Source organism: Carassius carassius, chromosome 14 (assembly GCF_963082965.1).
Source record: "Carassius carassius chromosome 14, fCarCar2.1, whole genome shotgun sequence".
NCBI classification, from domain to species: domain Eukaryota; kingdom Metazoa; phylum Chordata; class Actinopteri; order Cypriniformes; family Cyprinidae; genus Carassius; species Carassius carassius.
The window spans coordinates 12,530,209-12,661,003 of NC_081768.1; the positions used below are offsets into that span (position 1 = coordinate 12,530,209).

Below are 130,795 nucleotides of genomic sequence, written 5' to 3' on the forward strand. Positions count from 1 at the left end.
TTAAAGTATGGGTTAATCCTCAGTGTTTTATTGGCCTAGAATAGATAAACTACTATGTAACACACAATTAACCTAGCAAGAAGTGTAGCAAGTACACATACATTTGTAAAGCTCTTATATCGAACAGAAAACAGAACAACTCCTTTGCAAAATGTAGTATGAGGTTGACAGTCAGCATTTTCTAAGAGCTTTCATAACGAATCATTTATTGAAAAAGAAAATAAGATTTGGTACTCTGTTCGTGGAAATGGTCTAGTATTAAATATTATGAATTTGTATATTATCAATGTATTTACTAATGATGATATTATAAACAAGTATACAAGAAATAGTTGTTTAATGTATAATGAACAACAAAGGAGCAGATACATCTGATTGTAGTTAATTAAAATGGCATACTTAAAATCTCATTGTAAATAACTTCTACAGTATGCACTCTTAAATCACATAATTCTACAACAGTGCAATTTAATCTTGGTCAGTGCAATTTAATCTTGTATGCATATTATTAACCAAGAAAATAAACATAATCAGGGATTGGAACTCAGACAAATATAGTATAACTTTTTGCAGCATTGTAATCTGTCAACCCAGTGTTGTCTACAAAGAAGAAAAAAATAGTACTTTGTCTAGGTTATACATTCAAGTATTTTTGGAGGGGAAAATAGAGGAAAATACATAAAAAATAAAATTTCTGCTGGTTCTCTATTGGTTGTGTCCCACTGCAGGCTTCTGTGCCAATATCTTGTAATTTTCCAATTAATACGGCTTCACGATTTTCATGGAAATATAGTTCTGTAAGAATAAAAGTGTAAATTTAGAAAATGCACATGATATAGTGATTCTTACAGGTAATTTGCTTATAATAAGTTGGCTATTTACCAATTATAATATATGGAAAAGACTTACAGGGAGGGAATACAGAAAGATTCCAATAAACAGGATCACCAGTATGAGAATAATGAGTCCAATGAAGAGACATTTGTATCTGCGCCATATAATGAATTTCATGGTCTTGCATGGATTTGTGAACCAAAGGAAGGACGTATCTGGACGGCTGTTTGAACATATTACAGCACACAGTATTACTCACATTATCTAATCAAACATGATACTGAATGGCCAAACATCGATATATTCTCATACTTTGGAGAATCTAGTTTGGGGTTCATGTTGGGTTCATCTCTTCCTTTCCCAGCTGGCCTCTCTTCTGCCTCCTTCTCTTCAACCACTTCCAGAGTCATTTCCACTTTACCCTAACACCGCAAAGAGAATGGTCTTTACCATTTGTACTGTAGATATGCACTATGCATCATGTATCTTATTTTTATCAGTAAGCTACACTCACAGCCAGGATTCTTTTGCCATCTTCCTCCATGGCACAAGGCCACCAGCCTCTCACTGACTTCTGGGAAAAGAGTGATTTAGGTGTGAGGTTTTTGCCTGTTTGGGTTAGCATGCTTAAAGAGCACTTTTCAGGGGTCTTAGCTGGAGGGATGAGGTGAAGCATATCCAACTCCACCGTGCCTGTTTGAGAAAACCAATTGCCAAAAACATCAAAATAACCATGAATATTTCTAATGAAACCCTAAATAATACATAATAATAATCTGTAAAAAGGAAAGATTAAACATCTGGTGGGTATATATGTTGATTCGAAGTTCAATTCACCCAAGTAATCATCCAAGGAGAATTTGTCATTGTCCCAGATCTGAATGATCAGTTTAGGAGGGATCCTGAACTCAGTTTTGTCTAGATTCCAGAAGTGTTCCTGGAAATGAAAACACATGGTTTGAGACTACCAATGATTGAAAACACCTCATCTAATATGTATTTATGCTTTTCCAAACCACTAACCTTTCTAGACACCATGTACAACTGTTCTGCTGGCAAATAATCAAAGCCAAAAACAAATCTCCAGTTGAAATTTCCATCTCCATCAAGAGACCTGTAATGGACATCAGTTTTCTGCTTGTCCTCCTCCATACCTGGCATCCACCTACAAATATACATAAAATTATATATAATATAAATAAATACATACATACTACTACTAATGTTTATAAGCTTGGTGTATGTATAATTTTTCTTTGTCTTTGAAAGTAGTCTTTTATACTCACCAGTCACCAATGTTGCATATATTTGATTAAAAATACAGTAAAAACAGCACTATTGTGAAATATTACAATTCAATATATTTTATCTGTCTATTTTAATATAGTTGAGAATTTTTATTCCTGTGATGGTAAAACTGAATTTTAATTCATTACTCCAGTATTCAGTGTCACATGATACTTCATAAATCATTCTAATATGCTGATTTGGTGCTCTAGATTATTATTATATTTTTAGTATTATCATCAATATTATAAACAACTGTGCCAATTAATATTTCTGTGGAAACCCTGAAACATTTCTTTCAGGATTCTTTTACTGATTAAAATACAGATACTTTTGATATATCTAACGCATTGGTTCCCAACCTTTTTCAACTTGCGGCCCACACACAAATGTTTGCGCGGCCCACTTCAAAAAAATTAACTGACCCCGCTTTTGTTGGGTTAATAACTGTATTTATTGAATGAACTAGGGCTGTGCAATATGGACAAAAAAATTAAAAAACCTATCACGATTTCTTTGATCAGTTTTGCGATTGTGACACACACCGATATGCTTTTAAATGCATTCAGGATTAATTTGAAACATATTTCCAAAAGAAAACCAATTAGAGCTTTATCAAAAAGTTGTAACGTCTCTAGAACAGACATATAAGTCAAAATTATCACTATAGTAAAGATGTAACAAAATGTATAGACTTATGGCAAAAAAAATAAAAATCCCGTGTACAGGGACTTTTTTTTCTTTTTTGCCATGCATTGTTCATAGAGCTCATTAATTGTAGTGGTGCCTCAGGTGTTTGCAGTGAGTACAGTATGTGTATGCGGTCAGCAGAGAGAGTGCATAAATATAACGAGAAAGCACATTAAAATAATGCACGAGTGCGAATCTCTCTGTTCGCATGCAGATTTCCTTTGCTCTGTCACAAAACCAGACGTGCTTGCTCAGATGCATGCTGCTCTGCGCGGAGAGAGTGTGCGCACTTAAAACGTGTCTCCTCTCACTTAAACTGCGTCCTGTGCGCTCACAACTCTCTCTATGCTCATGTGTTAGATATTAATTATTTTCGCACGTTTTTATTTCTAGCCTTTTACCGCGTGCAGTGTGAACGCTCTGATCCGTTAACATGGGCTTGGAAAAAAGGCGCATCACAGACAGTGTGTGAACCTGGAGTTAGGCATATGCCCAGTCTGTTCTGTTCTCGCGCTAGGCGCAATGCATTCTGACTGGATCGGATAGCATACTACGGGAGGTCAGGGCCGTGGAAAATCGTGCTATAAAGCGATTAAGAAATCGTGCACGCTCAAATCGTGATTTTATGCCGATTTCTTTTAATCGCACAGCCCTAGAATGGACTGGAAATGAACAGAAAATAATTGGCGGCCCACCTGCAAATACCACAGGTTGAAAACCACTGATCTAACGCATCCTTTTTGAATCCAAGTTTTAATTTCTTTTAAAAGGACTTAATGACCAAACATTTTTTAATGTTAGTACTATGCTAATATTGTAATCAACATATTACCCTTTCACATAGATGTCACTCATGTTTTCTCCTGTGATGCTGGTTTCATCCAGAATGACTTCAGTCGTATTCCAAACAATGACTCGCAGGAAATACCTTCAATGTAAAGGGACACATTACAACACCAATCCCACATAAGTAGTTTTACAGTTGTGAGGAAAAGTAGACTGTACTTCTTGGGTTTGCGAGGAGTGATGTCACAAAGGGGTCCTGGAATACCATGGCTTTTAGGGAATATTTCAACCCACATCTGGATTTTGCCCTATGAAGTCAAAATGAAAATGAGCGACACAGACAGTACTTCTGGATAAACCAGTGCAAAGTCTTTGAGTATGTATTAGAAAAGCTGAGGATGTGGGGACTGACCTGAGAGAGAGTGGGCTGGTAGGTGCTGTAAAGGGTCCTGGTCTCCACATGCTCTGGGACGAGGCCTTGCCTCCTTAACACATGCAAGCAGATTCGCTCCTTAGGTGGGCCCAGATGTCGATGAATGGTTTTATTGGCCTCTATGAGCAAAGTAATATCCATTTGTGTTTTAGTGCTTAATCATACAATGTTTGTTTAGCAATATATGTTGCTGCAAGTTCCACACCAAAGTATAAATGCAACATACATCATGTACAGTTGTGTTGAATCAGGTAAAACAAAGTGTAACTTTATTTACTACATAAGGGGTTCTTAAGTTCTATTCAGACTACTGTTCAAAAGTTTGGGGCTGTCTCTTATGCTCACCAATTCTGCATTTATTTGATCAAAAATACATTGAAATATTAATACCATTTAAAATATAACTTTTTTTCTTTAAATAAATGTTTAAATGTAACTTACTCCTGTGTTGGCAAAGCTGATGATGTCAGCCACGATCCCTCAGAAATCATTATGAACATTATTTATTATTATCAGTGTTATCATTGGAAACCATGATACATTTTTTAGGATTATTTGAAGCATAGAAAGTACTAAAGCGCAGAATTATTAATTTTTTTTAAAACAGACATTATAAATGTCTCTTCTAAATCTCACTTCTAAATAAAAGTTATACATAAAATACAAATATATATATATATAGTTTATAACATTTCTTAAAAAAATAAAAACTTGACATTGTAATTGTACAACCCGAATTCCGGAAAAGTTGGGACGTTTTTTAAATTTTAATAAAATGAAAACTAAAGGAATTTCAAATCACATGAGCCAATATTTTATTCACAATAGAACATAGACAACATAGCAAATGTTTAAACTGAGAAATTTTACACTTTTATCCACTCATTTAAAATTTAATGCCTGCTACAGGTCTCAAAAAAGTTGGCACGGGAGCAACAAATGGCTAAAAAAGCAAGCAGTTTTGAAAAGATTCAGCTGGGAGAACATCTAGTGATTAATTAAGTTAATTGATATCAGGTCTGTAACATGATTAGCTATAAAAGCTTTGTCTTAGAGAAGCAGAGTCTCTCAGAAGTAAAGATGGGCAGAGGCTCTCCAATCTGTGAAAGACTGCGTAAAAAAATTGTGGAAAACTTTAAAAACAATGTTCCTCAACGTCAAATTGCAAAGGCTTTGCAAATCTCATCATCTACAGTGCATAACATCATCAAAAGATTCAGAGAAACTGGAGAAATCTCTGTGCGTAAGGGACAAGGCCGGAGACCTTTATTGGATGCCCGTGGTCTTCGGGCTCTCAGACGACACTGCATCACTCATCGGCATGATTGTGTCAATGACATTACTAAATGGGCCCAGGAATACTTTCAGAAACCACTGTCGGTAAACACAATCCGCCGTGCCATCAGCAGATGCCAACTAAAGCTCTATCATGCAAAAAGGAAGCCATATGTGAACATGGTCCAGAAGCGCCGTCGTGTCCTGTGGGCCAAGGCTCATTTAAAATGGACTATTTCAAAGTGGAATAGTGTTTTATGGTCAGACGAGTCCAAATTTGACATTCTTGTTGGAAATCACGGACGCCGTGTCCTCCGGGCTAAAGAGGAGGGAGACCTTCCAGCATGTTATCAGCGTTCAGTTCAAAAGCCAGCATCTCTGATGGTATGGGGGTGCATAAGTGCATACGGTATGGGCAGCTTGCATGTTTTGGAAGGCTCTGTGAATGCTGAAAGGTATATAAAGGTTTTAGAGCAACATATGCTTCCCTCCAAACAACGTCTATTTCAGGGAAGGCCTTGTTTATTTCAGCAGGACAATGCAAAACCACATACTGCAGCTATAACAACAGCATGGCTTCGTCGTAGAAGAGTCCGGGTGCTAACCTGGCCTGCCTGCAGTCCAGATCTTTCACCTATAGAGAACATTTGGCGCATCATTAAACGAAAAATACGTCAAAGACGACCACGAACTCTTCAGCAGCTGGAAATCTATATAAGGCAAGAATGGGACCAAATTCCAACAGCAAAACTCCAGCAACTCAAAGCCTCAATGCCCAGACGTCTTCAAACTGTTTTGAAAAGAAAAGGAGATGCTACACCATGGTAAACATGCCCCGTCCCAACTATTTTGAGACCTGTAGCAGAAATCAAAATTGAAATGAGCTCATTTTGTGCATAAAATTGTAAACTTTCTCAGTTTAAACATTTGTTATGTTATCTATGTTCTATTGTGAATAAAATATTGGCTCATGTGATTTGAAAGTCTTTTAGTTTTCATTTTATTAAAATTTAAAAAACGTCCCAACTTTTCCGGAATTCGGGTTGTAGTTTATTTACATAAAGTTGAGGCACAAGTTGAAGACAAGGTCTAATAATTTTTATAAGCATACCCAGTTCATCTAGCCTGTAGTCTCGTCCTCCAAACGACAGGAAACTTCCATCATCTGCGATCTGAGGATCAGGAATTCCTCTCATCCTGGCCAGATTCTGGAGGATCTGTGATGGTTTGAGCTGGTCCCTCCACTGGTTCACTCCAGATCTTTTCCAAACATATTTGAATTATCAAAAGAGTAAATGAATATGCCTAGTAATAGGGAATGATATCATAAAACTGCATGTGAAAAAGTAGCCGCTAATAAGATAAACACTTACACACAGTATGATTTAGGGATTCCACAATGTGAACCGAACCGAGAAAGAAGTCGATTCTCCAGGTCTATGATTGTTTCCCCAACCTTCTCATCAGCGCTAAGCAGGTCATAATCATAGATGGAAATCTTCAAGTCCTTGTCTTGTGGAATGTAGCCACTCAGTTCAAACACTCTGTGTACATATTTTAAAATAGTTTTTAAAAATCTCAACAGAAATACACAAATATCTGTATGTAAATGTATTACTTATCACATTCTCACCTTCCAAATTCTGGATTTAGAGTATTTGGTTTGTAGTGATCTCTGTCATCAATAATTTTCTTCCCCAGAGAAATCTTTATGTAGGGATCGCACTTCATAAGGAAAGCATATGCACATGTTACAAAAATCTCAAAAGTGATGCTTCGTGAATCATTTATTGTTTTACATGTGAACTGGCTGTATTCTCACCATGCCATTGTTGTCTTTGGGCTGCAGGTCAAGGCAGCGTATGATGTGGATTCTGACCAGGCACTCTTGAGGACAGCTCTCAGGAAGCTCCCTAAACTGCCGAGGTGGGTCTGAGACATTTGGGTCATCTGATAAGGGATACACTCGAAATGATCCCTGTAAATATAGTCGTCACTTTATAATCAAGTAAAACGTTCATGGTTAGACTACCACTAGATGGCAGTCTAATATGACATATACTCTTTTTGCTGTTTTTTTTATTTTTTATGAGTGCTTCCAAATTTTCTCTCCAACTGTTTGAAGTTGTCCAGAATCCACTCTATTTTGAAACTTCAAAATGTTGTTAATATTACATGATACTTCACACCAGTAGGAAAACAGTTCTTTCTCAACAACCTGAGATTGAATGCCTCATACAAGGTCATACTTGTGAAAGGGCGGGTTTGTAATACCCAAAAGTGTCTTCTACTTGGCTGAACCGGCAATCTTTGTGTTAGCAGTCTAGATATTTAATGTCTAGGTAACTTCCACCCCATATAAAAAAAGGCATTTGATTCAAAAGCAAAGGAAGCTCAGTGCATTGCTGACTGGCTAGACTTGCCTTGAACTCTCCCACTACAGAGGGGTCTTCCTCCTCATCCTCGGTTTTGCCCCGCTGTAACTTGAATGTAGTGCAGAAGTCTGTCAGCCCTCTGAATTCTGGGACCGCCTCAAGCTCGGTGTTGAAGACCTGAAGCAGATATGTACTTTTAATACTGTTTAATCATACAACAATGGTCATACCTTATCTGCTTTGAAACACAAGCAGGATGCATACATCCACACAGGATGCTAAGATCGGGCAAGTAAACTCACTGTTAAAGTGTCATATCCTTTCTGGAGATAAGGGCCGCACTTTTCATTCTCGTTAATGGAGGCATAGAATTTGCTCCACCAGTCCACTGTATCCTCTTCCTATAATACATGCAATATAACAGAAGTGAGTTTGGCTCTAAGATGTGTAACAATCTGCAGCTATTCACACCATAACAGCATAGTTCCCATACTGTTATATAACGACAGAAAAGGCTATTTATTTTACTTTCTGCTGGCACTGGGAAAACCCACGAATGAGTAGCAACAGAAAAGAAGATGTAAACCTATTATCACAAGGCTTACAAATGTATGAAATTACTCTGAAAACAATTATTCTTTCAGATCTGTTTACTGTACCTGTTTAGAAGGGCTGGGCATTCTGTCCCCCATGTCAATGACAACATCTCTGGGAGCTGATGCCATCATGGCCACTGAGACATAAATTATGCAGGAGATAACTCAATTGTGTATACATGGAATAATGGCTGATAGAAATGTACCTTTGCAGTGTATATATATATATATATATATATATATATATATATATATATTGACCGTATTTTCCAGACTATAAGTCGCACTTTTTTCATAGTTTGGCTGGTCCTGCGACTTATAGTCAGGTGCGACTTATTTATCAAAATTAATTTGACATGAACCGAGAGAAATGAAAACATTACCGTCTACAGCAGCGAGAGGGCGCTCTATGCTGCCAGAGATGCTGCTCAGTGCTCCTGTAGTCTACACTGAGCAGCACAGAGCGCCCTCTCGCGGCTGTAGACGGTAATGTTTTCTCTTGGTCCTTGGTTCTAAATGAATGCGACTTATAGTCCAGTGCGACTTATATGTTTTTTTCCTCATCATGACGTATTTTTGGACTGATGCGGCTTATACTCAGGTGCGACTTATAGTCCGAAAAATACGGTTGTATATATATATATATATATTCATATATATATATATACACAACCCTTTACTATTGTAAGCCTTGGTGAGCATAAGATACTTCTTTCTAAAACATTAAAATTATTATTATCATTTATATTAACTAAAAATACATTTGAATAAAATTTTACCTTTAGCAGACATAGCCACTTCGGTGGTGCTTATGTAAGGATCGCATCTGAACTCTTCCAGTGAATTTATAGTACACTGTCCAACGACTGGTTTCCGACCAAAGGGCCTGTGGTCAATAACTTTGAGCACAATAGGTGGAGTGTATATCTCATCTTTAGGAAGAAGCTGAAGAGAGAGAGAGATTGTTAGGATTCTGCCTGTCCAAAACCAACAAAGCTTCATTTAAAAACAACTATTGAGTGATGTTTGGTGTTTTTATTTTCACTGTATGTTTTGGGATCAAAAACATGTTTAAATCTGGAAGCAGGGCAGATTTTGTATATAATCTAGACTCTTGGGGCAAGTGGTCTTTTAAAATCAAGACTAGATTTGCCACCACAGTCCCAGTGTGTTCTAAGTTTGAAGCTGGCTGCTGTCTGTGTTGCTACAATGTTCCAGACGGTTGCTAGGTGATGGCTAGGGTTACTGCCCTATGTCACAAAAGTTGCCACTCTAAACTCTTATTATTCTTAGTCTGTGGGGTTTGTTTCTAGTCCATTATATAATTCGTACATATAATCACTTAGAAATGTAGCAGATTTATACACAATAACAACATTAATGCCTCATAATTAATGTTTACATTTATTTCTGCAGTACAAAGGACATGGGATGATGTACACATCAAAGTTTATTCAAATCTCTAACCATTAAAATGAGCAATAGCACAGCTTAGTTTAGCAAACACCACTAGCATTGTGGGAAGCTGGAAAAAGAACTGAGATGTGGCAAAAATCCTTCTATCTTTTGTTTTGTATACAGAGGGATTTCAGCAGTTCTGATTTTTTAGGCTAGCCATAGCTACAGTATTTCTTTAGGTTAGGGAAGTGATGTACCACTTTGAGGAACAGGATAGAGCCGGGGAAGTTGGGATTTTTCTTGATGTTTTTGATGATGGCAGTCTGAACGGTCTGCCCTCCACATTCAACTATAAGGCTGGGGGAAGACACTGCAGCCAGCTGATATGCCTTCATGTTTCTTAAACCCCAGGTCAGGATCTGTCAAAACACACAGTATGAGACACTGGCAGTAATTTGGTTTGGTTTTACCACATTATTTGTGAGGATGACTGCATTACCTCGACTGCGGTGAGCTGCACCACAGGCCTGATCCCCTGAGGAACCATGTACAGATTCTCTCCTCTTCGAGGTGGGACCAGGGGAAGGTTAACGTCATTTGCCTGAGGTCAACGATGAACAGTATAGTGGATAAGCAAATGATAATAGTGCTGTGGTTAAGAGACACGCTAATGGCGACAACAGTTAGGTCATTGGGTAAAACTGCTATTCTCCAGTTGCATGTTTCCTTGGTAGTGATGATTCAGCTAAATTTGACAAAACATACTGGCTACACCCTGCAAATTTGAAACTGCAGACAATCCTATGATACAAACAGTATTTAAATTATACTATATGAGGATAGATGACGGTGACTTGTCTGCTAATATATATATATATATATATATATATATATATATATATATATATATATGCTACACTTATTTACTGTATTCAATACATTTTTAATAGCAAACAACCATTTGAGTTTAGGTTTACCCTATAAGAAAAATAAATAAATTATAATATATGATGACATATGTTACTCATTACATACATTGTGTCATGTTTTAAAGTGTTTACTAATGTATTGGTAGCTGGGTTTTTACTAACTAAAACTAAAACTCTTAAAAGCTTAAATAAACTATTAGAACTATTTCATTTAGTTGCCAATGCAACATTTTAGATTTTTTGTTTAGTTTAAGTTGAAACCTCACTAAACTAAAACTTTGTAATATTAAAAGAAAAGAAACAATGACTTGAAAATGACAAAAGCAAAAAGCAAAAACAATATAATATTTAAGTAAAATTAAAACAAAAGCTAAAAATATCAAATTAAAAGCTAATTTAAAATATTAATAAAACTATAATAGTATAAAGAAATGACTAAAATAAATCTGATGTGTAGAGGTAGAAAACACATGGCAAGTAAGAATGTAAACAACCTTATCTTTAATCAAGAGCTCAGCTGCTACCAGCATTTCTCCTGCATTTCGTCCCTTCACGGTGATGGGGAACCAAAGGAGTTTAGGGGTTAATGGGGTGGCAGGATTCAGCTTCACTACTGGAAGACACGTGCATCTGCCCATCGGCTCATCCTTCCCCTGCAACACATCCATGGATCAAGATCAAAGCATGAAGTGCTTTTTGAAGACTCTCTGAAGGCCAGAGTTGGGAATAACAGAGAGTCATACCACTTGGTCATTATCATAGACTTCCAGAACCACACTGGGTGGGTTATTAGCAATGGTCCGAGGGTCTCCGTAGATTTCAATGTCATCAAAAATAAGAGTTTGGTCCCATGTGGGGTTGAGACTGGACTTAACGATCTCTGTTGTCTTGCTGACATGCAAGAATGACACATGCACATAGGGATCTGTGAAAAAACAAAAGATCAGTCAGATAAAAATTAAGATGAATGTGTTCATATCAGATGAACAATACCTCACCAGAAAAGCTGTCTTTGTCCATAGGCAACAGATTCTTGGCTTGATATACATAGACTCTGAGATGGTAGATGAATGACTCTGTTGAGACACATGGTGATTTGGGTGAATCTTGAGTTGTTTGTTTCTATCACAAAATGTCTTGCACCTAGTGTACTGAGGAATTTACAAGATACAGTTTAAAACAAAAAATATAGACACATTGTTAGATATAAAGTCACAAGTGTGAAATATAAAGTCACAATTATGAAAAAAAAGTAATAAATAATGGCAAATAAACACACGGTTGTGAAATATAATATAGCTGTTTTATTCCAATCTGTATAATAAAGAGAAGGAAATTTTTATTTTCCAATTAAGCCTTACCTGATAAAATTCAAATACTGAATTAATCACTGATTATCATCATGTGAAGTTCTAAATTATTTGAAATATACTTTTATTCAGCAATGATGCATTAAACTGATCAAACGTGACTGACCGCAAATACATTTACAATGTCACAAAATATTTTTATTTCAAATAAATGCTAAACTTCATATACATCAAAGAATCCTTAAAAATGTATTGCAATTTCCATAAAGATATCACCATAGGAGCATATTAGAATTAAACTGAAGACTGTAATAGTGGCTGCTTAACTTGTGAATGGTAATGTACAGTAATCATTTAAAAGAGTATTATATTAGGTGTTTGGTGCTGAATTTGGTTTAATAATAGCATTAATCAGCATCACTCAGGACTTCTATTGGCTCCCTAACTGTTGTTGTTGCTGTTTTGTTTTGTGCAGATTGTTAGGAAGAGGAGGGGTGTGTTAGTCCCAGAGATATAATCAGTGTAAGGAATTTAGAAGAAGTTCTTTAATTAGCAGGGATGAATAAACATTACTCACTGTCAAATCTGCAAAACACAGTGGGTGTGTTGGCACCAAAGAGTTTAGTCGTGTCCTTTTTGCTGCCTTTTTCGTCATCATCTATTCCCTGTTAGCAAATAAAAAACAAGTGAGGAAGAGGTGGCTTTTGAAAAAGTTCTAAATAAAATAATTCATGCCATTTTTTATTATTCTAGACATTAAACTACAACCACAGGAGGGCATTCAAGACAATAAATGGACTAACCAAAGCCCCTTCCAGATTAAAGATGGCCGATGCGCCCACACGTTCAGCTGGTGCCATTTTCCTCCTCCAGCGCCTGCGGCGGAATGTGTCCGAGGAACGCTCTTTCCTGTGGAACTTCCACCCAATCAGAGACGAGTATTCCCAGCCTTCGCCAATGTCTTTCTTCTGTTGTGAAAACATTGAATATACATACTGCAGACAATATTTGACTAATGTATTTCACTGATGCTCAATCACAAGTGAAAGTCAGATGCAGTACAAGTTAACATGGCACAAATAAGAACAATTAGAAACTAAATATCAGAAAATAACAGTAGTGAGGAGGTCTCACCTCTGTAGAGGGGGTGTCTGATATCTTCCTGCGTGGTCGGACCAGTCTTTTCCTTCGATGGATGTGGTACATTTTCTCAGCAGCAACCCAGGACCTGGGCTTATCATCAGGAGGAATGGTGACACCATATTCCCATCCTGACATTCAATACAAACAATAGAAAAACAGATAAACGCTGGCTTCCTGGATTACTCCAGTCTTCAGAGTCACAAGGTTTCTTATCATTATCATTGTTGAAAACAACTGTGCTGCTTAATATTGTAATGGAAACATTTAAGAAGAAACAACATTCAATTGAAATATGAATCTTCTGTAACATAACTGGCTTTTAATCCTGGTAACCAGAATTCCTGACCTTTCTCGTCCACTGCCCTGTTGCTGTCAAAATTCCAGTCATCTTCCCAAATCCATCCTGGAGGACACTCAAATTCTTGAGGCTTCTGGGCCTTCTCTCCATTCTGCACAGAACAAATCCCATCATTCAATACCTGAAGTGGTCTTTCACTCAAAAATGACAATTCTATCACTGTTTACTCACCCTACCAATAACTTTCTTTATTCCATGGAGAAATGTGATATTTTGAATCATTTCAAGAGCATTTCAAGTACACAAAGACCATAAAAGTACCATGAAGGTATCATTAAAAAGTCTTTGTAAGCCATACAGTACAATAGTTTGGTGTGATGAACAAACTGAATTGTTATAGTTTTGTGGGGCATTAACTCGAGAACCGCTTTGAGTCAGTGAGTTGAAACTTGAAAACCAAATCAGATACAATGTAAATGAATGAATCAGAAATGGATAAACTGATTCATTAAATAGAATCAATGATTCATTCACCACTGCTTATCTCGTGAACTTACCCAGATGTTCATACAAAGCTATTCATATAGTTTTACTGAAACTTTTATGATACTTTTATTGTGCTTTTTAATTAAAAAGATGCCCATGATATGAAAGAATCATGAAGACATAAAAGAAAATTCATTGGAATTAATTGAAACATTAGAATGAGTCGATAATTAACTATATAATTCTGGGGTTATTTTTTGTAACCCAAATGCTGGGTTGAGCCTTTTGGGTAATTTTTTGGGGGGTTATTTTTTCAGTGTTTGGGTAATTTTTGTGTTACGTAACAAACGGTCAAACGTAACAACCCAGTGTTCCCAGCTCCTGGGTCAAATGTGACAACCAAATGTTTGGGTAGTTTTTGTATTACTCAGATCTTTGGTCAGACTTAACCCAGCGGTTGAGTTATTTATCGTGGGGATTTGTTTCTCTTCTGGAGAGAGCAGTTCTTAGCGCCATCGAATTGACGCATTCGTCTGTAAAATACAGGTTTGTATACATTTTATTTGATCTATAAAATCATTACTGTGCTGAATATCGTTAAATTGTATGCAGAGCAACAGGCGCGAGGTATGAATCACCTTCTAACGAGTGTCGCGGTCTTTTCGAGAGATGGAAAAGCCTGATTATAAAGGCAATCGCAGTATATTTCGGCTATGCGTGAAACGCATATTGTTTGTTAAACGAGTTTAAATATGGGCAATATGTATAGCCTATTAAAACGATATAAACAATGCTGGAAATGATAATTAAAGGAAAATAAAGGAAGTTAACATGTAAACCAGTGGTTGTGTGGATTATTTTAGAAAAGTTTAGAGGATTTAAGTTAATCTGTAAACATTATTTGATGTATGAAGTAAAAAAAAAATAAGCTAGTAATATAGTAAAAATGTATAAACTTTATCTGGGTTAAATCAACCCCTTATGCTGGGTTAAATAAACAACCTAATTTGCTGGGTAAAATTAACCCAAGATGGGTTCTATCCTATATTTACCCAGCCCTTGGGTTAATAACAACCCAAATTGGGTTGTTTTTAACCCATTATTTTTTTAGAGTGTAATCAGATTTTTGTTGTGAACTTCCAGTGAACTTTATATGAGGCCACAGGAAAAATACGGCTGCTTTAAATTTCCATAGTATTTTCAGAATATATTCAAATTCATTGATTTTCTCACCACATCAGTAAAAGGTTCAGTGGCAGGTTTCCATTCACCACCAGGGAAGCGGGTTTCGTTTTGGTAGACCTCATCTGTGAATTCAGAATGTCCTGCATCAGCCTCTGTAAGCAGACTGAGTCAAGCAAGAAGCAAGAACACAAAGATGGGGTGTTAGCGACACATTTATATCAGCACACACAAAACAGTCAAACAAGCACTGAGCCAAGGCCATGACACAGTACAGGGCTGGGAGTGGGGTCAGTGCAAAAGGCCCGGAAGAGTAAAAAATGAGCTGAGCTATATAAACACAGTAGAGAGGGCCTGGCAGAGAGACTATGTTTATGTTACAGCAGGGCCGACTACGGCTGTATGCCAACTACCACAGTTTTCTCTGACTGTGTGCTAGAAAGAGATAAATAGGCTCTAACCCACTTTACTTATACCACAATGTCACTAATTACACAGACTACCATTCAAAAGTATGGTGTCAGTAAATTAAAAAAAATCTATATAAATTAATACTTTTATTTGGCAAGAATACATTAAATTGATCAAATGTGAGAGTAAATTTGTTTATAATGTTACAAATGATTTCTATTTCAAATAAATGCTTTAATTATTTATCAGTGAATCGTGATTTTTTTTTAGTATCATGGTTTTAAAAGAAATAAAAAAATAAGAAAATCTTTAAAAAGAATATTAAGCAGTACATTGTTTTTAACACTGATAAATGATTCTTCAGCAACAAATCAGCATATTGCATTTTTTAATTCAGCATTGCCATCACATAATAATTACGTTTTAAAACATATCAAAATAGGAATTGTAATAATATTTCACATTTTTACTGTATTTTTATTTTATTTTTGGAATTTTTGAATAGGCTTTTATCTATCCAATTTTTTAAAAAAGAATAATACAGAAAAAGCACAGTACATTAGTATAAAAGTATAAAAATCTTAGTATTCACTATTAAATTTTGATTTTAACATTCTTAAAATCAAATATGTTTCTTTTTAGTTTTTTTTTTTTTTTTTTTTTTTTACCACATTAGCAAATTGTTTCATTTTTTCTGCAAAAATGTAACAATCTTTAGTAAGGTTTATTCTTAATACAAGACAAAATATTAGGCCAATGGGATAAGAAAATATGTAAAAATATATTTTTGTATTAATTTACATAATTTTGCTTATCAAGTGAATTAATGGTGTATAAATAATTTAGATATCATTTACTTGAAAAAGGCAAAATACTGATTAATACGCTTTTGCAGTGCAGTGTAGTTTAAGTTGAGTGAGTGCTTAAAAGTAAAGTTCAATAACCATGCTTATCATAGCAAAATACTTATTCATATTGAAAATATGCATTCATATATAGCCTACCAGCGCTCGGGGGCGATCAACCAGTCTCCTTCCCACTCCCAGCTCCGGGGCGGCAGGAAACGTTCCTGCTTCAGTTTTACTTTTCCTGTCACGTCCGAAAACTTATGTCGGCCAACTAGACCCGTGGTTCCCCACTTCCCAAAAACCTGAGCCTGATTCTCGTACTAACACAAGAGAACGGAAAGGGTCATCTTGGTGTTGCTAAGGGAAGTTCCACACAACAGACCACAACAAACATCAATATTATATAGGTTTAACTTCAGTGTTCACTTTTACGAACCATCTCTGCATACACACTGAATGTTCCCTCTGCAAAGCTGTTGAAATTCTTCTCATGTGCAGACAGACCCAACCACATGTTCACACGCAGATGCACAGGGATCTTGAGACCTTTGTTTTTGTCCATTGGGTACTGAAAACATCAGTTTACATTTACAGTTTACTGGTATTGCATGCACGTGCGTTAACTGTTGACTCATGACTTTATCAAAAATTAAATCTAGCTACAGGTTTATTCTTACAGCATGCCTACCAAAAAAAAAAAAAAAAAATATATATATATATATATATATATATATATATATATATATGTATATGTATATATATATATATATATATATATATATATATATATATAAATATATATATAGGAAAAGATTGGTGAGTCTTTGGTTTAATTAAAAATGATTTATTTTCTATAATTATTATACTTTAATATTATACTCAATAATAAGTAACAGTTAGTGTGACATATTATTAACATACTACACTGAATATTTGTATAAAAAATTTAAATTGCGATGGAACATGCAGAAAGAAAGATTAACCAAAGATGACCTAAAATATACATCTTTATACATACATGAACATTTAAACCTGAAATCTTCATGTTAAGTAATAAAACAGTCATGGACATAAAATGTGTCAACTACCCTCGTGTTGTGGTACCAATCTAACTTTCAGTTTCAAAATGGTCCTCTTTACCTGCATAAAGATGCTCTGCATCCTGCCGCAGTACTTGCCGACAGCCTGCTCGCTGTGGGTGGAGTAGAGAACCTGATTGGCTGGGATTCGGGCATAGGCCACACGTTTCTCTCCTCTCAGCATCCATATGATAACATCAGGCATACTGTTCTGAGGCTGTATTGTGAATTTAAACAAACATGAATGTTCATAGGGCTTTTGATTATGTATATTTGACTTTTGGATATACAACATTCCCTTCTGCACACAAACTCTAACTCAGTAGTACAAGATTAGTGTCGCATGAGGCAATGGCAAACCTCCTCTGTGATCTGCTGTAGTCGCTCCAGCCAGTCCTCTATATCAGGCATTGTGGCTCTAACATCAACATCCTTCTCCCTCATGCGAATGGCCGCCTCTTTGACCCCGGCCAAGGTTTTGTCACGCAGATTCTTGATCTGAATATCAAGCTCTGTCAGATTCGGCTTGCCCTCCAAATTTGGTAGCTGGTAACTAATAGCAACAAGATTCAAGTTACTCGCGTGTCTGACATGGTAAGCAAATAAAGTTAGTCACAGTTCAGTGTTTATTTTCTCATTTTTACATTTTACCTTTGTGTTGTTGTTTTAGTCACAGTTTTTGTTTTTGACAAAAAAAATTATTTTAACTCAGTCAGTATTTTTTATGTCATGTTTCTTCATATTATTCCATTATACTTTCTCTGAAATGGCATATAGTTTTTTGGGGGGCTATGTGCAAATTTTTGTTATATTTTTATCAACAATATGCTTCAATAATACAATATGTTTAATTCAATTTGAATCCAAATTATTTGATTTTGATCACAATGCATCTATTTCATGATGTCTTCATTATCATCATTGACAAAATAATAAAAACATCCTGAAAACAAACAATTTCCTCAGTAATTTTGTTGCTGAGTTCAACACTGCTCCGAGGGCAACTAACTCTAAGTAATAAAACAGAGGAAGATAAGAAAGTTTAGCTTCTGGGATTTACCTGGAAAGGTCATCGATGAGTTGGGTGATAAGTTTCAGCCCAATCTCAGCTAGGCGAGAGTCAGACACTTTAGCCAGGAGCGCCGTCTTCAGAGAGACAATGTTGGATTGCTAAAGAAAGAGACATACAAAATATGTGACTGCTCTGAATTCTTTATCTGTTTGCTCCATGGCATGAAAATGCATTAAAATTGTACCAGTCGGTCAGAAATGTAGATAATGATGTTCACCGCATCCATACGGTGATTAATGTCCTCCCAGAAAGATGTGAGGATAACAACAGGCTTAGAATCAGCCCAGGGCAAGTAATAATAGTGATTACCTATGGAGAAACACAAACAATTAAGAACAAAATAATCTCAAGTGGCTCACATTTGTATCTGTTGAGAAACTCACCATCAAAAACAGCACAGCTAAACTGAGTGGTGGAGGCCAGAGGTTTGCATGTGGAGTCCAGTTTATTTCCATAGTTTCCAATGCTGACCTCAAACTGAATGGGTTCTCCAGGCTCCTGAAGCATGCAGGCACTGTGGAACACGGCACATAAGGAATATTTCCTTCTCCGCTGGTACTTCTGCACAGTAAAAGTACGTAAAACAAGAATTTTTAGTTCTGTTGTGCAAAAATATGGATCTCAGTACCCTAGTCTTTTGTAATCAATGTAAAAATGTATTTAGAAGAATGTTTACTCCATGAAACAATGGTGTGAAAAATGTTTGTCGTCACCTGTGCCACCAGAATGTCATCGTTTGAAATGTCTTCCACTTTCTTGTCAGTTTTGTCATCGAGTTGAGTGGAGAGCTCGATCAGAATCCTCCCCCGATACGCCACCCCTACACCCTGAAACACACAGACCGAGTTTAACAGCTCTGACAACTGCCACGGATTGTGCAACCAACAACTGATGGTGTGAATTTAAAATGGCTGCATGTATTGTTTGTTCAATTTTTTTTTGCAAAGCAAACAGTTCATAAAAATATTATTGTCTTTAAAGTCAATGTGTTGCAGAAATGGTTTCCATCTCAGATTGTTGCTGGGGTTTGTCAGTATTTATAAAAAATTTATTGTAGCTCTCACCAATCCCCCAGCACAGGAATTTTTTATTTATGAATTTTTTTTACAACACTCACCTTGCCATAATTCAGATCCTCGTATGGGTCAGGTAGACCAGTAAATTCTCTTGGACTTCCATAAAGGTTAACATAACAAGGCCCAAAAGCCGGAAGAAATCCAACCTCAGATTCTGTGGTGTCCACTGAAAAAAAAATAATAATAATAATTTTTGGTTAGAGATACTTTGAGATGACCAGTGAATCAACAAGACAACTGAAACTTAAAAACCATAAAGAATATTGATATTTCATTTTATTAGGAATGCTAATATACATCCAATTTTAACAAACAAAAGTGTGTAAATTGTACACCAACATTGCCACCAAATGTAACTGCAAAAATAATGACTGTTTTCAAACACTCCTAGCTGCTGTTCTCAACACCTTGACTTGTCAAATGCTGAACATTTAAAAGGGTGCTATTATGCTTTTTCACTTTTTTAACTTTAGGTAGTCTGTAATGTTGCTGTTTGAGCATAAAAAGGATCTGCAAAGTTACAAAGCTCAAAGTCCAACTCAAAAGGAGATATTTTATTTAACAGAAATCCATTTTCAAAAACTACAACGAACAACTCGTTTGGACTACAACGCAGATTTTCCCGGGATTTGTGATATAACACATATCAACGAATGGGACAAGACCTGGTTGAGCTGCACTAGAGAAGGCAACAAGTGTTATCACAATGTCGGAGAGACGCAAGCTTTCCCAAGGCAGACTTAGAGCTTAGAGTGGTTACAATCATCTGGGTTTAAATCGTGCTCAAATTGATTTGATTTTGATGCAATATTTACACTGAAGCTTACAGGTGGCTATGGTAAGTGGCGTGACATTTCCAGACCAGGCGCCGAGTGGTGCCAATCACAACACACACTGGCCCAGCTAACCAATCACAGCGCATTTTGTGTTTCAGAAGGCGGGCCTTCATTTGATACAGGAACTATTTGAGCCATTCATGTCGGCAGCCATATCACCATGGAGCCCAAGACCGGTTTCCCACTGAAGCTAAGCAGGGCTGATGGGAGACCTGCTGAGAAAACTAGGCTGCTGCTGGAAGAGGTGCTAGTGAGGCCAGCAGGGGGTGCTCACCCTGTGGTCTGTGTGGGTCCTAGCACCCCAGTGTAGTAATGGGGACACTATACTGTCAACAAGCACCGTCCTTCGGATGAGACGTTAAACCGAGGTCCTGACTCTCTGTGGTCAGTAAAAATCCCAGAATGTCTTTCGAAAAGATTAGAGATGTGACCTCGGCATCCTGGCTAAATTCGCCCATTGGCCTCCGACCATCATGGCCTCCTAACAATCCCCATATCTGCTGATTGGCTTCATCACTCTGTCTCCTCTCCACCAATAAGCTGGTATGTGGTGGGCGTTCTGGCGCACTATGGCTGCCGTCGCATCATCCAGGTGGATGCTGCACACTAGTGGTGGATGAGGAGATACCCCCTGTCTATGTAAAGCGCTTTGAGTGCCTAGAAAAGCGCTATATAAATGTAATGAATTATTATTATTATGTCAGACTGGGGAGAGAGGTCTTGTAATAATGTAAAATATGTAAAAAATTATGTTTTTCGAAGAAACTAGTATGAGAGCCTGTTATTGTATTACATATATATATATAGATTTAACAAGATTCACAATACCATTAAAGGAAGGAGGCAGTCCATTTTCTGAGGGTGATTCTGGTGAAGAAACAGGATTTAGTACATGTTTTAGACAGGATACATACTATTCGACAGTAAGCCTTTATCCGAAAGTTTTATTTTATATAATATTCTAATATTCACTAATATTCAGATCTAAAATCTAAATGACTTCAAACCTGCACCTAATGAGACACAAATAGATAACCCTACCCTCAATTTCGCCCCCAGATGATGCTATTTTCGTCAGATTAAGGTACGTGGTCCCAATAACGTCATTCCTTGACAGCCGATCCCTGTGAAAAGCATGAGTCAAAAATTCAGCTTTTCCATTACAGGAATACATTAAAACATAAAATGGTCATTTTAAATAGTAATAATATTTCATAATCTTACTGTTTCACTGTATTTGTAATCAAATAAATGCAGCCTTGGTAAGCATAAAATAATTATTTCAAAACATTAAAAATCTTACAAACTTTACTGTAGTGTACAGTATACAGTATGTCAGAGCTGTAAAATGATCAGTCATATAAAGAACTTACCAGTCAAATACAGTAAGTTTGATGCGTTCACACATTGATGGGAACTAAAAGGAAAGATTGAAGAGTTATTCACTTAGTTTGTGTGGTAGACTTCAGCCACTGCTGTTTAATAAAGCATTCTAGGTATTTTCCATAGAAATTGTTACATTTGATTTAATGAATCTGATATGTATTCAGTTTTATTATCCTATTAACGTAGTTTCCAGGTTAGCGCCCTTCCTACCTTAACCTGCAGGTGAATCAGCTGATTCCACTCTGGATTGGCATTCTTCTCTGCGATCTTTGTACACACCTTAAAAGACCAAAATGAAGCAAGTCATGACAATTCTTTAACAATCAGTCCTATTTTTAACAATAAACATCAATAACATCTGTTTTGTTGTCACCTTTTTGCCAGCAAAACTGACTTCTACAAAAGGATCCACCAAATTTTTCTTATCATCTGTTCCACCAAATATGTTCTTTACTGTCTGGGCAAATGCGTCATCCACTGAAAATCAAGTGACAAAAGATGCATATTACTGATACTGGCTATGGGAATAGAAATAGGAGTATATAGAATTGCAGCTATGATGATTACTTTGTGGCATGTCTTCAGCACGGTAGATTTTTAGACTCAGCGTAGCCCATCGTAAAGCGACTCCAGCTGGCAGCAGCAAGTTACTTTCAATGTCATCCTGCTCCTCATTGGCTTCTTGCTTTTCCACCTGACCAACAAGTTAATCATAGGTATCACACAATGTTATCACCCAGTCACAGCAATTTTTTTTTCTTTTTTATTAATAGATAATTTATAATATGTGACCCTGGACCACAAAACCACTCATAGGGTCAGTTTCATCTATTTGAAAATCTGGAATCTTAGGGTGCAAAATAAATAAATAATTATAAATACTGAGATAATCACCTTTAAAGTTGTCCAAATTAAGTTCTTAGCAATGTATATTCCTCATCAAGAAATAGGTTTTGATATATTTATGGAAGGAAAATTACAATATATCTTCATGGAACATGATCTTCACATAATATTATAATGATTTTTGGCATAATAAAAAGAAAAACAATAATTTTGACCCATACAATGTTTTTTTTTTTTGGCTATTGCTAAAAATATACCCAAGCGACTTAAGATTTAAAATTATGTTTAATTATGCACTTATCAAAATTTGAATCTTTACTTATATTTACTTATATTTTATGCTCTAATTTCCCCCAAATATAAATGGCAACATTTTGAAACGTTTACTGCAATTCATGCTGAAAATTGTATTAAAAATGTCCATATTTGCACAATCCATTTTGTTCCTCATTTTAAATTGAATTCAAATTCGGGAACTGAAAATTAGAAACAAATTATTATATTTCTGGCCTTGGAAAGTATAGACAAGACAATGGGAAGGAGAAAGATGGGACCATGATCGGTAAAGGACCTTGAGACAGGACTCAAACATGGGTTGCTGAAGGTGCAGCAACATATCAAAGCTCTCCCCATAAGGCTATGGCACAGAATTAACTGTTTTAACTTTTAAAGGGGTTGTCGGATGCTACATGCACTTTTACAAGTGTGTTGTCAGTGTGTGTACACAATCAACCTATAATGATAAAAATCTACCCAGTGTTTTTTTTTAATCTACTAAAATATTTACCCCTTTTTCAAATAGATCCGGTCTCAGATGCAGCTTCACCAACAGAAAGTTTTTTTTTTTTACAAATCTTTGCAAATCGCCTTTCCAAATAATGAGCTATTTGGCAAGTTTCATGATGAATGTGGCTAAAGTAAACAGTCTTGATAGTGGCTTGGAAAAGAGGGGCGGGGTCAGCAGAGCTCATTAACATTTAAAGGAAAATGCTACAAAACGTTTTTTGACAAAAAAAAGGTGTTTTTACACTACCATTAAAAAATGTTAACTAAACTTTGTAAAATAATTTTCATTAAGACCCTAAAGAATCATATCAACTTGTGGAAAATGTGCATCCGATGACCCCTTTAAACATTCAGAGTGATGTGTACTTGGGAGCTTACCGGTGGCTCGTCTCCGGTGCCTACTATGAACATACTGACTTTCAGGTAACCTCTGGCTCCAGAGACTGAATCATCAAGGTCACTTAGCAGTAACCATTTCCTCATGATGGCATGGCCTGTCAGAGACACACCACAGATTACCTAATATGAATGTGTACTGGCGTGATAACTTTTTAAACTTTTAACATTACACAATTTTCATTATGTTGCACAATTTAACAGTTCAGAATCCAAATGCCAAACTCGTCACATACCAGGCTCATCATAGACATAGCCAACATCCAGCTGTTAAAACAAGGTTTGTAAGGAGTTTGTAAGGACATATTGTATGCTCAACATCAATATTAAGATTCTAACCAAGTCATAAAAACATGGTAAATATATTCAAATGACATTAGGATTGCATGGATTATATGAACACATACCTTAAACTCCCCAATAAGACTGTCTGCTCTAAGGGAGTAGGCATTATACACCTAGATTTAAGTGAGAAATCTATTAAAAGACAGACAGTAAAAAGTGGCAACCATGGTCTACATATAATGTGAACTAGAGATGAAAGTACAAACTCTCTCTCAAATATAAAACTATTTACTTATTACTAAAGACTCGTCTTACCCGAATCATGATGCTCTCATCAAAAAGTTCAGAAGGCAACATGTTGACATTGTAGAAGAAAATCTGTGGAAAAGTCATCTAAATTATATTCATAACACAGGACTCTCACAGGCCATGCAATGCTAATAGAAACAGAACTTTTGGTTGAAGTAGCCGCAACCAAACATGTATGAGAAATTAAGAGATTGTAGACTCACTGAGGCAAGTAAAGAGAGACAGAAATATCAGGAAAAAAGAAAAGAGGAAAAAGCCAGGAGGTTTTTAGCCAAAACAGGCACAATGCAGAGTGAAGCGGAAGCAGATACAGATGGGCACGTTAAAAACCAAAATACCTCATCAAAGAATGGATTGTTTCCTCTTCGGATCCTCGTTCTGTGTGTCTGTCCACACACACTTGCTTTGACGACTGGCTTTATGTTATTGCCGGGTAACTGCCGACCCTCAATTACTCGAATACGGATCTAAGTAAAAATAACAATGTCAGCAGATTAAAGCTCACCAACTTCTCAGATAGGATGTTCAGCAAGAGGAATACATACCTGGAAATCTTGGGGTTTGTTGGCCAAAGTTCTTTGTCGCTTCCGAGTTGTACGGACCATCTTTTTTGGCTGTCCAGAAGGAGAAACCCCAGGTGCCCCTGGCTCATCACCTGCATCTTCATCACTATCAACACCTTTCTCCTCTTCACCAACTAGAAGCATAGCCAACAGATATATATACATGTATGTATGTATTAAGACACATAGATGTAAATGACTTGTGGGCGGTTACATGTTAATGTGTTGATAGAGAACTTTTGACTGCAATATTGCATTGATTTCTGAATGACCAAGTTTTACAGCATAGTTAAAATGGGAATCATTATTACTGTTAAGCACAAAGAGACAATGTGGCAGGCTCTGGTAGAGTGTCCTTTGTGTTTGTGGGTGATCCATGTTCTGTCCTCATTTGCATCAATCATTTCCATACGGTATGTAAACACAAATGCCTAAAATCTTCCTGCAGTTCTGTAGGGCAGTCTATCCCAACTTGTTAAAAAAAAGAACAACAGTTTATGTAGGAGAGTTATATGCAGGAAAGTGAAAATACCTGCAGTTTCTCCGGTTTGGCCATCTCCCATGTTTTGATCATTTGGGTTCGGGACAGTACTTGCAGGAGGCTCATAACCAATCGTTAAACTGATAGTTGCCTAAAGTAGGACATGCAGAGGAATGCAGTTTGAATAGTTATACTCAATTATTATATGTTGGTCAGCATCATTCTTGTTGTTTAAGTCCATACATTACAAACATATTTACCCCAATTTCCTGTTTCTTCTCATTAATCAGAGGAATATTCTTGGAAGGAAGAGATCTGGTCTGACCAGCAGCAAGTTCTTTAAGAGAGATCTTTGCCGAACCAATAAATCTAGAAAGCAGAAGAAAACAATACTAAACAGAGATGCAAACACCAATATTTACACAAATTGGTCATACAGTTTAAGTGAATCTCTGCTTTTGTTTGTAATGTTGCATATAGAGTAGAGCATAAAATCAAGTATAAATTGATTTTAAGCAGTGAAACGACAGCAGAAAACGTTTTCAGAATAGGTTTACATTTCTGCTTTTCTCACTCAGGACATGTCCAGTCAGAACTCTCTGACTAAGAGCTCACAAAGACCTGAAAGAGACAATTTATAGTTTTGCAATGGCTGATGAATCAGGGTGACTCATCTTGGGTGGGCTCAACCACCAGATTTCGAAATGTGGAAAATATGGATGTCAAGAATAAAACAGCATCCTTGTATTTACACAACCCTATTACAATTATGTCATAACATTTAGAAAGCATGTCTGAATCTAAAATTCCTTCAAGAAGAAATCCAAAACTTGCAGTGGCTTTTGCATTGTACATACATGTACAGAAAAAATTAAATAATGAAATATTACTATAAAAGTTGCTTCTTTTGTCCACAAATGTACATACAATACCATTCAAAAGTTTAGGGTCTGTAATAATTTTTTTAATGCTCAGAAAGGCTGCATTGATATGATCAAAATACAGTCAAAATATTAATATTGATAAATAAATCTTCTATGATATCAAAGCTGAATTTTCAGCAGTCATTACTCCAGTCTTCAGTGGCACATGATTTTTCAGAAATTCTTCTAACATGCTTATTTGGTGTTCAAGAAACATTTCTTATTATATATTTTGAAAACAGTTGTGCTCTTTTTGACCTGCCACCTTTGAATGGTGATGTACTGCATATACAGAGAGGTGGTTTTGTAGCATTTCCTGTAATATTGTGATGTCTAATAAACTGTGCAGTAAACATTAAAGTATGTCTGTATATTCCATGATACATCCCCTTTCAATCCTGGTTACTGTACAGCAGATCAAAAAAGTTTAAATACAGAGGGTAAACAACTGGAAGCAATGACACTAGGCCAGAGACTTATGTGCCAGGCAGAGGGGACAAAAAGAGCAACTTCAGAGGGGGGACGCCTGAGAACACAACTTATCTGTACTATGCCTTAAGTTTATATACAGCTTGTCTACAGCTTCTTTGGAGACCCACATAACGTGAAGTGAGTAAGATTGTAATATAAATAATTTACATTACGAGCATTCACATTGGTAAAAGACTCATCCTGTTTGCACAGCAGCATCATGAATGATACATTCACCATATGGACAGGACTCAGCATCATATGGAGATTAACATGCCTGTTGTGTAATACCTGGAAATTCTACAGTCATGATCTCTCATAATCACTAAATCATAATCAATAAATCATACTATTTTGTGTTATAGGTTATTTGGGGGAAGTCGTGGCCTAATGGTTAGAGAGTTGGACTCGCAATCGAAAGGTTGTGAGTTCGAGTCTCGGGCTGGCAGGAATTGTAGATGGGGGGAGTGCATGTACAGTTCTCTCTCCACCTTCAATACCACGACTTAGGTGCCCTTGAGCAAGGCATTGAACCCCCAACTGCTCCCCGGGCGCCGCAGCATAAATGGCTGCCCACTGCTCCGTGTGTGCTCACAGCAGGGACGTGCGGTCAGGGTAGGCAGTGCCTCACCAAAGGAAATGTTGACATTACATTTATTAATTCCAAGAGCTTCATTAATTCACCACATTATTAATTGCATTAATTTTATTCCAAATATTATTTTTTGTAACAAAAATTTTCAGGAATACACATAATATACTCATTTTGCCATTGTTTGCTCCTAAAAACCGTTGTTTCATGCAGGAAATTCAAAAGCCATGGCCATTGAGGCAGAGGTGAGCGGTGCCTCTTTGGTCCATAGAACGTAGTTTATGTAGATTTGCGCATGCGCAGTCAGTTCTCATGCTGTCTTGAATTATCAACATTGAGGCAGAGACCGAGCTTGCTTCATGTCACGTGATCTACTCGCTCTCACTCAATCCGCGCGCTTCCCGAATACTAGCATCTAGTATACTTGCGTGTCGGTGTGTGCGCCTAGCAGTTTGTAGGAGCGAATAAGCTGTTTTTGTACTTTAAAGCTGTACTGCTGACGCAATGTTTTCTGACTGTAGCCTGGTGCGCCGTCACCAGACCAAAAGTGTGTGTGTGTGTGTGTGTGTGTGTGTGTGTGCGCCGTGGCTGTCTGTGCGCGTTTGCGCATTTTGATGGAGTGACTAGGCTGCCGCGCCGCCTCCTTCTCTGTGTCCCGCACAAAACATTTGTTTGTTGTATAAGTCATAAGATAGATGGGTCCATTAATTTGATTATTATATTTGATTGTGCATTAGCCTCACATGACTGACTTTGCTGAATGCAGGCAGCGATCTGATGATGCCTGATATGAACTTGGGTTGCTAAATTAACTGAATGAATATATGAACATATATTCCACACACTGATAGGTCACAGCCTACCCATGACAAGATTTCACCGCACGTTACTGGTTCACAGTGTGTGTGTGTGTTCACTCACTGCTCTGTGTGTGTGCACTTTGGATGGGTTAAATGCAGAGCACGAATTCTGAGTATGGGTCACCATACTTGGTTGTATGTCACGTCACTTTATTTTACTTTATAGTCCTGATCACCCTGTCAAGGTTTTTTGAAGACTGGCTTATTGCATTATAAATATATTTGAGAGGGCTGCTGACATTAGCTTGTCTGTTTTGGAACATAATTTTGGAATATTTAAACACTCCCTGTAAATACTCAGTAAACATACAGTACCAGCACTTTTTTTTTCATGCCAAAAATATCTGCTGCCATTTCCTTTGTCAAATCCCTGTGGTCTTCTGAAACGGACTTAACATAGGCCTAAAGAACATATCCAAAAGATATATATATAAAGAAACCAAGCACATGATTTACTTATGAGTCATAAACTATGATGAGGATAAATTCAGGATAAACTTCTTGAAATTCCTTCAAAGAATTTCCTTTACAAAATCACATTTAAATTCCTAAATTAAGCCAAAGCCAATTGTGAATTTAATTCTTTAATGCTTGTAAATACTAAAATCAAGCAAGGTGCCACAAGGTTATCTCTGGAAATTATTATTTTTATTTTTATTTTTTTTACATTTGTTGCTTTGTTACTCTCTAGCCCGTGGCAACAAAGAATACAAAACTTCAGCAAGTATGTGCTTACATATGAAAGTGCAAACTGAAAAAAAAAGCTGTGGAGAAGTCATCTGCGTGACTCATGGAAAGTTCATTATCATGGCAGACTTTGCACAGTAAAACTTGCCACATGCAAGAAAAAACAACCTTCTGATCCAAACCAAATGCTCACTATTTAAGACCCAGCTCGGTTTGGCTGCATGTGTATCTAACAAGCCTTTTAAAGGACTCACCTATGGTGCTACTTTGGACTGCTTACAGTTTCTCTCCAGAATAACTCAGCAAGTTTAGACAAGGTGGTTGGGTGTGTCAGTGGGTTTTAAAGGCTTTTGTGTCTAACTCTGCACTCCACTAACTAATCTCACAAACCCACTGCTGCTCCTAAAAGTTCACAGAGCTTTAACAAAAGTACAAGGCTCCCTTAGGCTTATCATTTACACTGCAGTGATTTCAACTTCAGTGATATTTACACACAGTGTGAAATGATTGCAGGGAAACCTACCACACCCATCTGGCAAATCCAGAATACCACCTAAACCACCTTCACCAGCAGAAATGTAAAGAAATATATTTCCTTTCGCCATGCTCGCCATTTTATGGCTTATTAGAATCCACAAATGCTCAAACAGTGGTGGATGCAAACATACTTGTCTTTTCCAATGGTTTCATAGTCTTTCACAACCACATCAATGAATGAAGAGGAATCCAGTGGGGTACCTTTCAAATCAAACTCAATAATCTGAAATGGCAAAATCAGGTCTAGGTTATCTTCACATCTTAGATGCATTGATTTAAATTACATCTTTTTCCAAAAAAGAAACCACTATGACTTGTACTGACCTCATTCCACACAGGATTTAATTCTTTGTCAATGGCTTTTGTTTTCTTTTTTTCACCTGTAAGTTGAAATATGTTAACCGTAAAGACACTTTAACTATCTTATGACCAATCAAACTACATCAGCTTTGCTTCACAGTAACTCTGAATATATATTTAAAATATTATTTTATTAATTTCATTCTTTGTTTATATATTAGCCTATATTTAGTTTTAGGGACTACAATGTAAATGTTCTATATACAGGAATATCTAAAAAAAAAAAAAAAAAAAAAAACACCAAAGTAAAATCTTATATTAAAGCTAAATAAATGCACATTTCCAATTTTTTTTTTTATGTTTTTTTTTTTTTTTTTACAGTGTATTCTATGGGGAGGACATGTGTTTCACTAAGAATGGGTCATTCCAAGCCCTTATAAGGACATTTGCTGTACTTTTACATGTAAACAAACCCATCTCAAACGTATGAGAAAAAAATTACGATAAAAACGCCATATTTTTACATAGGCTATTTAAAAAGACTCAACTTTTTAGTTACATTTTAATTAAGTTTATTTAGGTTTTCAAACGCACAGTTTAACTCATTAAATGCGAATAATAAAATAAAATAAAATAATAATAATAATAATAATAAAAATAATAAATAAATAATAATAATAATAACTCCTTGAGGGGAAAACGTGAAGGCTTACCCTTAAAGATGACTCCTGCTATTGGATCCGGAATTCCAAGTGTCTTTTTAGGAATTCCTTTGGCGGATTCAACAACCACCTTCAACATGTTGCCAAATGTGAATTCGGCTACTGTTGCACAGAAGACATTGACCTAATAGATAAACTTCATCATCAAGAGCAGAAACATTGACCATCAGAGAAGGAAGTAGCTGGAGAGATGAGAAGCGCTGAATGAGAGGAGGGACAATATGTAGTCCAGTTACAGGAACCTCAAACAATCACTTTTTTCCCATTTATATTTAAACGTTAAACTGATATTTTATTTATATTATAATTTTATTTGGATTCTTAGAATATATATAACCCCACAAACTGGGTTTAGCAGTTCCGAGGGAAAACAGTGGCGATACAAATGAATAAGAGCGAAATGAGCGAACAGTGAAGCGATCCGTTCCTATCTGGTCTGCGTCTAAATTCACACGCTACAAACACAGGCAATTATTTGAATAAATATTTGAAAAATGTGAATAGTACTCAGTCTCCACCGTGTGGCGGAATATTAATTTACATCGATTAATTTAACATTTGTGAGACTGACATTTATTAAAAGCGATGTAAAAGTGTAGAAAAACAAACACATTTATTTTTAATCCAGGGGAAAATATTATATTTAAAACAGAAATATTGTAGTTATTTGATAGGCCTACCTTGTATATACTTTTTGACATTCTTCATAGAATCACAGAAGACTGTGTACAACTTGTAGTTTCTTTAACTACCAGACGATGGTGGTAAATGACAACTTACATAAAAATTGAGTTGAAACGCTGTTTTTCTGCTTCGTCTCAAGATAAATATTCTACGTGTGTATTTTAAAGAATTCATTTTTATTTCACATTTACACGACGTAATGGTCAGTTCCGTATAAAACCTCGGGATATACAATTTTCCAAATCCAAATACGTAAATCTTTATTTAAATAACCTATCGTGCGGAACAGATTCTTAATAAAATTGGACTGAATGAATGTCTGGCAATCTATTTGGTGTATTGTTAAGTGCTGAAAAGGCATGTGAATTGCTCTAGGGAAAGAAGGCATGATTACATGTCTATTCAACCAGTTTAACCAAATGATAAAACGGGTCTCTTGCTCAAACCAAAAAGCCCACTGCAGCTGCCGAGGGCAGGATCCAGACACTGAAAACCTTTTCACTCTCTCTCTCTCTCAATCGCTCTTTCTTTCTCCTCCAGGGCATTATGTACACTTTTATCTCAGAGATAAACGGAAGAGTGCATCCTCTCCACATCTCTGTAACAAGTCTATAAAGACTGAGGGGAAAAGGTTCTTCACCCTGTGATGCATTTAATATGTCTTTAAAAAGCTTTAATTTCCCATACCACAATCTGATTTATGAAATAGTTAGCTCATGGCTTAAACTTTGTGATTTTATGATTTAATGCAAAGATGATCCTGAAGGACAAATATCTTAAAAAAAAAAAAAAAATTATATATATATATAAATAAAATCAAACACACATACAGTTTTAGCTGTATTAATTTTTTTTAAAGTAACACAAAAACACACTTATCTTGTTAAACTAGGAAATATAATTTATTGCATAAAAATTATATTTAGTTACAGTAAGAAGTCTAAACATTTATGTACAGTATTACTTTACAGCATTACATGGAAAAAATGCATGACTTCTTCTGTACCTTCTTTGATATAAAATAACATCTGAAAAAAAAAGGTTAAATTCGGCCACACTTGAGTATCCATAAACAGCAACTACCATCCAGAGAGAAGCTTTACATGAGACATGTCAAAGGCGTTTTCATGTAACATTGACCGAAAGAGACTGAAAACATTTCAGAGCCATTTCAGAGTTCATCAGGGATTTTCAATGTTCTTTGCACCCTTCGTCATGAAGAGGGGTTAAAAATAACCCTCCAAAAAAAAAAAAAAACCTTCGTTGTGAGGGCACAAGTGACAAGCCAAAAGCTTCCTAAACAATTTATTAGGAACGTCACAGAGGTCATGGATCCCTGACCCACAATTAAAGTCGATTTGTTTGCATTTATTACAGCTGAGGCCTAAGAGGTCCAGTTTTCCCCAGCTTAGTTACAGCAGTGATCAGAAGATGGAAAGCAGTAAAGAATCCCATTCCACGTACTTCATACACACGAGACATCAAGACGTCCACAGATTCACTTTTTGTTGTGCACTTGCATAGTACTTATAATGGGAAAGGAGGAACAACAGATATGATGAAGCCTGTTTATTCATATACACTGTAGCACTGACTCATAGGTTGGAACAAACAAGCTCTCTCACGCTGTTTTTTTTTCTCACACACACACCTTAGTTATTTAATTCACACCTTTACAGACATGGAGAGATACTGCACTTTCTTTTAGTTTTGTTTGTTGCCAGACATTTGAACACTTGTGAAGAAAATGTCAAAAAAAAAATAAAAAGAAATGGACCAATATCCACTTCAACTGATTATATGACTTCTGATAATAAGCGGTACATGGCTTTCAGGCTTACTAAAGGGAAACCCATTAAAACCTGAAAGTCAAAACAGACAATAAAGAGCAAGTGGGTCATACTGCAATCAACAGAGCACTTACGCCACCTCTCAAGGCTACAATTTATAATTTAAACAGCACGACTGACTGGCATCAAACCCCGAAAAGGGCTTTCTGCCATCTGCACAATTTTCATCTTATTTAACCAGTGCAGTATATTTGCAGTACGCTTTCCCAAGAAGGATCAAAGCACATTTAACCTCAGCAGAACATTTCAATTTCATCCCATCTCAGTTTCAATGACCAAAAAAGTCAGTACATCACAAAACCTTTGAATGCACATGTTAACTGCAATCCTGCCCAAGAGACGAATGCAACGACGCAGCAGATGCATAACAGCAGTAACAAACAGAAAAGTGAAAAACAATGATCCACAAATAGGGATAATAAAAAAAGTCTGTTCCCTATAGGAAACTAATATGTGTTTACCAGAAAGCTGTCCTGTGTTACAAATGATCACTCGAATATAAAAAAGAGAGGCTAATGAAGGTATGACCAGAGAAAAAAGATGAAAATCCAGCAAAAAGATTGGTCCTCTGCTAATGAGGACGTATGCCATTTCAAAAGACACATAGAAAACAATGCTTCAAACTAAAGCCGAAGTGAAACAACTCTCTGAAGCATGTGGTTTGTTTCAAGTGAAATCATCATGAAAGCTCATTTTAGGGCAGATGATCTTAGTTCCTTGTTGGTATCCCGGGTTTCCATCTATAGTCTTGTTTATTTCTGTGTGAGCGTGTTTCCTGAGGAGCTTGGCGCACTGCTGTCTTACCGGACACAGAATCTCAGTGTCTTTTAGCATCTAGCGGTCGCTAGGAAACAAAGCCAGCAGCTTGATGTGCAATGGCATTTGATCGTGTACTTTAACACTTGGTATGTGTAGCAGAGAATCAGTGTGTATCAATATGATGCAACTATCATTTAATCATGAGCCGATCAGAACTATGCCAGAAAAGGCACTGACTTGCTTTTGGAACAACATCTCTTTTTTTGTGCATCTTCATGTTTGCTACATTTCGATATGTATTATTCGGAGATCATCCAGAGCGCTTGACCCCGTTGTGATCCTTGGAATATTCTGCATGAGCACAAAGGAACTGAGGTAACGATGCACTGGAACGCAGTTTCCATCCGCTTGCATGAATTCTAGGTTTTTAGTGGCAAATATGTCCCCTCTTCACACTTTTGATTCGCCGATCAGCAATCTCCGTCCGTCGTCATGACAACCAAGACCTCACTCTTGCCCATTTCTTCAAGAGCCGTCGCCAGAGAGACCAGGTCTGCGTCACCCTGGTGACAAGCTTCCCACAGGTCTAGCAGCACACCTGTGGGGCTGGGTTTGGTTGCAAAATAGTTCAGATACCTGAGGGAGAGACGTGGAAAGAGATGAAAATATTCTCATCATCTGTCCTGTAGAAACATTTATGCAGATTAATTTGGGTGCAGGTAAAATTACCTGTCAAAGTCCAGCCTGTGAGCCAGCATTCTCCAGTCGCAGCCGCGGGCGCTGGGGGCATCCAGACTGGCACAAATCTTCTGGCGTATGGAGACGGGCAGGCGGAAAGCATACGGGCCCACTTGAGACGATGGTAGACATGAACCGCCTGCTGGCAGAGGTGAGTGGGGGGGCAGGGTCTGAAGAGGATGAGCACAAACACACAGGAAAACAAATCAGTAGTTATTAAATCATGCATTAGTGACTTGACAATAAATAATAGATCTTTTCTGTACCTCTTGAATATCCGTGTTAAGCTGGAATATCTGTCCTTCTCCCTCCACCTGTCTGACACAGATCTTGCAGGTGAGCTGGGAAACCACCAGGCTTCCTCTCTCCAGACTGAAGGTGCAGTGCAACGGACGCTGACTCCCACTCCAAATGTGGTAGAACGGGATTTCCTGGGAAACAGGGACAGAATTCATGAAATCCATCTGTGGATGCTTAAATTGGTAACATTTGATAATTTAATAAAAATGTACTAATAGACTTTAATACATTTATGTATTTGAAAATAATTACTATTTACTGATACAAACATTAAAAAGCATTCAAAAGTCTGGGATCAGTAAGATAAAAAAAATGAATGGATTGCTGATGAAAAAGAATGAAAAAGTGATTGATTCAAATGGATGAATTCTATTCATCAAAGAATCTTGAAAAAAAGTTAATTTTCCCTACAGTTTGGAAATAATATATATATATATATATATATATATATATATATATATACACACATATGTACAGTATATACAGTACAGACCAACAGTTTGGAAACATTACTATTTTTAATGTTTTTGAAAGAAGTTTCTTCTGCTCACCAAGCCTGCATTTATTTGATCAAAAATACAGAAAAAACTGTAATATTGTGATATATTATTACAATTTAAAATAATTTTTTTAATTTATTATACTTTAAATTATCATTCATTTCTGATGCAAAGCTGAATTTTTAGGATCATTATCACATGATCCTTTAGAAATCATTCTAATATGATGATTCATTATCAAAGTTGGAAACAGTTCTGCTGCTTAATATTTTTTCAGAACATGTGATACTTTTTTAGGATACTTTGATGAATAAAAAGTAAAAAAAAGAAGAAGAAAAAAGAAGCTATGTTTTTAAAATATAAATATTTTGTAATAACAATATACACTAATGGTCAGTAATTTTCTTTTACTGATTTTAAATAAAATCAATACTTTTATCCAGCAAGGATGTGTTAAAGGGGTGGTTCACTGATTTATTATGAGTGTTGGAAACAGTTCTGCTGTCTAATATATTTGATGAATAAAAGGTTAAAAAGAACTGCATTTATTCAAAAAAAAAAAATTTCTAATAATATATTTTCTTTACCATCACTTTTTATCAATTTAAAGGGGTGGTTCGGGATTTTTGACATCGGACCTCATTTTTAAGTCAGCCTGGTTGTTATTCATCAGTGGAGACCTTTTTTTTTTTTTTAATTATCCAGTCTTTATATTTGGATAGATAGCCGATGCTAGGCTAGCGCGAGTCAATGGGTATATGTTAGCCAGCCCTTAAAAACAGTTTTACCTGCTCCACAGTGCACCAAACGCAAATCAATTATAACACTAGACTATCGATGCAAATGTCCGTTGATAGAATAATGTTAGAAATCAAACTTACCTTTCATCACATTGCATTAGTTATAATTTGTTCCCTGTAATCATAAGCCTTGTCGACAGCAGCAGCGGAGTGATATTGATTACCTAGGCAACCGAGTGAGCCGGTCCACACATGACGCAAGTGTATTTACCTGCCGCTGGCACACTGATCATTACTAACCGGAGCAAAGTAAAATTCCGCAGCGGCTGAGAAACTAGTTCCTTTAGGATCATTGAGATGAAAGGTAAGTTTGATTTCTAACATTATTCTCTCAACGGACATTTGCATCGATAGTCTAGTGTTATAATTGATTTGCGTTTGGTGCACTGTGAAGTGGGTAAAACGGTTTTTAATGGCTGGCTAACATATACCCATTGACTCGCGCTAGCCTAGCATCGGCCAACTATCCAAATATAAGGACTGGATAATTAAAAAAAAAAAATGTCTCCACTGATGAATAACAAACAGGCTGACCTAAAAATGAGGTCCGATGTCAAAAATCCTGAACCACCCCTTTAAATTGATAAAAAGTGATGGTAAAGAAAATATATTATCAGAATTTTTTTTTTTTTTTAATAAATGCAGTTCTTTTTAACCTTTTATTCATCAAATATATTAGACAGCAGAACTGTTTCCAACACTCATAATAAATCAGAATATTAGAATGATTTCTAAAGGATCATGTGATAGACTGGATGTTACATGTGACACTGAAGGCTGGAGTAATGATGCTGAAAATTCAGCTTTGTATCACAGGAATAAATTATTTTTTTAAAGTATATTCAAATAGAAAACTATTATTTTTAAGTTGTAATAATATTTCACAATATTACTGTTTTTCTGTATTTTTGATACACACATATATATATTAATCCGCATGACATTTTCAACAATGACAGTAATAAGAAATGTTACCTAAGCACCAAATCAGCATATTAGAATGATTTCTGAAGGATCATGTGACGCTCGAGACTAGAGTAATAACTGCTGAAAATTCAGTTTCAGTTTCTAAAATTACATTTTAAAATATATTAAAATAGAAAACAGTTTTTTAAACTGAAATTATATTTCACAATAAAATATTTTTACTGTATTTGATCAAATAAATGCAGCCTTGGTGACCATAAAAGACTAATTATTATTATTTTTAAAATCACAGACCCCAAACATTTGAACAGAAATGATATATTGTATCATGGCCCTTCTTTGTTCTGAATAGATTTTTAAGATTTATTTTAAAGTATTTATATGATTTTTTTTAGGAAAGTTGTTTCAGAGATTGAGAAATTTACATTTGCATTTATCCCAAAGGTTTAAACATAAAATTAAATTCTACCCATATAACCAATAACAACATGAAATCTCTCACCTGATACTTAGCCAGGAGTTTACTTCTCCAGTGAGAATGAGGAATGTCATGGATTGATAGCCGCAGGTTGTGGTAACTGTCCTTAAAGAGGAGAGGTTTGGGATCCTCTAGTAAAACCCCACCCAGACTTCGCTCCACCTCTAATACCTCCTACAGGAAGAGAATAACAAGATTTTAGCCTGTTTCCAAACTAAATGTATTGGCAAAGTAAAGCCGCTAAGAGAGGCAGGCAGACTGACCTTAAGGGCATGTGGGGTGTCCTGTATGCAGTAGACCCTCAGACTGTAGTCCAAAGAGAGGCACGGAGCCCGGGGAGCAAAGAGGGCCAACTGCAGCCTCTTACAGGCTGGCCGAGGGGGAGCCGACTGTCCCACCAGACCATATGTCCCCAGCTGCTCCATCAGAACATGACAACTTTGCTCCTCCACCTGTAGGTAGCATGGTGTTGACAGACTCTCCTCTCCCACTGTTAGCACCTCCTAGTGGACGGGAGGAAATTAGTGTGTCACTAGATGTCTCAATTATTTCCCATCGTTGTTTATAAAATGAACTGTCTCCTTTTTGAGAACTCATCCTCACCTCCCAGGCGCCTTGATGGTTCTGTGTTTTGAGGGTGAGGGTCCAGTCTGGGGGCTCTAGCTGGGCGCAGTGAGGCAGGGTTAGGACCACAGGTCTGCTCAGCAACATACCAGAGGGTCCGCAGCTCACCACCGGACTTAATACGGTCTGACTTCCATCTGACGGCAAGCTGACACAAAACACAGAGCGAGAGAGGTTAGCAGCCCTAATTCACAATGACATTCATGCCGCATGCCAAATTCAATAAAAAAATTAAAGAGCACATCATCAAATACACAGTGTCCCAAATTTTCAACTCTCTCGTTTAAAGTAATCTGAGATTGAAATTTTTTTTTCTTAATGTATTTCTGTCCTTCTACCACAGCGGGATAAAGAAATGTTGCAAGCCATATTCAAACTTGTGTCGGCCACATGCGCACCAAAGCTCAGTTTGTGAAAAGACTAGGATGTGTTAACACAGAGCTATGGCTCTGACATTAATTATTAGTGTTATGAGAAAACGTATGGCACCTACAAATAGTGAGAAACACAAAGCTTGCAGTCTGTAAGCTCTGAAGGCACAGTGATATTTATATATTTCATTTTTGACAACAAAAACAAACACTGTAAAAAAAAAAAAAAAAGAGAGAGGGCCTCAGCAAAAAAGTCAGAGCTCAGACAACCATTCAGTGTTTTTAAGACATTTTTGTTTGTTTGTGTTTTTCCACTGTGTCAGTTTTGAAATGTTATTTTCTCCCTAGCGCTGCCACTGGGGTCACAGCGTTTGTGCAGTCAATATTGTTCTGCAAGGGCTGTTGAGATGTCTTGAACGGTACTGTTTGCTAGTGCACAAAGTGACAGATAAATGCAAGCATTATAAGTGGGGAAATGACAGTGTGATGGGGGCAGGGCACTGAGAAACTGTTTTAAGTGGCTGACTTACGTTGTTTTCTCCCATTTGTTAATAATGAGATACATCTCGTAGAACTTGCCCTGAGGAATCGTCCCTGGTGGAACCAGCAGGCTCACCCCTGGCAGGGGAAAAGGAGGACAGAGGGAGGATTAAAAAAAAAAAAAAAAAAAAAAAGCTTAATTTAATAGTTTCAGAGAGTACATCATTACAGTATTTTGCACTGTAATGTGAGCTTAAAGGAGGAGGGAATATTACTGTATTTAAGAGTTTTCTGTTTCAGGTATGATTCTGTATGTCTATATGTCCATCAATTTACACTGTAATGATGCTTGCAAACTTGTGCCCAGCCGGAAAACAGAATTTTTTCATGCTGAGAGATAAGCAGATGTACTGTATGTGTGTAGTGTGTAACATTGGAACATTCTCTTGTCGTTCACTGTTGCTATCAGGAACTGTTTTTTAGCGGACTTTAAGGACTTTAAGCTTATTTTAAAAAAGTAACATATCAATACATACATTTTTTATTTTAATATCTTCTATTGTGAATAAGTCATGCCTAAAAATATTAAAACCAAATTTTTGGTTTTAATATTTTATTATGAATAAGTCAAGGCTTTATTGTGAATAAGCTCGTACCTTGTTGCTTACATTTTAAATAATATATTTATTTAAGAAATAACTAAAGCATTAACAAAATTGATATTAAATATTTAGTTTTTATTATTTATTTTGATTTTATATAATGACATAATATAACTAATATAATTATTAAATAATATTTATATATTCGTTTTTTTTCCGTTATATTAAACATACATTAAATGTAGTTAAGAAATAACTCAAACAAAATATTTAAGAAATTGTTAAGAAAATATTATAAAATATTTTATTATTATTATAATTTTATTACATTTTTTAGCACCAAACTTGAATAACAAATGTATACAATTTAAGTGGACTTGACTTACATAAGTTGACATTATCAAAATAAAACTAGAAAAGTGTCAAATCTGGCTTCTTTAAGGCCTATTACCTGTATAAGGGATGGTGAGACGGCCCCCAAGGGAGCCTAGTGTGGCGCTGGCACTGTGACTGGGCTCCCTGGGCAGCGTATGCCCATGATGGTCTTTAGGTCCAGAGCCCACAGTCTTCAGGCTCATGATCTCCCCATCAGTGGAGCCTGGGCCAGTTGGCAGCTCGAGGGAGGACATGGTAGAGGAGTTGTACACCTTTATCTTCAGGCTAGGAAGTGGATCCAACAGGGGAGACGTGGTCATGGGGATCTTATGCTGAGAGTCCAGGGTGGCCTGCTGCAGTGAGAAAAGCGGCCCGCGGAAGGATCCGGCACTGGCTGTGAGGTCGGGAGGAGCTGTCGGATGCAGTAGGTGTGGATTATCTAACAAAGTAGAGAAGCGAAAAGAGAGAAAGAAATCTTTCTGGCTAGCTGCAAAGTTAAGAGAGGATTTGCCTAAGAAATGAGAGTATTAAAGGGGAGAGGATTTAAAAAGGGAGCCATATAAACAAGTTATAGCAGATTAAATAGTTTCGAGAGAGCAGGTGACAGCAGGAGAAAGGATTAAAACTTAACAAACATCGAGTTTATATAAGGACTGTAGGTGTGAGAGAAGGAGTGAGAATGAAAAAGAAAAAAAAACTGAGGAAACACGGATGTCTCACCCTGTCGTGGAGGTTTGTAGTTGCCGGGGTGAAAGGCAGCAGTAAGGGCCGAGGATGAATCGGTGATTTCACCGTGAAGATGGCGACAGCTCCGACGATAGACCAGGATGCCCACACACAGCACGAGGATCACACACAACAGCAAAGCTCCCACCAGCCCCGCGTACACCGCTACACCAGCGCCGGAGCCCAGGGCTGAGACACATACAGACACACAGTTATTCACACATGCAAACATATCACAGATGTAAATGAATACATTATGCAACACAAAAGTGTGATCAAAGGAAAATAAGTTGGAAGGAGAAGGTTGGTACCAGACATTTAACACAGCAGCTTGTTCTGGCCAAGAGTCGTCCACTGCAAAATGGCAGTTTGATTGACACATAAAGAGACCATTCACAGTTAATTTAGTTTTTATGTGTCATTTATGGAGGTTTATATGTATTCCTTCAGCTGCTTCATTTCTATGTGGCACTGGACAATCAGATTGTAACTGGTGAATGTAGACAGCGATTGCTATTAATACAACCTTTATTAATAATAACAATTATTAAAATAGTAATAATAATTCACAATAATAACAAGAAATAATCATATTGCTGCAAAGCTGCAAAAAGTGTCATTTAAAAATGAACTGTTTATTTAAATGAATAAGTAAAAGTATCTCATGCATGTAAATAATTTAAAAATGGTCTGTTTATTTAATAAATAGGAAAGTAACCAATAATCAGAAAGAAAGAAAGAAAAACCTGTAAAAAGTTTCTCATACTTTTCATAAGTTTCGTAGCAGCAGCCAATCAGATTGTAACTAGTGATTGCAAACATTGGTTGGTATTTTTGTGGTTATTTAACAGATTTAGGGTGCTCTGAGGATAATAATAAGGGTCTAAAACCCAAAACATGTAGCCTATGAACAGTTGGGGTTGCTGTGGTTATAACAGTGCATTGTGGGACTCTCTTTGTGACTCTTGATCCCTAGATCTTTTTTATTCAGTCATCACTGAATTAAGTACTATATTTACATACCATAGTATGCTATAAAAAGGCTTTAGGAGACGAGGAGAGATAGGGGTGATCACATAGGTACTGCACCCAAGAGACACAGAGGAAAAAAAATGAGGAAGAGAGCAGATGCGTGTGAAGAGTGCGAGTAGGAAAAAGGGCTCACGTGGCAGGACAGAAGTGAATCTGACATCCGTCTTAACTTATTAAAGCAATAGGTACCAAGCTGAATTAGGTGCGTTACTTTTTGGTCTCTCAAGTACTGAATGTCACATTGATCTCAGAATATTAGCATCACTTGAACTGTGAGCTACACTATTGATCGCTCTGGGCCAGTAAGATGCACAGCCATTAACTTCAATGTCTTCGAAAAGCATTCTATTTCTGAACCCATATTGCATATGTATTATACATCATCTTCCAGGAATGCTTATGCACATTTTCCTGTGTGTTATGTGAGTGTGTGTTAATAAATTGCATATGCTATTTAGAATGAGTCTGAGATAAAGGTCTGGAATTTATAATAATATCCAACAGTAAAGGAATAGTTCACCCCAAATTGAACGTTGTCATCATTTACTCACCCTCATGTCATTCCAAACCTGTATAAGTTTATTTTTCATGTTGAAACGAAAATAAGATAATTTGAAAAATTTTGAAGAAAAAAAGTTGTTGGTTCCCATTGATTTCCATTATAGGGAAAGAAAGCCAATGGGGACCATCAACTGTTTGATTGCCAGCATTCTTCAAAATATCTCCTTTTATGTTCAACATAATTGAGAAACTAAAACAGGTTTGGAATGACGTGAGGTTAAGTAATGAGTAAATGATGACAGAGGTGATTTTTCCCTTTAACTATATTCGCCAACAACGTCTTATGACTAAAAGTAGTATCTAAATAGTAAAAAAAAAAGAAAATTATATACAGTATATATATATATATATATATATATATATATATATATATATATACACACACACATATATACACCCATATAGAAGCCAAGTCAATTAAATCAAGCAATATTTGATTATTTTGAGATTCTCAGCCAATAAATAATAAATAGTTGTCCCATGTCAGTTCAAAATATGGTGACATCCTACACAATTAATAATATAATATAATATAATATAATATAATATAATATAATATAATATAATATAATATAATATAATATAATATAATATAATATAATATAATATAATATTAATTTGTTTTACATTTAAATGGTTTTAATTACTTTAACTGATTAATTAAAGTTAGAAATGGTCATTATAAATAAATAAATAGTCATATAAAAAAAATTAATAAGCTGTACAAGTCTTGTGACTGTATATAATAAAAAAATGGACTGTGAGGTGCTATCATCTATTTCATATTCTCAGTTCATATGAAGTTTTCTTCATATGACTTAATTTCATGAGGTTCAGCTTTATTATGCAGGACAGTGTGCTGCATATCCAGAGACGAACAGGACAGAAGTGACAGAGTGAAACAGTACACACACACACACACACACACACACACCCACACACACACACACACACACACACACACACACACACACACACGTACTTTATGATCATACTTATATAGCATCTATATAGATTCATATTTCCAGTCACTTTTCCTTGGATTTCCCAGACACAATCACGTAAGTAGCCAGACGCACAGAGAGAGAGGTTGAAAAGTGGATGTCAAATAAAAACATTGTTATTAAAAGGAAAACTTACGATGGGTTGCTTGTTCAATAGAAACCTTTTTATCTGTCAGAAAAAAGGCAAAAACAAAGACAAAACAAGAAATAATGAACATGAGGATGGATGAGCAAAGTTATGAGCGTAGATCAGAGATGACTGCAAATGAAAGTGGAACAAATAATCCATAAATGCAAATACAAGACTCAGCAAATGATAAATCAAAGCATAAACTCAGAAATCACAGTAAGTTTATGGCAGGCAGAGCAAAATTAAATATGTTAGCGTTCTCAAGGGACGGTAGGCACTAGAGGAATCATTTGTGAGGAGATATATATATATATATATACAGTACAGACCAAAAGTTTGGACACACCTTCTCATTCAAAGAGTTTTCTTTATTTTCATGACTATGAAAATTGTAGATTGACACTGAAGGCATCAAAACTATGAATTAACACATGTGGAATTATATATGGAATTATATACATAACAAAAAAGTATGAAACAACACAAAATATGTCATATTCTAGGTTCTTCAAAGTAGCCACCTTTTGCTTTGATTACTGCTTTGCACACTCTTGGCATTCTCTTGATGAGCTTCAAGAGGTAGTCACCTGAAATGGTCTTCCAACAGTCTTGAAGGAGTTCCCCGAGAGATGCTTAGCACTTGTTGGCCCTTTTGCCTTCAGTCTGCGGTCCAGCTCACCCCTAAACCATCTCGATTGGGTTCAGGTCCGGTGACTGTGGAGGCCAGGTCATCTGGCGCAGCACCCCATCACTCTCCTTCTTGGTCAAATAGCCCTTGATGCCTTCAGTGTGACTCTACAATTTTCATAGTCATGAAAATAAAGAAAACTCTTTGAATAAGAAGGTGTGTCCAAACTTTTGGTCTGTACTGTATATATATATATATATATATATATATATATATATATATATATATATATATATATGTATGTGTGTGTGTCAATGCTGCATTATTGATGCTTGAATCTGGGTTGTGCTCCAACTTTAAGCCCAGACAGACCGCACTTAAACTTCCAGTCTGCACTGTGTTCTGGCTGAATAGTGTGTGCATATGTGAGTGTGAGTGTGTGTGAGCGTGCTATTGATGTTCTCCTGAGATAATTCAATGCTGTCAGCTGTGCTCTTCCAAAATCAGCTCTGGGTTGAGCATCCAGTGTCAAGATGAATCTGGCTCACCATGATGTGTTTCTTCACTTGCTAGTATTAAAGTATATTTTGTCTGGCTGCCCATACTTCACCGTTTACCCTCTTGTCCATCTGTGCTCACAGCCATTTGCTAACTCATTTTCTGAGGGTGTGAGGACCAGTTTTTTTTTTTTGTTTTTTTTTACTAAATGAAAATTAGAAACACTGCCCTGGCAACTAGCTGAAATAATTTTTTGAAATATTTTACAGTTACATGTACTTTATTTCAAGTAATATGTTTAATGGTATTAATTTTAGCTTTAAGTACATTTGTTCTCCATTTTAATGTATTTTAAAATATCAATTATTTCTGTGATAGCAAAGCTGAATTTTCATCAGCCATGATTTTTTTTTTCAGGATTCTCTGATGAATAGAAAGTTCAAAAGATCAAAAACAGCATTTATTTGAAATATACATATTTAGTAACATTACTTTAAAATTAGTTGAAGTTTTAGTAATTTTGTTGTGTGCTTATATATCTATATTAGTGCTGTCAAATGAAATTAAATCCAAAATAAAAGTTTTTGTTTACATAATATATGTATGTATACTGTTCAATTATGTATATATAAATGCACACTTACAGTAAATATTTTGGAAATATTCAAATGTATTTAAATGAATAATTTATATTCTTATTTTATATTATATATAAATATATTTAACATAGACATAACATATTTTTTCAAGAATATATACATGCATCGTTTATACATATACATACATATATATATATATATATATATATATATATATACACACACACATTAATCGTTTGACAGCACCTATATATATATATATACATACATACATACATATACATATACATACATATACATATATGTAGGTCATGTGACTTACAGCGGGCACACAGTCCCTCGGTGCAGTTCTTGCTCTCCATCATGCTGCCGCTGCAGTGACGTCCTCCGTTACGGGGTGGGGGTGCCTGACATTCACGGCTTCTCCAGTGTGTGCACTCTGTCCCACACGCTGACCACTTGGCCCACTCAGTCCAGCCTCCGTCCACTAGGAAAATACATAATGAGCATTTACACAGCGAAACATGAATCTGTTAGTGGATCGTATGAATATAGTGTGTCATGTAAGGTTGTGACAGGTGTCAGTCTTCACCTGGACAGAGGGTGGTGCAGGTGACTCTCTGGAATGGTGGGCCGTCACAGAAGGCTCCTCCATTGAGCGGTGCTGGATTGGTGCAACTGCGTGTCCGTCGCTGCCAACCCCGCCCACATTGAGCATTGCACTCTGACCACTCTGTCCAGGATGACCAGCCCCCACTCACTAAGGAGAGCCAGATAAACATATACATGAGCCAACTGATATGCAGTTTGCTCGGAGGAGAATGAAGCCTGTTAGATACACTCACTGGACTATTAAAAGAAAAACAAGCAGCAATGCAAAATGAACTACTTTGAGCTACACAACAGGACACAATGTACAAAAGAACTGCATATTATATCAAACATGAAAGATAACATACAGTGAGTCAGCATGACATAATCCTACAGGACAACCAGGACCCTGATTTAAAGCAGAGAGTACCTTGAAACTTCCTCAAGGGTTTTTTTTTTTTTTAAAATAAATAGATTAATGTATTTTTCCCCACTTATTACACAGATGCTTACCAAATTAATTAATAAATTAACATAAAATATTGATTTTGTGCAGAAATATTATGTAACTTACCATTCTAAAGTTTGGGGTTGGTAAGAATTTTCAGAATAGAAGTAGAGTAAAAACAGTTATTATAAATATAGAATTATATAATATTATAAAAATAAAAACCAGGTCAGGATGGAATTGAAAGGCCTCAGCATCTCTGGCCCTAGCAGAAAGAAACTTAATGCTCAAAGATATCATAGAAGCACCATGCATGGGAAGGCAAGGCCTAGGAATAACCCACTTCCAAAGGTGGGGGAAAGAAGAGACTTGGTCCAGGCAGAAATAAGGGACCTAGAAGAGGGAAGGAAGGCAAAGTGGAGCTAGGATTCCAGGGAGCCTGGACAAGGTGGTATCTCCCCAAGAGGAAGGTGTCATGGGCTGACCTTTGGAGACTCGACTCGAGCCATACCGGATCTCATTCTTGCTTAGGGCCATCTATGACACCCTTCCAACCCCTGTGAACCTACACAAATAGGGGATGAGGGATGACCCAACAAGTAAGCTCTGCGGGCAAAAGGGAACGATGGCACACATCTTGACAGGATGTAAGACTGTGCTTGCCCAGGGCAGATATAGATGGCGCACTGACAAAGTACTGACTGTGCTAGCTGACATCCTAGAGCAGGAGAGAACCAGGAAATGTCAACATAAGAGCAAGATGCCACCTGGTATAACATTTGTCAAGGAGGGGACAAAGCCACCAGGTTCTCCTGCAGTCTGCCCAAGCATGGGAGCTTAGATAGACCTGAGGAGAAGGCTTCAGTTCACAGATGTTGTCCACACAACCTTAAGACCTGATGTGGTCCTTTTCTCCAAAGAAGGAAAGAAGATCATCCTAGTGGAGCTTACAGTGCAGTGGGAAGAGGGGTGGGAGGAGGCATTTGAAAGGAAGTCTAAACACTATAAAGATCTGGTGCAGGACTGCAGGGACAAAGGTTGGCAGGCATGGTTGTACCCAGTCGAGGTTGGATGTAGGGGGGCTTCCTCACCCAATCAGCCTGGAAGCTGATGACAGACACTGCAGTGAAGGTTATTGAGAGAAAGAAGGAAGTGCGAAGACTTGGGGAGGCAACAAAGAGAGACTCTTGGCAGGAGGAAGGAGTTGAATGGCTGGCTACAACTGCTGACCCACCAACAGTAGAGTGTTATGGTTAAGGGTCGAAACACTTCAGGATCATTGGTAACTATCTGATGACACAACCTCCTGGAACAAAGTCTCCAGTCATTGCAAAATTACTGTAGGAAAAGCATCCAAGGATGTATGTTATCATTGAAAAATAAATATTTTATAACATTATAAACCTTTAATGCATCCTTAATGTACAAAAATGGATTCTTACAATAAAATTAACTGACCCCAAACTTTTGAATGGCAGTGAAAATATTTAAAATATTTAAATTACACTAGAATAAAAAGAGTGCAAAGAAAGACAAAAAAACATGAAACTTTGGTCAAATGTTGAATGATCATTATAAACTGCAAAATGGTGAAACTGAGTATTTCAGAAAGCCGTATAATAAATATTCATAAACACTAGGTGTGATTCTAATTTTCTTTTGTCTAGAGAAATTCCCCTTGATAGTTTCAATCAACGATTCGGATCACTGCAGGGATTCTGATTGGTCAAGTGGTTACCGTAGACGATGAGTGTGGCAGTGCTGCTACGTCGCTTAGCGACCACATTGCGAGCCACACAGGTGTAGTTAGCCGTGTCAGAGAGTCGAGCCTGCTTGATGATGAGGTCATGGTCGATGGTAATTAGAAAGTTTGAATCCAGCGCGGGGTCAATGAGCTCTTCGTTCTTCAGCCAGTCCACCTGTGGCATTATAAGAAATCAATCCATTCACTTTGACGTAGAATGATGTGCATCAGGACAAAAACTGCACTTTAAACCATTTGAACAGAAAATTCAAAAAGCACCAGGCATGTTCTGAATACAAAAAAGGTATAACTGAATGAAAATAAACAGTGTAAAATATCCTGCGTGGTTTAAAGTTGTATCAAGCCTGCAATATTATAGTACAGCCACAATCAAAGATTGTATGTTAGTTATTATGCATGAAACAAACTGAGAAAAAACCCAGTTGGAGGTTGAAACAATAACAGAAAGGATAGGAAGGCGATATGGCACCTCAGCAGGCGGGATGCCCTCTGGTGGACGACACTGCAACAAGACTTCCTGCTCCAGACGCACTTCCCTACCAAGTGGCTCCTGTTCAAAGTTCTTCCTTAGGTCTGATAAACACAAAAATATTTTTTTTACAAAAACAACCAAAAAAAATCTAAGTGCTTCCATTTATTTTTTTAATTCCAAGCAAAAAAACAACAACCAAAAAAGCATGTGTTATGAATTAAAATAGCACAAGGAAAAATAGTGAGTGTCCTATAGTCAGAATACTAGGTTTCTCTTCAGGTTCTGTCTTTTAAATGCAGAGAGCCTGCCTAAGAAGGCATGTGACACCGACAGATCACATAAGCTGCTGAACACAAACTCACAGGCGATGCGGACGTAAGCCCGCCGGCTCTTTGTGGTGCCTGCCGAGCTCCAGGCAACACACTGGCACCAATAATCCTCCAGTCCAAACAACTCCTCTACCTGCGTCCGGGAGACAGAGATATCTACCTCTCTCACTACTAGACCTAAGACAGGACAAAAACAGGAACATATCAATCAAGTTTTAAATGTATGCATCACTTCTGACAGATGTAGTAAAATTGCAAGCCCCAGACTGTGCTTTTTTACTTAAAATAATACATTTTTGTTGATGTTTTTAGCACAGTATGTTTGTCTTTAAAAGTTTATACAGTACGTTCATTCAAAATCAATTCCCCAGTGGAGAAAATGAATGGGATCGACTCAACTGTCAACTTTCTGGAATCAATCTCTGAAGTGTAACCTATTCTACAGTACATAGAAACTTTACCAAGCCAACACCCGTACTCCAACAGGCATGTTTGATATTAATTCTAACCTCTAACTACCTATTAATGTCTATGGTTTTACAAGTCAATGTTCAACAATCACATATTTGACCCTGGACCACAAAAATTACAAAAAATCTCTGGGGTGTATTTTTAGCAATTGCCAAAAATACATTGCATGGGTCAAAATTATCGATTTTTTTTTAATGCAGAAAATCATTAGGATATTAAGTAAAGATCATGTTCCATGAAGATATTTTGTTAATTTCCTACTATAAATGTATCAAAATGTAATTTTTGATGAGTAATATGCATTGCTAAGAACTTCATTTGGACAACTTTAAAGGCGATTTTTGCAATATTTTGATTATATTGCAACCTCAGATTCCAGATCTTCAAATAGTTGTATCTCGGCCAAATATTGCCCTATCCTAACAAACCATACATCAATTGAAAGCTTCGAAAAATTGACACTTAAGACTGGTTTTGTGGTCCAGGGTCACATATGGCGTCCACATATTTTTTGTCCATATCTCCACACTTTACCTGTGATAGGGTCTAGACTCTCCTTGGTCACATGGTCATTCTGGTTCACCCATTCTCCATTGCATTTGAAGTATATCTGCGTGGCCGGCGCAGCCTTGCAGGAAAGTTTGACAGGTCTGTTCTTCACTATGAAGGCGTCCTCTGGCTCGCTCTGGAATTCCGGTAACGGTTCGGCCGGGGCAGACGGAAATGAGTCCGGGAGAACTTCGCTGTAATCGTTGCCATCTACAAAAACAGAGACAGAGAGGTAAGAACATGTGTACAGTTTATTCACAAGCATGTATCTGTCACAGCAAATGAGTTTGGCCTGAGGGGTAATGGCGAGACAGTCAGTGTGTGTTGAAAAAGACTCGGTCCGTGACATTTCAAGTGTACAGTACTCTAGTAATACAGCGTTTGCTCAGTAAGGCATCCCTGGGGAGTCCACACAGAGCCACGATGAAGGTGGGGGAGCTTGACCTTCCATTGAAATGCCCAGTGATCACACATTATCCCCTGACATTTTCCCAGTGACAGATCCCTCCCAGCACAGAGCTCATCCAGGGGCCTTCGTGTTTCACGGCTCCGCACCCAGGCCCTGTCACCTCCAACACGACAATGCTGTTAACCTTTCAAGCATTAAAAGCTACACAGACTATTGACTACAGAGTGAAAATGAGGTCTGCAGACACTGGCGCCACAGGGCAAAACCAGAGAGTTGTTGGTTTGCACTTTCTGTGATTTGTAGCAAACACTTCTCAGAGCGCACTTTTTTTGGTTGGGGTGGGGCTGTGAAATGCTATTTTTCTTGACTAACCTTAATTATACTAGAGTGATAATGTGCTAAGACTTGAAAGCATATGTTCAGATAAGTAAACATCCTTGGGGTTTTCCCCCCAGCTCAATGCACTACATTTGTTTTCAATTTCTATTCTTCCCTAGTCTGCAAAATCGAAATAATAGTCAATGTCAAGCCTAAAAACTCATCCCAAAGCAGCTCTCTCATTGACAGGCATAATCACAAATGACAACAAAGTCAATTACAAACAAAAATCCGACTCCGATGGAGATGACACCTCCTTTTGGGCGTGACAGGGGAGAGTTCACCCATTAAACTGTAAAGGCTCTCATGGTTGAAGGCACTGCTTGAGTTTAATTATCACGCATGTACAACTGTCATCAACTGGCATTGTAATGATGTGACTAAAATATTTCTGACTGCACAGCTTATCTTGCTGCAGTGCAGGAACATAATTAAGTTCTCATTCATATCCTGTAGCAGGTTGGACTTCAAAATCAGCAGCTTTGCCATCACAGGAATTAATTAAATTTAAAATATTTAAAAACATAAATGTTTTTTAAATAGTAATATTTCACAGCTTTTATTGTACATGTTAAATATTTACTAATTTCTCTTATCTGATCATTTCCATGTCAGTGAAATCACTAAATAAAATGTAATATACCACCAAAAAAAAAGAAGAAAAAAAAAGAAATTTGATTCAAACTCTGGTTTAAGCCAGAAATATTCTTCTCACGCACATCAGCTCATGTTCAGGTTGTGGGTTAAGTGCCCCTAAAACTCGCACCTGGTCAGAATTTAATAAATGGTAAAATGCAGATCCAAAGAGAAAGACTAAAGGACAGAAATGGAGAGAGCGTGAGAGACTGGGTGGTGAGGAGACATCATAAGTGCTCTGAAGGCTGACATGTGGGTCAACTGTCTTTGTGTGCCTCTGTGTTTGATGGAACAAGCGTGTGTGAGAGGTACAGGGTCTGGACTTGTCCACTGACTGCAGAGGTGAAAGAGGTGAGGGAAGAGCAAGTTGAAAATTGGATTTGGGAGGGTGTTTTCACATACAAAGGAGGTGGAACACTATACAGGGCAGGTCAAAATAGAAAGGGCAGAACAGAGGAAGAAAGTGGGATAGAGAGAAAGAGAGCAAAAAAACTAGGCTTGACCACTAATGCATTATCACAAACATTTCCAAATCATTACACCTTCAGTGCTACTTCACAATATAGTCAAATGAATGTCTCAATATTATTTATTGCACAGAATCTTGAGATTTTACAAATAGGCAAAGCCCTGTTTAGTGTTACTGTGTGTGTTACACACAATCAAATCTAATTTACGCACACACACATCAGATAGGTCACACATAGAAGGTCCTATAGCTGAAAGTGTCAGTCCAACTTTGTGTCATTTTATGACAGCTACGCCCTTTCTTCAAGCTCACAGTCAAAAACAAAAAAACATTAAGACACACACTCAGTATCTAACCAATATTGCCAAAATATATATACTGTATATATATATATATATACCTAAAGTACAGATTAAAATACAAAATATATAAAAAAAATAAAAAATAATGAAATATTAAAATAAAAGACAAAATAAGAAAAGAGTTAAACAAAAAAGTGTTTTATCCATTAGTCACAGACTACACAAAGCATCCTCTTGACATTTCAAGCAATATCTTAGAGGATGGTGTTCACAAAATTGTCACCATTATAAACTCTGCACGTCATAAAAAAGCATAAAAAATAATAATACTTTGTTAACAGAGAGATTAAATCGTTTCAGCACTTTCACAAACATCGCTCTCCCTTTCAAGACATGAAAGTGCATTGTGCCAATGACTAACTCTGCATCTCTATTTTTTTCTCTCTCTCTTCCCTTTTCTCCTTTCCTCCCTTTGTGTTGCTCTCTCCTCCGACAGCTGTCAGCTTGTCTTTTTCAGACTTTGACTTCTCTGTCGATAAGCAATTGTGTTTCTCTTTTTCCACACTACCTCCATATGGCATCGATTGCTACAGAAAATCACCAGTCAAAAACATAGCCTGTCATTCCCTGTCACACACACAGAGAAGAAGAAAAAAGAAAGACATTTTGTGGAAACAAGGAAAGAAGCTGAGAGAGAATGTGTGCTAGAGTTCTTTATGTGTGTGTATGTGTATGTGTGTGTGTGTGTGTGTGTGTGTGTGTGTGTGTGTGTGTGTGTGTGTGTGTGTGTGTGTGTGTGTGTGTGTGTGTGTGAATGCAGGATCTTTTGGGTGACAAAACGTGTGAAAGTCAGTGTGAAAAAGATAGAATCAGTGAGACAGATACAGACTGAACATATGGAAAGGAGATGATGGTTTTTAGATTTGCACTATCTATCTATCTATCTATCTATCTATCTATCTATCTATCTATCTATCTATCTGTCTATCTGCCTGTCTAAATGTATGTCTGTCTGTCAATCAACAAAGCTTGATTTCTTAAATTGTAAAATTAGCTTGATTGTTAAAAATAAGGTGAAATAAATGTAGAAAAAAAAATGCGGACAATAAAGACTAAATCAAAAAATGAACACAAAAAATAAAAAATAAAACAAGAGGCTAAAAAGTAAATAAGGAGGTTTGTATGTATATCCATATATACATATATTTGGAAGAGCACAACTTGCCTGAAACACATAATAGCTCATACTCCACTGGACTGGACACTGACTTTACAAAGAAGGCTCTAAAAAAGTTTGAAGAGCAGACATGAATACCCATCAGGCCCTTTGGCAGCCCACAATTTAGCTGGAATGGTCCTGGCACTCCTAAAAAGAGGGAAGCTCTTAAGAGGCCCCCGACTGCAGGTCTTTTATCACGGTAATGATAGACAAGACACAGCCGGGACCAAAGCCTCCCAGATCTCAGTCTCTGGGAAGGGTGTAAACATCCACACATATGTGCAAACAACCACGCACACTCATGAACACAAAAACAAGGCCGGGTCCAAAGCAGAGGCAGATGCTATTTGGGATGTGCGTGAAGCAATTCTGTTAAGATTGCAATGGAAGAAAAACAGAAATGCTCAAAGGGACAACACACGCACAAACAAACACATGGCTAACAATGATGTGGCCTAAAATCAAAAATGTTCCTGGATCTGTCTTGTCTCTCTCCCACGCAAACGAACAATGCAAGTCACATTTATACACAAAAGAATGGCGACGCTCACTCAAGAAGCCACAGAGGGTGTCAGACCCTCAATTTTGCTAGCTCCAGAAAGTCTGCAGTTATGGGAGTCACACTTTATCATTAGCTTACAGAGGCTGTCATTACAGTCCACATAATATATATTGACTACAGCTTTACCCTCAACTTTGCAGCTCTTATAATGATGCTTTGAAAACTAGAGGATCTGGACTTCATCAATGCTGAGAATCAACATTTCTCAACAGTCAGACCTCAAGCGGTGAAAATGAGTGGTAAAAACCTGCCCACAGAGACTCTAAGTACTAGAGTGCTCAAATCTTCTGCCCTAAAGTGGTTTTCACTACTTACTTATTAGTATTTTTATTGACAGAAATATAATGAGGATGTGAAAAGGGTATGTAAAGGGATAGCTCAACCCCCTCAAAATATATTTTAGGTTCCACAGCAGAAGGAAAACCAGACAGGTTTTAAACGACAAGATTGTGAACCTCTCCTTTAAGATGTTCTGTTCAAACCCATGTGATAGCACTCAACACAAAACAGGTAGAAAAACACATTTTACAAATTTTAAAATAAATACCACTTTACAGTAATTTGCACAGCAAACAGCTAGTGTAACTGACTCCTCGGCAAGTGTTTGATATAACCTGTGTTACACCAACCTGTTATGTTTCATCTTAACTGACAAAATAACCTGTTCTTATGATTGTGTCTGATTGGATGAGGTCGAAAACTGTTGATTTATGGAAACCTGTTCTCACACCTTCGTTCAATAATCTATTAATGGATCACGTTGCCTGGCAACTTTAATCAGCCTATGGTTAATTTATTGCACAACCATGTTTGGCAGAAGAACTGTGTTTGTGCTTATTGCTATTAATAAATATAATTATATACTGAACTTTGGTTTTTATTCTTTTGCTATTTCTTTTTAAAGAAATACACTAACATTCACATTTTTGAAGCCGTAATTTGTTATGTTTTTGAAAAATACAGTACAATTTTGAAAGATTAATAATAAAATAAACACAAAAAAATCCCGGCCTGGTCCTCTCTCCTCTTGCACTGTCGTTACTCCTCCATTTATCCTACCGGAGCTCCTACGTGGGACTCCAGACCGGTGAGTGGAGCAGGTGTAGTGCATTAACATTAACTCCACTGGCCTCGCTCCATTCCTATGGCACTCAGCCCCACCCCTCTCGTCACAAAGATAATTAGCAAACGTTAATTGAGCAGCAAATCAGCATATTAGAATGATTTCTGAAGGATCATGTTACGCTTTGCCACCACAGAAAAATATAGGCTACTACAATAGCAAAACTAGGCTATTGTAGTTTACTATATCTATATCTAAATAAATATGTAATAACATTTCACTTTATTACTGGTTTTGTTGTGTTTTTGTATCAAATAACTGCAGCCTTTGTGAGAATAAGAGGGTTCTTTCAAAAATATTTGAAAAAAAAAAAAATTTCCAACCCAGAACTTTTTAACAGAAGTGTATACTATTTGTATAAATAGACTACTAGTGTATATGGAATAAAAATGACATGCACTGTTTGCCACTACCAAATTTTTTTTTTTTTTTTTTTTTACCAAAAATATAATACTAAATTTAGTTTCATGGGCACTTAGAAATATTTACCCACTGGCAGGTGTCAGAAAGTTCATTTTGGACCGCACACACCTTATATCAATGAGTTTTGCCTGGTCTACTTCAGGTTTCTTTATCATTTTAACAGCAGAGAGAGAGAGAGAGAGAGAGAGAGAGAGAGAGAGAGAGAGAGAGAGAGAGAGTGAGAGTGAGAGTGTGTGTGTGTGTGTGTTCTAACCACCACTACCATCATCATCATCATCATCAAGTTCTCCACAGGAACACTGTAGTAATAGGCACACAGGTTGGACTAAAGATAGACAATGAGGGATGGATAATAAAACATCCCCTGGTGCTTCTCATAGGATAATTATGAGTGATTGATATTCCAAGTAAATTTACACACACATAATATCTGGATTTGAGCAAGGACAGAAACATGAGCTGGACAGATCTGTTCTACACATTTTCACCCTTCCATGTTAGTTTATTCAGTATTTTGCCTTATTGATATGCTTCCAGCTGCCAATAAATGTCTATCAATCTTAGTATTACATAACAGGCCATATTTAAATCCATTCCACAAAATTCTGTAAATTTCCCTTAAAATTTTAGTGAGAAAATATGTGGGAAAAATGCTTTGTGACTCCATCTGGGCCTACACTGAGAAGAAGAATCAAGGGTAAAGGTAAATGGAGACGGGGAACAGATGTGTCATGGAAGAAATCAAGAAAATGGTGTAAAGAAGACAGTAGGAAAAGGACAAGATCGAGTGAGAACAGATAAAAACCACTCGAGACAGGAAGAGAGAGTGACACATCCTGCTACAGAGTGTGTTTTTATAAACACCGGGTGAGAAAGGTGTATATTGACAGGTTTTGGCGGTCCATTAACACATCTAACGTAAAGAAAGCAGTAACATCGCAAATCTACAAGGTCACAACGAGTTCACTGCACGCACACACAAACTGTCTTTACTCGCTAAATTGCCATGCACACTGCATAAAGAAAAAGGCAAAACGGGTTTAGAAAAACTGAGTGATGTTAGAGGACAAGAGTTACAAAACATAAAAGAACAAAAACAATCAGTAAACATGAAAGACATATTTCACCCTGGATGGATTTCCCAGAATGCCCTTCACTTTATCAGCCTCTTTTTCCTCTCTAATCTGAATTAGAATCAACACTTCTTCCCTTGTAGGACAGTTGAGCTTGTTATCACTTGGCATTCTCTCACCGATACACACAAATACACAAACTGCAACATGTTAACACTAGCATGTACAAACACACATGCGTCTACTCAAATGAGGTGTGAGATCAAGATCTAAGAATAATGGCTCGAGAATCATCATGGCAACAGAAATGTCACGCCTTTGATTGAATCTAGCATGTTAACAAGCTCTACTGTGACAGGGCTATTTCTGTCCTCTGTGTATGAGGGTATGTGTGCAGACTGAGTCTCAAGGGTGGCTGGCAGATTGGCATAGGTGAGGGTTTGTGGGAAGCAGATATTTGAACTGACAAGAATGCTGCTCTCACACGTTCAGCGCATTTTAAGAGCCGCCGGACAAATAGGCACATGTACATGCATTTTCACAGACGCTGAAGTCCCTTAGGAGATGTATGTTGGTGTGTAAACAGACACAAAGAAACACATGTTGTGGTGTGTGTTAGTTCTCAATATCAATGATTGGTGGTCATTTTCAAAAATCCAAAAAAAAAAAACCTACTTGACCAGACAATCTCAAAAAAAAAAAAAAAAAAAAAAGAAATCCAAGAGTTTTGGTGGGGCATTTGTCAATGGATCCGTGGAAATTGGAAGTTGGGGTTAAATTTTGTGGATAAAACCTTTTTTTTTTGGAAAACTTTAAGTTTGTTTTAGATTTTAAAAAAGGCTAATTGAACATGGACTGTAAATTAGATTTGGACTCTAAAAGGTAAAGTTTCCTAAAGGTCACCTAAACATAAAAAATATTTTTTATTTAGTCATTTCCAAACTTTTTTCAAAATGTGAATATTTAAAAGAAAACATATATTATATTATAGTATATTATATTATATCATATTATATTATATTAATTATATTTAGGGATGTCCAGATCCGATCACGTGATCGGAAATCGGGCCCGATCGCGTGGTTTCAGACTCGATCGGAATCAGACGTTACCTCCCGATCAGGACTCGGATATATATATATTCTCATTCATTTTTAACACATCTTTTGTTATGCAGTGGCACAGAGTTAGACCCTTTTGACTCCACACAGCAACGCGTGCGGCATGACATCACTTTGTTTTCAAGAGCTGGTGTGAATAAATATAGATTCAAACTCAAAGAGACATGATAGTTTGCGCATGAACTGATATTTCATTCAGACCCAGAATACAGCGAGATGAACATCACAGAGCGCTAAACTCTCATGCAGTGTGTGTCTTATTCATACTCGAAGCCGGAGCGCGCTCTCGCGCTGATATCAGGATATTCCTAATATGGACAAAAGCGTCCAGCTATGCTGTGGTGCTCACAGGAAAACAAAAACTTATGCAAACACGAAGACGTTAATATACGATCACGACAATAAATTGTTCTTCAAGTCATCTCCAGCAGGTGATAAATAAAGTATGAAAAATGCAGTGCTGATTGACATAGTATTTATTACAGTATAGAAACTATTCTGCATTATTATGTGATAAACAGTGTTTGTAGTATATTAACAAATCATTATTATTTGTTATTGTCCAGCATTTATAGATTTCTAAGCCAATTAAAAGCTAGAAATTAGAGAAAAATTAAAGTTGCCTATACTACCAGTCAGAAGTTTTTGAACAGTAAGCTTGTTAAGTTTTTTTTTATTTTTTTAAAGAAGTCCCTTCTATTCACCAAGCCTGCATTTATTTGATCCAAAGTACAGCAAAACAGTAAGATTTTGAAATATTTTTACTAGCCTAATTAAAATAGCTGTTTTATATTTGAATATATTTCAAAATGTAATTTATTGAACATCCTGGATCTGTTTTTTCGCTCTTCTTTATTCTTTTTTTATGTATTATAGAAGTATCGGATCGGGACTCGGTATCTGCAGATACTCAAAATCAAATGACTCGGACTCAGACTCGAGGACAAAAAAACCTGATCGGGACATCCCTAATTATATTATTATATTATATTATATTATATTATATTATATTATATTATATTATATTATATTATATTATATTATATTATATTATATTTATTATATTATATTATATTATATTATATTATATTATATTATATTATATTATATTATATTATATTATATTATATTATATTTAGGGATATGCCGGTATCAAATTTTCCAGTTGCGGTTAATTGATCATGCTTTTATAACGGTATACGGTATTATCACGGTATTGAAATTATTATTATTTTTTCTTATAACAAAAAAAACTAAACATTTAAAACAATAAAGCAATACAGAAAAATATATAAAAGTTAAATGTTTTACACATTAAAGTGCAATATATATATAAATATAAATTATATATATATATATATATATATATATATATATAATTTCTATTTCTATTTATACATACAAACATATATGTATAATATTTTATTAAATTATATGAAAGTTTATTACTTATTGTTTTATTTATATATATTATCATGAAAGTAACATAAAAGTGGTAAGAAGCTGATGGCAAATCTTCACATTTGGGTGAATTTTCCTCTTAAATCATGTAGTTCCTGAGTTTCTAGAGTGTTTATATGGGCATTTGACACATTCCATAGGAATGATATGAAGATGGAGAGCCCATCAGTGCTCTTCTTCCTGTGCTGCTGACTCTGTATTGGGGCGCAGCTAGAGGGCGCCACCCCCCACTGAGCCCATTTATCAGCCACCATCAATAACTGCCCCATTCCGCAGCCCCCCCTCTGAAAACCACTCTCCCCCAACACCACCTACCGCATGGGAACAGACAGAGAACCCCCAAACCATCAATCACCCCCAGACAAACACCAGGGGGAGAAAGAAAAAGTAAGATCAAGTGAGGGATTTTTACTCATGTGAACGCGATCACTGAAACAAACAGCTCTTAACGTCAGTCAAGTGACAGCAATTCATGGGTGTGTATGTTGTGCATAGCTGTGAGAATGCAAGGTGGCACCGGTGCCAGTGGCTCTGTATGTGTGTGGCTGGTTGCCATGACGTTTAGTCACATGGACCAGATCCCCCTGAGGACCTTTAGTTGATACACAGATCTCCATGGAACAGCACATTACTGAATTCAACATCATCCAGTGCTCCCTTCCTGATAGTTTCCTGTCAGAACTAAATTTTTCAAGATAATTTTTCCAAAGGACAGAAGCAGTGTCATATCTGGATGGAAGAAGCTTTTCATCTTGGATTCAAGCTGAGCTCCTTTATCATTTATATTTCTCTGTTTTAATATTTTGGTGTCAAAAAAAAAAGAAGGTATTTTTCATCTGACATACCAGTAATTATTTAATTAAGGTGTCTATGATGATTTGAAATGATATATGGGTATATGAATTTTACTACTATAGTGAGTACACGGGGAGTTCTCCATCTGTGCACCTTTACCCCCAACACATACCCCACCCCCTTCCTCCTCGGGTTGAGCCGTGGAGCCAGGCTGCTTTAAATGGGTGTAATTAGATGAGAAGATGAGCAGCATTCTTTCCTAAGGCCAGGGTGATTACAGGCCCTCTCTAGACTCCCTACAATTACCCACTCTATTCCAAACACACACACAGGAATGTTCTCTCCCCTCAACAAACTACTTCACCTGATTACCACTCAGTAGAAGGACATATAGAGGACGACATGCACACACAAGCACTCAAACCCTAAAATGCCAATTTTGGAGAGGTGAGCTGAACGCTCTGACCTCTGACCCTTGATGTCAACACACACGTCTCAGGCAGTGATGGAGTAATGCCCAACATTACCTTCGCCTTAAAACATGGACACAGACCGTTTCTTTGTCTTTCTTTCAATGTATCATATCAGAGAGACTGTGGTAATTATAGAAAATGGTATGTTGAGAGACGCTCACTCGCTGTGGATTATAATGAAGACCAACCTGTAAGTCATTAAGTCTTATTTTGCGCTTGAGAACTTTTCTTTTCAAACCTCAGATTTCTGAAACATTCATAAGCACACTCTCAAACGTTTATCAGTTAGATCTAATAATTTCCAGACATTTAAACAGAATGAATAGGCAAAACAGATAAATATTGTTTGTATGTGCATGTGTATTCGCCAGGAAAAATATTAATAAGAAAAATAAAAGATTAACACGATGCGATGGATTACATTACACTCACAAAACACGTTGAAACCAGTCTCGTTTTCTGATTCAGAGCCAGTGATGTGTGGTGGATTGTTGTTTGTCTATAATCACATTCTTTTAGAGCAGAGTCAGCTAATTTCTTTGCTAAATACAAGTATTACTTCCACGGAGGCGCAAAGGTGCTCACTTATAGATCTTTAGTTCATTTTTGATTTAGTGGTCAAGTGCATTGTGGACCAGAAGAACCCTAACCTGTCTTACGAACCTCTGAAAAAAAAAAAGGTACACATGCATTGGGAATAATTACAATAATAGTGTAAATGCATTTTTTCAAACTAATCACACCCTAACAAACCAATATACTGTATTGTGGAAACATAGACTTAAAGGGATAGTTCACTTTCAAATTAAATTTTGATATGTTTTAGCTTACCTCAAGGACATCCAAGATGTAGGTTTCTTTGTTTCCTCAGTATTTCCCATTTTGATATTTTTAGGTCCAACCGTTCTTGTCTGTGACTCACATAATGGATGTCTATGGTCACCACCTCAAAGAGCATGCAAAGAGGAGTCAAAATTAAACAATTCCCCATCGTAAGTACACATTGATGACCTAATACAAGAAACGAGCGGTTTGTGTAAGAAAACGAACAGTATTTATATATTTTTTACCTTTTGTACACAACCACGTCCAACTGATCTGAGTTCGCGAGTGCTTCCTGATATGACGTGCACGCGCGCTCTGGCTTTAGTCTGTGCAAGCGCGGAAAGCCCCGGATGTGATGTCTCGCGCGTGTAAATCACTCATTGTTTACCACACGCTACGCTTTCAATCTGCACTGTCTGAAATATAATGCAGTAATTGTAATAAATTAATGTTTATAATGCACCCTATAATCGTTGCGTTTATAATAAAAATACAACACATTACTCACTCTATTGACAGCGTGCCATTGGGTCCCTCTGGCATTGGACGTCGCCTCCAGTTTATACGTGGCAAACTAAACACAACGTGCAAAACGCTGCGTCTCAACAGAGGAGAAAACTCAGGTTCTTCAGTCAGGCAGGCGAGTGATGTGATACTGTTAATGTCCTCTCGTCATCTTGTAGTTGTTCCATTCGTGACAACATATGCTCTCTACTTCTGTTGGCATCTCACAACACTTGCTACTAAAACACCACCAATTTTGAAGAGATCTCTGTCTCTTAGGCTTGAAGACGTGCTGCTGCAGCGGATCGCTCCTGAGTACTTGGTCTGTGTATTCTGTTTCAAATAAATATGGTTGTGAAAAAAATTCAATGTTGTCTATGGATATATTGAAATCTTCTTCCATTGCAATTTCCTGTACGTCTAAATATGTTTAGATCTTCACAGTGAAAGGTAATACTTCCGAAATCTGTGTAAACCATAGGCAGTAAGTGTAAACAATGAGTGATGTACACGCGCGAGAGATCGCATCTGGCGCTTTCCGCGCTTGCGCAGACTAAAGCCAGAGCGCGCGTGCACGTCACATCGGGAAGCACTCGCGAAACTCAGATCAGTTGGACGTGGTTGTGTACAAGAGGTAAAAACGATATAAATACTGTTCGTTTTCTTACACAATCCGCTCGTTTCGTGTCTTAGGTCATCAATGTGTACTTACGATGGGGAATTGTTTAATTTTGACTCCTCTTTGCATGCTCTTTGAGGTGGTGACCATAGACATCCATTATGTGAGTCACAGACAAGAACGGTTGGACCTAAAAATATCAAAATGGGAAATACTGAGGAAACAGAGAAACCTACATCTTGGATGTCCTTGAGGTAAGCTAAAACATACCAAAATTTAATTTGAAAATGAACTATCCCTTTAAGACAATAAGCTGTCATCATTTACAAAATAAAATTCAAGCAGCCAAAAGCTTATAATTGTGAATAATTCTATTCAAATATGTGGCAAAAACAAGTTCTCACTTTAAAAATCATGTTAAATGGTACAGCACTGTATACATGTAATGAGCTTTTGCCTAGTAATGTGTGTGTGTGTGTGTGTGTGTGTGTGTGTGTGTGAACTGCTGCATCATCAGAATACCAGTTATGCCTTTGAGAAATGTGGCTTCACACATGTAATGAGGGTAAGGAGGAGCACTGCAAGTTAAAACTATGAAAAAGTAAAAGATGAACAAAACAAAATGCAAACAAACATACAGTTAAAAAAAAATCCAACAAAATGAAAACATCACAAAAAAGCAACATGAAAAAGGAAACAACAAAACAAAAACACAAAATACAAACAAACAAAAAAATGCAAACAAAACACAATAGAAAAAAAAATGACAAAGCAAATATCAGTGTGCTAGTGAACATCAGGACTTTATCTGCAGCAGGGTTCTCTAGAGAGGGATACGATTAGATGAACCTTCCAGCAAAATTTCATCAGGACTCAAGAGAAGATACTAAAAAAGATAGGAAGAAAAGACAGACAGAAAAGAACGAGAGATGGAGCAAAGGGGAATTTACCCAGCAACCCTAGAAATCACTGGAGAACACGAGGATGTGCAGCGCAGCGGCTAATCCTAAGAATCTTACTTCCACAAAAAAAAAAAAAAAAAAAAAAAAAAAGAGAAAGTCTAGTAATGAAACGCCATAGTTTGGAGACCAGGCTGAGAAAGAGGTTGATTGTTCAAGTAACCAAGGAGAAAGGAGAACAGTGAAGACAGAATAAGGCAATCTGTTGTAGAGGAGGAGGACAGAACCAGGAAGAGGGAGGGAATGAAAACATGTGTGCCGTGTCTAAGTAACCATGGGAAAGACTGGAACATGGAGAGAGAAAGCTAGAGGAAAATAAAGAGACAAGGAATTAATGCAATTCCCTGAATGAGTTTAATGCGGCCAGGGGTATGTTGGGCCGCTGTTGTCTTTGGCGCTGAGCTGTCCTTACGAAATGTGTTTATGACAGCCCAGCATCTCCTGAAAAAATGCTTTAGCAATGCTGCACCCGTCATGTTAATGAAGACGTGTGAAGACGTGCAAAACCAGCAACCAGTCGACACATTGCGATGGTCTTGCACACGAACATATCGGTGTATGCACACAGATGCACAACGGTAAGAACAGACAGCCGACTGAAGCTCGCTGATGAGCCGACACAATGCTGTATCACTCCGATATTCCACGTACATAACAGATGCTGAAAGACTGGCATGATCACTCATGCCTGTGAATGGATGGGATGTGATATATTGGCTGTAAACAGCCAGACACACACAAGCAGGGGGATTGGCATCACTCTGCTCTGTCATTGCGTCCCCTTGCATCAGAGTGTTCCCCTGGTGCTCACTCAGGCAAGAACAGGTACAAAGAGCACCAATGGCGCTCCTTACAAAACACTCCACATGTACACACAGTTAAGATGGAAAGATGCTTCAAGTTGAAGCCATAGGGTGAAATTAGCAGACAAACCTAAAGTTTACTTAAGAAGACGAAAGATAGATAAAACGAGAAATAAGGCAATACTAGAGCGCTTCATCGATCTCCTGACCCTACATTGGCTTTGGCTAAGTGAATGTGTCCTGGGTTCAGATTAGCGAAGCTTAATGCAGTTTACATTCTTTATCTACCCTGCCTTTTGCTCTTTCCTACTGATTTATTTTTCATCCGTCATGCCACTATCCATCTTGTAGATTTAACTTATTTAACCTCTGACCCTCAACCCCCTCATAACCTCTAATTTTCTCCTGCACTCACCTTGTAGATAGACAGCACAGAGTTCCTGTCCTTCACCTCCATTAAAACAACAGTAAAAAAGCTCTTATAGGCTAAAATGCCTTTCACTTACATTACTGGTTGTTTTCCCAGTCTAGTGACTCGGCACTCTGATGTAAATTATTCATAAACAGTGACTGACATGCTAATGGTATTTTCATCATAAGCAGACATGAGCGAGTGTGTGTGAACATGATATGGCATCGCTAGATTGTAGCTAGCAAGTTGAAATGCAATATTTAGTGCACAGTGAATAGAAAATAAGTAACCAAGTCTTTTACAAGTCTCAAATTTGTCAGCTCACATGGGTTGTCTAAACCATGGAAGTCTAGAATTCCTGGAGAAACATTATGACAGTTATTTGGTTGGAAAAAAATACTGCTGTATATGCATTTTAGTTAAACCCACGCTTGCAGAATTTACTATGAACCAAGCCACTCTAAAACACTGAAAACACTGGATCATGAGCTGCATGCGTGTAAATGAACACAGTGTCGCACTTCACTCCGAAACACACAATGCATAGACTATATTTAATTAAATCACATTTTTGCAATTTAATAATTGTACTTATCCATATTGAGATTTCGGTTTTATTTCGATTAATTACGCAGTCTTAAGACATGACTTGGATGCTGTAAATCTCAAGTTGGACAGTCTCTTCCTGTCTAAATAATGTTCCTTGGCCAGAACAAGCTGAGTGTGGACCAGATTTTAATACTTTAATACTTTAATACTTAAAGTCTGACTTAATTTGTACATGAGGCAAAATATTGGAACCTCTGATTAATTAAATCTTCACAGAACGTCAGTCATTTGATGTGTCACGACTGATATTTTGGCAGAAGGGTTTGATCAATTTTGTTTGAAACTGTTATATTGCATTATTAATTGAAAACACATTATCAGGGGTCCTGTCAAATGAAAGCCTTCCACTTGACGCATAGCAAAATGCAGGCAGTGTGAAATCACAGCTGCACAGTAAGTGATGGACAGATAGTGACAGTGTTACTGGGAGCTGTGGTAAAGAAAGACTGGTCCTGTCACATGTCCAGAGCCCTGGGCTTGGATGTTTTCTTCTCTGATGCCTAGACACAGCGACTGGCGTGACGAGCCCCTGTGCCTGCTATGACGATAACAAGCAATGACGTCCCCTGTCTCTCTCTCGTCTCCTTCAGCTGCTCTTCCCTCCTTCACGGTGTCTTTTCCCACTCGTTTCACATAGCCAGGGCAATGGATGAGGACTCCAGTCTCTGTAACAGTGGCAGTGCTCTGGAGTGCAGAGAGGATGCCAACTGTGTGCCTTTATCAGTTCAAGCAATCCTGCTGTGCATGTTATCACAACCCTGCATGATTGATTCATTAGCAGTCTGATGAATTGTACAGCTGTTTTGTAGTGTTTACATACAGGCCAATAATAGCTAAATAAGCAATAGGCAAATATATGGTAAAATGTAGAATTTAAATGTAATTATATATAAGCATGTTATTGTAATGAGTTTGATTATAATCAGGGGTGCACATAAGTGGTCCGCAGGCGTGACCAAAATAAGAAAATTGCAGTGTAAATTAGTTCAGAGCATGCGTTTGCATAACGACTTGATTGACAGATGTAAATATAAATCTAAATATAAATCTAGGCTACCCACTAACGTTTTCAAAGCACAATCCAAAACTGTGACATTTCATTCACTGACGCGCATATACTTACTTGCCGGCAACCCGCCAAAATAAAAGCTTGCTGATTTTAAGTTTGAAAATGAAAAATGAACATAATTAAAATTAAAATAATAATAATCAAAATATTAGCATTTTATTTGTAAGTTTACTATAAACTATACACTATGTTTGTATTTACTACTAAAATTAAAATTAAATAGTATTATCACACTTTATTATTTAGTTTATTGTTATTTTATAAAAAAATAATAATAACAGTAATATATAGTATTCTAAAAATTATTCTGTCAACTAATTTTTAACGACTATCAATGGAGAAAAAAGCTTTTTACAGAAAAATGGTATAGTTATGATCTCTCCTACCAGAGGCCAATGAGGTGATGCTAACCTGCCAAACCATGACCCCTCTGTTACTGGTACATGTACTGAGCCTCAAACCCTAGGAATTTAAGTGTTTCTATATTTGTTGTTTGCAAAGTTTTCTTTTACACATCTACATAATTTTACCATTCCACTCACTGTGCATCAGTATTAGTGGCTTTGACATGCCGCATGGATCACATGCTGTCTCTGGGTCAGCTGTTTGTATGCAGCAGCGCTCTCTAGATACTGTGGCTGCATATGGACACTGTCTCGAGAGCAGAGAGGGGCTGCGTGGGCCTGACTATTGCGGAGCTTTCCGTTGTCCCTCACCGCATTCAGGCAACCCCAGAGCTATGTGGCTCCCATTAGGATGATAAAGAGACCTCTCATCAGCTCAGTCCCTCTGGCCAAGAGCTGACATAAGATTTACCTTCAAAAGAGCTTCGTATCAGCCAAACAGCCTGCTGAGAGACTGAACAGACGGAGATAGAGTGGGGGAAAACAAAGAAAGAAAGAGGACTGTACCTCTTGGCCATATTTATTATATTTCTAAGCTTGTAGTCTAGATTTTCTTAGGCTGTGGTGTAACAGAGGAGCCTTCATAGTACAAAAGCACTAAGGTTTTAAATGTAGAGGGTAAATCAATAGAAAGGCAGGGAGACGGATGGGGAGATGCAGTGTGGACTGATAGAGAGAAATAATGAGGAAAAGGTAAGAGAAAAATGATAACAGAGAATAATATTGATTATTACTAAATTAGTGCTTGACTGACCAAGAGCGCAAAGTTTAAAAGAGTAAAGACTAGACTGAACAGGGAACAGTTCACCAAGAAATTAAAATGCTATCATTTACTCACCATCATCTTTAAAATGACATCGATGAAGACAAAAGCATCAATGTATCACTAAAAAAAACTATATTCAACGCACTATATTAAAGGCACAGCTAAATGTGACATTTATTATAATGGGTTTATGTGTTCATTCTGTTTTCATTCACTTTAATGGTCAATGGTTAATGGTCATTCACTTTAAATAATCAAATTTTGTTGCAATGTTGAATGGCTATATTTACTCATTTTATCCGAAAAACTGATTAAAAAAATCCCATTAAAAAAATGCCATTAAAGTGCTCATATGCGATTTAAATTTTTCCTTTCTCTTTGGAGAGTAACAAGCTCTTGGTGCATAAAGAAGATCTATAAAGTTGCAAAGACTAAAGTCTCCAATCCAAAGAGATATTCTTCATCAAAAGTAAAGACTATCACTTTCAGGCTTGACCGGATGGTAAAACTAAGGACATTATTAACCAGCCAATCACAATGCACTGGGTCAGTTGGCCAATCAGAGCAGGCTGTGCTTGCCGGAAAGAGGGACTTTTTACAAAATGAAGTGTCTGAGAGAGGCGGGGCATAGAGGACCTACAATAATGTACACTATTTGAAAAATGATGTGTTTTTTGAACATTAAAGCATGTCAACATATTCTGTTACACCAAATACACAAAATAATGATCTTTAAAAAAAGCATCATATGACCACTTTACACAATTATTTAAAATAGACTTTCTTTCTTTCTTCTATGTTCATTTGGAGATGCAATGTAAAAATATATTTAGGATTACAAATTTTTATGTTAGCTGTGATTAAACACAAAAGTGCTTGATTAATTAGCTATTTTTTTAATCGATTGACAGCATAACTTTATAAAACCTTATCTTTATTTACTCATCTCTGTCATTACAAACATGTATTACTTAATTGTTTCTGTAGAACATAAAAATACATTTCTATGCAATTACTATGGATGAAGACAGAAGCTTTCAAGCTTCAACAAGGACGTTAAATTACAATAAAATGTTATAAAAGTGTGTTCAAGTGAACTAAAAGAAGTCTAATTCATGTACTAATAGGGCTGGGCGATATATCGAATATTAGCGATACTATCGGAATAATTTTGACGACGATGTACAATTTGAATATATCGGGAATATCGAATATTTCAAATTCAAGCATACTTTCCCAAAAGAACGCGCCGAATGTCCAAAAAAGGAACCTGTAACTGCTGACTGCTCTACGCCCCTCTACTACGAGAGCTGTAATGATAACGGTTGCCAGATAACAAGAGTTTAAATCTCCGAATCAGAGCTCCACTGTTACAAGGATACATTTTCTTCCCGGTGTTTGCTTATTTTAAACAATCTGGCAACCATGCGCACGTGCTCACTCCTCATTGCGGAAGAGCCGCTGACGATAATCTGAAAACACTAACAAGCTGGAATTGAGCGATCTAATGAAAGCGTCGTTCAGCCGGTCTGTGTTCTGTCGTGAGATCTCAACTGTATTGTTTGCATTTGTGATCGCAAAATAAATGCACTTACTCGACCGCTGATGTTTGAATAGAGAAACATAGGCTATGGCCATTTGGAATTACTATTGGGGAATTTCACTGATATGTTTACCAGTTTCCATAATATAGACAGAGAGAATGCAAAAGTCTTTGGTATTCATTTATATATATTTATATATAAGAAATAGCTATGTGCTTCAGCAACTAGCTCCCCATCTAAGAGGGTTTTTAGTGTCCGTAGGAACAGTTTCATGCCACAGAGCTTCTCTTAAAACCACAGACAGTTGACAGACTTGTGTTCTTAGCTTAAAAACTTAAAAAATTAAAATAAAATACTTATCCCAGTTGCATAGTTTAAATTGTGAATTGCATGCACTAAAAAGTTGACAGAATGCACTTTCTGTAACTGTTACTTAATTTGCACTGCTTCAGTTACATATAGGCCTACATGTATTCATTAATAAAAAGGAGTAAGTGATCTCTTGGTCTAGATTTTTTAACTGCTTAAATTAGCTGTTTAATCTAAATGTTTTTTTTTTAATGGGCAAAAGAAAATCATGTTTTATTTTTTATTATTTAAATGCAAACATATCGAGATATATATCGAATATCGTAAAAATTTTTGACAATATCGAGATATAATTTTTTTTTGTATATCGCCCAGCCCTATGTACTAATCATTCTTTGATCATTCTTTGATCACTAATCATTCTTTGAATCGATTAATTTCATGAATTGGATTGATCCTTTCGACTCTCTGACTAGAAGCAGTGGCTCAGCATATTATCGGTGATTACTATTATTAAATAAACTTCAATTTAGGTCTGCTTTCATATAAATTACTATTTGGATTCAGAAGATTTGGAATATAGTGCACAAGTCATATGGAGTTCAATGATGCATTTCATTCCTTTTTGATGCTTTAAAGCTCAAGTCCTTGTTCATCAAGAAGGAAAGTCGTAGAAGTTTAGAACAACATAAGGGGGAGTAAATGAAATTTTGGGGTGAACTATCCCTTTAAACACAATGCCAAACACAATTAGAGCAAGCCAGCCAGCTTAGAAGAGAGGAAAGAGACAAATGACATGAGGTGCTTTAGACAAAATCACTTTATCTATGAATGTGCTGTTACAGACAAATCCGTACGGATTCCACAGCAACACAGTGACCGTTACTAAAGCCAAAATCTGAGAGAATGGGTAAATCCACTTACGAATGTCATTAACATGAGCAAAGGCAACATATGGGGGCTCTAACGGATGATGTCATGGTCGGGGTGGTCTACAGGAGTATAGGAATAAACAATGCCGCCCATACTCGCCCCCCTCAGACCTTCACCAAAGCCCAGATTATTGCAGTCAATCATAATAGATTATCTTTCCACGTGAGCCTATAATCGCTTTGTGAAATCATAGCTAAATCACATGCAAGCCAAAAACATTTTTCCAGGGAAATGCTTTAGAAAAACATACTGTAGGTGAAAAAAATAGTCTCTATTGTACATGGAAACAGAGAATAGAAAACCAATATGAGTCCAAAATCATTTCCATGTGCACTGCAACCGGCATGCACACACATCCTCACACACTACCACACACTCAAACCAATATAATATCCAAGTGTCCCTGTGGGACGCTCTCAAACCTTTTAGGGCCAATGAACCTGCTATTTCAGTGGAATGGGTGTGTATTTTTTGAAAGCGCTTGTCTGCTATTAAGAGAAAAGCCTGTCATATGAATGTTGCATATCTCAGGGGTCTTGTATTAACTGACTCTTCACACTTAGCTGTCTGAAACAATACCCAGGACAACTACTGACAACAAGCCTGAGTGGGCCTTGGCCATGGGACAACTCAGAAAAAGACATGAAAGGTTACAGCAGAGAAAAAAGGGGCAATAAGAGCTTCACATTGAAGGTAAAAATGGATGGTAAATGAGGTGCGTTCAGAGCAATTATGCCTGACTCTATAGCAGTTTCAGGTATAGTTCTATCATTTACACTACCATAAAAGTTTGGGGAGAGTAAGATTTTGTTTTTTTCCCCCAATAAATTAATACTTTTACTCAGCAAGGATGCAGTGAATTGATCAAAAGAACATATTTTAAATAAATGCTGTTCTTTTAAATCTTTTATTCCTCAAAGAGTCATAAAAAACATCAGTTAACACACAACGCTTTACATCAATGATAATAATTATTGTTTCCTGTGCAGCAAATCAGCATATTTGTTTTATTTCTGAATTATCATTTGACACTGAAGACTGGAGTAATGGCTGCTGAAAATTCAGTTTTGCCATCACAGGAACAAATACCATTCGAAATATATATATATATAAATATATATATAAATAATAATAATAACTTTAGTTTGCAATGGAGTTTGACCAAGTAGTAGCATAAAAGTTTCACTGTTACTAAGATTAAACTAACTAGGACATTTGCCACAACCGCCATAATCCCTTGTCATAATACATTAAAGGAACAAGAAAAAAAAAAAAAACAAATGCAAACATTTAAGGAGTCAATAATGGCTCCTTAAAATATTAACAGCCTGCCCATGAAAATTAATTTCTTGAATGAAAAAGAAGCTGAACAAAGTATTATATTTTTAACAGAATGGTAGGTCTTTTGACTTCAGGGTATTTAACTTCAGCTGAATAGTTACTCAGCGGTTTCCCTGGAGCAACCTGAGGTTAAGTGTCCTGCTCAAAGGGCAAAATGGTAATAGCGTTCTCTTAATAATTGCCAGTTCACAGGTCACCTCATCCTGGGATCAAACCTGTAAAAGAACCTCGCCACTAAGCTGCCATGTGCACAATTATACTACATTGTACTTTTTGATGAATCACTATGAATTACATTTACATGTGCAAAGTCTATGAACTTAGAATTTTAAGGAGCTATTTTAATTGCAAATTTTGTAACAATACTTTAAGATTAAAAAAAAAAAACATCCTTGAGGTTAAAAAAATTCACTAAAGATTTTTAACAAAAAGCAAGTATAATACCTCCAGGGAAATTAACAATCTAAACCAAATAAACAAAAAATGTCTAGGGGCTATACTAAAACCACAGAGGATGCATTTCTGATGAATTAAAAGTATAAATATTATTAAATTACTATTACTACTACTATTAATCTGTTCATTTTTATCACCAGACATAAACACGTTCGACCACTTAATGTACTGTGGAGAACACCAGTCAGCTTTTAATGTAATGAAGTTCTTTAAGAAGTCTATGAAGTACTTGAATAATATCACACCTGTGTATTTGTACATAGTATAAGAAGCTATATTTTAGCCTATAAACTTTATTACCACTACAGGGCAACAATGAGTCACTTACCGACATGGAGCAATTTATCACCTCACATAAGTGCTATATATTTAATAATACTGTACAGTAAAAACATTTCTCCCTAGTGTACAATCTAAACTATATTCTGTACAACATCCAACATACGTACACTGCATGTTGTATATTAATGTTCTTAGTTAACTTTTATGAAGTAAAATATTCAACAACTAGTCCGCATCCACTGTGACTCATGCATACTTAAAATCCATCCCAGAAGTCTGAAATGAACCAGGGTGTTTCAAGTCATGCTCTAATCTCACTGTACCATGAAATGCAATTCGAAAACATCACGTGAGGAAAAACAGAGAGAGTGTGAGAGTGTAAGGGAATGATAAACCAACAGACATTGAGATCGCTATCAGCAAACCGAACTAGACGAAAGGAAAATGCAATGAAAACACAAAGTAAATTGGATAACATCACCGATGCGCTCATGTTGGTAAGGTGATATTAAAAGAAGTGGTGACCAATTACCTGCCAGCACCCTAAAATCTTCCAGCTCATAATCTAATTGCGCTCTGTTTAGCCTAGCCCACTAGATCCTCTCAGGCGTTCCCTGGAGGAGGGAAGAATAATGAAATGTACACTGCAGCCAGAGCCGGGCCCCGGCTGAGAGGAAGCTAGTGTAAACACACAGCAAACCCCTCAATCTCCCTCAAATGAGCAATAAAACCAATTCTAATATGCAGTTTGATGCATGCTTTTATTTGTTTAGCTCAGGTGCATATTATGTGGTCCAGTGAGAATAGATGCATTAGTAAGCTAAAGGAGAAGACAAAGTCTCTTTCTATCTCTGTATCTCTCTCTGCCCGGGGCTGAACAACTCAACTCACTTGCTGCAGCTCTCTGCTCCCTCTTCTTGCTTCATAATTCATCTTAAACTGGGGGGGGCAAACAAGCAGTAAAGCAACAAGAGGATGCTAAAAGCAAAGCCCATCTTTCAAGGGACTGTACTGTTAGGGAAAGCAGAAGAGGACAGATGAGTGTGTATGTGTCTATGTCTGTATTAAAGATTAACCTCTGCAATTACATAACAGCCCAAGTGCCCAGGTACAGCTGAATGACACAATACTAAACATTCATTGAATAAGTGATGTAATTCTTCATCTCAGACAGACAGCAAGCCTGATACTCACTGCAGCCTCAAGCACACCTTTTGACCAATGAATTTCCCTGACTTTTTTACAGATTAGTAATCAGTGAATAAAATATTGTACTTTTTTTTATTACTTTTTTTTTATTAATTTTATTACTATTGATAAGGTACACATAACTTTCATTCGAATGTTTGGGTTCAGTATGGGGTAACATACCATATTAATTTCAGTTGTTAAATGAAATGAATGCTTAGTGAGGATGCCTGACACCAAGACGAATTCCTTGTGTGTGTAAACACACTTGGAAATAAAGCGTTTTCTAATTCTGATTAAACCGAACAATATGACAGTAAAAATATTAATAATGTTGCACAACATTTTAACTTCATATTCAAAGAATTCAGAAAAAAATGTTTACTATTTCAAAACTTAATATTTTCCACAAAAATATTAAGCATTAATAATAAAATATACATGTATATATTTATTTATGCACACACCAATTCATCATATCAGAATGATTTCTGACTATGAAACACTGAAGACTGCTGATGAAAATCAGTTTGCCATCAAAGGAAAAAAGAATATTTTAAAATATATTAAATTAGAAATATTTAATATTACATTTTAATAATATTTCAAAACTGTAATGTTTTACTGTATTTCAGATCAACTACATGCAGTTTTGGTGAGCATAAAATACTTATTTCAAAAGCATTTTTTTTTTATCTTACCAACCCTAACCTTTTAAACCTTTATATTTTTTGATTCACTTTGATGTCATGTCCTTTTTATACAAAATCCTAAATAAATAAAGTTACACAAAACATGGTATTAGATCTCTTTTAAAAGAGACTTTGTGATCAGAAGTTGTGCAGTCAAAAAAAAGAAAACACTCATTACTCCAAAGACACAATTTCAGCTTTGTTCATGGATACAGTATGTAGTCACCTTGCTGCTAAATGCCTTAAAACTCTGAAGACTATTCCAGCGGTTTGTTCTTCCTCAAGAGACCCCTGTATGAACTTGGTATCTTGCCTTGATTTAGAAGTGATTAAAAAATATCCTGTGTGCACTTAAGTTGTACCAAATAATCAGATTTGAACTCAGTTGACATTTTTGTGTAAAATATGCATCAAGTGGTCAGTGAACAGCATGTGTCAGAGGCTATGTAATCCCTAATCTGTTTTTTTTTTTTGCCGGAATCAACACACACACACACACACACAAACACACACACACACACACAAAAAGGGCAGATCAGGCCATGTATGCAGTAATAATCAACAGAGAAAATATGTTGAATGGGGAATATGTATGATACAATGACAGAGCTCATCATCAAGTAATCTTCTCAACGCTGGCTTTTTCCCGCTCTGTCTTAGTCGCTCCGCTCTCCCCGTGGGCATGCTTGAACGTTGACACGAACAAAAACGCAAACATGTCAACGAAGAAATCAATAGTGGTGTGTCATCAGTGGTGAAGTGATGAATACATGCGCTGTATGCTGATGGAGTCTGTCTGTTAAGATCATCACACCCGGCCCGGCCCAGCCCTAAAAATAATACAGAATCTAATCTGAATTATGGTTCAAAGAGATTAGGGGTCCATAATCCCTTGAATAAACAGGGTAAAAAAGTGAGCATGAAAAAAAAGCTTAGGTGGGGGTTGAACTCCCTCCTGCGGACACCATTTGATAATAAGTCCGTTTGTAGGTCCTCTGAGATGGACAACACCATTTCATCAAAACCACGCTAATCCCTATGACATCCCTCTCTCTCTTTCTCTCTTTCTCTCTCTCACTCTCTCTTCTGTGAGCCTCCTCAATCCCATCCTCCATTCCCTTTGACCATCCATCTCCTAAAAGCCTCAAAGCTAATCTGAAAGCCAGGACTGAAAACCCATGGCTGTGATCCAGGAAACCTGGAGCTCCAGAATTGAGGTGATTACTGGAGTAGTAAGTGAGATTGAAAAATTAAAGGGACAGTTCATACAAAAATGAAAATTCTTTCAGTTACTCCTTCTTCTGTGGAAAATAAAAAGTTTTTGCATTGAACAAAATCTCAGTGTCCATAGAGTGGAAGTCAGTGGGGTTTAAAACAACACTGAACCCCACTGACTTTCATTGTATGGACAAAAACAGTCTTAAAAAAATTTCTTCTTTTGAGTTCAAAGTCTTTGGAACAACATAAAAGACAATTATGGGTCAAATCTCTTTAAGGTATGGGTGGTTAACAATCACTGTTACTAAAAATGTGGTTGGAATAGACATAAAAATGACTAAATGTAAGGCTGTGAATGGCATTTATGCAATTGTTGAAAAAAGGGACCAGTCCAGTCACAGCATGGGGACACTGAACATGATATAGACTTTGTGCTTCAGCTGTGAGCGATGCACCACAGGAGACAGCTAATGTTGTGAGGAAGACACACATCAAAATTGGTGGGAACATTAATAAATTATAATTGAATGATAAAAATATTAAACAAAAACTGTTGCATCTGATCTGCACTGGTAAGATATTTTTTGCACATGCACATCTTCCATGGCATTTTTATGTCTTTGGCAATGTTTTATCTGCTATAGCTGCAACATTAATCAACACTGTCTTGTGTTTCATGTATTAATCTGTCTTTTTTTTCAAAATCTGTCTTTTAGTGAAGCCTTTGTGATCTGACCTTTGGATGAGTTGTGGTGAAATGCCATTCGACCATGCATGACATCAATGGCTCTTAAATCTTACAGCAGACTGCGGTCTGACGTTATTACGCTCAATGAAATCAGCAAATTTATAGGCTAGTTGTTAGTCTGGAGAATATTTTCAATCTACAAAGACCTAGCATTATTTCTTTTTGAACCAAATTGCAGATATCAAATGAAAATCCCTTACATTTATTTTATACTTCCTCCGTCTGAAGAACAGCCAATCTGAAGACCTCAGCTTGGTTTATAATAGACAAGAATATTTAGTTTCACAGTTCGTCTGGTGGTAATTTTATTGCACAATGTAACATTTCTGAAGCTAAATGTTAGTTTCATCTCTCAAGCTGATAATTACCAAACAATTTAGGGAGAAAATGTTCAGGAATTACAGTATCGGCCATACTTTCTATTACCTCTCTGTGACTCGGTGGGCAAAGTTTGTGAATACTCAAAAGGTGTCACTGACGTTTAAATAAGGTCATATTTTTTAATGTTTCAGACTCTGACGTCAGAAATCAAAGGAGTTCAAGTAAGCCGTTTTGCATCTAAGTCAGTTTTCTTTTTTTAGGGAGGAAGTTTTGAGTAAAGTTACAGTACCCTTCAGTTACATCTGAAACAAGAAAATCTCACATTTTTGGAGTACTAAAAACAATTCACACGCAAATATTTTAATCAAATTAGATTAATACTAAGCTACGAAACCACACTGCCACTGCATATTTGATTAACTTGGGCCTCTTTTGGAGTCGTCCTTCATTTTTGACAAGCCTATTTCACACATCAGACATTCTGTAAGCAAAACAGAACCACATTACGGAATAATAATTAGTGTTAATGTTTCTGACAAATCACCAAACCAGATTGAAAAAGAGATCATGCACACAGACTCTTCAAGAAACAGAAGAAGCCTCAAGGTTCGAATTGATCAAAGAGTCAGATTATTCTTTTTATGTCCTTCAGAGGTATTTAAGGCTGTATCTCTGTCACAGGGTGCGACAGACACCCTTATCCAGGACGTCTCTGTATAATTACATGCAAGAGGGCCGTCATTTCAACACTGCTCCCCTCACTAGATGAAAGACAGATAAGACATAGTCATGTAATTGGCCCTCTCGCTGAGGGAAGAGGAAAAGAGGGCAGGTGGGTTTGTTTCAATATATCCTATTCATCCTTGTTCCCACCATTTCTATCTGTCTCCAGTCGATTGTAGGTCATTTTTCCCAATGCATCTGTGTCTTCGGGACATATCTGTGGCGCTTAAGTGTCCAACTAACAAAGACTTGCTCTCAGTCACACTTGGTAATTTAAATCAATGAAACAAAAGCATTCTTGCACTTAATAGCAAGAGCGTGTACACAACGACATAATCGTTATTTGCTGCTGACAGCAGAAGATGTAAGCAGCAAATGACTGCGAGATAGACTTCACGTGCCTTCTTTTCTCCACCATTTCACCTTCAATTTATTCTGGAAATAAAAAATAATAAGGGACAAATGGGGTATTAGTAAGTGATTATGAGGGACTAGAAGAAGGTATTACAGTGATGGCACCTCAAATTAAAACAAAAAATAAACTAAAATATAGATGAATGAATTGATAAATACTAGTGAATAAAATAAAATCTGTTAATAGGAATAAGTTTACAAAGTTTAAATGCCTGGGAATACGTTTACCCTTACAGCTCCCTGTAGAGATTTTGTTGTGCCTAAATCCCTGTTATGGACAGATGGCAACATAAAGACTTCCACCAAAAGTATTCTCTGACCCCAAAACAGAAGTTAGTCTTTCATGCCAGTTTGTTTCTTCCACCACCTGTCAACCCCTGAGTGACATACTTTAGGGTACAGCTCTTACATCTCTCCTGACAGACCGGAGAATACACACAAAGACTTCCTGTGAGCCTGTCCTTCCAAAAGCATCTTCTGTCAAACCTCTCTATCCCATGGGCTGCTGGTTGTCTGTTTGTCCCTGCTCAAGTCAGCTATTAAGATTCAATGTTTGGTCGTTTAATGTTAAAATGCTACACTTCAGACAAAGGAAGAGGGTTGGAGGTTTAGGTTAACCTTGTGCGTTGGCACAAAAGGTTAGGCTTTGAGGCTTAACTGCACAGTAGAGAGGGTACAGATAGAAGTATCAAGACAAGACTGTTTTTTCCTGCTATAGAACGAACGAGAATCTTATGTAGTGTAACTGATTTCAGCTCTCTCATTCTGTAGTAAAAGACAAATTTATTCGGTCATCTTCAGTGCTAGAAACGAAATTCATTCTCAAAACAGCCAATGTCATTTTTTTATTTATTGTTCTCAACTGCTTGCTAATGGATATTTAATTATTAATGCTAATTTCCCGTTTTTACATTTTTATACACCCATTATCACATTTAAAGGTTATCTCTAAAAACACAAATAATTTAATACACACTGTTAAATATAATCTTCAGCTAATGTCATAATAAAAATCTAATTTTCCATACTCTATGTTATAATGTTGTAATTGTAGTATCTTTATTTAGTTATTTAATTATTTTGATCAATCGATTAATATTAGCCATTTATCAGTTTTCGGTCATAACATGAAAATAATTATCCGTTTATTGGTATCTGATTATTTCAAACTGAATTGTATTTTCCATCACTACTTAGAGATCTTTCATGATTGAATTCTTTAAAGGGGTTATATGAAATTGCTAAAAATAACATTATTTTGTGTATTTTGTGTAATGCAATATGTTTATGCGGTTTAAGGTAAAAAAAAAACACATCACTTTCCACATAATGTACATTATTGTTTCTCCTCTATGCCCAGCCTTTCTAAAACGCGTTGATTTTTACAAAGCTCATCGGTCTGAAAAGCAAGGTCTACGCCGATTGGCCAGCTATCCAGTGCGTTGTGATTGGCTGAATGCCTCAAGCGTGTGATGGAAATGTTACGCCCCCTTAACATACTGTGATGCCGTGTGTCCCAGTTCGACGAGACAAATTAAAAACCCATTACAAATGAGGCATTTGTTTCGTCCAGTGGGAATATAATTACTGATTATAATGACTTATACTGTCTTTTTACGCATTGCGTATGGCGCCACAAAATCATAAAACCATATCAGCATTTTGTGATCAGAGAAACGACAAACAACAAGCGCTACTCTACATTGCTCAAAATTTGCGTTTGAATCATCAGTGGCAAATTCTTTCAATATGTAAACGTATTTACAGGCTGTGAGTCAGAGGTGCCAGACTGTCCTTGCAAAGTTGGAATTGCCCCAATTTACAGAAACAGCCTTTGTGCACAGATGCATAGTAAGGCTACTGATTCAGGAAACAGTCCTCATCCTCTGTAAAATGCGCTGCACACATCTGAATATTTGGGTTGAACTGTTCTGGAACAGTGTTGTAAATACAACTTAACCCCTGATTTCTAGTTGTGTACTCTTGTGTACTACCAAACATGGTAGTTTCACTTTCACAGCGAAACACACAGTGTCTCCACAACATGGCGCCGGCAGCAACAGTGACCATAAAAGCTACACCTTGTTTCTTTCTGTGACCATTTGGGCGGCGTTATTCAAATCTTCCCACATCATGACGTAGACATGTGGGGGCATGTTAGAACGAGCTATTTTAGGTAGGCGTGGTTGACTCTTAACTTTTATTAAAGAATATCTCTTTGGATTTAAGGACTTTAATTTAAAGAACTCTTTAGTCTTTGCAACTTTACAGATCTTTTAACACTCCAAAGAGAAAGGAAAATTTTAATTGCATCATATGACTTCTTTAAGAAAATGTTTTATTAAAATTTTAAAATGTAAATTTCATTTTATTTTCAGTAAATGCTGCAATAATGTATTAAACTATCAGATACTGAGATTCATTTTAATACTAGTCGAAGATTACACTTTTCTATGTAACTAAATTCATGTTTTAAAAGGTCAACTTTAAACGTAAGACAATGGCAATGGTTGTTTATATATAAAATTGGGATAATGAGCATAAACAATTAAATATGTATTATCTAAAACCATTCTATAAACAATGTTGCTCTGAAATATCATGCAGTCACAACAAAAATCAGAGAGAAACACTTTGGGTCTTGACAAATGTGTGGTCAAATAATAAATATAACTCCTATCAGTCCTGATGTACATTTAAAATAATGTTTGTTATTATTATTATTATTAAGCTTAATCTCAGTCAAGTCAAATACAGCCATACCAACCATTAAGAACCGTCATATACAGAACTCTAGTGGGATAGAAAAAAAAACACTCTCCCAACGCTGGTCTGACAACATGATGTCAGAAATCATTCTTTAAAGAAAGTCCCACTGCTTCACTTCAACATTAATCAATCAAAGAGAAACACCCTGCCCACATCTCAGCTTTCAGATCGATAAACATCTTCACAGCCTTCATGAGTGCAATCCTGCTCCGGTGCTCCCCCTCCCCACAGACCTCAGGTCTGGCTGGGCTCTGTACAGAGCGCTCCGGAGCGAGACGTGCAGGGGCGGCAGAGTTTAGAACCGTCGCGCGGGGAGTTAATGAAGCCACACCAGTCAGCATGGCCGTCCATCTGTTTCCTTAATCCTTGTAAACATGAGCCACACTGTGATAGGGTGCTAGCCAACCCCATTGCTGTGATTTACACACTTAAGGGCAGTGCTCACTGTGATTGGATGGATGAGCAGGCGGGGTTTAGGAAAGTGTTGGCCGTGACAGCTTTTATGAGATGTCTCCGCAAAGTATCAGGGTCTGCAAGTAGCCATAGCAGAGAGGTGAAGCGGAGCTGAGTGAGCAGAAAGGTGAGAGTGAGGTCGGCCGTGCCATCCATCTGTCCATCAGTGGGTAAGAGGCTTGGGGAACTGAAGAGGGGGCATAAGTAAAAAAAACAAGTGAACGCAGAAAATCCAAACATTGCACCAGCAATAAGTGTGAAGATGCCAATATAGATTAAGGTAAAGTGTCAAAAAACACAGAGTGAAGCTTGTTGAGTTTGCACAAGTGAGGTGTGTGAAAACACACCTGATTGACAGGCCTTGTGAAAATGGCCTTGCTGTGAACCCCAGTTAGTAGTTTAAGACCCCTCTGCTTCACTTCACTCTCCAATTGGTCTCGCACTCATCCCATCACACACAACCTGTCAGGTTCTGCTACCTCTCACATTTTTAAACCATTCTTGTGTCTGAACTTCTGAACATCTAAAGTAATTTGGAGATTAATTTGGATATATTTCCGTTATAATACCCATTTGTGTTTAAGACTCATTCAAATCAGTAATTTGTATTTTTTTAACTATTCCTTAAAATAAACGTATTGTAAGAGTCATTCGTTCAGAATCAAGCTGGTTGTGATGTATGTTTTTTAATTCACTAAAAATAACTGGTTTGAGTCATTTTCAGTTTTGTTTGTTTTTGCCAGCAGCCCATTAGAACAAGTAAAAAAAAAGATGTTTCTCACCGTTATGTTGCTAGTATCCTGTAGTTTTCAATACACGCCTCATACTATTCCAATGAAAACTGTGATTATTTGAAGAAAAAAAAATCTATATATTTACTCAGCCCTACAAAGTTTTTTAGTTCACTGTCTTTATGCAATCATAAGCTTTTTTTAACTGGAAGAGACTGCTCAAAAAGAAGTGTCTGAAGCCTTTGTGTATGATGTCTGTAAAATAAACGTGCATTGCACCTCTGCATTCCCAGTTCAAACAGCTTCCAGGAGTAGTCACTTTAACTTTTACAAGTAAAACTTTACTTGGTGTACAACTGAAAGTACCCCACCTCTAAAAGCAGGTTTCACAGAACCAACTTTTTCCGATTAACCCTTTTCTGTATTTAAAACACATTAAATGGCTCCAGAACCAGATCCTTGTTGGGGGGGGGGGGGGGACGCATCACCAGAGTCTGGGAGTCATGCCAGAGGGTTTGGAAGCAGCAACACATACTCCGTAGGGATTAAGCATCACTATTTTGCTTTTCCAGAACAAGCCCAGCAGTCAGGGTGCAGCCAAAATCCATGACACTCATCCCAAGGGCGTTGACTGTGGAACTGGGCCTCCTTGACTAGACATGACCTGCTTTAGATGTGTAAAGAGGTTCATTTGTAAAGGTCAAATTCTACACAACAGCTCCAGTGCATAAAACATTTACTGCATTGCTTTCACTGTGAACCTCTAGACTGGATATATTTATTAACATTTATACACTTCTCTTGAGTGTCATACACTCTCAAACATTCTCATTTCCAAGTCAGGCAGAGTCAGGGTTGCTTTATTACAAAAGCACATTGTGTGTGGCCTTCTACATCTGGCACAAAGAAAGCTACAGCGACGCCACAAGAGGACATTACTCTTTGGTCACACACCATCAGACTGCCTTTACCAGCACGCCACACACACAGGGGACGTTTCGTTCCAGCACTTCGACATTGAAAACCAGCCGGTGAGCAAGCATGTGTGTGTTCTCGGATAAGACAAGCCACATCCCTCCCAAGAGGCCCCCTGTAGCATGCAAACCATGGCAGAACCCTAATAAAAACCCCAAGAGATCTCCTCCACCCCTGGGGCAGATGGGAGTCTTAATAGGCATTAAACTAAAGCCTCTTTCACACAGAAATTCCAGAAAATACATGGATATTGTGTCCCGGGATTTGTCCCGGTATCGTATGATTGTGGTTCATTCACACTGCCAGTGATTTTCTCACACACTTCACATCTTCACACACATCCCGTAAAGACATGTGACATTACGATGTGACATGTAATGTGACGTGCAATGTGGCGTGTTTTGTTTCACTTAAGCTGGCGAGCGATTACAACTTCAGCGCGGATAGTGAGTAATTAACTGATCTCTTTTTCATTACAGTTTGCACATATTTTTCGTCACGCATGTTAGATCTGCCTTCAAATCACCCGGTAAAAATTGATAGGATTCTCCACACCAGCTTTCGAAAAGGGAATGCCACAAACTCCACCTCACAATAAAGGAGCCAGAACAAATGGGAGCACATGAGGGAGTGGATAGGAGATGAATGAACTACTAAAAAGAACAAGAGAAAGGTGTTTGACAACAAAAACAATCAAGTATTGGAAAGAGATGCCATATTTTGTCTCTGTATGAGGTACAGAAACAAAACTATAACGTCACACTTGGGCATAAACCACAGGTTGGCTGTGGTCTAATCTTTAGGCATGGACCGGGTTGAACTTCCTTTGAAGGCTAAGAAGATGAGGGAAATATCCATGGCCTCAGAAAGTCTCTCTTTCAAGGCAGAAAGCACAAAGGCAGGTGGACTGCAGGAGATCTATTCACGTGGCCCTGGCACCACCGCTTCCAGACCCCTGCCGAAAGGAATCTGACATGCTACCCAAACCCCCACCAGCACCATCAGGGGGTCTGAGCTGAAGGCTCTTCATTCCTTCATTCATTTTCATAACTCTTTTAACTTTCACATATTACTTTCAAGATCCTGATGCAAGCCATCGGTTTGCCAGTGTGACTCAGAAGAGAGGCTTAGAGAGAAAAAAAGACCAACTTAACAAGTCACATCCATCTATCAATCAAAACGAGGAGTATCGTTTCTCTAGGCAGCAACTCAAAGCAAACCCTGAGAGCGAGCGACTGACACTTCTAGATGTCTGTCATGCAGTTGGGTTCGGAATGGATGCTACTGTATGCAGCCATAGCTGGACCTTGCCAGACACAGCAGCCTGGGGAAAGGCTGTCCGCCAAAGACACTGTTGGCTTGGCATGAGCCTCGGCTGAAGGTCTGGCTCATTGTGAAATATTCAGGAGTCTCCTAGAAGGAAAGTGTGAAGCTTGGAGTCGAATGGCTGGCATTAAAAAAAAGAAGATGAAAGACTTGGTCACATGTACAGTAAAGCCCTACGACTTTAAACTCAAACGTGTCGGCTCATTGTTCGGGAGAACTGAAAAACAAGTGTGACTATAAATGGAGAGCCGAGACAGGAAACGCAAACATACACCGTCAGCCAATCTCACAGTGCCTAAAGAAGTTGCGAGTACGCTGACCCCTCCTCCCCTTCGCCCTTCACCCCACAAACACCCCACACACGGTGGAAGAAAAGAGCCCCATTCAGTTCTCTATTCAAGCCGCCACAAAGCCACCCCACCGAGTCATTCTTCTACGGACCCTGTCACTCTCCGCCCCTCCGACCCACCACCACCACCCAGCTGCCGTAAACCCGGGAGGGGTGAAGAGTCTCTCGCTCTCTTGTATTCTCATTCAACTATCCACTCCTCGCTTTGACTTCATTAAAGTCTCTTTCTTTGCTTTCCCATCATCCACCCATTGCTTTACACACAATGTTCCCCCTCAATACTCTCTGAACAGATTCTCTGTTCTTCTTGTTCATGTATCCTTGAAGTCAGTCTTTCTGCTATTACTCACATAGTATGTGTAGTAAAACTGTGGCAATCAATGCCCCCCACCCACCCAAAAAAAAAGGTTTTTACACTTTTACTGTAATAAAACCATGGTTATTTTGTAAGGTAGTACAAAGCTTAATTGCAAGAATACTTACCAAATATATAAATACACAAATACACCCATATTAAATATTGATTTGATCTGAAATTAAATATGAACTTAAATTAGAATAAAGCATTTAGTAAATTACAAAGTAAAGTATAAAATTAATAAATAAATAAATTCAGCCTAGCAGCAAGATGAACACTATAAGAAAATTAAATTGCATATTTTATTCATGTGCAATACATATTTATATGGACTAGTAAGCCAAAACAACTTCCTTCTTAATTTTAAATAATCTCTTATTCAGCTATTTGTGTTTTTTTATAAACAGTATTTTCTACTACTTTCTTTTTTCTTCTGAGCTTAGCAGAATTTATGCCCACCATATATATGCTAAAAGTTTGCCAAAAGGGATTTTTACTATAGTCAGCTATTCTGGCATTAAAAGACAATGACAGCAGAGTGAAATGGCAGACATGAAAGTAGGATGCTATGTTGCATGAGCAACAGTGAAATTAATAATTGAATCATCATTACACATAAATAAATAAATTTTAAAAACGCTGAATCTAGCAATGGACCAATCAGAAGCAGCATTGCAGAGAGATGTGCAATAAATCTTTTTAGTCTAGTGTCCTTCCGCTCCCACACACTCTCTTTCCTGTTTGTTCCAGATTTATGATATTGTACATGCACAGTATTGGCAAAGCATTAAAAATGTCCACCATTAATATAGATAGCTCTAGGCATCGATAAGAACCTTAATAAAAACTTCTCCACTCAACGATCTGCTCATCACTCGCTCCTCTCTGTCGCTGTCCCTCACTCTCCCTCCTTCTCTCACTCTGTCGCTGTCTTCTTCTCTCAGACTGTGCCAGGGACTTAATGATGCTTGAATGCCAATGCTTCTGACTCCTGACTTTCCACTCTCACCCTCTTTTTTTAATAAAGTCTATTTAAAAGGCAATCCCTATGCTTCATCGATCTACATCTCTCGAAGATATCTCTCAGGCTTTTTCTTTATCTCTGCTTTTTACTCTTAAGTATGAATACAGCTGCACTCCATACTTCACACACACATATCCACATTAAAAAATAAAAAAAAAACTTAACTATTTTAATGTTAAGTTAGATAAACAACAAAATACACCCACTCTCTATGTCCCATTATGTGTTTTTAAAGATTAACTTCAAGTAAGAATGGCAGTTTATCAAAATGTAAAAAATAGGTAGATAATAGAAATGAAAATACACAAAATTATATTTCCAATAGTTTCCAATATTATATTGATGCACTATTAGGTCAGTAAGATTTTTTTCCAGAAAAGTCTCTTATGCACACCAAGGCCACATTTATTTAATTAAAAAATAAACATAATATTGCAATGTAAAATAACAGTTTTCTATTTTTAAAATATATAAACAAATGTAAAAAGTTATTTATTCCTATGATGGCAGTGCTAAATATTCAGCAGCCATTACTTCAGTTTTCAGTCTTACATGATCCTTCAGAAATCATTCTAATATGATATTTGGTGCTCAAGAAACATTTCTTATGATTAGCCATGCTCGAAACAGTTGTGCGGCTAATATGTTTTGTAACATTATAAATGCCTTTACTGTCACTTCTGATAAATGTAATGCACCCTTGCAGAATAAAAGTTAGTATATATCAAATACAGACTGATATAAATGTTTAAAAAATAATAATAATAATCTGACAATTCAGCATGTAATTCAGTCAGGTGATTATGAAGTGTTACTAACAACCCTCAACAAGTTTCTGTACCGCCCCTCTCACACCTGCCTGCACAGACGACACATGTCCAACTCCACTTCAGAAATCCATTGCATCATAAACAGATCACACACACAACCATAAACTGCTTTAAAATATTAAAGAGGGCCACTTTACAGTGATGAATAATACAGTATGGGGGTGAGTGGAAAACCAGCGATCTCCTCCAGTGCCCTCTCCTCACCCCTCTCTCTGCCTCCCACAGCGGCCATAAAGCTAATGCACACCACAAGACTGGCGGTTCAGATCTCTGCCAGACCTCTCACCGATCCATGCATTCCTTCCTTCGCATTTCCCTTCCTCTAGACCTAATTACAAGCTTAACTGGTTCTCTTCCTACCTAAGTTTTCTTCTCTATGCCTTTTGTAGATTTTGCATTCATACCCGAATTTAACAACATGAATCTTACCTCTCACAGCAAGCAAACTCAACCACAGTTGACCTATTCTCAGAGATAACCAATTATCCCCCCATGCCCTGGACTACCGGCAGAGAATTCCGGCAGCCTTGAACGGGGGGATCCGACATGTTATGCTCTCTGAACATGATAGGCAAGCAAGAGGACACCTCCCTACTCCATCTTGACCTTAGGCACTTCAGCTTGACCTACATCCGCCCACTTTTCACTAGGCCTGAACTTAATCCTCTTGAAACTGCCCAAACAATACTAATCAAAAGTTTAGGTCTTATTCAGAGCAGTCTTGAGAGTGGAATCTTCTCCAGCTCCCAAAACATGCACCCGTGCACGGCTACACGCGAATCCAGACAGTGCGGCTCCATTGCGTATACAACAGCACACGTCTGCCGTCTCGATCCAGCTCAAGAGTGTATACAGGGACGCTCTGCCAAACAAACACACATGCATACACAGACACACAAACAGGGAGGAGAAAAGCTGATTGGGCAAAGGAGCCAGAAGTGGGTTCCTGGCAGTCTGGGTAAAGAATGTGTATGTCAACACTGAGAGAGCTATACCATACAGGAAATCTGAGCTCAGCACATCCACAATACAGACAGACAGGAGGGGCAGAGGAAGAATATAGGAATGGACAGAATGAGAGAGAAGATAAACGTTATCCATCTTGACTCTGATGTTTTATGGATGATATGAAATATGCACTGACATCTCCGTCTCAACGAGAGACAGGCTTGGAGTACTTCTGTCTATAAAATCTAGACGCTAAATGTATGCAGAAGCAGTTTCTCACATACTGTATAGGTGAGATGGAGGGCAAGTTTTTTTTTTTAAACTACAATGAATAATTCTTCGAGTGGGTTTATCTAGGTTTTATCTAGTGGGTTTATTTCTTGACTACAAAAAAGCAGCTGAATACTTTCAATGTTTATTGCCCAAAGGAAAAAAATAGTTTGCTAAACACAAATCCAATAACATAGCATGTTGTCTCATGATGATTAATTTAGAACATTTAAAACAACTTGTTCCTACACATATCCTCAAAACACATTTCTCACCTTTTCAGTTAAGTTTTTTAGACAACTTCCCTGTGTGACAACTAGCCCAGATCTTGTCTATATTAAAAACCTGATGTCGAAATAAGCATGTTTTCTAAAATGGTCTCCACTGCTGGTAGATCAAGGACAATTAAACTGCAGTTCACATCCGTCTCCAAATCTGAAGTTAAATCAACCTGTCCTTTTTCTTTCCGATTTCTCTTTCCCATTGGAAAACCAATCAGCTAACTTAGAATGTGCACTTCTGATTACATACAGTATGTGGCCAGAGTGCGGAGAGGGAGAGAGATTTCTTCGACGCTTCATTGCTTTCCGTCACTTTTAAGGTCAGACAGAAGGTATGCTAGCCCTCATACAGAAACAAAAACGCATCACAACATGATCTACTCGTGAATATTTCTCCTTTATATGACAAATAATAATCAGACAAGAACTTTTTAAATATGTCAGTGAATGGTTTGGTTATTTATATTATGTCATTTTCAAAGGAATTGCTATATGATCATTGCTGCCAATTCAACACTGTTTCTTCCAAATTCTTCTGTAAAAAGAACTTAAACAGAATGAACTTCAGACCACATTACCGATTACAAATGAAAACAAAATAAAGGTACTTTCAGCAAAATTCATTACTCCACAAAATTAAGCTTTAAAAACATCTTCAGAGGAACTTCCGCCACCGCTTAATCAAGAGCATGTGCTAAACGTAACCCTAAACTACATCAATCGGAAAAGTAAAATACCAGAGAGGAAGACATTTTAAAGCAACACATTTTAATTCAGAACTCTCTATCTCTGCTTTTCCTTAGATGTTGTTTCCTTTTTTTATTTTTTATTTTTTTTCTGTCTTTCAGGAGCCAGGAAGGCATTGAGCTAAACCTTAATTACTCCAAGAACACCAGGGGTTCTGCTTTTTATCCGCTGCTTGGAAGCTCAGCATGGCAAGCAGAAAGAGAGGAGATCAACAGAATATTCCTCTCTGAAGGCAGAGAAAGACAGAGAGAGAGAGAGTCACATCCCTTCATCTGGTTCTTAGTTTTCTATATCACAGCCTAGATAGATAGATAGATAGATAGATAGATAGATAGATATGGTTTTATACAGGGTTTAATATTTCAAGTGAACAGTGCCACCTGTTATATTTCAGTGATAACGCATAAAGAAATTTAGTAAAGTGGATCAACAAAAACATTCAATATATTTTCCCCCATAATCCCTCTATTAATTCTTCTATCTCTTGTAAAAGGTTGCAGGAGCTTCTATGCAATTTTTTAAAAAGCAGGCCAGAAAAAGTAGCTTGCTTTCTTTATAAACGATCAGTGAGTCATCTGCTGATGTGTAAAACAAGGCATCACTTAATGGTCTTGACTCTTGATAGTCGACAAATGTTGAGAAACACAAATCCTGCTCGACGACCTCGTTATCTCTAAACTTATCTGTGTTTTTGGTGTGTATACGTGAGTGCGCGTTATTAGAAAATCCATTCCACTGCTCCTCTCTCGTATGTTTCAGACCGAAAGTATAAGGAAGTGGTTTATTATTAATACGTACACTATTCATGTTAATATGTTTTTATTAAAATGGCTCGTACCTGCGTGGATCACAAAGGTTGCGCAGAGTAGAACTAAACCGAGCAGGGAAGCGGGAGTTTGGTCGCGGTGTATCCACGCTGAGAGCATCTTCACCCGGTCACGCTACTGCCAAAAGCACCCCAGGTGCTCTCGCTCCAGTCGGCTGAACTCTCGCTGAATCCTCTGAGAAGGACACTTCAAATAGAGTGTAAAACGTCGAGGCGGGGTTTTCCTTAAACTTCACAAACTCACAAAAGATCGCACCATGGTTTATAATAATACCCCAAATCGCGAAGCGACAAATTTTGAATTACAGTACAGAAAATGTTCAGTCATGCACATTGCAGTCTCCCTCCGTAGTGAGACACAAAATAGCCAACAACCTGCGTAAAGTTCATCTCATTCACAACTCCACTGAAGCAGCGAATGCGTTTTCTCTGGTAGCCTACTGTTTGAAAACAACTGGATTTTCCGTGAACAAGTCGAAAACAAAAGTACTTGACAGCTTTATTCCTGTTGGGACGAGTAGAAAAAGTTGTCCGCAAGCGTTAAATTATAATGCCATAGTTGTGTGGTCTCCGCTGTTATCTGTGGAGCGCCATAGTCAGGACGCTGCCGCTCTTCTGTGTCTGCTGGAGTACTGAGTGTAAACACACGGACACGGGTATGAAGCGCGAGCCTCCAGACTCTTATCTCCCATCAACCAATCATCAACCTTCACAGACCCAAACCGAGCGCTGGCGAGCAGAGACGCGAATAGAGATGTGGATGGAAACACGGAAATCACGGAGACGGATTCAGGGATTCACGGGGAGGAACAATATCCATTATACTGTATATATATATATACAGTATATATGTATATATATATATATATTTTAATTATAGCTAAATTAAAATGATTTTTTAATTTTACAAGGAATTGTATTATTATTATTGTTGTTGTTGTTGTCGTTTTGTTGTTGTATAGATTATATTTTAACAATATAATAAAAAATAATTGTTTAGTTATTCATGTAACCGTTTTTCTAGTAAGGTGAGCTGCGTTCTTTGACCTTTACCATGTAATTAATCATGATCTTCTGTTATTATGATTAATTAAGGGAGGTTTGGATGAAGGGTGTTTAGAATGTGTTAATGTTAGCTTTAGTATTAGTGTTAGTAACACAACCACAATTTACTGTGATTCCTCCCACCACGTTTTATTCACGTTCAGTGCATTAATCAACGTGTTTTTGGGAACACCACAAGAGGGCGACAGTTTCTACATGTGCTTTTGAATCATTTTAGATGCTGAATATGGGCTGATTGTTTAGTGTCCATTTGGTTTCATTGTTCCCCTTCAGAAGGCTGCAGTCAGAGCTCTCAGGTTTTGGTTGTGTAAGCAGGAACTAAAATGTAAACAGGTTATTAAAATTGCAGTCAACTTACCACAGGAAGCAAAATCGTTTGTAATGCAGATGGAGGAGGACCATCATTTGGGGTCCGGAAAGGGCAGCAGTTCCTGAATTGCACGTAGCAGACAGGGAAAATGCTCTGTAAACAACAATTAAATTGATATTTAATGAGAGTTTAGACTGATTTGTCAATGTAAAAAAGTCTAATGTTTACAGATCTCAAATCGAGAAATTTTGAAAAGTTTTTACATGGTTTATAGGCGCAGCACTACAACTTTTTCACCCCATATATCAGGTTATATTCTTAAGTTTATAAATATGTTCTATTTACACCTGCTAAAGTAGCTAATAGAGGAAAAAAACATCCTGTGAAGACATACTAAAAATGGTGCTTGTAAAAAGAAAGTCTCGTTAACTGTCAGACAGTGTTCATGCTAAAATGACTGTGTCTGGCAGTCTTTAAAACAAATCTGACTTTGAAAGCTCATAATCCCAGCGGACCAGTGATGATTCCCCACATCTTTCCCTCTTCAGTTTCCTGGAACCTGGATGTGTTTCAGAATTCAGAGTTTAGTCTGGTCATAAAATACAATAAATACGTTTTGTCAAGCACTAAAAGAGTGAATGATTACGGGATTAGTTCATCCTAAAATGAATACTTGCTAAAAAAAATATATATTCACCCTAAAGCCATCCAAGATGTAAATTAGTTTGTTTCTTCATCAGTACAAATTTGGAGAAATTTTGCATTTCATCACTTGCTCACCACAGTGGTTCCTCTGCAGTAAATGGGTGCCATCAGAATGAGAGTCCAGACAGATGATAAAAACATCACAGTAATCCACAAGTAATCCATATGACTCCAGACCACTAATTAATGTCTTGTGAAGTGTTTATCCAATCCATCAAGATGTTTTTAACTACAAAGTATTGCTTCCAACTAACATGTGAGTCCTCTATCTGCAATAATGCTGTTTCTCATGAAAAAGTAATCTTGTCTGAATCATAAGTGCTTTTACAAGGTATAACAGTCTAAAACAGTTCTTAACAAATGTGATGTTAGAGGACAACAGGGGATGGACTAGATCATATTTTGGGGCAATGGAGCAATTGAGGAGCAATGGATTAAGGTTAAAATACCTTAAAGATGGATCTGTTTCTTACAAACACACATCTTTTCACTTCAATAGACATTCGTTGATGAACTAGAGTCACGTGGATAACTTACAGATTTCTGTGATATTTTTATCATCTGTTTGAACTCTCATTTTGACGGTACCCATTCACTGCAGAGGATCCATTTCTCCAAATCTGATGAAAAAAACGAACTCATCTATATCTTGGATGGCCTGAGGGTGAGTCATTTTCAGCAACTTTTAAATGTTGGGTGAACTATTGGTTTAATACTCAGGTTCAAGAATCAATTAATAATGATGGCAGATTTGTGAGCATGGACATAAAGAATTACTTTGCTGTATCTTTAATTCAATCAATAAGACACTGCTACTAGCTGAGCAAACTGTCAAAACGATTTGATCCTCTGTGTCATCAGCTCAGATAAGTTTGCAGCCTACTAATGGAACATGGTTTGCTTTCATTACTTCCCATGCATATCTCAAACACATCTTCAGTTACTGTGCAGATGGCAATTGCGATAAGATTTGCGGTGCTTCAGACTGAATAATGTTGAGATTAATTGGAAATGTAACTCATGATGAGCCGTGTAACAGTGAGCTGAGTAGGTAAGGAGTGAGAATGACAGAAGCGTGGGGGTAAAGAGGATGAATAATGGAAGATGATGCTGCTCACTGAAGAGAGACAAAGAGAACATGCACATTCTATTATAGTCATTATAAGAAAAATGCTTAAATATAAAAAATGCTCGCATTAAAAATCAAATTTTGAAAAGCATATAACGTGTCCCTTAAATTCATGAAGGACACCCTAAAATAGTCTGTATGTAATAGAGTGGGATAACAGAAAATTATTTTCAGGAATTATCGAGCTGCCCTAAACCACAGACTTATTATCCCTGCTGCGCTAGAAAGGAAGTCATGCCATAGATTTTAAGTAAGAGATGTTTTCTTCTTCTGATCATACTATTCAGTTTGATTGCTCCCATGACGGTATTACATTACAGCTAAGGGCTGTGTATGAATGTGAATCTAATGTATAAAGACAAATATGTAACCTTTAGACAATATATGTAATCTTTACATAAAAATATATTTATTTTTACTGTATTCATGGTTTAGTATGTATAATGTTTGAGAAATTATTTGTGTTCACCTCATTATTTGTGTGTAGGTTCAGGTTTTGTCATATTTGTGGGAAACATCCCTATAAAGAAAGTTAAACCTGAATACATTTACAACCTTCCCACGTAAAGATGAATAATGTTTTAATTAAACATTACATTTAAACGTAGGTGTAGGGTTAGTGTATAGACAATAAATAGACAATAATTCCCACAAGGAATGTAAAACCTGACACGAACCTTCCAATGGTCCCCACGAGGAAAATGGCTAAGTAAAATTTTAATTAAAATCTAAAATTGCAAAAACATTCTCTGTAGGTTAGATTTAAGGTTAGGTGTTGGGTTATAACATACAGAAAACATATTAATAAGCTCAGTATGATAACAATGAAAAGGCCCTATCATAATGGGTGCATGGTTATAAGTATGACTTGTGAGTGATTCTATGCTGAGTTCACCTGTCCCGTTCTAATCCCCTGGTACACCTGGGCCCGTGGGCCGCAGGAGCTTTTAGCAGATTGCATGGGCAAGACTATTACTCTGATTGTTGCCCTAGAAACTCAACTCTCCTGCGGGGCTATGGGGAAAAGCTAATGAAATTAAAGGTGCCACAACAATTGGGAAAAATGAGAATTTTCTGTTCGCATGGTCCTTTGAACCCTTTCCATCAGCTGGATGCTGAAATGTAGGAGTTGGCCTTAAGCTAACAAAGTAAAAAAGCATGGTAGAGAGGTCAGACAAAGGTTTCCAAGAGTCTTTACCTTCTGCTTTTTCAATTTCAGAATCCCTTGCTTGTAATATGTGGAACAGTGGACTGCTATGATCATCAACGAGGGAAACAGATCAAAGTTCTGCGAAACTTGCTCAAAAAGGAATTATTTATTAGTGATAAAAGACCCAAGAAATTTCTCATGGAAACAGCAAACGTATCTGCTAAAGGTTCATTTAACTTTGAACAATACAAGCAAACAAGCAAGTACACTACTGGTAAAATGTTTGGAATAATAAATGATTTTATGTTTTTGAAAAGAAGTCTCTTATGCTCACCAAAGCTGCATTTATTTTTGCATTTAATCCTCAAAAAGATTTAATAGTCAAACAGAAAGCAGTTGTTTTAAATTATTTCAAAATATTTTTTTATTACTGTATTTAGAAATAATTTAATTTAAAACAACTGCTTTCTATTTGAATATATTGTAAAAAGTTATTTATTCCTGTAATAGCAAAGCTGAATTTTCAGCAGCCATTACTCAATTCTTCACAAATCATTCTACTAAGCTAATTCGATTCTTGTTCATGTCTTTTTGAGGATTTTTTGATTAACAGAAAGTTCACTGAACAGCAAGCATTCAAAATATACATGTTTTGTGATTATAAATGTCTTTTTTGACACTTTTGATCAATTTAATGCATTCTTGCTGATTTTAAGCAGTATTTATTTATCTTTAAATCTTACTAACCACAAACTTTTTAATGTACAGTATTATATTACTGTACTGCAAAAAATATTAAACCGTTTCCACATTGATAAGAAATGTTACTTGAGCAGCAAATACAGATTTGCCATCACATGAATAAATTACATTTTAAAATGAATTCAAATGGAAAACAGTTCATTATTATTTCATAATATTACTGCATTTTTTTATAAAATAAATGTAGTCTTGGTAGCACAAGAGACTTCTTTCAAAACCATTGAAATCTTAATTATTTCACATTTTTAAAACAATGTAGATGTTCTACAAGAAAATACAAGGCAAGGCAAGGCAAGGCAAGTTTATTTATATAGCACATTTCGTACACAATGGTAATTCAAAGTGCTTTACATCAAAGAAAGTAAAATAGTAATGAAGAAAAATAATAACAAGAATAAAACAAGCAATTTTAAAACTTTTAAAATTATTAAAACTGTACTAAAACTGTACCAAAACTGTAATACAACTCAAATGTCCATACTATAATTTAGCACAGCATACCATTAAAACAAAGAGACAAGACAAATTACTTCAACAACATTTTCAGATCTCAAATAGATTCCAAAACCCTGGCATATCTCATATTCCTGTCGAAGAGTGGTGCGGGTAAACAGAATTTAATCGGAAATGCATGTTTTTGTTTGTAATTACATGCTGACAGAGAGAAGCACAATACCTTTCAGAGCTGTCAGTTGTACTGAAGACCTACAGTATTCCACACAAAATGCAGGTTTGACACTAAATAGCAGGTTTTTTTTTTATGAGAGGAGATTCATCCTAAATTGTTTGCAGGGTAAACAGACCCATTCAGAATGAGTCAGCGCTCTGTGAAATAGGTGGCTTCTGGTTGATGCTTACACTATGTGGCATTTAGAGCACATAAAAGCAGCGCAGATCTGAGTAATCCAGTCCTTACATCTCACTGTCACCTGTGTAAATACCTGAGCATGAAATATGAGATTTGAGAAGACGGAACAGTCTGCTGAGAAGAAGGCCTCTGCATCTGACAGCTGAGTTAAATGTGAAGAGGACTCACTCACAATATTTATTTCCTCCAAATACGCAAATATTCAAGGCAGAAACATGAAATGATACATTGTTTGAATTATGAATCTGATCATTTATAATTGATTTTTAAAAGTAGTAGCTATCTGTTATGGCTCTGATTGCCATAGAAACATATTAGTTCAATTAAATATGGTTGCTTCTTTAAGTATCCACACAATTGATCTCCATGGAAACATATTCGTTCCATTAAACAATCTTGATTGAAGTATCCAGACAATTACTCCACATTTGCAGCATACCTGCAACAGAACTGATTTGAAGTAAGTGGCAGTACAAGATTAGGCTCTATTGAGGGTGCTTCTTTTCCCAGCATACCAAGTTCACATCTGTGCATCTTCTCCTCTCTTTCTCTGCTCATTTATTTAGTTTGTCCTCCTCACACATTTAGCTCAAGCATAATGTGCTGAGAATGAGCCAAGCAAATGGGTCTCATCAGGGAGATGTAGGTTGATTTATCCAAATCAAGAATAAGTTTGCTCTCTTTTTATGTGTGTACATGCATGTGTGTGTCCTATTGATGAAGGCTAAATGCTTAATTAAATAGCATTTGCCTTCATTAAGGCCTTTGGGAACATGGACTATAAACACTGAAAGTTCAAATGTCAACATGGGTCATATATATTAGTCAGTGATGTGGTGTAAATACATAGCATAGTGCATACTTTAGACAATGGTATTATTTGCTCTGTTTCCACACATTGTATGGCTTGAGATGGTGTGCTTAAATACACTAATGTTCAATATGCAGTTAAATTCATTTTCACTAATTATTGAAATAAAGTATTCATAATTTGTGTATATATTTTTGTATATTATGGTTTTGCCTCTTATACAATATTGTATAACTATATATTGTTTGTACTGTATTTTATAGTGTAGATTGTTCTGCTACTGTATCGCACAGTATATATTCTATTCTATTCTATTCACCAAAAATATATTTCAGTATTCTAACTGTATGATGACAAGCAGTGTAGCTAGTTTTTTAATTAAAATAGAATAAACATAGAATAAACACTTAAATTCATTGTTAATAGTTACTTAAAATAAGTCTTCATAATTATGTGTGTTTATATATATATATATATATATATATATATATATATATATATATATATATATATATATAAATGTGTGTGTGTGTGTGTGTTGCCACTTGGTGCATTATTATAGAATAAACAGTTAAATTCATTATTAATTACATTTTACAATTACGATTAATGATAATTAGTGTATTTTTGGTATATTATGTTATGTTTTTTGCTTCTTGTTGTATAACTATACATTGTTTCATACTATAAGTAGATTTTTCTGTATTGTTCTCCTACTGTATTGTAGTCTCTATATTCTGTTCTATTCTAGTCTATATTTACCAGTAATATAGTTCAGTATTTTAACTGCAGGTTGTCAATCAGTGAATGTACTTGGCACATTAATGTAAAATGTGTGTTCACAGGTGTGATAAACAGAATTAAATAGTCTAAAATATCCACTTAATCAAACGTCATTTTAGCAAAGTAAGTTATGAATGTTCATTTCAGAATTAAGTGGAACATTCACTAGGAGCAGTCAACAAGCAGCCAGAGCAACCACAGGGGGAAAAAAGTTTCAGGTGTTTACTAAGAATGCATCCTTATATGCAAGTATGTGTGTGTGCACTAGAATTAATGAGCATGGGACAAGGAAATGCCACCTACTGGCATTTTACACAAACAATCTCTGGTTTGGTGAGGAATCAGGGAAATGCCTGAGGGCAGAAACATGTCTTCTGCTGTTCTCTCTTATTCCCTCCATCATCCTTCACTCCATCTCTCCTGGACCACCTCACTAATGATCGCTCAGAGTCTGGGACCCAGCTATGCATCATTTACTAGGAGCTCTTGAGAGAAAGGAAAAGAGGGAGAGGGGAAGAGATAGGAAGAATTAAAGAAAGGGCGAGAGACTAAAGATAGAGGAAGGCCTAAAAGGATTGGAGATAGTGTAATTTGGAAAAAGGAAGCATGACGTAGAAAGAGGGAAAGAAAAACAAGAGGAAGGAATTGATTTGAAGTAACAGAGATAAAGAGAGAAGGACTGAGGGGTGACGGTGGAAATGAGAGTGATGGAAACACAGTGTGCTTGTGTTAATTTCATTGGCAGAGAGCTCAGAAAAATGTCTTTGACCTTCCAAAGTCATGGCTCCATTACAAAAATAAAAATAAATACAAGGGTATAAACTTTGCTTCAAATTAAAATGTGCAAAAAACAAAGACTAAAGATGATCAACAGGAGGGTTCATGGAAATAATTTTTCCACATAAAGGGTTTTAAAAACAATTTCACATATAAACACAATATCGCCATTTGTTTTGTCTATTTTTGCTCCACCTTTGGAAACTGGAACTGAAGCCTAAACAGGTGGTGTTTCATTTCTGAATGAATCAGTGTTTCTGAACAAATCCAAGGAGTAATCAACGACTCATTCATAATGGCCATTTCCTGCCTCGTTTCTAAATTAATCAATTTTTTAACAAACTAATTAAATTAATAAATCAATGACTCACTCAAAGACAGCTGTCTATTTTATTCCTGAATGAATGTATTTTTAAAAATAATAATTTGAGTAAATGATTCAATAACTCATTTATTAAGAGGTAGAAAACTTTCCTAAGGTGAATACATATTTTTGAACTAATCAAATAAGTTAATGAATTAATGATTGATTCATAAAGACAACAGTCTGTTTCATTCCTGTTTTCAGCAAATTAATAACTCATACAAACAACTGCCTGTTTCGTTCCTAAATGAACCAGTGTTTTTGAATGAATTGATTTAGGGAATGAATCAATGACTCAATGGCAAAGACAGGTGCTCTTTTGTTCCTGAACAAACTGGCATTTTTAAATGAATCTGTTGAATGATGAAAGGAGTCACACTTGTAGCATGCTAACAATCGGAAATTTTGAAAATCTAATCGAAAAACCCAGGGTTAATTTCGGCAACGAAGACGAGAATGAAAATATTCATTAAAAAAAATTATTTGGTTTTAAGACTAAAACTAGACTAAAACGATGAAAGTCTCAAATGACTAAAATGTGACTAAGACTATTAAGCATTTTCGTCTCAAGATAAAGGCTAAGACTAAGACTAAATAAAAAATGCCTGTCAAAATTAACACTGGAAAAACCCTCAATGCACAGACTAAAATGCAGAAATACAGACAAGCGAAGTGATACAAACAGTGAAATGTCCAGAACCAATCAAATTAGAGGACTAGAATTAAATGTATAACGCTCAACTATAAACACTTCTCCCCTTCTCCATGTTGTGAAACAGCGAAGGAAACATTAATTTCTATGTTTGGTAGTGTAAACGATATCTGGAGTCAAAGGTTTACACCAAGATTAAACCCACGGCTAAACACATCCATCCAATAAAGCATTTAAAGGGTTGTTGATCTCATAAATGTCTTGGTTTTATGAGCAGCTGGATGTATCGACTGTTTTGCAGTATCACAGATAAATGAAAGTATATCTAACAGTCATCAAGGATAGCAGAAAGCATCTGCCTTCCATCTGAGCCGAGCTTCCCAATTCTAGTGGACAGGAGAGAGAAGGAGCACTGTGCACAGAGTATAAATGGAGAAGGTGAGAAAGCGCTGGAGGCGATGGGAAAGAAAAGGCCCATTCTATTAATCATGGCTTTGATGGAGGGCGCCATGGAGTGACAATAAGTTCTGGTGCTCATGCAGCAAACCACGAATCTCAGCTGCTGCTGGCCTTCACTGCAGCTACCTAGAAAGACCCCCATGGGCCCACTGCTCAACCCCACTCTATAAAAGAGACAAGTGGAGACTAGCTTTAGGTAGCAAGGGATAAAGTAGAACAGAGTTATGGAACAGCAGTTCTTTGGAAAAGCTATAAAAAAGGAGCCAAATAGACACAATGTGTGCCTTTTATTTGAAGTCAGACAGAGAGATGATAGGAAAATGCTTGTATATTATACATCACAATGGATTTTAGAAATCTAATAACCACCTAAAGCAACCACTTGTCACCTTTGGTTGTAAGCAGACTGTCTGAAAAATGAGTCTTATGACCCTCAAGAATAATAGCGTGCAAATGTTCTGTTCTGGACTACAGCTGCTCGCTGCCTTGGTCACCTTATTAGGGGCCTATATAAAGGTCCAGGTGTGTGTTCGCTCTGTTTGCCTGCACAGGCTCCTGAATCACACCAATCTCACCTCCTCCTCAGGGCTGAGATATGGAGAGGGGAGGAAGAGAATGAAATGGAAGAATGAGAACATAAAAGATTTCTTTAATGCTGTGTTACTTTATGTGGTCATTTGTGAAGTGTGAGATGTTACATTACTGCGGCACTCAAGCAATAAGGCATGAAGTGTCTGAGGTATATTAGGAACTTTCTTTTTTTCTGGCCATTTCACCTATTTTCAATATGCCATTTACTTTCTTTTTATGTTTTTAAAAAGATTACTTGGATTTATAGGAGCTTTCTGCTGCTTTCTGCTGACCATGTAAAAAACCCTTTAAATAAATATTTTGTTGTTGTTGTTGTTGCAAAGATCCATAGTAATTTGTTCTATTTCAGCTGTTGGTGTTATTTTAACAACATTTCCACCAAACATTACTCCTAAAAAATATGTAAATTAGAAAAAGTCAAGAATTTGATTGGTTGCATGACTCATAATAATAATGAGAGATTCTTAAATCATTAAAAGGCATTAAAATAAACATTATCATTGTCAGTGCTGAAAACAGTTACTCAAAAGTTTTGTGGAAAACTATTTCCTTTTAATTATCAAAGGATTCTTTAATCTGTAGAAAGAACAGCATTTATTTGTGGAATAATTGTGGAATTGTATTTGAATTTTATTAAACAATTAAAATTTAATGTAACTGTTGATTTATTTATAACATCCTTGCTGAATAAAAGAACTAATTTACATTACAGGTTAAAGAAATGGGTTTTTAATCTAGATTTAAACTGCAAGAGTGTGTCTGCCTCCCGAACAATGTTAGGTAGGTTATTCCAGAGTTTAGGCGCAAAATAGGAAAAGGATCTGCCGCCCGCAGTTGATTTTGATATTCTAGGTATTATAAATTTCCTGAGTTTTGAGAACGTAGCGGACGTAGAGGATTATAATGTAAAAGGAGCTCATTCAAATACTGAGGTGCTAAACCATTCAGGGCTTTATAAGTAATAAGCAATATTTTAAAATCTATACGATGTTTGATAGGTAGCCATTGCAGTGTTGACAGGACCGGGCTAATATGGTCATACTTCCTGGTTCTAGTAAGAAGTCTTGCTGCTGCATTTTGGACTAGCTGTAGTTTGTTTACTAAGCGTGCAGAACAACCACCCAATAAAGCATTACAATATTCTAAATGCATGGATTAACATTTCTGCATTTGACATTGAGAGCATAGGCCGTAATTTAAATATATTTTTGAGATGGAAAAATGCAGTTTTACAAATGCTAGAAACATGGTTTTCTAAGGAAGGATTGCGATCAAATAGCACACCTAGGTTCCTAACTGATGACGAAGAATTGACAGAGCAACCATCAAGTCTTAGACAGTGTTCTAGGTTATTACAAGCAGAGTTTTTAGGTCCTATAATTTACACCTCTGTTTTTTCAGAATTTAGCAGTAAGAAATTACTCATTATCCAGTTTTTTATATCGACTATGCATTCCATTAGTTTTTCAAATTGGTGTGTTTCACCGGGCCGCGAAGAAAAATAGAGCTGAGTATCATCAGCATAACAGTGAAAGCTAACGCCATGTTTCCTGATGATATCTCCCAAGGGTAACATATGAAGCGTGAAGAGTAGCGGCCCTAGTACTGAGCCTTGAGGTACTCCATACTGCACTTGTGATCGATATGATACATCTTCATTCACTGCTACGAACTGATGGCGGTCATATAAGTATGATTTAAACCATGCTAATGAACTTCCATTAATGCCAACAAAGTGTTCAAGTCTATGTAAAAGAATGTTGTGGTCAATTGTGTCAAACGCAGCACTAAGATCCAATAAAACTAATAGAGAGATACATCCATGATCAGATGATAAGAGCAGATAATTTGTAACTCTAAGGAGAGCAGTCTCAGTACTATGATACGGTCTAAATCCTGACTGGAAATCCTCACATATACCATTTTTCTCTAAGAAGGAATATAATTGTGAGGATACCACCTTTTCTAGTATCTTGGACAGAAAAGGGAGATTCGAGATTGGTCTATAATTAACTAGTTCTTTGGGGTCAAGTTGTGGTTTTTTGAAGAGAGGCTTAATAACAGCCAGTTTGAAGGTTTTGGGGACATATCCTAATGACAATGAGGAATTAATAATAGTCAGAAGAGGATCTATGACTTCTGGAAGCACCTCTTTTAGGAGCTTAGATGGTATAGGGTCTAACATATATGTTGTGGGTTGAGATGATTTAACTAGTTCATACAATTCTTCCTCTCCTATAGTAGAGAATGAGTGGAACTGTTCCTCAGGGGGTCTATAGTGCACTGTCTGATGCGATACTGTAGCTGACGGCTGAATGGTTGCAATTTTATCTCTAATAGTATCGATTTTAGAAGTAAAGTAGTTCATAAAGTCATTACTGCTGTGGTGTGGGGAAATGTCAACACTTGTTGAGGCTTTATTTTTCGTTAATTTAGCCACTGTATTGAATAAATACCTGGGGTTATGTTTGTTTTCTTCTAAAAGAGAAGAAAAGTAATCGGATCTAGCAGTTTTTTATACTTTTCTGTAGGATAAGTTACTTTCCCGCCAAGCATTACGAAATACCTCTAGTTTTGTTTTCCTCCAGCTGCGCTCCATTTTTCGGGCTGCTCTTTTTAGGGTGTGAGTATGCTCATTATACCATGGTGTCAAACTGTTTTCCTTAACCTTCCTTAAGCGTAAAGGAGCAAATGTATTTAAAGTGCTAGAAAAGAGAGAGTCTATAGTTTCTGTTTCTATGGATAATGTTATATGAAGCACCATTACTTCAAACAAGTTATACTTGAAGCCTGCCCTCTGAGAAATCCTGAAAACGTTGTTATAAATTTAAGCAACACCTCCCCCTTTGCCTTTTAGACGCGACTCATGTTTATAACAGTAATCTTGGGGGGTGGACTCATTTAATAATGTAATCATCAGGTTTTAGCCAGGTTTCTGTCAAAGAGAGCACATCTATATTATGATCAGTGATCATATTATTTACAAAAAGTGTTTTCGTAGAAAGGGATCTGATATTCAATAAGCCAAGCTTTATCATTTGTTTATTCATATTGCATCTGTTTTTTATTTGTTGAGCCTCAATTAAATTGTTAATCTTAACTTGGTTTGGACGTTTTTTGTATTTTCTAGTTCTGGGAACAGACACAGTCTCTATAGTGTGTTATCTAGGTGAAAGAGTCTCTATGTGCTGAGAATTAGCTGACCTCTGTGACGTGCGGCAGCTAGCTGACAGTCGGTTTAGCCAGTATGTCTGCTTCCTGACCTGAGCCCCAGTTAGTCAAGTATAAATGTCACAAGGTGACGATCTTTAGGGGCGGAACCAAAATTCGGGAAGTTTGGTTCCGCCCGGAAGCGTTTCCGCCCGGACCGGAAAAACAGAACACCGGAACTTCCGGTAGCGCCGTAAGAAGGAAAATCAGGGAATTCGATGCACCTGTGCCTAGTTAGGGACAGTGGTTGGTGATTGGAGGATACGCTGGACAAGGCAGTACTTAAGGCCAAGTTATTTCCCAGTCTGGGAAGCTCTTTTTGGTGTGTGTGAAGCACTGGGTTGTGCCCGTCTTGGTACGCTGCTGGTAGCTGTCTAACTCTCTCTCTCCCTCAGGCTGGAATTGTATGATTGTGAAGACATCGCGAACCTTAAAGGTTGAGAAGTGAACAGATTATACGGCGAACTGAGACGACGTGAAAAAGGGGATTGGAAGTGGCATTGATGTGAGTACTAAGAGCCAGTCGAAAGTGCCCTGTATATTGACCTGGCGTTGTGTAGATCTCTCCAGGAGGAGGAGGGCGGCCCTACCCCTAATATAGTGTGGTGGGAGAGCCGAAGGAATACTTATTGAAGTAGTCACAACGACGACATCACTAGCTAGGCCGCATATTCCATCGCCAGATCCGAACCAAGCGAAGTGAAGGAAGACGGGTGTCCTTTCCGTACACTGAGTGTGGTGGGTGAGTCTTCGTGCTGTGAAAACCTATAATTTTGACGTGGTGCTGTATATTGCTGTGGGCTGCTGTGTATTGCCGTGTGTCCTGTCAGATAAACCCCCGCCTTCACGCACTTCGGCGTGGGAGGACAAGGAGATTGCTGGTCCTAGCCTAGTTCAGTACAGTATATGTTGTGAGCGTGCTTCAGATCTCCGGAGATAGCACGGTACGCTGTGTCCAGCCCAGAGGTGAAAGCCATCCAAAGCAGAGTAACTGTGTTTTGTGTCCAAGTTGATACCTGTGGAGAGGAAAGGAAAGAGAGTGAGTAACACAAGGAGAAACAGAGGAAACCTGTACTTACAGTGCGCTGTGTTCAGCCCAGAGGTGAGAGCCATTCAAAGCAAACTAACTGTGCTATTGTGCCCAAGTTGATACCTGTGGAGAGAAAAGGAGAGAGAGAGTGAATAACACGAGGAGGAATAGAGCGAACCCTGTACTTACAGTACGCTGTGTCCAGCCCAGAGGTGAAAGCCATCCAAAGCAGAGTAACTGTGTTTTGTGTCCAAGTTGATACCTGTGGAGAGGAAAGGAAAGAGAGTGAGTAACACAAGGAGAAACAGAGGAAACCTGTACTTACAGTGCGCTGTGTTCAGCCCAGAGGTGAGAGCCATTCAAAGCAAACTAACGGTGCTATTGTGCCCAAGTTGATATCTGTGGAGAGAAAAGGAGAGAGAGGGAATAACACGAGGAGGAATAGAGCGAACCCTGTACTTACAGTACGCTGTGTCCAGCCCAGAGGTGAGAGCCATTTAAAGCAAACTAACTGTGCTATTGTGCCCAAGTTGATACCTGTGGAGAGAAAAGGAGAGAGAGGTGAATAACACGAGGAGGAATAGAGCGAACCCTGTACTTACAGTACGCTGTGTCCAGCCCAGAGGTGAGAGCCATTCAAAGCAAACTAACTGTGCTATTGTGCCCAAGTTGATACCTGTGGAGAGAAAAGGAGAGAGAGAGTGAATAACACGAGGAGGAGTAGAGCGAACCCTGTACTTACAGTACGCTGTGTCCAGCCCAGAGGTGAGAGCCATTCAAAGCAAACTAACTGTGCTATTGTGCCCAAGTTGATACCTGTGGAGAGAAAAGGAGAGAGAGAGTGAATAACACGAGGAGGAATAGAGCGAACCCTGTACTTACAGTACGCTGTGTCCAGCCCAGAGGTGAGAGCCATTCAAAGCAAACTAACTGTGCTATTGTGCCCAAGTTGATACCTGTGGAGAGAAAAGGAGAGAGAGTGGGTAACACGAGGAGGGACTGAGGAAACCTGTACTTACGCCGCTGCCTGTGGAGAAAGAGAAAGCGACCGCTGCCTGTGGAGAAAGAGAAAGCGAGTGAGCACCCAAGGAACGAACCGTGTGAACCAGTACTTACTGTGAGCTGTAATCAGCGAAGAGGTGAGAGCAGAACCAAGCTGAACTAACTGTGCCTGTGTGTCCCAGCCGTTGCCTGTGGAGAAAGAGAAAGCGAGTGAGCACCCAAGGAACGAACTGTGTGAACCAGTACTTACTGTGAGCTGTAATCAGCGAAGAGGTGAGAGCAAAACCAAGCTGAATTAACTGTGCCTGTGTGTCCCAGCCGTTGCCTGTGGAGAAAGAGAAAGAGCCCGTTGCCTGTGGAGGAAGAGAAAGAGAGTGAGCACCTCGAGAACGAACTGTGTGAACCAGTACTTACCGTGAGCTGTATTCAGCGAAGAGGAGGAAGAAGGAGGGCGCTACGGATACCTAAGACTCAGGCCGGGGCCCGAGTCCCACGCCCCGGATCCCCGTGGCCCCCTTGCTCCCTGACCTCTTCCCGGCCATAGCCCATCTGGAGGGCCGAGTCAGAGTTTAGTTTTAATTGCCCTTTCCCTATTCCCCAAGCTATTTTTAAATATTTAAATAAAGATTGTTTTATCACTTACTTGTTCTCGTGTTGTTTGGCCATTGGGTCGGGTTTGGGGACCTCCTCGAGGTGGAAGTTGAGAAGGGGTGTGGCTTAGTTAAAGCATAGCCAGCCCCTGGGTGTGACAGATTTGGCGTAGTCGGCAGGGTTTCCACCTCGAGTTGAGTAACCAAGGTCGTCCAATGACCGACAACGCGGGGCTTTCAGCCCAACCCCGTGCCATGCCCGTTTTTATGGGGAGCCCCTGGATTCAAAAATATGGGGGAACAGAATCCGAGGTACGATTGTCTGAATGGAAGGCTCAACTAGAGTACTTGGCCGACCTACAGGGCCTTAGTGCAGCCCAGCGGCTTCAATTTGTGTTAAACTCCCTGGATGGAGAAGCGCGGCGAGAGGTGCATGCCGCCCCCGAAGCCGTTAGAGCCAACGCCCAAACCGTGTTCCAGTTCCTCACTGAACAGTATGGTGACCACACCCCCGTAGCTGTCCTTCGCTCCCAGTTCTTCAATTGTAAGCAGGGCCCCCGCCAACCGATTAGAGCTTTCGCCCTGAGGTTGCGAGAGCAATTCGCCCGACTACAGACCCGTCGGGACCACGGGTTGGGAGATGGAGAGACTCTATTGCGGGACCAGTTTCTTCTGGGGTTGAAGGAGGGTCCGGTGAGACAGAGCCTACGTATCCAGTTTCGAAGGGACCCGGGTCTTACGTTCGAAGATCTGAAGAAAGAGGCACTGGCCCTGGAAGGTGATGAGACTGAGGTGAGTGGTTCCCCAGTGTGTGCGGTTGTCAGTGAAGTAGCACCAGCACAACCCGGAGGCCCTGACTGGAAGCAAGCACTGAAGGCTGAACTTTTGAAAGATGTCCGCGATCAGATGTCTGAACTGTCTAAAGCCCTCGTAGGAGAATTGCGCCAAGGACGGGCGCGGGGGGAACCACGGCCGGCGCCCCGAGACCGAGTGTACTCAGAGGGAGGCCGAGAGCCGTTCAGGCGCCCGAACCACTTTAACCGGCCCCGTTTCGAATGGGACGAGCAAGGGCGACCCATCTGTAACCGCTGTGGCAAACCAGGTCACTATAGTCGTCAGTGTGGGCCCCGCAGGGCGTCAGAAGGGGGTTTTTAGGTCGGCCGGCCACTGTGGGTCGTGTGGCCGGGACCCCTCGAGAAGACCCTGGAAGAGGATATGGCTCTAGGAGCCAGATGATTGGGCGTAGCCCCGTGGCGAAGGTGAGAGTGTGCGGCAAGGAGATTCAATGCCTGGTAGACACAGGCTCCCAAGTGACGTTGTTTGCTGAGAGTTTATCCGAAGAAGTGTTTGGGAAACAAGGGGCACCAGGGGCGGAGGCCCCCTGGCTTACTCTGAAGGGCGCAAACGGCCTCGACATCCCATATATTGGCTACCGATTGACGGACCTAGAGGTTCACGGAGTGATGGTCCCCCAGAAAGGTGTGATTATCGTGCAAGACCATTGTCTGGGTGCACATCGAGCCCTGTTGGGCATGAATGTCCTCGCTGATTGCTGGGAAGAGCTATTTCGGGCTAGGCCCGTATCGAAGATACCACCTGCAGAGAGGCCCAAGTGGGAGTGTGTGGTAGCTGACTGTCGAAGGGTGCAAATGAGCCAAGTCCGCAGGGAACAGGAAGAGGTAGGAAGAGTGATGTGTCGTTTTGCTTTGTCTGTCCCCGCAAAAAGTGAGGCTGTTGTGTGGGCGCGAGTACCGCCCCGAAGAGCGGGCCCAGAAGAGTGGGTGCTGGTGGAGCCCCATGTGGATTGTCCACAAGTGGAAGTGGCACGAGGATTATCGACGGTCCGGCGGGGGAGAGTCCCCGTGAGGATACGGAATGTACATCCATACGCGGTGCAACTACATCGGCACCAACGATTAGCCCGTCTGACAACGGTTACATCCCACCAAGTAAGGGAAGAGAGGGATATTAGTTTTCGTCAGGTGTGCCCCACTGTCATCGAGGTGGCCCTGACACAAGTAGACACCCCATGGGGTGGTATGGAGAGGAGTGTGCCGAGCCACCTGGCGGGTGAGTCGTTACAAGGGGAGGATTTAGAGCAAGCACAGACACAGAAGTTACAGGCCCTCCTTCGGAGATGGCAGCATGTGTTCGCCACCCACGACGAAGACTACGGATGCACCCAGGTGGTACAACATCATATACCTACCGGGGATGCAGGGCCCAGCCGGGAGAGGTATCGCCCAATTCCGCCCACTTTGTATACCGAGGTACGTACACTCCTGCAAGGCATGCTGAAGCAAGGAGTTGTTAGGGAAAGCAGCAGCCCGTGGGCGGCCCCCATAGTGCTGGTGCAAAAGAAGACGGGGGCTTGGAGATTCTGCGTGGACTACCGTAAGCTGAACCTCGTGACTAAGAAAGACGCTTTCCCTTTGCCACGGATCGAAGATTCGCTTGCCAGCCTCACGCAGTCGGCATGGTACTCTACCCTAGATTTGGCCAGTGGCTACTGGCAGGTGCAGGTGGCCGAAGCAGACCGGGAGAAGACTGCCTTTACAACCCCGTTTGGACTATTTGAATGGGACCGGATGCCTTTCGGGCTCTGTAACGCTCCGGCCACCTTCCAGCGGCTGATGCAGCGGTGCTTGGGAGGTCAGTTAATGGAGTCAGTATTAGTTTACCTGGATGATGTGATTGTCTACTCCCCAGATTTTGATTCACACCTGAGGCACCTCGAGGAAGTCTTTCGGGCCATGGAGAAGTACGGATTGAAACTACAGCCCAATAAGTGTCACTTACTACGGAGAGAAGTCAACTTTCTGGGCCACGTGGTCAGTGCGGCTGGAGTGTCCGTCGATCCTGGAAAGGTATCGGCCGTGAAGGACTGGAAGGCCCCGAGGACAGTGAGGCAAGTGCGATCCTTTTTAGGATTTGTGGGATACTATAGGCGTTTCATAAAGGACTTTTCAAAAATTGCTAAACCCCTTAATCAGTTGCTGGTTGGCACAGGTCGTAACCGGGGCCGGGGGTCGCCCAACGTAGACTGGGATGCAAATTGTGAGTCGGCGTTCCAGACATTGAAGCAGGAGCTGCTACAGGCCCCTATCTTGGCATACGCAGATTTCACAAAACCATTCCTTTTGTATACAGATGCCAGCAATCTCGGGCTGGGAGCGGTGTTGGCTCAACGGCAGGACGGAGTTGAGAGGGTCATCGCGTACGCCAGCCGGAGCCTCCACCCAGCCGAGAGGAACGATGCGAACTATAGTTCTTTCAAATTGGAGCTGCTGGCGTTGAAGTGGGCCCTAAGTGAGAAATTTAAAGACTACCTCTGGGGTGCCAAGGTGACGATCATTACAGACAATAACCCATTAGTACACTTACAGACGGCGAAGCTGGGAGCCGTGGAGCAGCGGTGGGTGGCCCAACTGGCCAACTTTGACTATCAACTACAGTACCGACCAGGGCGTGAACACACGAACGCGGACGTCCTCTCAAGGCTGCCCGAAGCGGAAAGCCCCGGAGGGGCCAGCCCGGAGGAGGGCTATATGGTAGGAGCAGTAGAGGCACCAGGCAGCAGACAAGAGGCCGTGCCTGAGAACTGGGGATGGGATCCCCGTCGGTGGAGGGAGAGACAGGCCAGGGATCAAGATGTGCGGCTGGTAAGAGAATGGCTGGAACAGGGCCGACGGCTGACGCCAGCGGAGAGGTTAGCCCAGACGGATACTGGGAGGAGGCTGCTGGGGCAATGGGACAGGCTGGAGCTGAGAGATGGCGTTTTGTGCAGAAGGGTCAGTGACCCGAAGTTGGGCGAAGAAGTACGCCAGATCGTGGTACCCGCAGATGAGGTAACGGCTTTAGTTTCGGCGTACCACAACCAGTTGGGGCATCAGGGACAGGAGAGGACCGTGTCCCTGCTTAGGAGATTCTTCTTTTGGCCCGGGCTAGAGGCATCGGTGCACGCCCTAATTCAAGCTTGCCCGAGATGCATATTGTTTAAGTCCAGACGGGAGGTCCGAGCGCCAATGGTACCCATCCATGCGAAGGCCCCCCTTCATATCATGGCTATGGACTTCTTGACACTGGGCCGACCACGAGATCGCTACCAGAACATCTTGGTAATAACGGATTTGTTCACAAAGTACGCTTGGGCTATCCCCACCCTCGACCAGACTGCAACCACCACCGCTACAGTTTTATGGCGGGCCGTCTTCCAGACGTTCGGATGCCCGGAGTTTCTGCACTCCGATCAAGGAGCCAACTTTGAGTCCAGGGTAATTAGAGAACTATGCCAGTTGTACGGTTGCACGAAAACTCACACCACTTCGTATCATCCTCAGGGGAACGGCGGCTGTGAGAGATTCAATCAGACCCTATTGGGGCTGCTGGGGACCTTGGACCAACAACGGCAGGACGATTGGGTGAGTGCCTTGCCAAACCTCTTACAGGCCTATAACAACAGTATACATAGTACTACGGGTTACGCTCCCACTTACCTGATGTTTGGCAGACACATACGAATGCCTACTGACCTGGTCCTAGGAGTGATAGCCGACCAAGAGGAAGCAAGTGTAACGGAGTGGGTGGGGCGCCATCACCAGCGCTTGCATTTCGCCTACGAGCAGGTGTCAAAAAAGGATACAGACGGCAGGAGAGAAAAGTAAGCGGTTGTATGATCGGACTGCTAGAGAAGCCCCTCTACTGCCAGGAGAGAGGGTGTTGGTGAGAGATAATCGGCGGCAGGGGAAGGGGAAACTGAGTGACCGTTGGGAGGCCACCCCTTATGTAGTCTGCCGGCAGCAGAGGCCGGGGCAGCCGGTCTATACCATCCGGCCAGAAGGGAAGTCAGGCCCCGACCGTGTGGTGCACCGGAACATGATTCGCCCATGCCCTAACTACCCTGAAGCCGTGGAAGAAGTCCCCACGGAACCTGTACCAGCGGCCCCCTGGATTGAAGGTTGGGCTGTGGTACCAGGGAGACCCGTGGTGGCACCACCCCCGATCGCCCCGAGAGAACCAGAAGCAGCCCCTGAACAAGCTGAGCCCGATTCACCAGTGAGACGATCCCAGCGAGAGAACCGAGGCCGACCCCCTGCCCGCTATGGGGAGTGGACAGCCCGAGGACGTTCTAGGGACTAGAACGGATTGGCGGGGGAGGATGTCACAAGGTGACGATCTTTAGGGGCGGAACCAAAATTCGGGAAGTTTGGTTCCGCCCGGAAGCGTTTCCGCCCGGACCGGAAAAACAGAACACCGGAACTTCCGGTAGCGCCGTAAGAAGGAAAATCAGGGAATTCGATGCACCTGTGCCTAGTTAGGGACAGTGGTTGGTGATTGGAGGATACGCTGGACAAGGCAGTACTTAAGGCCAAGTTATTTCCCAGTCTGGGAAGCTCTTTTTGGTGTGTGTGAAGCACTGGGTTGTGCCCGTCTTGGTACGCTGCTGGTAGCTGTCTAACTCTCTCTCTCCCTCAGGCTGGAATTGTATGATTGTGAAGACATCGCGAACCTTAAAGGTTGAGAAGTGAACAGATTATACGGCGAACTGAGACGACGTGAAAAAGGGGATTGGAAGTGGCATTGATGTGAGTACTAAGAGCCAGTCGAAAGTGCCCTGTATATTGACCTGGCGTTGTGTAGATCTCTCCAGGAGGAGGAGGGCGGCCCTACCCCTAATATAGTGTGGTGGGAGAGCCGAAGGAATACTTATTGAAGTAGTCACAACGACGACATCACTAGCTAGGCCGCATATTCCATCGCCAGATCCGAACCAAGCGAAGTGAAGGAAGACGGGTGTCCTTTCCGTACACTGAGTGTGGTGGGTGAGTCTTCGTGCTGTGAAAACCTATAATTTTGACGTGGTGCTGTATATTGCTGTGGGCTGCTGTGTATTGCCGTGTGTCCTGTCAGATAAACCCCCGCCTTCACGCACTTCGGCGTGGGAGGACAAGGAGATTGCTGGTCCTAGCCTAGTTCAGTACAGTATATGTTGTGAGCGTGCTTCAGATCTCCGGAGATAGCACGGTACGCTGTGTCCAGCCCAGAGGTGAAAGCCATCCAAAGCAGAGTAACTGTGTTTTGTGTCCAAGTTGATACCTGTGGAGAGGAAAGGAAAGAGAGTGAGTAACACAAGGAGAAACAGAGGAAACCTGTACTTACAGTGCGCTGTGTTCAGCCCAGAGGTGAGAGCCATTCAAAGCAAACTAACTGTGCTATTGTGCCCAAGTTGATACCTGTGGAGAGAAAAGGAGAGAGAGAGTGAATAACACGAGGAGGAATAGAGCGAACCCTGTACTTACAGTACGCTGTGTCCAGCCCAGAGGTGAAAGCCATCCAAAGCAGAGTAACTGTGTTTTGTGTCCAAGTTGATACCTGTGGAGAGGAAAGGAAAGAGAGTGAGTAACACAAGGAGAAACAGAGGAAACCTGTACTTACAGTGCGCTGTGTTCAGCCCAGAGGTGAGAGCCATTCAAAGCAAACTAACGGTGCTATTGTGCCCAAGTTGATATCTGTGGAGAGAAAAGGAGAGAGAGGGAATAACACGAGGAGGAATAGAGCGAACCCTGTACTTACAGTACGCTGTGTCCAGCCCAGAGGTGAGAGCCATTTAAAGCAAACTAACTGTGCTATTGTGCCCAAGTTGATACCTGTGGAGAGAAAAGGAGAGAGAGGTGAATAACACGAGGAGGAATAGAGCGAACCCTGTACTTACAGTACGCTGTGTCCAGCCCAGAGGTGAGAGCCATTCAAAGCAAACTAACTGTGCTATTGTGCCCAAGTTGATACCTGTGGAGAGAAAAGGAGAGAGAGAGTGAATAACACGAGGAGGAGTAGAGCGAACCCTGTACTTACAGTACGCTGTGTCCAGCCCAGAGGTGAGAGCCATTCAAAGCAAACTAACTGTGCTATTGTGCCCAAGTTGATACCTGTGGAGAGAAAAGGAGAGAGAGAGTGAATAACACGAGGAGGAATAGAGCGAACCCTGTACTTACAGTACGCTGTGTCCAGCCCAGAGGTGAGAGCCATTCAAAGCAAACTAACTGTGCTATTGTGCCCAAGTTGATACCTGTGGAGAGAAAAGGAGAGAGAGTGGGTAACACGAGGAGGGACTGAGGAAACCTGTACTTACGCCGCTGCCTGTGGAGAAAGAGAAAGCGACCGCTGCCTGTGGAGAAAGAGAAAGCGAGTGAGCACCCAAGGAACGAACTGTGTGAACCAGTACTTACTGTGAGCTGTAATCAGCGAAGAGGTGAGAGCAGAACCAAGCTGAACTAACTGTGCCTGTGTGTCCCAGCCGTTGCCTGTGGAGAAAGAGAAAGCGAGTGAGCACCCAAGGAACGAACTGTGTGAACCAGTACTTACTGTGAGCTGTAATCAGCGAAGAGGTGAGAGCAAAACCAAGCTGAATTAACTGTGCCTGTGTGTCCCAGCCGTTGCCTGTGGAGAAAGAGAAAGAGCCCGTTGCCTGTGGAGGAAGAGAAAGAGAGTGAGCACCTCGAGAACGAACTGTGTGAACCAGTACTTACCGTGAGCTGTATTCAGCGAAGAGGAGGAAGAAGGAGGGCGCTACGGATACCTAAGACTCAGGCCGGGGCCCGAGTCCCACGCCCCGGATCCCCGTGGCCCCCTTGCTCCCTGACCTCTTCCCGGCCATAGCCCATCTGGAGGGCCGAGTCAGAGTTTAGTTTTAATTGCCCTTTCCCTATTCCCCAAGCTATTTTTAAATATTTAAATAAAGATTGTTTTATCACTTACTTGTTCTCGTGTTGTTTGGCCATTGGGTCGGGTTTGGGGACCTCCTCGAGGTGGAAGTTGAGAAGGGGTGTGGCTTAGTTAAAGCATAGCCAGCCCCTGGGTGTGACATAAACACTAAGACTATTTGCCATATTTCTAGAGAGAAGAGTGGTGCCACCCCAGGAGGGATGAAGACCATCTCTTTTCAACAGGTCAGGTCTGCCCCAAAAGCTCGTCCAATTGTCTATGAAACCTATGTTATTCTGTGGGCACCACTTAGACATCCAGCCATTGAGTGATGACAATCTTCTATGCATCTCGTCACCACGGTAAGCAGGGAGGGGACCAGAGCATATTACAGTGTCTGACATCGTGCTTGCAAGTTCACACACCTCTTTAATGTTATTTTTAGTGATCTCCGACTGGCGAAGTCGAACATCATTAGTGCCAGCATGAATAACAATCTTACTGTATTTACGTTTAGCATTAGCCAGCACTTTTAAATTTGCTAAGATGTCAGGCGCTCTGGCTCCTGGTAAACATTTGACTATGGTGGCTGGTGTCTCTATATTCACGTTCCGTACAATAGAATCACCAATAACTAGAGCACTTTCATCAGGTTTCTCAGTGAGTGCATGACTGAGTGGGGAGAACCTGTTTAATGTTTTGATCGGAACAGAAGAGCAGTGTTTTAACCCACGACTACGCTGCCTCACTGTCACCCAGTTGCCCTGCTGCAGGGGTTCTGTTGCCGGAACCAAACAATGTACAGGAATCCCTGAGCTAGATGCATCCAAAGCCTTATCTAGAGCCCTAACATTCTTACTGTCCTCAATTAAAGTTTGGATGCGTGTCTCTAATTCTGAAATCTTCTCTGTCAGCCTAACTATTTCCCTGCATTTATCACATGTGAATCCCTCATCTGTGACAGAGATAAATAAACTGTACATGTGGCAAGAGGTGCAAATAACAATAGCAGGAGAAGCCATTACTCACTGTGCTTGATGAAATATTCTTACTGCAGTTGTTTGATGAACTTGTGAAAAACTGGAGCGAGAGAGGAGAGGAGAGAAGAGGAGAGGAGAAAAAAAAACACAGATAGGTTCGAATGAAAACGCTAATGACAAGCTAACGAGTGCTAACGCTTTGCAGGTGTACTGCACTCACGGATATAAAATAAAAGTAAACGAGCAAAATTAATCTGATAAGATTGATCGATAATATCAGAAATATGGTGTGAATTAAGTTATATTTTATCACTTAAAAAAACAGAGAGTGATAGTAAGATAAAGATTCTAGAGAAAAAAAATAAAAAATAAAAACAGCTACACGGAGCTACGATTAGCTACAGAAGGCCAACAGGAAGTAGAGAAAACACCATCATGGTAACACACATGAAACTGAAATAATGCAATAAACATTAATTTAACAACATTAGATGTTAACACACAACCCTAATATGCAAGAATGATAAGAAGAAAAGTAGAGTAAAAGTAGAGAAGAAAGTTATTTTAAAAAAATGTTATGCAGGGAATTCTGGGAATGTCAATTTATGGTTATTCATTGTAAATTATACAGTCTTTTCACTTACAAAAACAATATACTACCGTAAAGTTACATGTAATGTCCAATACAGTTTTTTACTGTAAATAGTAGGGGATTTATCCATTTAACAGGTAGCATTTTTACAGTCTTTTACCACTGAAGTCACTGTACTTTATTAATAAATAGAGATGATGTTTCATCTGTTTTCCTTTTGATGGCAAACATCAGGCTAGCACTTGTGCAGGGCTCTAAACTTACAGTATATATATTTTTATCAGACATTTGGCAGTTCTCACTGGCTAAATATCATCCCCAAGAGGCACATCAGCAGCAGCACATAAGCCCAAGTTGCCGGTTCGATTCCACCTCCTGCTGATCCTGTGATCCAATCCGCCAACCACCCAATGATACTCCTATCTCAAAACCGCATGAATCACGGACCAGTCTAAGCCATCTTACATTCTTCTGTTTGAACAAACAGTGATAACAGAAGCAGAACTGCATTAAGTTATGTATTGAAGAATTTCAGAAGAGCACTTGATCAATATTTTCCTGTGTTTGCTTTTGCTCACTCTTATTACAGACACTGTTCTGTGGTATTAACTGACATTTCGTGCTAGTGATTGGAGGTAAAACGAAGAGGAGATGAGCATGGGTCACTTCCAAATGTGTCTTTGAAATGGCATTAGTCCCATAAAGCAGCCGTGATCTAGCGCATGGATGAGGGAAAGGAAAGATTGAGAGGAGAATAAGGCTAATAGACAAAGATAGGGAGAAGTGGAGTGAGAGATGATAGAATAAAGGGGTTTTAGCCTGCGGTGTTGTAGCTTTTCTTGGTGAGGTGTGAGGAGAGGACATATTTTCCCGACTCTAAACGGGAACAGGGCAGCTCAAAGAGGTGCTAATTTAAATGCAGGGAGACACCTGGACACCTGATTCCAACTATCCACGGTCCACACACAATGAGCACACAAGCCCAGCTAAATATAACTCTGCCACATGCTTGTTCTTGCTCACACACACATGTCATACCCTTACCGCTAGCATACTGTATGTGTGTCTACCTCAGTCACATAAGGTGCATCTGTCACACCAGGCATGTGATAATTAGATTTATCAAAATTTGAAACATTTAAGATGGAATGGCACAATCATTTGGCAAGGGATGTTTATGCCCTAAATACGGTTCGTCCCTACTGATTTTAAACTTTGAAAGCTCAAACTGAAATGGATGGTGCTTAGCAAGGTCATGGGGTTGATTCCCAAAGAATGCACAAACTGATTTTTCAAACATACCTTGAATGCAGTGTAAGTTGCTTTGGATAAAAAAATGTCTGCCAAATACACAAACACAAACTTTCTCAATTCATAGGAAATATTTTTAGCTATAATAAACACTAAGGTGCTCATATGTCAAAAATCTTATTTTCTTTGTCTCCTTTGATACCAGTTTATGGACAAACTATAAGGACACAATTCTATAGTGTATCGTGATTTATTTTAGTGGGGAAAAAAATCCAAGATGGCAGTAAATCACAGAAAAAGCTGAAAATTATTGCCAAAAAGAGTTTAAATGTTAACTAAATTTATATGTTTTAACCAAAATTTGTGTGTGCTATGCATTTGCAATCAGTTGTGAGTCGAGTCTCCTGTGCCATATTTTTTGATTTTTATTTTTATTTTCTGCAGCTATTACTCCAGTCTTCACATGATCTTTAGAAATCTATTCTTATTTCATTATTTGGTGCTCAGATAACATTACATTTTATTATCACAGCTGACATGCAGTCTAATATTTTTTTTTAACAAATTTGTCATTTTTTTCTGCCTTTATTTTAAATAGATTTAGTTTTGATTCATTCAATGGATCCAAAAAAGTATTATTTTTTTTAAGTGGAAGTTTACTGTTAGAATGCTCTCTTAGAAGGTTGTTACTTAGTTAGCAGGCAGTTCACTTAGTTTTGAAACACAAATTAAGCAGAACTATCATGCACCTTGCACATCTAAAATTTTGTATTTCAGAATAAAACCGAATATCTTCAAAGCTCAAGCCTGAAGCATAATTCAATCATAAAGACTGTGTCTTTCTCAGAGATGGAAAAATCAACAATTTAGAAGAAACTCGCTGTGTGCTTTTAACTTAGGAATGGGCTCTACGCTACATGAACCCTTAGCACAGAAATCAGAGTCCGAGTTCAGTCAGGCCCCTGCAGAGGGCTCTTTTCAGACAGCAGGGGTCCAGGGAACATAGAAGACAAAGAACAGCTCTCAAACCCAACACAGAAGGAGAGAACGGCTGCTCGCTCTCTGGAGAGGAGAAATGCTTTTCTTTATTCTTCTCTCCTTCTTATGTCTCTGTTTTAAGTCCGTTCTCCAGGGCAGCCATTGCACTGGGGAGCTCTTTAAGCCGAGGATGTGCATCGTACACAGACGTAACAGAACATGAGCTCTTTAAAACTGCAGCGAGTCAATTGTGCTACATTAAATTTTTCAGATGGATTTTTAAGTGTTGTTTATACTGTAAAAGCTGAATTACAGCACCTCTCATGTACTTCACAGCTATATTGTGCATGCATTAGACTGAAAATCCCAAATGGCTACCAATAAAACACATACAAAAAAAAGAAAGAAAATGAAAAACATTGTTCAAAAAAGAGGGGGACAGGAGGACAGACAGAGACAAACTGTTGGAGTCAGCCATCAGGATCAGATTGTGAGGTTGGCCAAGCAAGAACACACTGGACAAGATAAATGATTCAGATACAAATTACCAGGTGCACAGTGAGATATTCTGGCGCCATGCAATCCATTCAGCATCATACCAAACGGCCAATACACAGATGTTCAAAATCAATAGGAAAGGAGCGTAGAAAAAAAATCAAGTAAGTGAAGAACACCTGAATCGATGAACTCATTCTTGATGAGCACAGGGTGGAACTGCACCGTATGCAGATATCCATGTATACTTTGATATAAGGAGTGTGTGGTGGACTTCTGAAAAAAAAAAAATCACTGCAGCATTCTATTGGTATGAATTGAAACATTACTCATCTTTGCCCCAGTGGACATCCAGTGTTTTAAAATAAGCATAAATTTATCATGCATTGTCTGGATGGACGCTATTATAGTTAGTGTTATACTTTTCCTTCTTGGTGTAAACAAACCCTTAGTGCATAAAAAGTACAACTCTGAACTCTAGCACTGCTTATTTTTAATCCTAATAATTTACTAGTCAGTTATTAATAGCAAGAATACAGTATGTGTGAAACTCTAATTTTATCATTCACTTTATTCGCTCCATTGAAGCCAACGTTTTTTTATGTATGTGTTTCAGCTTCTGGTCCAGTTCAGAAAAGCGCAGAAGGCAGACCTCCAAAGAGCACTGAAACAAACAAACACTAGTTCACAAACACTCTTTCAGGCATCAGTGCATCCTGTGGCTGCAGATGTCTTGCTCATTATTGACTTGTGAATGTAAGGCTTCTTTCTGAATCATGAAGTGAGAGAGCAGAAAGCTCCCACCACTCAGACGCACTTTTATCAATAAAACAGGGGGAAGGAAAAGTGTGGGAGTAAAACACTGAGAAGAGGAAGCAGATAGGGACCCAAAGCACACAGCAAGCCGTCAGTGCCAAAATCAACAGATATCTTCAGCTGCTGAAGTGTAATTCTGAATAACACTTTTGATTTGCTCTGGCATTGTTATTGCCTTCTTGCAGACTGAGCACCATTACAGGCATCTTATAGGGATCATTTACAGTAACGACTATGCCAACGAAAGGTTGTTCATCAGAATAATCGTCATCAATATACTGAAAAGTGATAATTGTTTCCTGTGTGTTGTGGCAATAATTGAATTCAATTAAATGAACTAAATAAAAATGACATTCAGGCATATTCAGGAAATAAGGTTTTCGATTAAGATTTGATCTAAGATGCTAAAGACTTGCACAATGTAGTAAGCAATTTCACATCTTTGCATGTAAACAAGATTTGGAATATGTCTTTCAGGGACAAATATTGAAATGCTTGTTTTTATTTGATTATTTCAATAACGCAGTAATCTGGCCTACTGATCATCTCTCAGATTAGCGTAATCTCACACTTAGATTTAAAATAGAATTATGTGAACTGGATAAAAAGAATTCATCTAGACTCAGTCTTTGTCAACATTAAAGTATCATCCAAAGTGCTGAATTAATTTCACTCTAATCAGCATAAAGGGAAATAGTTTTTTTTTGTTCTGTTAAATGTCAAATGAGGTCAGAGGTATGCAAATTAGACTATATGAATATGGTAACACTTTAGAATTGTGACCAATTCTCACTATTTACTAGTTTCTTATTAGTATGCCTATTATTAACATATTGGCTGTTTATCGCTGCTTATAAAGCATATATTCTGCATGACCATATCCCCTAACCCTACCCAATACCTAAATTTAACAACTACCTAACTATTAATAAGCAGCAAAATAGGAGCTTATTGAGGGGAAAAAAAATCAAAGTTAATGATTTGTTAATGGTGAGAATTGAACTTCAACATAAAGTGTGACCATTTTGTTGGATGATGTTTCAGAATAGCTGTAGTATAATTCTATTTGTATATGTTATAGAGGAGGTCAGGTTGATGTAGTATGTAGTAATGTATATATTTATACAGTATAATACATAGGCCTATATAATGTTTTCTCTATAAAAAGCCAAATAATAGGCTATATATAATAAGATAGTGTTAGAATGCAGTGGGGTATGTTGAGGTGTACTTTATTTAGTCAATAAAAGTTAAAATATTCATTACTTTTTTTTTCTTTAGCCGAGAACCAACTTTTTGGGAGTGTTTTTTTTTTTATTAGAGACTCCTTCTCTAATAAAAATCGATCCTATATTGGTATTCCAGTCTTTCTTATAATGTTTATGATGATGAGCATGTGTCTACAGTGTAAAAAAAAACTTCTATATTTGAATATGTAAGAATTTTTTCTATATAATTGAAACCCTGAAAATGTCTTTGTGTATATTTGTGCTTGGGGGCTGTTGGATGTTAGACACTCAGTTAAAGGCATCAGACATATGGCTGAAATTAGATTACACAATCACAAATGTCCCAATCAAGACCTCATGCATAATTCATAGCTGCGCCTCACGGCATGATAATTACTTAATTAATATCCTGCCAACCTGAGGCTCCGCTGAGACTGGACCGCCTGTAATCCCATGCTATGCCAAAGCAAGCAGTGTGCCCTTGGGATGGGTGAACCTCCACCGTGGGAGCTCCTGATGAGCATTCAGCATTGCAGACTCCCACCATGTCACTGACAGTCACCATAGAGCTAAATCCGTCTTGCTTGGACCTTCTTTTTTCTTTGCTTTCTTTCCCATAATCTGGCGGATCCAATAATGTTCTCAGCTGGGCCTCAAACAGCGAGAATTCTCCCCTGTGCCGTTTCCCGAGTCACATTCCCAGGAGCCGCGGGGTGACGGTGGATTTGTGCTGCTGTTCTCCCTGAAGATGGATTAAACATGATTGATATGAGAGGACGGGTGGTTTTCAATAAAGGTCTCAATCACACAAGAATGCATTTTTATGTCCAAGAAAAAGCAATTTCTTATGGCCCGTATTAGTCTGTGTCACGTTAAACGCTACAGCAATCCCAAAACTAAAAGCTTAAGCTGAATTTGATGAAAACATTCTTGTTCTGTAGATTTGGCCAAGCTGATTATTGTCAAATAATTGAAATACTTAACGCATTGCTGTTACACAGCAAACCTGTCTGTACCCCAAACTGACCTTGTTAATGGTTCTTTTATTTCCACTCTGACAAGCCAGAATTAATTTCTTTGTATTACAGTATGAGCTCATTAGTAATCATTGGCATGTCTACATAATTAATTATTCTTGCACCCATACTATTTAAAATGCTTGCTCATTAGTAATCATAGATATATCTACATAAAGTGTGATTCTGGCACCCATACAATTTCATACGCTTGCATAGACAATGAAACGTAAGCAATAAACTGATGACATCTAAGTGTGATCATAAAACTATGTGGATGTACATATATTTACAAATCCTTTCAGGTTCAAAGAATCTATAAAATTAATAGGTTGTTTTTGCGGTATTTCTGCAATGTGATTTATTTTAAAAGTTCAGTCATCATATTTCCCTAATTTGACATAGGAGTTTCATGCTGTTCTGTGTTGTTTCACTCTACCTTTGCTTAAACATTAAAATGCCAAAATTCATGTAAATAATAATTTCATTATTACTTCATTTATTTTATTTTTGCCTTGAATTATCTATATAAAAGCAACTATAATTAAAATAACTGTCATCGTAAATCTATCTTACAATTTGCAAATGTAATTGTTTAAAAGTGGTTAGGTTTAGGGCAGGGCTGCAATTATGGGATATTGTATAATACATATACATATCCATACATATCCATATATACACACACACACACACACTATTATATATATACATATATATATATATATATATATATATATATATATATATATATATATATATATATATATATATATATATGATTGCATGAGAAATACTTTAACGTTTTAGATGCTGTCAGTATATCCATATCGTAAGTTTCAGCATTTATCCACACATAGAAAATCTTACTACTAATGAGTTGAAGCTGTGATTTACACTCAATGTTGTGTGAATACATAAATGTTACAAAAAACATGCTTAAGGCACAAGCAAGGAATATTTATCACTCATGTAAACAGTAAGGTCTCTTTGAAATACTTACTTAACCTTTCCCTCTTCCTCTCTCTGTCCAATAAGCAATGTGTGCAGACAAATATGAAGCAGTAATTAACATCATTCTTTGAACATTCTTAATTCATATAAGGCCTTGTTGAATTCATTAGAACCTAGTTAGCACATTTTAAGCAAAGGTGTGTCAAAATTGTAATAAACCAGGCAAGAAACTGTTAATGTAAGTACGAGTGTGTGTGTGTGTGTGTGTGTGTGTGTACACCAGTCTCCTCTAAACTCCCAGTGCCCAGGCATCCAGAGACATGGCAGAGAAACATCCTACCGCCACCTAATCAATCAATTCCCACTCTGTGGGCCACATCCATGTTACTAATTACCCAATCAGAGTGGGCAAACTCCCTCAGACTGTCACACCACACCCCATGGGGGTCCATAGAGACCTGCTCCGTCTCTTCCTCTCATTAACTTCTCCTGTCCACTCCCCTTGTCCAGACACTCCCGAGAGCAGCCAGGAGTTGTGGGTAATTCAGTGGGCAGTCTCTGAGGTGACCATGCGCCTCGGGGCTGGAACAGTAGAGGACACATTGCTCCCTCTTAAAGTCCCTCCATCTCTTCTAGCTCTCATTCGCTCATGAGAATCTTGCTGTCCCGTCCACGTCTCTGTTTAACCTAACACACTCTTTTATCATGCCTGTCCTGTTCCCTTTTTATCAGAGATTGCACCTCTCTGCTCCGTCTGGAGGGAGACAGAATGAATGCATCCTTTTCCCCAGCTATGCTGGTTTCTAACGGCTCTGTATTCTCACAGTTTGTCTCCTCCTCAGGCTTTTTCACTTCTGTGCCACTCAAATTAAAATCACTGCACTGAAGCAGAAGGTCTTTTGGGCAGCAATGTTATTATGCTAATTAAACAACAGATAAATAGGAATGTCTGGCTGTATCTCAGAAGCCCACTGTACAGCAAACCGATGTTATGAACAAAATGTACAGGGCACAGAATGTCCTCAAATCCGGCCCACGAGATCCACTTTCCCGTAGAGTTTAGCTCTAACCCTAATCAAACACACCTGATCATGCTACTCAGTGGCTGCATCCGAAAACTGAAAAATGCTGACTTCGGAGGACGCATTTCAAGGTAGGAAGGCATCAAGGCACGTCTGAATTCAATGTTAGCTTCACTTCTTGTCTCCTGAGATGCCTTCATCTGGCCAATTTTTGAAGGCAGCATAGATGTATTTTCGCTGCCTTTGATATCCCACAATCCTGTGCGTTCCGTTCTGTAACAGTTAAACCAAAAAATTAAGATGGCATCTGAAAGTTGCGGTCGGTGGTCAGTTTGTGTGTAAATATTTGTTTTTGATCAACGTTTTCCACTTTTGATGTAATTTCTAGCGAGAAATTAATATTGCAGTAATGAAATATCCACTTAGTTATCACCAAAGCTCTCTATATTTTGCCGTAGATCATTAAACCGTTACTCTGCCTCAGAAGCCTGTCCGAAATCAGTTTCATGAAATGCCTTTGTGCAAAAACGCTGCCTGCAAAGTCATTGCCTGATACGACAGCGTCACCTGCCTAAGTTTTCAGATGCAGCCAGTGTCTTCAGGATCATTAGAAAATCACAGGTAGGTGAGATTGATCAAGGTTGGAGCTAAACCTTGCAGCGCATTGGTCCTCCAGGACAAGATTTGGTCTATATTGTACAAATAATTTTGACCACTTTCCTAAAACGTTTTTTTTTCTTAAGATTTAAATCTTAAAATAAATTAAGCTGAAATACAATAAAGGAGAAATCTACGATTAAAAACTTAAGATGAACAGTTTAAAAAAATAAAGTGTTAAATTTGTTGAAATTAGTATTAAAATTGCTAAAATTACTACAAAGTATTACAGTTATTAAAAATGAAAAAAAAAAAACTAAGGATAATTAGAAACCATAAAACTAATAAAAACAACAAAAGCATGAATCACAATAAAACTGAAATTAAAACTGAAAATGTAAAAATAAAAGCAAATTAAAAAATTAAATACCGTTGCATAGTATTAAATACATTTAGACACTTTTTTTATTATTATTATGATTATTGGGTGAACTATCCAGGGACTGTCTCTGCATGTATATGCTTGATTTCTGCATTGTCCTACAGTTTTCTCCACGGATGCTTCTCTATTAGGCCACATAACAGTGTGATTATGACCTGTGATAAATAGGGAAGCTTAGCTGAAGCAGTAAAACATAGTATTAGTGTTTAATGGGCTACAGACTGCCATCTGGTTTTGTGGAAAGGCCACTTTCATTGGCCAGATACTTCTTTTCTTTTTTTCTATATTTTTTTATGTCTCTCATTACCAATTTTCACTTGATTCCTCTTGATTCCAGCTCACACTAGGAGGTAAGAATATATTTTTCTGACAAGTTGATGCAATGGTTGTACCATTTTTGGAGCTTGCGCACAGACACGTATTCGGAGGAGGAAGTTTCAAAAACAGTAACAACAGCCATGGTGTGAGCTATCACACCTACAGAACTCTGCCAAAGCAAACAGGAAATCTATGGAGAGGATTTAATCATGAATTAAAGGTTTTCTCCAAAGCATCTCAATGAAATCAGTTTTTTTTCCTTTAACAGAACAAAGAACTGTTTCATGATTTGGGGTTTAACTGTGTTGGGGAAATGATAATACCACAAACACACAAGAACTGTTTTCATTTTTAATACATTTTAAAATGTAATTTTGTTTCTGTTTGCAAACCTGAATTTTCATTACTCCAGCCACCATTCAGTCACATCATTTTTTTAAATATGCTGATATGGTGCATAAGAAATATATTGGTAACACTTTATTTGAAGGTGTCCTTGTTACACATATTAAATACTTTTTATTATACTAACAAATAATTATGCATAATTACATTTGCAAATAACCCTAAGCCAAACCCTAACCATACAGTAAGTACATGTAGTTAATAAATATAACTCAGTACTTAAATGTATAATTACATGGTAACAAGGACACCTTAAAATAAAGTGTAACCAATATTTAATTTCAATTATTGTCAATGTTGCAGCAAAGTATGATAAACTGTGATATGCTACCATTCAAAAGTATTTAAAAAAGGAAAGAAATTAATTCTTTTTAGGTTTTTATTTTTCTGCTTAAAGGCAGGGTAGGTAATACATGTATAAACAAATTTCTTCCAAATTTGTTTAAACTTTCTATATATATCAATGCATAATTAAAATGTAAGTACTCTGATAAAAAGAGTATAAAAATCGAGTGACTTTAGACCGTTAAATCTGTATTAAACACAGCTCATTATTTCCATTTCGGGATGAAACATAGGATTGGCTTAGGCGACTGTCACTCTCTCGCAACTATGGCAACCACCCTTTTGCCACACATGACGTGCGTGCACGTTTGATTTGAGGAAACATCACGTTTGATTCAACAGGCACGGATCCTAGGAATACCAAAACAGTGGCAGAGAAACAGCAAGCAAAATTCACAGTACCAGCCTATGCAGTTAGTGAAGGCAAACCAGGCAAAAAAAGGAAGACAGTAACAGTACAAGAAAAGGCAATGAAATAAAGAAATAAAACGCGAGTTTATATCGGCGTGGCTTTCCAGCGATGGCGAGAACTGAGGGAACTCAAGGGGCTGAAAAGTGACTCCTTGATGGCTTTATTTCTGCTGGACAGGTAAATCTTTCTTTTTGTATTTTGATCATACATATTTTTTTCATGAAGCATGTGTCATTAGCACACGTAGCTGCGTAACATAGCTAACATAACATTACTTAGCGAGCCGTAGTAGAGGCTTTGGAAGGAGCCCAGAAGGGAGGGGGTGGAGTGAATGGAAATAATGAGCTGTCTTTAAAACAGTCGTGAGAGGTCTACAGTCAATCGATTTTTATACTTTCTTTTTCAGAGTACTTACATTTTAATTATGTATTGATATATAAATAAAGTTTAAACAAATTTGGAAAAAAAGTTTTTTATACATTATTTTAAATTTTTTACCTACCCTGCCTTTAAGCAAAAGTTATTTAAACATCTTTGATCCTCCAATAAAGAGATTTGTAAATACAAAAGTTATGTAAAGGTAAAAAAAAATATATATATATATATATATGTGTGCTTTATTTTTTTTAATTAATCCAAGGATCCTGAAAAAAGTTTTCTTTTTTTCTGGGAAAATATAAAGCAGTTTTATATATATATATATATATATATATATATATATATATATAGTTGGTAATGGTATATGTGATTGTTCATGCAAGGTATTTTTACTTTTTTATTTTTATACAGTATATAATAAATGTAAAACTATCAACTATATATATATATATATATATATATATATATACTGTATATATATATAAATTATACATCAAGTAGTTTTACTAAATTACATTCACTGATTTATATTTCTTTTTGTAACATGAAAACTGAATACGGAAATACTAAATAAAAACAAGGTAAATAAATTTCATAAATCTTTCATAAACCATACCTACACAAATCTACCTCAACAATAACACACATGTTCAGACACCAATAGACAGGACAGGCCCTTATGACAGGTGTGGCATGCATCAGCGGGCTCAATAGGTGACTAGCACAGTGTGACATCTGAATAAAACCAAAGCGGTCATTTTTAATCCAATCAGCATCCACCACACCCGCTCCTGCCCCACCCGTCCCACTCTCCTTCACCTGTCACCCACTGCCACTAATGCTTATCTGTCCAGTTACAATGTCCCAGCGGAGATGGGTTGGCCCGACTCTGCAGCAAGATCAAGGTGGACGAGCTGTGCTTGTCTTGAACACATCATTGACTACCGCCCAAAACCTCTATCCCAGCATCCCCTTGGGGCATTGATAATGAATCCTCTCCCTTCTCTGCATTCGGTGGGTTTCCATCTGAAATGGTCTGGGGGGATTATCATATCTGAGCTGAGATTATGTTTGACTCTGGTGACGTGTTTGAATGGAGTTGAACAGAGGTGGGAGGTAATGAGAAAAAAAAAACCCTCTCCATTCACTAGCATCAGGGGAACGGTAAATGATTTGATGAAAAGCAAGCAGGCATCCACGGCTGCTCTTTATTTTAGGTCTGAGTGGTGGCAGAGGGGCATGAATGGATTCTAAATTACTTTTTGTGGGTGGATGAAGTATACGCTCAGAGATTTACAGTCTCATGAAGGAGAGACCCATAGCGTAAAGATAAACTGGGACGCACGTCACGCAACTAAACAGATACCTTGGGTATACTGTGTATACAGTATGCTTAGTTTTGAAAGGACTGACCATACTGAAACATGAATGGAAAAACTTTTTAAACATGAGATGCATATGCTGTAAAATAACAATAAAATAGTTACAGTCCTTTTTGTGGGAAGTCGTGGCCTAATGGTTAGAGAGTCGGACTCCCAATCGAAAGGTTGTGAGTTCGAGTCTCGGGCTGGCAGGAATTGTGGGTGGGGGGAGTGCATGTACAGTTCTCTCTCCACCCTCAATACCACAACTTAGGTGCCCTTGAGCAAGGCATCGAACCCCCAACTGCTCCCCGGGCGCCGCAGCATAAATGGCTGCCCACTGCTCCGGGTGTGTGCTCACAGTGTGTGTGTGTGTTCACTGCTCTGTGTGTGTGCATTTCGAATGGGTTAAATGCAGAGCACAAATTCTGAGTATGGGTCACCATACTTGGCTGAATGTCACGTCACTAATAATGAAGGGGTGACTTTTAATATACAAATAAAAGGTTGGGTTTATTGGGTCTTTTTAAAAATGTTTACCTTCATTTTCACCCACGAAAACAGGATTCCCATTTGTTAGAGCATAAACTTTATAAAAAAAAAAAAATCTTATTATGAATGTGTCATGAGGAATTTGGCAGGAGTGTTTGTTGCTTAGAAGCAACATTGTACAGCAGTGAAATGAATATGACTGCAGTGTGAAAAATGATTCAGTCTAAAGAAAAAAAAAAAGGAAAGCTTAACCAACAAAATAAAGCAGGTAAGTTGGATTCATGCATTTTAAGTTCAATTACACTGTAAAAACAGAGATACTTGATGTACTATTTGAGGTTCCCAAAACTGCTATACGAAACCTCTGAAGAACCTCTCTCCTGAAGAAGCACTCTTTGAAGGTTCCTCAAATATTATATCTTTTTGTGCATTCAAGGAATGTGTAGCCCCATTAGGCCTATTACTTGTTTTATTTACGGTACATTTTTGTTGACTTTAGTTTTGTTCCGTAACTTTGCTCCTCTACTATTTCATGAGCAGTTTATTCTACATGTGCTATTTTATCTTATTATTTCCTCAAAGCTGATTATGTGGAGAATTGATGTTATGTTTTCAGTATAGGCTTATTCACTCAAAAATATCGTCATTTACCTGCTCTCATGTTGTTTCATATAACTTTCTCTTTCTCTGTGGAATACAAAAGAAACTATTTTGAGTCCTAACAACACTGGACCCCATTGACTTTCATGGTATGCTCAAAATGTGCAGTAAGACATTTTTCAAAAATCGGTTTTGTGTTCCAATGATGAAAGAAAATCACACAGGCTTGAAATGAGGCCTGTTGTCCCTTTAAAACTTGATATTTCACATAGAAATGAGACACGAAATGCAATATGTAACACTACACTACACAGTTTATTTTTTTAAAGGTTGACACTTAATTCTTACAGTCCTATCTAAATAAGAACCTGCCATTTGAAATTTAGAGAATATAATAATAATAATATTAATCATCATCATCATCATAATAACATAGAAACTGGTGTCTTCCTCTACAAATATCATTCCTAAACTGCTGGTTCCCTGTGTATTGTGAAATTAAATTTATGCACTTGACTATATGCGAGACACATGTGAATGGATGTGAATGTGTGTGTCTCAGGCTGATGAATGAAACATTTCCCATGGCCTGACACTAAACATGTTGTCCAGCTGGCTTAACGCCTAGCTTCTGAGTGACCTTGTGACTTGGTACAAACTGTTGACCCCTTCTGGTCATGTTCTGCTTAATGAAAACTGTGTATCTGCTGCCAGCTCTGCCATGCCCTGGCAAAGACATAGACACCCAGCTGACCTCTTCTGCCCACTTCCCTCAGTCAAGCCAGGAGCAGGTAACCCCAATGGATTTCTCATTTGTGGCTTGTGCACAATCAATGCACCTTCTCCTCCTTCCCAGACGGGGACCATGGATCAGCACTTTCCTGTGTGTGTGTATGTGTTCATTCACTTCCTTTGTTTTCACTAACCTTTCCCCATCGTCTGCCCTTGCGAAACCGCAGTGTCCACTGGCATGTCTTCATCATTCTCTCTCTTTCAGCCTTCCTTGCTTGGTGTGTAACTCTCCAGCTTCTCAGTTTCTCCACCCTCTTCTTGTTCTTTCCGTCTGCGGCATGGGAGGCATCTGGAGTAAACAGAGATGAACGAGGCGTACAGCTTCCTCTCTGATCCTCTGCATCTCTTTTGCCCACTGGTGTCTTCTCTTCTCTTCTTTAATGTTTCTTTTGCTTGGATTGGCCCATTTCAGGGCCATGGCATGTCTGGATACGCTGCAAAGGGAATTGCGAGCGATTTGGAACCTGTGGGAGAAACTGGGGCAAAAGCCAAATCCATCTATGACAAAAGGATAAAGCTCCATCTATTTTGGAAACCTAACATGTACAGCAAACAGACTATCCTGCCCACAGTGAGGCTCATTTACTAACAGTGTGAATGAATCTGTGCAGGAAACCTGTATGCTAATGTTTTCACTTTAAATTATACAGCACTATGTTGAATATGTATTTAATTGTAGTTTTTTTATGTATATAAAATTTCTCTCAGTGGGACAACATGGAATGTGTATAAACTGCTTTTCTTTCATGCACTTAATAGAACACAAAAACAACAACAACGTGCGTTATTTTAAAAGGGGCAACTACATCTGGGTGTATATGATAGTAGATCACACATTTATAGACTTTTCCTGATGTGCAGCAGTTTTTGACAATCTATTCATGTTGTGTCTCTATTGCATATAAGAAGTGCTTGAGGTGACAGCCATGTCCTCATGTTATTGGTTTCACCTCGGGCATCTGTAAATCAAGTAAATATCTTTCAGCTCTTAAAGAGACAACTGGATTATCAAGTAAAACACTATTTAGTGGTATTATAGGTATACTTGCCCTTGTATAATTCCGCACCCATTCTGGATTGTTAATCTTCCCTGAGGCGGTAGAACAAGTGTCAGGCAATTAACAGTCTTTTTTGACCAGTCTTAAAACCTTTTCCCCTTTTTTACTCTACCTTCAGGTTGCTCACTCTCTCACATACAGAGAGTGCAAATAACAGTGATCCTCCTTGGTCTGCCTTGTCCATATGAGTATGTTACCTCCATCCGTGAAAAGCTAGGTAAAGCACGAGACCTGGCTAAGTTACATCTGTCTGAAACTCAGTTAAAAATGAAAGAACGGTTTGATGTAAAAAGTGTAAAACGAGACTTTTCACCTGGTGATCAGGTTTTAGTTTTGCTGCCAATGCCTGGGTCGATTCTGCATGCCAAATTTGCTGGTCCGTATTTGATTGAAAGGAGGTTGAATGAAACCAACTATTTTGTTGCTACACCGGACCGAAAGTGCAAGATTCGTGTATGTCATGTGAATCGCCTTAAAGCTTATGTGAGTAGAACATCGTCTGATAACAATAGCAAGCAGGTTGATTCTCTCTTAACTTGTGCTGCTGCTACTGTGAGTGTAATATCTACGTCCTCTACGGACGAGGATGAACTGCAAGGCGGAGGCTTTCCTATTTCTCCCACCTGCCTCCAGAATTCTGCTATATTACAAGATCCCTCTTGTTTTCTTTCACATCTGACTGCAGAACAGTCTCATGACTTGTTGGAGTTGTTGAGTACTTTTTCTATCTTGTTTAGTGATGTCCCTGGTAGAACATCTGTCTGTGCTCATGGCATTGATGTGGGGAATGCCAAACCAATAAAACAGTTGACTACCTGTTAAAACATGGTATGGCCGTGCCCAGTCAGAGCCCATGGAGCTCTCCCTGCTTGCTGGTACCTAAACCAGATTCAACATTTCGATTTTGTACGGATTACCGTAAAGTCAATAATGTAACAAAGCCTGACTCCTTTCCTCTTCCTAGAATTGAAGACTGCGTGGATAAAGTCGGTTCAGCTAAATATGTTACTAAGTTGGACTTATTGAAGGGATATTGGCAGGTGCCCCTCAATAAACG

At 38.3% G+C, this 130,795-nt stretch overlaps 2 protein-coding genes across 4 annotated transcripts; both read right to left on the reverse strand.

The window, feature by feature from the left end:
• Positions 1-320: 320 nt before the first annotated feature.
• On the reverse strand, positions 321-30,681 carry myofl (myoferlin like). The gene is made up of 53 exons (XM_059566145.1): positions 30,480-30,681; positions 29,791-29,846; positions 29,598-29,689; positions 25,657-25,765; positions 25,448-25,547; positions 24,898-25,049; positions 24,691-24,819; positions 24,359-24,421; positions 24,166-24,216; positions 23,995-24,025; positions 23,741-23,856; positions 22,298-22,424; positions 22,104-22,207; positions 21,941-22,009; positions 21,718-21,761; positions 21,386-21,468; positions 21,173-21,211; positions 19,550-19,674; positions 19,146-19,259; positions 18,816-18,993; positions 18,617-18,741; positions 18,421-18,530; positions 17,721-17,913; positions 17,422-17,577; positions 16,718-16,849; positions 16,438-16,601; positions 15,074-15,188; positions 13,403-13,505; positions 13,048-13,184; positions 12,717-12,881; positions 12,491-12,578; positions 11,602-11,679; positions 11,347-11,528; positions 11,098-11,256; positions 10,174-10,275; positions 9,932-10,093; positions 9,056-9,221; positions 8,340-8,413; positions 7,983-8,081; positions 7,729-7,857; positions 7,128-7,283; positions 6,939-7,030; positions 6,679-6,849; positions 6,417-6,565; positions 4,010-4,149; positions 3,817-3,905; positions 3,644-3,739; positions 1,858-1,999; positions 1,672-1,771; positions 1,349-1,527; positions 1,147-1,256; positions 910-1,057; positions 321-795 (listed from the first exon to the last, which is right to left on the reverse strand). The coding sequence occupies exons 1-53, from the start codon at positions 30,565-30,567 to the stop codon at positions 760-762; spliced, it is 6,117 nt and encodes a 2,038-aa protein (XP_059422128.1). The 5' UTR covers positions 30,568-30,681; the 3' UTR covers positions 321-759.
• A 2,120-nt stretch (positions 30,682-32,801) lies between these two features.
• unc5b (unc-5 netrin receptor B) lies at positions 32,802-89,979 on the reverse strand. 3 transcript variants are annotated; one of them, XM_059566147.1, is made up of 17 exons: positions 89,262-89,979; positions 49,765-49,989; positions 48,793-48,936; positions 48,428-48,531; positions 47,932-48,112; positions 45,747-45,914; positions 45,477-45,641; positions 43,436-43,468; positions 40,697-40,891; positions 40,053-40,388; positions 39,050-39,137; positions 38,128-38,296; positions 37,788-38,027; positions 37,549-37,698; positions 34,786-34,950; positions 34,511-34,689; positions 32,802-34,417 (listed from the first exon to the last, which is right to left on the reverse strand). In XM_059566147.1, the coding sequence occupies exons 1-17, from the start codon at positions 89,347-89,349 to the stop codon at positions 34,252-34,254; spliced, it is 2,796 nt and encodes a 931-aa protein (XP_059422130.1). In that variant the 5' UTR covers positions 89,350-89,979; the 3' UTR covers positions 32,802-34,251. The 3 variants fall into 3 exon arrangements, with proteins under 3 accessions (XP_059422130.1, XP_059422129.1, XP_059422131.1); XM_059566146.1 differs by having other exon boundaries at positions 40,053-40,415; positions 89,262-89,978; XM_059566148.1 differs by lacking the exon at positions 43,436-43,468 and having other exon boundaries at positions 40,053-40,415; positions 89,262-89,978.
• Positions 89,980-130,795: the final 40,816 nt, after the last annotated feature.

Excerpts from the sequence above, each read along its gene's own strand:
- unc5b (XM_059566146.1), bottom strand. The coding sequence starts at position 89,349 with ATGCTCTCAGCGTGGATACACCGCGACCAAACTCCCGCTTCCCTGCTC. Across the intron at positions 39,138-40,052 it reads TCTCACCATCCCTTATACAG|GGGTGAGCCTGCTGGTTCCA; the intron begins GTAATAGGCCTT and ends TTCCCCTGCCAG. Across the intron at positions 38,297-39,049 it reads AACAAATGGGAGAAAACAAC|CTTGCCGTCAGATGGAAGTC; the intron begins GTAAGTCAGCCA and ends GTTTTGTGTCAG.
- myofl (XM_059566145.1), bottom strand. The coding sequence starts at position 30,567 with ATGTTGAAGGTGGTTGTTGAATCCGCCAAAGGAATTCCTAAAAAGACA. Across the intron at positions 19,260-19,549 it reads AGGATCTGAATTATGGCAAG|GGTGTAGGGGTGGCGTATCG; the intron begins GTGAGTGTTGTA and ends TGTGTGTTTCAG. Across the intron at positions 13,185-13,402 it reads CAGGGCAGTGGACGAGAAAG|GATGGGAATATGGTGTCACC; the intron begins GTCAGGAATTCT and ends ATTGAATGTCAG.